Source organism: Lissotriton helveticus, chromosome 8, assembly GCF_964261635.1.
Source record: "Lissotriton helveticus chromosome 8, aLisHel1.1, whole genome shotgun sequence".
NCBI classification, from domain to species: Eukaryota; Metazoa; Chordata; class Amphibia; order Caudata; family Salamandridae; genus Lissotriton; species Lissotriton helveticus.
Genome location: NC_136069.1, coordinates 765,951,301 through 766,095,479, shown reverse-complemented (window position 1 = coordinate 766,095,479; position 144,179 = coordinate 765,951,301). Strand labels below are relative to the sequence as shown.

The following is a 144,179-nucleotide window of genomic DNA, read 5'->3' as shown; positions in this document are numbered from 1 at the left end:
TAAATACCAATTGTAATTCATATTTACAAGAAAAGCTCTCAAAAATAGTCCAAAAGACTGCACCAAAACAGCCCAGACTGTTCCATGTTCAAGAAGCCAAAATACACCAAATTTGCCAGTTTGGCTGGCAGAACACTAAAAAAAAAGCGCTCTGCATATAACCACTTATGAATGTTACTAAGTGCACTGATTAGGATCCTTTTTATGTACATATTTAGTTCCATGGTGTACTTAGCCACCATGGAAGAAATACCTTTGTAATATACCTAAACCTATTTAGGTATCCCCTCTAGGGGAATCAGCTGAGTACTTTCAAGATTCACATTGGTACCTCCAAGAAAGCAGCACTTTCTATGAAGTGCGCTTGAAACAGGCATGCCAAGAATATTGTAGCATATACAATAATATACACAAAGTAGCACTTAACTCAAAGTGTGCCGTTCAAGTTCTCACAAATTAGAGAAAAATCTCCTCATTACCTGCCTACATAAATTGCAATTCCTATATTTCCAAATTCCAAAGTCTTTGGCCAAACAAACAAATCAAATGTCGACGCCCTTACAAAGCACAAATCTCCAGCCTACCACTGCCAAGTTCTGAATGACCTAACGGGTGTTTTAGAATACTCACGCCAAAGAAGGTCTCAGTCGGGAGCGGCAACCTCCTGGAGCGCCAGATAAGGGAAAACAGAAACATACGGGTCTGCAAAGATAAAGAATCTCCGTGCGCAGGGTACCTCCGCAGTAGATTCCTATCCTGTCCTCCTCAGTAGATTCCTGTCTCCCATCAAGACACTCCCTTGGATAGCCGCTTTTCCGATGAGCCCCGCGTCTGGGCGCCATTTTGTCGAAATAAAAACCTTTTTAGGGGTTCACTGATACACCTGGTCCATTTAACCAACAAAGAAGAGATTGGCACGGAAGCTGCAATATCAAAAACAGTACTTATTTACCTCACATGAGGGAGACTGCGTCACACAGGACCCTCAGGCCACTGTATGAGACAGTCTAAGGAGTACAGAGAACAGGGGCCTTATATATGCATTTGTTAACTAGTCAGCATAAGACCAAGGGGAGGTCCTGGCGCATACATGCATGGTTATTGACAAATATGGGCATACAAAATTTGCTTGCTCAACAAAGTTGGAGGGGAGAGTTAACTGCTTACATCAGTAAGAATAGCCTGACAGTTCTACACTAGGAGCAGGTGCATTCTGGCAGCTATGGGTCTTTCTGAGCATGTGCAAGGCTCTGGAAGAGGGAGAAAGTACATGGTGAGCACATGGCTAACTAAAATGGCTGCCAGAGACAACATGGCTTTAGCTCATGCTAACAGCAATTCCTGCAAACTTTAACACCGACACCATCACCAATACCAACACCATTATGAACAATACCACCACCATTATGCCACTACCCGCAAATACGACCATTGCCAACACTACCACCAAACAACCTCCATCAATGCGTTCAACAATATACATACCAATACCACAGCCAGCACCAGTACAACCATGGTAAATATTACCACCAATATCAACAATACTACCACCAACACCTCTAATACCACTGCAACAACCAGTAACACACAAATACTCACCACCCTGTACCTACGAATTTCAATTCACCACCAATACCACCAACACCATACCAGCACCACCATCAATGCCAATACCACCATCACAACTGCAACCAATACCTCAACCATTTATCCCACCACTAAAAACACCATCAATACCATAACTGGATTACCAATATCATCACCAAAACAGCACACAGCTACCAATATCAACATTCGAACACCACAATCACCACTTCCAATATCACCACCACAACCGCCAATACCACACTACAATAAATAACAGAATTAATTCAACTACTACCAAATGTCTTCATACGAATACAGCAATATCATGAACAAGCACTGGCAAAGGCAAATGTCCAACCTAAATGTGCTATCACATGAAAATACATTTCTGCATTCTTTTATTTACATGGGTAGACAGAGTAAAATCAGGCCTGTTACTTTGCTCATTCTTGTTCAAGTTTGATTCCTTCCTAGGTTCCTGAAGTGATGTGTTGCCCAATACAATATACCCTATAAATAAATATGATTTGTGATGTGAAAGCCTGCTTAATGTACTCTCAATGAGCAAGAAAAGATTGGAATTGGCACCCATCAAGAAATATCATAACTTCTTTTTGCATTAAGTAAGTCCAAGAAAGTAATACAATAGGCAGGTCCAGGATCCACTTGTAGTCAAGATGTTTTCTTTATTGGGTAATCCAAACACTTAAAATCCAAGTAGTACAAAAGCGATTCTCTTTTAGCCAACGCGTTTCGTCTCAGTCGAGACTTCTTCAGGGCTACAGACAAAACATACATCAATTACTAAAAACAATAGTATTTACATATTTACAATTATCCACATACCGAACATATATAAACACAAATAAATTTGCAAAAAATTAAAAACAATCCTATTAGCTATATACAGCAGTAAGGTATTCACACATTCCCGAGATAGCTAATTAACTTGTAGTAAAAAGAATGACATTTTTCAACACAGCATAGACCAGATTTAATTTGAAGATACAGAGAGCACAAAAGGTAAAAGGAAGATGTTCATTCTCGCTCACAGTGTCATATGTTATCTAATTATTCCTAATCATATAGGTAGATAAAGCTTATAACTTAAGATGCCTATCACATCATTTGTATTTCACATAATTCAAATTAGGAATACTGGGACATACCTCAAGAAACAAAGTTTGATAGTTTCAATGTATCAGTCTTAGTAGGATAAAGTTCAAAGACAAGCATCAATTACATTTCGGTAATGATCTGCAAGATAGTAAACAAGCAATGTAATGTACTAGTGACTGCTTGTAACAGCCATGTATGAAAACAATTCCATAGTTGTCTCATTCGTAAATATCTATTAAAAACAATGAAATTTGTAATAGGTTGGATCCAGTCGCTATTTAAATTATTTATTATGTGAAAATATAGTCTCCAAGAAAATAAAGGAATATATCTAATCATCTAGATTATAGAGAAAACCAATTTCTATTTTGGTACCGTAATTAGCACTACTTGGCCATATTAAGCTCAAGAGATCGAATATGCATGCAACAGACACGATATCTCTGTTGAAATATGAAGAACAAGCCTAATGCAATAAAAGATCACACTAAATTTAGAGAACAACATTTATACAACCATGTCGAGCTCATAGAAATCATGTCTTCAAGGCTGGATTTTAGGCGAATTTACATACTCACACAGAGGCATCACAATATAAAACGAGAGACCTCAAGAGGAGACGATATCAAAGGACGCTAACTGTAAGTTGTGAATAGCGCAAAATGTATATAAAGGCATATTGTAACTGAGAGAATTGTAAGGCAATCAGAGCTTCTCTTTATAAGCCAAAGTAACATGCATGATATATCAGCAAGTCGTAAATAAAAAATATTATAACTAAAAAAATATACCTGTGATAATCACGATAAACTATAATAACTGTAAGAAAGAGAAAAGAAAAAACACATCGTAAATTCAAGACAAGGAAGCAATGAAACAAACGTAAACAGCGCGAGCAGAACCACATGTATTGAGCTATACAATAGAACTCACCAGGTACGGGCGTGGTGGCCAGAAACAAAAAACGACGTCTGCGCTCGTGGAAAATTAAAACGAGCAATGTTGACTGACCCATTATATAGTGCCTTCAAAATACACAAAATCAGAACACCTGCGAAGTCGCAATGCTTTGAATGCACCGGGCCGTTTTGATAAAGTTTTGTTCACAGTAAAGTGCCGGCCGAACACGATGCACAGATATCAACACTCAAAATTAGGCAACATCGAGATCTCTCAACATTCTATTGTCAACGGCAACATACCAAATTCAATAGTTATAAAAAAAGAAAAGTATAATAATGTTAAATTTTGTAGTATCCACAGCAAAAATCATGTGAGGTATTATGTATTCGCACACCACTCGAAACGGAGAAAACTGGCCGCCATATTGAAATGCCTAAAAGACCGAATACCGCAAGTTTAAATAAACACGGACTATAAATAGCATATTGGAAAAGGTAACTTATACAACCTAATCCTCACTTAAAAGAGAAGATGAAAACGATTTTTGATTAATTTTAAGGTCCGTGAAAATTATCGTTTCTATAAATCTAGGCTACATATTGTCATTTCGAACCAGGTGATTATGGCGGCCATATTTTAATGTGACGGTGCTCAGAACGTGTGCTAGTAAGGCAATACGAAAAAACTAAAAGTACATCAAAACAATAAACAGACACACATACACCCAAAGACAATATATGAAAAAAACATAAACAACACAGTGAAAAGAGCGAAAAACTGAAATCCCATATTAAACAGCGCAAAATTTCTTTTTGTTGGTGACTATATTTTCAGCAAAATAGAAGATATGTAAAAAATACATTTCAATATATCTGCATTAAAAAATTGACATGCCGATATATTTAAAAAAAAATTTAAGTTGAGAAACCAATATTAACAAATGGGAACCCATGTCACTTATGCATATATTGTAATGTAACAATATCCTTATCTGTCCATAGAATGTCATTACTGTCAGATCTTTATGTCCACATTACAGAGAATTTTTGTACATGTTTGCAAATTTTGGCCATAAATTCTTACAGTAAATAATGAAACTCATTGTTCTGATTAAGCCCAAATTTTACACTCCGAAGACGACAAATCAATTTTGATTCAAGTTGTCTGAGGGCTAACTCTCTATTACTGCCTCTTTCATTGACTTTCACATGATCAGTGGCATGAAACTTGAGGGATGTTGCTTGGAGGCCGATGGGGAAGGCTGCGTGAGTGCTGAGCTCCGCTGGAAGGCCCGAACTTATCCTGAATAAAAGATGCTTAAGGCCCCATGATGCCACCGGACAAGCGGGAAGCGAAGAGCACCTGTACTGGCGTGATTCTGCTGCTGCACTGAGCGGTAATCGGGAGTTTTTCATGCTTCGCCGACCTAAGAGGGCTGAGGGCGACATCCACAAAATGGCGGCGGCGCGGAGCTGAGCGATCCGGAGCCAAGCTGAAGGGACAGAGCTGCAGGCCTATTGGAAACTCGACAGAACGACGAATTGGGCGGCTGAGGCATCAGAGTTCTCATGCGGCACTGAGCTGGTGCCGCGGCGGAGTGGGGACCAGACGGCCTTGCCCTGTGCTGAAGGGGCCTTGTCTGGAGTCTGCCGGCAATGAGGAGGGCGTGTAGGCCGGAGCGCAGGGCGTGGAGGTACCTGCGCGTCCCGGAGTGAAACCGGGTCAAGAAACTACGGAGCGGGTGAAGGCGACGGCCTGGGAGCATCGGACGAGGCACCGGGTTCCGGCCTCGCACTGTTGAGTGGCGTGCGGCGAGAACCGGAGCTGCGGCCCGCGGAGGCGGACGCGGGGTCCCGGGGACGCTGCGGTCTGCGAGCCGGGGTGAGACTGGGAGCGCAGTAGGGAGTGTATCAGCTGGCCCCCGGCGGGAGACCCGGGTGGGAAAGGAGCTCGGCCCTTGGTGCGGCGAGGCTAGTGAGGCAGCGACTTGAGCCCCAGAGAGTCTGCGGTGGAGCCCCAGAGCAGTAGTGGAGGGCGGCAGGACCCAGGACACGACAGAAAGGATGCCCCAAGGCCCGATTGACCTACTGTACGCAGTGGAAGGCCTGGAAGCTGGGGGCTCGGGGATGCCAAGTGAAACGGATGTGCATTGTAGACACTTGTGTTAAGGGTGCTGCAGTGCTACCGGGCTGCCAGATCCTGGTCTGTGACCCGTCTGTCGACATGAGCAAGGCCCGACTGCGGTCACGGATGGTGGCGATTTACCGTTTGGGCCCCTGCTGTGTGCCAAGAACCTAGATCATTGTGGAAGGTGATGGGCACGATGGCAACGGAGAACCAGTGAATGCAGGACTGAGTGGGGGTGCCCATGTTCCTCTGATGAGAACTCTGGCCTGAGCATAGCTGAGTTATAGGGGTTCCCTGAGTCATTGAGTTAGGCCAAATTGATGGAGGGGAGGAGAATCACCCGGGACGATCGGACCCCTGGTGTTGCACGGGTTGGTGGAGGAATCTGGGGCTCGTTAGGTATGCAAGACTGAGCAAATTTTTGTAGATTCTTGGGTAAGAGCTGGAGGGCTATGCTATGGGGAAGCTGAAGGGGAAAAAGGATGGGACACAGCAGCAATCAGACACTGAGGCCCCTGGTCAAGTAGAATCAGAAGCGCAGGGGGTGCCTCAGGACCCTGGAATGCAACAGCAATTCGATAAAATCCTGACAGCCATAGCAGACTCCCGCACTGCCCTGCAACAAGATATAGCACAGGTGGCCACGGGCCTGGGTCTACTGAGGGAGATCATTCGAAGCTGGCGGACCGGGTGAAGCAGGTAGAGGGGGTACTCCAAGATGTGGAGCAGGCACAAACCGTGCTGACAGCAAAAGTGACGGAGGCCTTGGACCACATCATTGCGTTAGAGAGGCGTGCTGAGGATGCTGAAAGTAGAATTCGGAGGAACAACATCCGTGGGCCTCCCTGAAAAAGCAGAAGGATCGGACATGGTGCGGTACCTGGAGAACTGGTTGAAGACAGTGGTGGCCCCTGAGGGACTGTCATCTTTTTACACTCTGGAGAGGGCACATAGAGTACCTGCAAGGCCTCCACTGCAGGGGCGGCCTCCGCGCCCAGTGGCGGACGCCTGCTGCACTTTAGGGTTAGAGATTTGTTGCTCCAGAAGGCGCGCACTGATGGCCCATTCCACGTTGGTAACAGCAAGGTTAATCTATTCCCGGATTATATGTTTGAGATTCAGCGGCGCCGTACGTCCTTCCTGCCGATCAAAAAAGAGCTGAGGGTGGAGGGTCTTCAGTATTCCTGTTGTTCCCAGCTAAGTTAAGAATCATAATAGATGGCAAGACCTGCTTCCATGAAACTCCGGAGGAAGCATGGACGTGGTTAGAATCCTACAGAGCTGGCAAGGATGGCCAGGAACGACAGATTCAGGAACTCTCAGGAGAACTTCAGGTGCGCAAATCGCAGCGACTCCGGCGCCGGCGGGGGGGACTGCGAAGGCCGTCGATGTCGCAAACGGAGGTGGAGAGGCAAGAGGTGCTGGAGGCGATGTCTGCTTTGTCGGGTGGCCAGGCTGGACGCACGCCTGAGGGCACGGACTCGGAAAAAGACAGGGAGCATTTGGAGACTGAGGCCTCAGAAACAGACAGTATAAGACTACCGCCGATCACACCGAAGGCGGCGGATGGACTGCTGGACGAGTAATGGGTTGGAGCTTGGGAGGCCACCGAGAAACTGTTGAGGCCAGCAAAGGGGCCTGTGGACATTATTGTTATGGAGGGAAAGTGGACCTTGATGCTGTATGGGGGGGGAGTCCTCTTGTTTTTACAGTATAACGACAAGCTTGAAAGGTTTATAGGTGCTCAATGGGAACTAAAAAGGTGCTCAGGGGAGCAAGGGTTGATTATGGTTATTCGGGTCTTCAAAGCGAGAGTAGGTCCGGAGTGTACGTGGCTGCCCGTTGGCGCTGAGCACCCCGCATTGCCCTTACGGCATGCCCTCAGTGACTGCTGGTGGGCTTAGCTGTGTGTTGAGTGTTACCATGGTTTGGATGGGGGCTAGCAGTTTAGTTCTAGGTCCTGTTCTGGGGGGGCAAGGTAGTTGGGGGAAGGGAGGGGGTAGGAGGGTTGCCGGTGTGTTTACTGTGGAACAAAGCGGATTATTGATGTTACTCAAACATGATGGGGGGTCTCTGATTTACGTTGTATCACTTGGAATGTACGGGGTCTCCACACAATGACAAGATCCATGCATACTTAGTCAGGTGAGGCATACATGTAGCGCTGCTGCAGGAAACACACCTCACTAAAGCGGAGGGTCTGGCGCTGCAACGAAGGTGGAGAGGACAGGTTTTTAACACCAAATATTCTGTGTTCGCAGGGGGGCACTGATCTGGATAAGAGCGGGGGTCCCATTTCAGGTCATGAAACAAACAATTGATCCTGAGGGTAGATATGTAGCAGTGGAGGGATGACTGAGAGGTAAGGATATAGCACTGTGTAGTGTATACGCGCCCAATATTGACCAGGCACGCTTCTAGGAAAAACTGTCAGGCACATTAGCGCATTACTTCACAGGTTCGGTAATAATAGGAGGGGATTTCAACTCTATAATGGATGTGTCGTTGGATAGGTCGCACCCCCCTCTGGCGGACTCCCCTGTCCATAGGTTAGCTAAATGCAGGCGGGACTGGCAGGATAGATGGAGCCTAATGGATGTGTGGCGGATACACCACCCACGACTCCGAGATTATTCATACTTTTCTGGGATGCAGGACCTGCATGTTCGGTTGGACGCAGTTTTGTGCTCCACACCGATAGTGCCTTCTATTACGGACACTGAATATCTCACTAGGACTATCTCCGACCATAATCCATTGATTTTTACCATGCATTGGATGGCGGAGAAGTCTGACATCCCCACTTGGAGGCTACATCCTGAAACATTGGACGACCCGGTTTTCCAAAGGGAGTAGGAGAGGGGATAATAGATTACTTTGACAAGAATGCTGGTACAGCGACTTCAAGGGCAGTGGAATGGGACACTTTTAAGGTGCTGATACGGGGGGCTATGTATTGGTAAACATGTAGGAGTAAGGAAGGTGTTACTGTAGGACGTGGAACGGGCTGAAGACAGATTGAGGAAGGCCGAATTAGCAAGACCTGGGCACCCTGAAGGGCAGGGAAGTTGCAGCAGCTAAGGAAGCAGTGGCGGTGGAAGTAGAAAGGCTCCGTAGTTTTGATTACAAGACTTATACAACGAAAGTGCATGCTGAGGGAGACAAGGCAGGGTCGTTGCTGGCCTGGCTGGCCAACCCCATGACCTGAGGTGCATCAATTCTAGCACTGGGGGACCGGGATGGTGAGGCTGTGTTCACCCAGTGGGAGATCATGGGTCGTTTTTTGGAGTACTATGAGGCATTGTATAAAAGCTCATTGGTGGCTGGGGTCTCCGAAATCGACTTCTTTTTAGATGGGTTGCTCCTCCTAGGTTGGAGGAGGAACAAGCAAGAAGTTTGGGTCGAGATATCACGTTGGAAGAAATTAGGGGAGCTATCAAACACATGGCCCGCAATAAGACGTCGGGAGGCGATGGACTGCCTGTGGAGTTCTACTTGCAGTATATGGACTTACTGGCCCCGAGGTTGCTAGAGGTGTATAGGGAGGCGAAGGAACTAGGTCAACTTCCCGGGTCAATGAGAGGGGCTCTAGTTATTCCGTTGTTAAAATCTGGGCGGGAAGGTACAGACACGGCCGCCTACCGCCCACTATCAATGTTGACTACTGACTACAAGATTTTGAGTAGGATATTGGCGACTCTGCTCCTGCAGCACATGACTGGGTTGATCCATGAAGATCAGTCTGGGTTTATCCCAACTAGGAACACAACCACTAATGTGATGAGATTAGTGAGGATTTTGGAAGAGGCCCACCCTGGCGTGCCGACGCCCACAGTGCTTTCAGTAGACATCGAGAAAGCCTTTGATAGTTTGGAATGGTTGTACCTATATAAGGCCCTAGGTTGTTTTGGATTTGGAGATGACTTTATGGATTGGACCAGGGTGTTGTATACATCTGCGGTGGCTAGGGTGAAGGTAGGAGCGTTGATATCACCCCAATACCGAGTGGCCCGTGGGACGAGACAGGGATGTTTGCTCTCCCCACTATTATTCGCTCTAGCAATAGAGCCGTTAGCTGCAAAGGCCGGATTGGGACAGAGTTATGAGGGCTTGGAGCTCAAAGGAGTTAGGCAGCATATCTCGCTATACGCGGATGATTTGCTGATGTCCCTAGAAAACACGGAAGATGCACTTGAGGGAGCGGCGAACCTGTTATCAGAGTTTGGAGATGTTTCAGGCTTACGGGTGAATTGGGCTAAGAGTTGTCTGTTCCCGGTGAAATCCGGTGAATTGCTGCCAGTTGTGTCTAGGGAAGTGCGTTGGGAGCCGACATGCTTGGCATATCTTGGAGTGCATATTTATCATGAAGCCAACGACATGCTGGAAGGGAACGTGGGGAGATGTGTGAGAGCTCTGAAGGGTAACATGGCCTTTTGGGCTACTCTCCCGTTATCAGTGATGGGACGCATAGCGCTGTTAAAAATGGTGGCACTGCCAAGGTTGTTATATTTTTTTAGAACGTTACCTGCCTGGATCCCGTGCTCGGTCTTTAAGTCTTTGAAATCCTTGATTGTAGAGTTCCTATAGGGAACTGGCAGAAGGCGAGTAGCACGGCAACATTGATAAGACCAAAGGCGGAGGGCGGGCTAGAGGTCCCCCATTTTGAGCTATATTATTTGGCTGCCCAATTGCAGATATTGTCTCAAGCAGTCGCAAGGGAATTCAGGGGCCCAGAGAATATGAGAGGCAAAGAGATTCCAAGGAATGTCTTATCCTTTATAATTATGCAACAAAAGCTAGATCTTAAGGATCTCTCCATGGAAGAAAAGACATTGAGACTGTGTTGGAATCGTACTCAACGTAGGACAGGAGTGCTACATCCCTATGCGCCTGAAATCCCGCTGGGGATGGCCACTGCATTACCTCACGGAGGGGATTGGATGCCCTTGATGAATTGGGAGCAGACGAGGATCCAGGTACTTGGGGATCTATAGGAAGACGGGGAGTTATTGCCGTATCAAGCACTACAGGAGAGGTATGAACTGCCCAGGGGGGGATTCTTGTTACACTCTGCACTGGTACATGCATTGCGGGCACAGTGGAAAACAGGGCTCACGGAACCCAAGACGACAATGGCATCCCAATATGTGGTGATGGCAGCTGGGAACTTTAAGGCGGTCACATGTTTGTATTCCAGAATGCTGAATGAAGGGTTGGCACCACTGGACACCTTGAGGTTAAAATGGAAAACTGGCATTGGAAAATCTATACCGGAGACAGCATGGGAACAGATAATGCGTAGGGCTTGGAAAAGCACGAGGAATGCAGGATTTCAATTGGTGCATTTCTTTATATTACACAGGGCGTATTTAACCCCAGTTAGGATTAGGAAGTATTTTAAAGTGGACAATGCGGCATGCCCTCGGTGCTTGAGTGAAGGCATAGAGTTGGAGCATATGCTGTGGGAATGCCCTAGGTTGGGGGACTATTGGGCGAATGTAGGAAACGTATTGAATGCGGTCACGGAGCGTAACCTAACTTTTGCTATAGCAACATGCATACTGCATTGGTTCCCTCATACATCCAAGACCAAGGTGACAAGCACATTTGTGGATATGGCGCTACTGCTAGTAAAGAGAGAAATTACAAAACATTGGAAATCAAAAGAAGGCCCTAGCAGCAGAAGATGGAAGGCCGAGTTATTGAAATGGGCTGGTTGCAAGAGTGTTCTTAGGTATCAGCAGGCACGTCGTCGGAATGATGAGAAGGCACTGGACTCAGCAAATACATGGGAAGCACTAGTACAGTCTATATCTGATCACCAAGTAGAAGAAGAGTAGGAGATGGGCATTAGGCAAGGAAGAGACCACTTCTAGATACACTTTAGGAAATGTTGAATAGTAGCCACATCACGAAATGAGATTGGAGAAAGTTGCATGCAGTATTACACACCGGCGGGGAGGGATGGGGAGGGAGCGGTAATGGGGATGGGGTTATTGTTAACAAAAGATTATAGCTAGTAATTTTAAGTTGAATAGCACGATTGCATATGGATCACCTGGCTCTGGAAAGACTGAGTGTGACAGGTCATTGGAAGCCATCAGTAAACACATGGAGCAGGGGAGGGGCACTGGGTGGCTTAATGCAGGAAGAATGTGAATGTTTACATATGTGCAATTTGTGATTATAAAACTAATAAAATATATTTTCAAATCAATGGCATGAAACTCGATATTCTTGTCATTTGGATGTTCTGTACAGATATGGTTAGCCATAGGATATTTTAAATCACCATTCCTTATTGCCCTTACATGCTCCTGTATATGTATTTTTAAGCTACGAATACTGCTGCCAACATATGTTTTCCCACAAAAACATATAAGTACATAGATGGCAAACGTGGCATTACAATTAATAAATTGGTCTACCACAAATTCCTTAGAGCGGTTGTATGAAAAACTGGTAGTTTTGTTCTTTCTAAATGCACAAATGCAGCAGTCGCCACATATATAGAATCCTTGCGGTTTCTCTGGAAACCATGTTTTGTTGGATGATTTAGACTTGACGTACATTGGACATAATGTGTCTCTTAGAGTAGGTCCTCTTCTGTAAACTACTTTCGGTTTTATTGTGACAATGTCCTTCAGAATGCTATCTGAGTCTAAAAGGTGCCAGTTCTTTCTCAGCACATTAGAAATATGGCTACTATACGAGTTGTACTCTGTGATGAAAGTGACTTGCATGGTGTTGGGAACAGTATCTTTCTGGGGGATCTCATAACCTGTACTCTGTCTAAAGCACGTGTTCTTGTTTCAGCTTTGTTGAGGCAATCGGTATCATAACCTCTGCGTTTGAAATTGAACTTGATTTGATTGATGTTTTTAAAATTAGCACTGTCACGACTACAATTCCTTCTTCCTCGCACCATTTCCCCATAGGGAATTGCTCTGATGGTAGAACTAGGATGCAAGCTTGTAGCGCTAATTTTGAGTGTTGATATCTGTGCATCATTTTCTATATACAGCGTTTTCTTATTTCAATATGGCTGGCACTTTTCTGTGAACAAAACTTTATCAAAACGGCCCGACGCATTCAACGCATTGCGACTTCACAGGTGTTCTGATTTTGTGTATTTTGAAGGCACTATATAATGGGTCAGTCTGCATTGCTCGGTTTAATTTTCCGCGACCGCAGACGTCGTTTTTTGTTGCTGGCCACCACGCCCGTACCTGGTGAGTTCCATTGTATAGCTCAATACATGTGGTTCTGCTCGCGCTGTTTACGTTTGTTTCATTGCTTCCTTGTCTTGAATTTACGATGTGTTTTTTCTTTTCTCTTTCTTACAGTTAATATAGTTTATCGTGATTATCACAGGTATATATTTTTTGTTATAATATTTTTTCATTCACGACTTGCTGATATATCATGCATGTTACTTTGGCTTATAAAGATAAGCTCTGATTGCCTTACAATGCTCTCAGTTACAATATGCCTTTATATAATTTTTGCGCTATTCACAACTTACAGTTAGCGTCCTTTGATATCGTCTCCTCTTGCGGTCTCTCATTTTATATTGTAATGCCTCTGTGTGAGTATGTAAATTCGCCTAAAATCCAGCCTTGAAGACATGATTTCTATGAGCTCGACATGGTTTTATAAAGGTAGTTTTCTATATTTAGTGTGATCTTTTATTGCATTAGGCTTGTTCTTCATATTTCAACAGAGATATCCTGTCTGTTGCATTCATATTCCATCTCTTGAGCTTATTATGGCCAAGTAGTGCTAGCGGTACTGTATAGTTTTTCTTTCTGATTACGGTACCAAAATAGAAATTGCTTTTCTCTATAATCTAGATGATTAGATATATTCCTTTATTTTCGTGGAGACTATATTTTCACATAATAAATAATTTAAATAGCGACTGGATCCAACCTATTACAAATCTCATTGTTTTTAATATATATTTACGAATGAAACAACTATGCAACTGTTTTCATACATGGCTGTTACAAGCAGTCACTGGTACATTACATTGCTTGTTTACTATCTTGCAGATCATTACAGAAATGTAATTGATGCTTGCCTTTGAACTTTATCCTACTAAGAGTGACACATTGAAAATATCAAACTTTGTTTCTTAAGGTATGTCCCAGTATTCCTAATTTGAATTATGTGAAATACAAATGATGTGATAGGCATCTTGAATTATCAGCTTTATCTACCTATATGATTATGAATACTTAGATAACACATAACACTGTGAGCCAGAATGAATGCCTTTCTTTTGCCTTTTCTGCTCTCTGTATCTTCAAATTAAATCTGGTCTGTGCTGTGTTAAAAAATGTCATTCTTTTTACTACAAGTTAATTAGCTTTCTCAGGAATGTGTGAATACCTTACTGCTTTATATAGCTAATAGGATTTTCATTTTTTGCAAATTTATTTGTGTTTATATATGTTCAATATATGGATAATTGTAAATATGTAAATACTACTGTTTTTAGTAATTGATGTATGTTTTGTCTTTAGCCCTGAAGAAGTCTCGACTGAGACGAAACGTGTTGGTGTAGTTCTGAAAAATTCTGGACTTGTGAATAAAACTTTGTCGTAGCATGACGATTTTGGTATCAAAAGACCGAGAATGACTAGTACACTATGTACAAGCATTTTCGTCATATTCGAGTGACGATTTCACCTCGAAATCGCCATTTTCGTCCTGAACCCTTGGCTTCCATTTTGTGCACGGCAGCCATTTTGTGAGTTGCCCTCACATAGGCAGACGAATTAAGCCAAATTCGATTCCAAAGGACACGCACACCTTAATTGACTTTTCTGTGACCTGGGCAAGCTGGAACCATTGCCCCAGGCCAAACCTGTTTGGTCAGTTCCTCTCCCAGTGGCCGAACGAGATAGCATCAAGGCACAACAGGCCATAAACCCTTTGCATCGCACACACACCCTGCCGAATCTTGCTCACACCTGTCTCTGCTCTTTTCTCTCTCACTTGCTTTATGATGGGGAGGTGCCCGTTTTTATTGGGGGTCCACCGATATCTGATGAGAATGTTGGGCCTTGCCGGGTAATTTGTGGTGGGCTGGACAAACTGAAATGTGGGCTCGTCATCATGACTCTGCTTTTCCTTTGTAGTGGAAACATGTGAATGGTATAGTAAAATGTGAAGAATGTTTGCCTAAAGCACAATATTTCGTATAAAAAGAGAAGCCTGCCTTTGTAAGATTGAGCAGTCTCCTGAGAATATACATCCCGTGTTGTTGTACTTCTAGGACGCCTGTTACTTGGTTGCAGCCAATAAAATCGATCCTTGACTTCACCTAGAAGACTCTGAGTTTCTGTGGTCTGAATCAGGAAAGTACTCGAGGTCTTTGGGTGTGTTCCCTGACACCACTGGGTTATCGGTTCGGTACCGGTTCTGAAAAACCCAGTACCTCAGTTGGCGCCTAACGCCGGGCGATACCAGCGGTACCGGTCCAGCCAGAGGTTCGTGATGAGCTTCGTGTGAAAATTCTGGAGGAAGGCCAACCACTTCATCAACCCCTTCATGTCGACGTGGTCCGAAAGTCTTTGCTGCGAGGTTCCCCGCTTCCCGACGGCTACAAAGGACTGCTGCCCTGGCTATCGCCCTGATTTGGACCCTTGAAGTTTGGTAGAGCGAAACGATAGACGAGTCTTCTGGTGACGTCATCGATATCTCAGTTAAGTATAAGTGGAGCGTCTCCCAGTCCTTAGTTAGTTCTTAGTTTTTGGTATCCCTCGGGATCACTTTGTTTGGAACTTGCAAGTGCCAAAACCGAAGGACTCGTGTATTCATGAGAAATATCGTAATCGATAATCCTTTGAAGTTTGAAGCTAGACTAGAGAGCGAAGATGTCTGGTCTTGACAGAATAGGAAATTTGTTTTGTCTTGGTTGTAGTAATAGGGATTCCCGATTGGAGGACTCGTGTCCGGTTCCTCCGATTGGAACTCCAACTTATGAATTGTACGTGAAACATGGAGTAGGCCCCATCACATACAATGAAGTGTGGATCAAATACACCAGAAAAGATGGTGTTTTAAAATGGCCCCAATATGGTAGCTTTGACACGGAAATCTTAGATAACCTCGAAGTTAAACTTTTTAAGAAGAAAGCCCGGCCGGCGATGTTTGACTCTTTCCGCCTATGGCGTAAGGAAGCCAAACAGAAGGAAATTAAATTAGCGAAGAAAAATAAGAGAGAAAGGGGTATTTCAATAATGCAAGCTGCCATGCAGTATAAAGACAATGAAGAAGAACAGATGAGTGAGCAGTTGCACAGGCAACGTAAAATGGTAATAGATAAATGCTATCCAGTTTTGCCGCCTCTTCAGCAAGATGCAGCAAAAGAGCTTGAAAAAGATCCGTTAATGGCGCATTTGTTAAGTTTGCCACCCCCTATGCGCAAAATGCTACCGCACCTCCGCAACCTTTAGCTGCGCAACCCGTGGTTGCATTGCCTCCTGCTCCTCCACAGCACCCACCAGCTACTCTTCAGCTGGCTCCTGCTCCTCCGGTGCAGCCTCCTCAAGGGCCACCGACTTTGACATCTGCTCTGCCTATACTTCCTACAACTTTGACTACTATATCGACTACCACTCCTGGTACTTCTCCTGACAATGCCTCTGCATCTGCCTCGTCTCACCCTGCTTTCCCTCTTGTCTTTTCATCAACTTCTCCTTCTGTTCGTCAGAGAGTGGCTAGTACTGTTACTAGTATTTTATATCCTTTCTTTGGAGCGGCAAGTCCGGCTCCTGTCTCTGAGCATAAACAGTTGCGTAGCCAACAGCCTGATTCTAGGGAGAAAGAAACGTTAAATCATTTACAATATATGATCTAAATTCTGTTATGGATGTCTTCCATCAGTGGGAAGCATCAAAACAGAGATACATTTTTGAGAAAATGTGTGTTTTCCTGTGTGAAGATTTAGAGGAAAATGATTTGGACTCTAATCCTCCTGAGTTGAGCCATGTACGGTTTGAGTTTTCAAAAGGCGCAATTGTGGGTTCAGATGTTAGGAAAGCAGTTGCGACGTTGTTGTCACTTAGGACTGAAGGTGTTTCCAAGTCGTTGTTTGAGTCTGATTCTTCTGCTAAGAAGAAAGGAAGACAATATCCGATGAGAGAAGTTCCCCCACAATGGAGAGAGGGTGACGCAAATGCTAATCCGGTTATTCTGCCACACTTTCAGCGTGTGTGGGTACATGTTCCTTGGAAGCGAGCTGAAGTTTTGGCCCTTAAACAGACATTGCCTGATCCCCGTAAAAATCCTGCAGGGTATTACAAGGAATTGTCGCAGACTGCAGGTTCATGCATCATGAATTTAGCGGATATAGACATGTTGTTTGGGAACGTTGTTCCACAGCCTTTATGGGGAAAGATTCGTCATACAGATCATGATCAGGAATTAGGTGACTCATGGGCTAATATTGCTGCTGCAGATGCCCTACACATTGGTGGTGCTAAACCTGAACCTTTAGTAGCAGATCTCCCTGGTAGGATCATTGATTATATGAAAACGATAATGCCTGCGATGCGTGTAAATTGGGATAAATTGTCTGCGTGTAAGCAGAAGAAAGATGAAACGGTGTCTGATTTCTTCACCAGGTTTGAAGAAACGTTTGTCGACCACAGTGGTCAAGATATGAGCACAGAAGGTGGTCAGCGATTGTTCGTCGATAAATTTGTGCACAATCTGCTTCCCGAGTTGTGTAAAAAGTTGAAAGATTCAGAGAGTTCTTAGGCAGTTTCCTCTTCAGCACAGATATTGGCTACTGCACAGTACTACGAAAATCGAGACAAAGACGAGAAAGATAGAGCAGAAAAGAAAACTTAAGAGTTGAAAACGAAGGTTCTGTTACAGCAAGTATATCCGCCACGTGGTGGTGGTGGCCAGAATAATGGTGGTCAGAGTAACTATCAGAATAATTATCAGCAGCCTCAGCGGTATCAGAGAAACTCGCAAAGAGTCGAGTATACTCAACCACGTGTCCCTGTAGGCCCCAATCAGTGTTCATATTGTAAAGAAGAAGGTCATTTCAAGTATAGTTGTCCTATTTTATTACAGCGTACAAATGGTGCTTCTGGTGTAAGAGGTCGAGGTGTTCAACAAGCGTCTAGAGGTAGAGGACCTGGAAATTTCCCCCAGAACACACAGTCTCTTCCACCTCAGATTTCGCTGAATAGGTTCGATCAGCAGAATAACGCATCTGGTAGGACGGCTCAGTACTATGCTGATGATTACTATGCAGAAGATGAGCATATGGAGGGTAATGATTGCTAGGACAGCCATAGACAAAGAGAGGGAGTTGTTTCAGTTCCAGTAGATACGTTGAGGTGATTACATCAGGTGTGTCAGAGCCTTTTCTGCTGGATACTGGTGCTACAAAGAGTTCTATTATGCACTCCAAACTCCCTGGCGCACCTTTGTCTGGCGAAACGAATGTATCAGTAGGTTTTTCTGGCGTCCCGGTTAGAAATCCGATTTCTGACCCTTTGTCTCTTTCTGTTGGTCCTTCTGAATTCGAAGCACCCCTTATTCTGACAACAGGTTGTGGTGAAAACTTGTTAGGATTGGATCTGTTAAAAAGATTGTATGCGACTTTGTACTGTTCTCCTTCAGGAGTACAACTTACTTTAGGTAAGAAAGTGGTTTCCTCAATGTATTTGTCAAGGGATAAACTTCCAACAGAATTGTCGTTTCTTCTTGATATTCTTTGGGCTACTGGGCCTAATGATGTGGGTCTTTTGGAAATACCACCATATGTTGTAACATTGAAAGCCAATGTTAAAATGCCACGAATTCCCCAATACAAAATCTCTAGTGAAGGTGAAAAAGCTTTGCTAGCGATCGTTTACGATTTGATTGAAAAAGATGTGATTGAAGAGACAAGAGGCAACGTTTGCAATAGTCCTGTTCTGCCTGTTTTGAAACGAACTGATCCCTCTCAGCCACCTGTGTACAGATTTGTGATTGATCTTAGAGAGGTGAATAAAATAGTTGTGCCACAATTTCCAGTTGTCCCCGACATTACTGCGCTATTAACTATGATTCCAGCTTCTGCAACCTGGTTTTCGGTGATTGACTTGAAGAATGCTTTCTTCAGCATCCCGATTGCTGAGGAGAGTAGGGATATTTTTGGCTTCAGTTTAGGAGGACGAAGCTTCCGCTTTAAACGCGCTCCCCAGGGCTACTGTGAAAGTCCATCAATATATAGTCAAGCTCTAAAGACACAGCTTGATACAATTGTTTTACCTGATGGTGCTACTCTTGTACAGTACGTTGATGATTTGCCGGTCGCTGCAGATACTGAGGAAATATGTAGAAAAGCCACGTTGTCTTTGTTGCGCCATCTGTGTGATTTACATCACAAGGTGTCACTTTCCAAATTGCAATATTGTCGACAAGAAGTGACCTACTTAGGTCATCTCTTATCGAAGGAGGAAAGGAAACTGACCCCAGAAAAAATTCAGGCAATAGCAAAATTGAGTGTGCCAAGAACACAGAGAGAAGTGCGTGCTTTCTGGGGCATTACATCATATTGCAGGCAATGGATACCAAATTTTTCTTTACTGGCCAAACCTTTGGTGGCATTAACGTGTAAAGATACACCCAATCCCGTTCCTTGGTCTGAAGAGTGTCAGAACAGTTTTTCTGAATTGCACACAGCATTATGTTCGGCTCCTGTGTTGGGTACCCCCAACTACAGTAAGCCCTTTACATTGTATGTCCATTAGAAAGAAGGTTGTGCATTATCAGTGTTGACACAGTTGTTTGGAGACAAGCAGCGTCCATGTGCATATTTTTCGTCGACTTTGGATCCGGTAGCTAAAGCATTGCCGAGTTGTTTAAGAGCAACAGCGGCAGCAGCTGTTTCTATTCGACAGTCTGCTGGTCTAGTGATGATTAACATGTTAGTCGTGATGGTTCCACATGCAGTAGACACGTTGTTAAATAGAACCAAGACACAGCACTTAACTAGTGCTCGATTGTCAGGTTACGAATTAACCTTGTTAGCAAGTCATGTGCACATAAAAAGATGCAACACTCTCAACCCAGCTACGTTGTTGCCAATTGTAGAGGAATTAGATGTTTCAGAACAGCATGATTGTTTTCTTAGAACAGAAGAAGAAACGAAAGGGAGAGTAGATCTCCAAGATACTCCTCTTGCTGAATGTGATGGTACATTATGGGTGGATGGTTCATGCTTCAAGCTCCTGAATTGTGACACGACTGCAGCATATGCTGTCACGACTTTGCATACGATTGTTGAAGCTGCACGTATTCCACATAATTCAGCTCACGCAGCAGAATTTATTGCACTCACAAGAGCATGTGTGTTGTCGAAAGGAATGAAAGTGACCATCTACACCGACAGTCAGTATGCGTTTGGTGTGGCTCACAGTTTTGGACGATTGTGGAAAGAACGTGGGTTCCTGACTTCGCATGGAGCTAAGATTCAGCATGGTCAGTTGGTGAATGAGCTTCTTGAATCACTGACCTTGCCCCTGCAAGTGGCGATTGTGAAATGTAGTGCTCACAAGAAGGTGACTGATGATGTTGGTCGTGGAAATGCATTTGCTGACGAAATCGCGAAAGAAACTGCAAGGAATGTGATGAGCCGAATGTATGTTGCAGGCCCTGCAAGATGGGTTGGTGATGTTGGAATGTGTGAAGACACGATAGAGAGTGTGAAGTCTATTCAAGCTGAGGCTACAGAGAAAGAGTTGAACATGTGGAGAGAAAGTACGGGTAGAATGGATGCAAATGGTTGTTGGGTTGAATTGTCAGAGCATCAGAGATGGTTGCTACCAGATGCGTATGTGCTTGCAGTGGTTACAATGGCTCATGGAATGGCTCATATCAGCGTGAAAGGGATTTGCAAGTTGTTGGCTCCAGTATGGCAAATTTCAGGAATTCCTAAGTGTGCAGAAAATGTGGTCAAGAATTGCATGGTGTGTCTGCAGCACAATCCTGGTAGGGGAACCCCAACTCCAGCTGGTCATTTTGCACCTCCTACGTATCCGGTCGAGGTTTTGCAGCTAGATTTCATCCACATGGAGAGGTGCAACAACTTAAAATACGTACTCGTTGTTGTTTGTACCTTCTCAAGATGGGTAGAAGCATATCCCCTAAAGGACAATACTGCCTTGTCCACAACGAAAGCCCTTGTGAAAGAGTTCTTCCCCAGATTTGGAATGCCTAGAATGGTCTGGAGTGGCAATGGGAGTGAATTTGTGGGTCGAGTGATGAAGAAAGCATGTGAAGGGCTAGGCATTCAGCAAAAGTTTCACGCTGCAAATCACCCCCAATCAGCTGGACTAGTAGAATGTTACAATGGCACGCTTAAGTTAAAATTGGCCAAAATACAAGCGAGCACAGGTCTTAAATGGCCTGACGCTCTCCCTTTAGCACTCCTATCCACCAGAATGACTGTGCATTCGCGAGTGAAACTTAGTCCCTAGGAAATAGTTTTCGGCCGCCCGGCCAACATATGGGGAGTGCCAAGGCCCACAAAGTTTAGTGAAATCGAACACCCTGTTTTGCTTGACTATTTGTACGAATTGACGGCTAAATTGCGTGTTTTGCATCAACAGGTCCATGACACCCTGCCTCCGGTCTGAGAAAATCCAGGTCATCCCATCCACCCTGGATCCTGGGTTCTCGTGAAAAATTTCCAGCGAACCAAGAACGACCAGCCCAGGTGGACCGGACCGCACCTCGTCCTTCTTTCCACAAGATCAGCTGTTCGAGTGGAAGGGAAGAAGCACTGGATCCACGGGGTCCATTGTAAAAGGGTACCATTACCTCTGCCGTACGACCAGTGGGTCCAGAAGGGTGTCGCTGACTCAGAGACTGAAACCGTACCAAGTTTTCTGCCTTTCAGTGATGCACGTGTAAAAGGAACACTTACTGAACAAGAGAGTGATACAATTTTGCAACCAGCTGTATCACCATCAGTTCGATTGGACACTACAGAACCTGAACTCCTTTTCCAAGATAATACAATACCAGGAAAACAACGATATAATTTGAGGCCGAGAAATACGAACTAATAAAAGTGTTTTTTTCCTCCAAGTACTATTTTTGAAAGTGCAGCTCTCCCATCTGAGAAACTTGCTTATTTTTGTTTTTCGAACCGCCATCCGGGTTCCGCTGCTAGGGCCGCGATTGCCCAAAGTCTTTGGGGTGCAGCTGACGACGTTAGGTCGACAGTTCTGGTTGGTCTAAGGGAGTTGCCCTAGACTGACAGAAGCATTCCTTAGCAGAAACAACCTCCCATCGCGGGCAGCACTTTAGAGAGGATGGAGTTTTTCGAGATGGAGAGACCTGCCAAAACAAGGAACTTTAAAACCAAGATATGTAAAATGATGACAAAGAAAAGTTTTTTGATATTGTGCATTTTCATGTTATTCAGTATGATAATTTTTTTAATAGGATATGGTTTATTCTCTTTTAAAGTAACATTTGCACCCACTACATCGCCCATACCTCCTCCTACTGTTTCCTCACACTCTTCCCGAACACGAATCAGCTAGGAGATTAGAGTTCATTAATAACTCCTTTGTTCAGCTTTTACTCCAACACCAACTAGTAATGAACACGACTAACTGTTGGGTGTGTGGTCTTATGCCTCACACAACGGACAAAGGTATCCCTTATCTGGTCCTGCCTTTCAGCCATAATGGTTCTGTGTGGGCATACAGAACGATATTCATCTATGCTTGTGAAGTCCACCCCCTACGTTCTGTAAAAGACAATCCTAAGAATAGTGCTCTGGTTAAGGGTATAGTCGACATGATTAAGGAAGATATTTCTTATGAAACTACCCCCGTAGATGAGACACTTGCCTATATAGGATGGAACGTAACCGGATATGGAGCTACTCTGAGTGAGAAACAGCAAGCTAAGAGATCTTCCCCGATTTGGATTGTACCCCATCAGGGTCACCTGTGTCTGCAAGGTACTGGCAAGAATCCCAGAGCTCAGTTAGGGAAGAGTATCTGTACTGAAACGTATGTTTGTGGGTCTCAGACTTCCCCTGCGTTTTAGCAGCTAAGGGTACCTATTTCATCTGCCATGATAGAGCCTATACATGGTTGCCCCCTGACTTTTCGGGCTCATGTTTTGTTTCGTTCCTGTTGCCTCCCACCTACACAGCAGCGGCAGATTACCACAAGACAAGGATAGTTAGAGGTGTCTTGAGTAAAGAAGACACTACAGGACAAGAATTTGGGGACTTCGCAAAGGGTTTTCTGCCGTTCTGGGGACCCATGGTTAACAGCAGGAACATAAGGCAATTGACAAGGGTAGTTGAGTCCACCGTAATTGAAACTGCTGGTCCCCTTAGTAACTTGACTGCTGAGCTCCAGTCGGATCGTCTTATGACCCTTCAGAACAGGGTCGCATTAGATGTCATACTTGCAGACCGAGGTGGGGTATGTAAATTGATCCAATCGAGTTGCTGTGTTTTCATTCCAGATAACGCTCCAACAGTGTACCAGGCCATCTCCAAACTATATAAGATTTCCGAATCTATTCATGTGGATAAAGGAGATTGGTCGTTAACGGGATGGTTCTGGGAACTGATATCCGGCTGGGGATGGAAAATTCTGATGGTCATTGGGATGGTCTTAGCCATTCTTTTCCTGTTCTGTCTGTGCGTGCAGTGTGCTCCTGCAATATGTGGCCTCTGTGCTACATCATGTGTAAGGAAACCTGTATCAAGAGACGAACTAAGTACTAGGATGATGTTACAGCAACATCTCAATGACTTTAGGAATATAGACCTGGACTCAGATTAGCATGAGATTAGGTTAAATTGCCTATGTAAGGGCAAAAGGAGGGTTTGTAGTTCTGAAAAATTCTGGACTCGTGAATGAAAACTTTGTCATAGCATGACGATTTTGGTATCAAAAGACCGAGAATGACTAGTACACTATGTACACGCATTTTCGTCATATTCGAGTGACGATTTCACCTCGAAATCGCCATTTTTGTCCAGAAACCTTGGCTTCCATTTGTGCACGGCAGCCATTTTGTGAGTTGCCCTCACATAGGCAGACAAATTAAGCCAAATTCGATTCCAAAGGACACGCACACCTTAATTGACTTTTCTGTGACCTGGGCAAGCTGGAACCATTGCCCCAGGCCAAACCTGTTTGGTCAGTTCCTCTCCCAGTGGCCGAACGAGATAGCATCAAGGCACAACAGGCCATAAACCCTTTTCATCGCACACACACCCTGCCGAATCTTGCTCACACCTGTCCCTGCTCTTTTCTCTCTCACTTGCTTTATGATGGGGAGGTGCCCGTTTTTATTGGGGGTCCACCGATATCTGATGAGAATGTTGGGCCTTGCCGGGTAATTTGTTGTGGGCTGGACAAACTGAAATGTGGGCTCGTCATCATGACTCTGCTTTTCCTTTGTAGTGGAAACATGTGAATGGTATAGTAAAATGTGAAGAATGTTTGCCTAAAGCACAATATTTCGTATAAAAAGAGAAGCCTGACTTTGTAAGATTGAGCAGTCTCCTGAGAATATACATCCCGTGTTGTTGTACTTCTAGGACGCCTGTTACTTGGTTGCAGCCAATAAAATCGATCCTTGACTTCACCTAGAAGACTCTGAGTTTCTGTGGTCTGAATCAGGAAAGTACTCGAGGTCTTTGGGTGTGTTCCCTGACACCACTGGGTTACCGGTTCGTTACCGGTTCTGAAAAACCCAGTACCTCATTGGCTAAAAGAGAATCGCTTTTGTACTGCTTGAATTTTAAGTGTTTGGATTAACCAATAAAGAATACATCTTGACTACAAGTGGATACTGGACCTGCTTATTGAATTACTTTCTTGGACTAACTTAATGCAAAAAGAAGTTATGATATTTCTTGATGGGTGCTAATTCCAATCTTTTCTTATTTGTGATTTGGGTTCTTGCCCAACTGGAAGTAAAGAGGGGTGTACTTCCTGGTCTTTTGAGCACCATCACCATACTATAAAGCCACTTATATTAACAGGTGCAGTAGTTTGCCTCAGACCTGTTTTGTGTTTTTGCTGTTTAAATTGTGGGCAGTCTGCACTGTTATTTGGCATATTGCAAATATCCAAAAATAATTTTTGCGTTGGAGAATGGATTTTAATGACAATTGCGAACAAATGTTTGACAAGCTATTTAGTGATAAGACTAAAAGCAGGCCAACTGTACAGGATAAGACAATTGTTAGCAATGAAGGGTTAAAAGCTAAGTTTATACGTCTGGAGAAACTAAAAAAGTTTGAGTTAGCTAAGTGGTGGGATGGGGCCACTTTAAAGAAGTACATTGAGAATAAACGTATTCCCGAGGACTAAGGATAATGATTTTTCCTAGTTTTGAAGATCTGGATCAGGACCTCTTAACTGACTGGGAGGAAGGCTTGTATTCTGCATCCTACAGGATGATGGTGACACTTATTACCAATTTAGAAAGGAAGGTGGTTAAAATCAGAGAAGAAATAATGATACTAGAAAAAGAGATCAATGAGTCCAATTTGAAAGAAATTATCTTGAAAAATAATGAGATACTAAAATAAGAACTTAATAGTTACCAATTGTATAAAAAAAAAGCACAGAAAAATTATAAGAAATGAGGGCGACTACAAAAAGGGTCGCATTTTTACCTTTGCACGCAAGTATGATGACGTTGTCAGCAAGGTGCAGGAGACAAATGAGAACAAGGATAACACTAGTGTATCTTCCAGTAGCACCTCACTTTCATCAGTAGAAAGTGATCCAGGTGAGGGACCTAGCAATGCGATAACTGACAGTACATCGTCAGCTTTTTTACAAGAGGTACAGAGGTACCGTTTGGGCAATCGGAAAAGAAATGTAAACGAAGAACAAGGCGGGGTTGCACGAAATACAAGAGCAGGAACAAAGGCAAGGGAACAAGGAACCAATTTGAAGAAGTAGCTAATATAGGTACCAGCACAGAAACTGATATAGATGGCAATCTGACTGTGAATGATTCAAGTGATGTTAACTTATCTTCTAGAGAGCTTATGAAAAATGAAACAGATGTGTTAAGTAAAGGTCTTAACTTTTGCCCCACAAACAAATGTGATTTTGATAAGGTTTATTTGAATTTATTTAAATTCACACGTAAATTAAAAATAAAGAAACACTTTGCAGAACATCCCTCTTTGCCTCATGTCTCTGTATATAACTATTGAGGATGTGCCCTTTATTGAGGATGTTCACAGTTCACATTTGTTAGCAACTCTATATGATGAGGATGAAATTGGTGATGTTGTTCAGTTCACCAATATGTTGAGTATCTATGAAGATTGCAGTGCTGATAGTGGCTTACGCCCCACCTCCAAATTCATGCCAACACAATTTAGTGAATCTGTTATAGACAAATTCTTTAACAAAGTAACAACTGATCTGTATATACTTGAAGACCAACATTTAGCAACCAATATAGGTAAACATCACACAAATATGTCATCAAAAGATTGGATTTTGCTCAACATGTTGAAAAGTGATAATTAACTGGTTATAAGAGAGGCAGATAAGGGTGGGAGTATTGTCTTGATGAACCGAAAAGATTATCATGGTGAGATTAAAGGACAATTGTCAGACTCCTTCTGTTATGAGAAGCCTACTCAAAACCCTACATCTAGAATTGAAACTGCCCTCAATGCAAGGCTTTTTGAGTGGCATGAGTCATGCTTATTGTCTGACTCAGAGAGTACCGATATCTGGAGGCCCACCATTCCAGATTTCCCTGCATATACATTTTGCCAAAAAATCATACGGGGGTAATTTCCCCCCAGTAGACCTAATATTTCTGGGAATGGTGGACCTACAGAACGTATTTCAGAGTACGTGGACTCTTACATCATGCCTATTGTCCAAAATCTCCCTTCCTACTTGAGAGATAGTGGGGATTTGCTTTGCAAATTGAAAGATTTTACATTGAACTGTTCTGAGTTACTATTTGTAACGATGGACGTCGAAAGCCTTTACACGTGTATCCAACAAGAGCAGGGTATACGTGCTTTGAGACATTTTTTATTCAAACGTGATGCTAACAAACTTGAGCACACTTTGATGTTACTAGATATGGCTGAACTGATTTTGATGAATAATGCAGTCTTACATGATGGAGAATGGTTCATACAAAAACGCGGTACCGCGTTGGGCTCCAGGTTTGCTCCATCTTACGCAAATCTCTTTATGGGTTTGTTTGAGGTGGAGCACGCCTGGGGCCCAAAAGCGAAAAATGGGTGTGACCACATAATTTTCTATTCACGTTACATAGATGGTATCATCATGATTTGGAATGGTCCCCTAGAGAGTTTGATGATGTATTTCACTTATCTGAACCTTAATGACTGCAATGTAAAGTTGACCATCAAATATTCTACCAGTGAGATCGATTGTTTAGATCTCAAATTATACAAACATACATACATACATAGTGAGGTCTGCAAAAAGGCTACTGCGTGTAATAGTGTGATACAAGCTACAAGCTCGCATCCTAGTTCTACCATCAGAGCAATTCCTTATGAAGAAATGGTGCGAGCAAGAAGGAATTATAGTCGTGAGGGTGATTATTTTAAAAACATCAATCAAATCAAGCTCAATTTCAAACGCAGAGGTTATGATACCGATTGCCTTAACAAAGCTGAAACAAGAGCACGTGCTTTAGACAGAGCCCAGGTTATGAATAAATGAATGGGGGTCTTGTATTGCGCAAACTTAGCCCAGAGGCGTCAAGGCGCATATGAGAACCACCAACAAATAAAAGAAAGATACTATTCCCAACACCATGCAAGTCACTTTCATCACAGAGTACAACTTGTACAGTAGCCATATTTATAATGTGCTCAGAAAGAACTGGCACCTTTTAGACTCAGATAGCATTCCGAAGGACATTGTCTAAATAAAACTGAAAGTAGTTTACAGAAGAGGACCTACTCTAAGAGACACATTATGTCCAAATTATGTCAAGTCTAAATCATCCAACAAAACATGGTTTCCAGAGAAACCGCGAGGGTTCTATATATGTGGCGGCTGCTGCATTTGTAAGTTTGGAAAGAACAAAACTAACAGTTTTTCATACAACCACTCTAAGGAATTTGTGGTAGACCAATTTATTAATTGTAATACCACGTTTGCCATCTATTCCTATTCTGATTATTCCTATGATTTAATCTGTTTACTCCTTCTCTCCCTCCTTACTCTCCTAATCATGTCTCCCCTCTCCCTCAGTATCACCTATCTCGAAACTTGGCCACAACTCTTGGTCTATCCTCTACCCCGCCCATCTCTCCAAGCCGCATCCTCCCTCTATTTATGTCCTCCCTCCTCTCTCAATGTTTTGAGACTGAACTATTTTGTCTGATGCCCGGTGGAGCTACTTGGTTTAGCTATAGGGGAGATGGGCCTTGGATTCCCTCCTTGGTCGTCACCTACCCAGTCGGTCTTTAGGCAGACTTCTTTTCGTCTCTCTTTATTGTCTCTTCCCTAGCTCCTATCCTCTCTCCCCTGAATCTCTCCCCTTGCCTGCTACTCTGCCTACCCCCTGTCCTTTGTGCCCTTTGACTGAGCACTCCTTCTCCCCTTGTTGGGGAAAGATCCAATATTTATACTCTGGAGTCTCAGCGAACCCGCTGAGTGAGTCCACTGCGCCAAGGGAGCCACTCACAGTTGAGGTATGGTATGGCACCCCTTGCCAAAGCACTCTCTCTCCCCTTTTTGGGGAAGGATCCAGAATGTAGGCCTTGGAGTCTCAGAGACCTCTCTGAGAGAGTCCACTGTGTAAAGGGAGCCTCTCGCAATAGAGATAGGGAAGGGATGCCACTTCCCCTGGGATTACAGCTTACTGGACTTTGGACGTTGCCTTGACTCGTCTACCGGTTTGTGTCCCCGTCACCCTTCCCCTCATGCTGTGTCTCTCACCCTCCCCTCCTCTTTCCCACCTTCATTATCTGTCTATTTCCCCCTACTCCAACCCCCCTGAATCTCTCACCTTGCCTTCTTTTCCCCTTACGTATTAGTGCTTATTGTTTATCTCGACCTTACAAGTAACTATGTTGCCATGCTCTAAGAACTGTGTAACCTTTGTAACGATGTAACCTGTAACTATGATCTGATGCTCATGTAAAGCGCTCTGATACCTCTGGGTCTAGCCAGCGCTATATAAAACTTTTAAAATAAATAAATAAATAAAATAAATGTACTTATATGTTTTTGTGGGAAAACATATGTCGGCAGCAGTATTCGTAGCTTAAAAATACGTATACAGGAGCATGTAAGGGCAATAAGGAATGGTGATTTAAAATATCCTATGACTAACCATATCTGTACAGAACATCCAAATGACAAGAATATCGAGTTTCATGCCATTGATCATGTGAAAGTCAATGAAAGAGACGGTAATAGAGAGTTAGCCCTCAGACAACTTGAATCAAACTGGATTTATCGTCTTCGGAGTGTAAAATTTGGGCTTAATCAGAACAATGAGCTTCATTATTTTCTGTAAGAATTTATGTCCAAAATGTGCAAACATGTACAAAAATTCTCTGTAATGTGGACATAAAGATCTGAAAGTAATGACTTTCTATGGAGAGATAAGGATATTGTTACATTACAATATATGCATAAGTGACACTGGTTCCCAGTTGTTAATATTGTTTCTCAACTTAAAAAATTGTAAAAATATATCGGCATGTCAATTTTTTAATGCAGATATATTGAGATGTATTTTTTACATATCTCCAACAAAAAGAAATTGTGCGCTGTTTAATATGGAATGTCAGTTTTTCGCTCTTTCCACTGTGTTGTTAATGTTTGGCGACAAGGCAAGGAAACAAAACTTACCGGCAGCACTTGGAGAGCCGTGAGGGCAACGGCCAGACACTGCAGCTCCTTTCTCCCACCCGTGAGGGCAACGGCCATCAACTACACTACCCAGCAGCCTCGGGGACCACCGGCGCACTCGTGACGCTCCCACCTGCGCCCGGAGGCACTAGAAAACCGCGGAGCGCCGAGAGTGGTGCGGGTGGAGACAAGGCAAGGAAATAAAACTTACCGGCAGCACTCGGATAGCCGTGAGGGCAACGGCCAGACACTGCAGCTCCTTTCTCCCAGCCGTCAGGGCAACGGCCATCAACTACACTACCCAGCAGCCCCAGGGACCACCGGCGCATTCGTGACGCTCCCGCCTGCGCCCGGAGGCGCTAGAAAACCGCAGAACGCCTCCCGCAACACGGTACGCGCGCGGGCGGCGCCGGGAGAAGCCCGGGACAAGGGTTGGGCTGTCTGCTGCCGTCAGAGGCCGAAGGAGGCTGGGCTGGGCCACCCCATTTGGCTCTCTGTATAGGGGTTGAAGGACTACGTAAGAGGAAGGTAATGTGTGAACTCTACAAACCTTGTTTATAAGTGCTTTACTTCCACAATTCTAACTTACTCACCTCCCTCTAAGAAGACAATAGATCTTACTGTATAAAATGAGTAAGCGGAGAGGGGTATTTGGAACCTTGAATGATTTCATTATAAGGGCGGAATCAGTACTTATACACGAGATACAGGCAACTGAGAGAAGATTGCCCCTGGACCCTGTCTCGCACCAATCGCGCCTGTCACTTGGGGGCCCAGCTGATCCAATTCCATCTGAAATTTTAAGATTGTCCCCTGTGCCATTAAGTCCGGGCATAGTAAATATGCACACACCTCCTCTATCCCCCTCTGTTATCCAGAATTTAAGTGCTCCTGCTATCAATACATGAGGGAACTCTAGCAAGATAGCCAGAGGCCGGACACCAGCTACCTCATCAATTAGGGGAAAGAAAAATGCAGCGAAATTAACTCAGTCCAAATCCAAGCAGAAAGTGAAAAATGCTAATATAGGAGCCTCTTGTGGCACCGGTGGCAGCGGTGTAGCGGTTGAGGTCCTGATGACAAACTCGATTGCCACACAGACTGACGATACCCCGAAAAATGGACGCAATGCAGTAGACATGGGCATCATAATTCTGGACACTTTGATGGAAGGGTTTGAGTCAAGACTGGATGATCTAATGGAGATTTTTGTTAAAAAACTTGATATATTATGTTAGAAAATGCCCAAATCAAATTTAATGGCAGTCAATACAAATGGGGCGGGGTGGGGGAACTAATACTAATCTAGCGCCGAATGGTCAAATTAATTGTAATAGTGTATTACAATCCCCAAATGCAGCTGATCCTATGGTAACCCCCCAAATTGCACCATGTGTAACTTGTGGGAATAAGGGGGTATCCCCCATAACAATTGACGACCCCATTAACAAAGGTAATAGGACGACATCAGGATCGGGTGGTATAAGCAATCTGAAAGTGGGCAGAACCAAAGATAGGTCGTCTCAGCAGGGTTCAGTACTAGCTGCCTGTACTAATGATACGAAGGCAGGCGCTAGTAATTTTGGTACAAATCCCAATCCAGACGTCTTACATCTCCCACCAGCCTCTGTCCCTTATGTGCTTGTCCTAACTGGTGTTCCCATGCTTGGTGTGGGTCAGAGAGAGACATGGTTTGATCTTCGAAATAAATCGGTAGATAGGCTCCATAAACATAAGAATTTTGATCCGTGCATGATGGGGGAAATAATCATGGTTAGGAGAGTGGGGTGTGTTGGCCCATCAAGTAAGTGTATAGATGGAGATTATATTGTCTTAAACTTTAGCAGACCTCAACTGGTTCGACGTCTATTATCTATTAGAGAACAATCATGTGTCCCATCAACTAACATCAGCGCACTCCCTTTGGATTATTTTTATAAACCACACACAATCCCAAAAAGGAGCATTGAAACAGCTGTGCCCTAATTGAATAGATATCATGCGCTCTCTAGCCTGGACACACAGGATTGACCATTAGTTATGGCATCTAATATACAAACCACTGATAGGCCAATATTAAATTTACCATCTAGATCTAATGGCACCCTTGAGAGAACAATTACATCCAGAGGCAGCAATAGAGCTTCCTTGAGTATTGTAAGCTGGAATGTGGCAGGTTTACGTTCCAGACTTGATAATCAAGACTGGCTAAACATGATTAGGGAGCATGACATTGTCATGTTCCAGGAAACCTGGGCCACAGAAGAGTTATACATCGAGAGGTTCCATTGTTTTAGCGTGACAGCCCAAATACCTAGGATGGGTAGACCATCAGGAGGACTGTTTACAGGGATTAATGTGGCTGCTGGGGGAAGTTATAAGGCAATTTCATCCTGTAGCCCAGGCTTCCAGGTAGTGATCTACAAAAGACGGATTCATTTTCATCTGGTAATATAGTAAATATTTTCATTCAGTTCCATATAAGAGTTTTATTAAGCTTTTTGATTTTATTTCGAACCTGGATACCCAGTCTAATAATGGGGACCCCTTAGGTATTTTTCTGGGGGTTGATTTTAATACCAAAATTCCCGGTACAGAATCTGAAGGAGGGTTAGTTTATAATGATCAATCGGCACTCAGAGGCGTAGAACTTGGCCAGTTTAAAAGATCTTTTGATCTGGCCAATGTAATGGTTCTGGTAGCGGGTCAACCTTGATTAGCTATCCAACTTTCAGGGGTAGGGGCTGTAGCTCTACAATAGATTTTGTTTTCATATGCCCCTTGATAGAAAAACAGTTAGCTACAGCCGAAGTTATTCCCTCAGACTTCGGAGACCATAACCCTATTAAAATATTGATGAATACTGCCCGCAGGCCGACTTTCCAGATAGAATGCGGGCCCACAAATCTAACGTTGTCAACTGACAACTTAAGATTAAACTGGAAGGGGGTTGATAGTTCTAAAATATTTAGGAAATTGGCTAAGGATAAAATGTATCTTATTGATTCTTGTCTTTCATTGCAATCTTCACCTGTAATGATAATTCAGGATTTCACTAAATTGTGTCAAGCGATTAAAACCCTTCTTTCTAGACCCACTTTCCAAATGGCAAGCACCCCCAGAGGGTTTAATCATGAATGCACGCAAGTAAATAGGAATTTACGCAGGGCACTTTCACCTACTCCAAGGTGTACAATAGAAGTTAAACTGGCCAGAAAGAAGTATAATGAGGTGACTGAAGGCAGGAAGAAGGATCTCTTGAGTGAACGCTGGGAAAAAATTTACGAGGCTGCCAACCAAAAAAAGGGTAACATCTTCTGGGCATCAGTAAGGGACCTTCGATCCATGGGCCAGCCATCCACCCCGATAAGCTACAACATTTCTAGTGATGCATGGGTTGAACATTTTTCAGAAATTTATGCCACACCGTTATCAAGTGAGGCAACCTATGCCCCAGGTAGCCCTGTACCTATAGAAATCAGTATTTTAGAAGTTGTAGAAGCCATCAATCAGAACTTAGGTAATAAGGCGCCGGGGTCAGACAGGCTCCCTATTGATTTATTCAAGTGGAATCCGGATTTATGGGCCCCTTTGCTTTTAAACGTTTTTAACAGTCTAACTGTGGCAAAATTACCCGGCACTTGGGCTAGGAGTATAATAGTCCCGATTTTTAAGAAAGGAGATAGGTCTCTTCCATGTAATTACAGACCTATTTCCCTAATAGATAACACCCTTAAAATATTAGGACGAGTCCTGTACAATAAAATGTTGGCATGGACAGAAGCGAATGCTATTCTAGATCCATGTCAGTTGGGCTTCAGGGGTAAGGTTGGAACAATCGAACAATGTCTCAACCTAAATCTAATTGTTGGGAAATATACCATTGCACGGAGGTCCCCTATTTATATGGCCTTTATGGATTTGTCCACAGCTTTTGACTTAGTGAACAGGGCAAAGCTGTGGACAATCCTTCTGGCAGGAGGGTTGGATGAGCCACTAGTAAACTTTTTAGCATACCTTCACAAAGACCTCCAGGCACAAGTAAGGCTCGGCATGGGAGGTGAGGATTTGGGGACTATCGATGTAGGCAGGGGGGTCAGACAAGGTTGTGTCTTGGCCCCCCTACTTTTTATATATATCAACGGGCTGAATAGCTCCTTGAAAACGGCCACTCAAGATGTCCCCTACATAAATGGGAAGTCCATCCCTGTGCTCCTTTACGCAGATGATGCGGTCCTTATAGGCCGCACCCCAAACTCTTTGCGTCTCCTAGTCCAAAATTTTAATAATAACATGAAATAGCTGGACTTGCGGGTACTTTTTAAGAAATCCTTTTTAATATGTAGTGGGCCAGGGAAGCGTGAGATAGGCACTATCACAATAGATAGCCAAAAATTGACCTGTGTTAGCTCATTTGTCTATTTGGGGTTGGCCTTTGCTACGAACGGCTCCTGGAGTGAGCATTTAGCTCACTCCAGGAGCAAGTACTGAAAGGCCATCAATTTCATTCTGAGCCTGCCCCGTCCTAAGACTACTGGGGCCCTTTTAGCAGTCCAGAAAATCTATAAACTTCAGTGTACTCCGGTGGCTACATATGGTGCTGAGATTTGAGGAACAGTTAAACCTGTAGGTATTCAACAGGAAGAAAACTGGTTTTGTAGGAAACTGCTGAGTACCCCAATCTCAACCCCTCAATATATATGTCATAAGGAGCTCAATATTAATTTTATAACTGATTTTATTAGCGCCCGACCTGCACTCTTTTGGATATCAGTGTGGAAGAATGAAGCGGCATCCCTGACACGGCAGATTATTACTGACTGTTTAAAATGTGATAAAGGACTGGAAATTCCATGGCTAAGAGGCGTGCTTCAACATCTGCGTAGTGTTAAAAGAGAGAATCTCTTCCTAGATCCCATCTCAGCACAAGCAGCTCCAAAAAAGGAACTGCGGGATGCTTTATATTCCCTCTATAACAGAGAACGGGATGTTGTGGAGTCAGGGAAAACACTTGTGCGCAACTATATGGTTATCGAACAGCATTGCCGCCCACTCCATATGTATCTGACTTTAGCCATGAGCCGTTGGGAGAGGAGCCTATTGTTCAGATTAAGAGCAGGCACAATTAGATTTGCACTTTGTTTTCCATTGGGCCATAGCCCAAATTTTAACCAAAACCTGTGCCCTTGTGACGAGAGGAGTGAGCAATCTATTATACACTTTTTATTCTTTTGTAAATATTATTTTAAATACTCTAAGCAGTTTCTTCACCCATATTTTAAAAAGAGAAGACCGATTACCTTGGATGTAGCATATCAGTGTATACTAGCTTTAGATGATGTTGAATTGATTTTTCGCACTGGCACTTCCCTTAAAATTGCGATCAGAAGACGTGGGTCTATGATGGATCCCTGAGCATTTGAGATATAATTGGGGAAATGTTTTAACTGTTTTATGTAAAAATGATGGCTTTGTTCTTTGCACTGTGCACTTTAGACATATGAATTTTTATACTTGTATGGACTGTTTGTGATATATTAATGATCTGTGCTTTTATGGGTACTATTGTATCCAAATAAAGTTGAACTGAACTGAACTGAACTGTTAATGTTTTTTCATATATTGTCTTTGGGCGTATGTGTGTCTGTTTATTGTTTCGATGTACTTTTGGTATTGCCTTACTAGCACACGTTCTGAGCACCGTCACAATAAAATATGGCCGCCACGATCACCTGGTTCGAAATGACTCCAATATGTAGCCTAGATTTATAGAAACAATAATTTTCGCGAACCTTAAAATTAATCAAAAATCGTTTTCATCTTCTCTTTTAAGTGAGGATTAGGTTGTATAAGTTACCTAATCCAATATGCCATTTATAGTCCGTGTTTATTTAAACTTGCGGTATTCGGTCTTTTAGGCATTTCAATATGGCGGCCAGTTTTCTCCGTTTCGAGTGGTGTGCGAATACATAATACCTCATGATTTTTGCTGTGGATACTACAAAATGTAACATTATTATACTTTTATTTTTTTATAACTATTGAATTTGGTATGTTGCCGTTGACAATAGAATGTTGAGAGATCTCGATGTTGCCTAATTTTGAGTGTTGATATCTGTGCATCATGTTCTATATACAGCGTTTTCCCGTTTTAATATGGCCGAACAAAACTTTATCAAAACACCGCGGCGCATCCAACGCATTGCGACTTCGCAGGTGTTCTGATTTTGGGTCAGTCTGTCTGCACTGCTCGGTTTAATTTTCCACGAGCGCAGACGTCGCTTTTTGTGGCTGGCCACAAGGCCCGTACCTGGTGAGTTCCATTGTATAGCTCAATACATGTGGTTCTGCTCGCGCTGTTTATGTTTGTTTCATTGCTTCCTTGTCTTGAATTTACGATGTGTTTTTTCTTTTCTCTTTCTTACAGTTATTATAGTTTATCATGATTATCACAGGTATATTTTTTTAGTTATAATATTTTTTTATTTACGACTTGCTGATATATCATGCATATTACTTTGGCTTATAAAGATAAGCTCTGATTGCCTTACAATGCTCTGAGTTACAATATGCCTTTATATACATTTTGGCTATTCACAACTTACAGTTAACTTCCTTTGATATCGTCTCCTCTTGAGGTCTCTCGTTTTATATTGTGATGCCTCTGAGTGAGTATGTAAATTCGCCTAATATCCAGCCTTGAAGACATGATTTCTATGAGCTCTACATGGTTTTATAAATGTAGTTTTCTATATTTAGTGTGATCTTTAATTGCATTAGGCTTGTTCTTCATATTTCAACAGAGATATCGCGTCTGTTGCATGCATATTCAATCTCGTGAGCTTATTATGGCCAAGTAGTGCTAGCCGTACTGTGTATATTTTCTTTCTGATTACGGTACCTGTTGGACCTGCGATAGGCAAGCCCAGCACAAAGGGGGGGTAGCTTGGCTTGAGTGACAAGGCGGTAGAAGGCTGTTGTGTTAAGCCGGCTATGACCAAATAATAACTCCCTGCACACCACACAAAAAGAAGGACACCACACCACTGTTATAGAAAAATACGTTTCGTTTATGTAAAAGTTCTCTGGGTTTGAAGGAAGTTCACTTAGGTAATCACATTCACATTTCTTACATGGGTTTGATTAGCTGTGTACTGGTTTCTCAGGAATAAATAGTTGGTCTCTAATAAATAAATATACTGGATAAATATCAGGATTCAATACATTAGAATAAATATCAGCAATGACTGGAATAAATATCAGCAATGACTGGAATAAACATCAGCAATGACTGGAATAAATATCACCAATGACTGGAATAAATATCAGCAATGACTGGAATAAATATCAGCAATGACTGGACAGTTTCCTAGCAGGTTAGATACTGATCGTTTCACATAAATATCACAGGGTCATTCTGGTATCGCTGCCACCAATTAATCACTTTCAGGGTAAACACATTACGTTTGTCATTCAATGCGGAATGCGTGCTCTTACAGTTTTTGAAGTGTTCACGGGTTCGGGCTCTCTGGCACAAGATACGCGTGATAATCCCTTAGTTGCACTCACAACTCATTGCGCGTATATCTGGAAGATAAAGGCATAAAATGACTACGGCAATTACACTCCGCGGCCAGCCGGTTCAATGCTACTGCTGCCGGAGGAGTCTGTGCGCTTCTGTCAGCGCAGGCGGGGTTTCCGAAGGCGGCTCCAGTTCACGAGTCTTGGGACCGTCGAACGGGCTGCCGGAGGGGCCAAAACACCTGCGCGCACAGTTCAAAATGAGACCGCATCACAGTTCCACAACAACGCGGCAACTTCAGGGGTAGAGACGGCCCACCTCACTTCGGCGGCGCCGGTAAGCGCTCCAGGCAGTATGGCACTTCTCCCAAGGGCGAAGGGGGGTTCCAGGGGCTCCGCGATCCTCCCTCCGAGCTCACTCACGGGGGGGGGTTCCCGCCCACACACCAGCTCCCAAGTCACTCGGGCAGGGCAGAGACAGTAATCTCGCCCAAATGAAGGCCAGCCTTTCCCCGCCCCAGCGCAGCACCTCACCTTCTATCCACAAACAGCGCGTCGACGGCGGTGGGTTCGGAGACGTCCGAACGCCCGCCAGGAGGCACTTAAGTTTAAGGTGGCACTTTTAAGAGTTGCAGTTGCGATCTCACCACTGGGGGGCGGGGAGGCTCTAACTATGGCCAAAGTCTCTGAGGGGCAATTGGGCACTCGCTGACCAGGCGCTGAAGGCTAGAGGTCACTGCTCACGCTTCTGACTGGAACGCCAGTCAGGGTCCACGCCAGCAACCTCTGCTGCTCTTCTGCCTGCGCTATCAGCTGCCTCAGGGGGTTAACAGGGCAGGTGTCAATCTGGGGTCAAGTCCTCTTCTTCTGGTGTTCTTTGATCATTCTTCTCATGGCCGCCAGGGACTGGGCCTTTTATAGCCCGTGCCCTAGGATGCCAGCACGAGCCAGAAGGTTCTAGAACCTTCCCTGGCTATATCAATGACATGGCCCTTTCAAGGTATCTTTTTGGTCATTAGGAGCCACCGTACTGGGCTTCCTAAGGCAGCCATTGTGTGTACTTGTAACTCCTGAGGGGATTCCTGTCAGGTTTGCAGGTTACACAAAGTGCGCCAAAACCTTCAAAGGGTCAGAGGTCAGAGGGGCTCCAATAGGAGTCACTCTCATAGGGGACAATGGTGTCCACCATTTTAGGGTTGACAACCCCAGTTGGTTATGCCACTGGTTCCGTCAGGCGCCTTGTACATAGGTGCCAGGAACTTGGTGAGCAACTGGGCATCAAAGAGCATCTAGCCCCATGGGACAACACACAAAAAGGTCCTGGTAGACAAAGAAAAAGCGACAAATTTTAGGAGGCACGGGGGAACAAAATAAATCATAGTGTGAGGGGACTCTCAGAAGCAGACAGGTCTAACACGCGTCCCCCCCAGCTGAAAGTGGGGAGAGCTACCCAACCCCTTGGGAGTTCTCAACACTAAGGCGGAAATACCTGGAGAGACCGTCTGCATTGGCGTGGTCAGCTCCGGGCCGATGTTCCACCCGAAAGTCCATTCCCTGTAGGGAGATAGACCACCTCAACAGTTTTGGGTTTTCCCCCCTTCATCTGCATGAGCCAACGAAGGGGTCGGTGGTCTGTCTGAACCAGGAAGTGCAAACCAAACAGGTATGGTCGCAGCTTCTTCAGTGCCCAGACCACCGCAAAGGATTCCCGCTCAATGGTACTCCATCTCTGTTCCCGGGGAAGTAGTCTCCGTGACAGGAAGACCACGGGTTGATCCAGACCCTCTTCATTGAGTTACGATAGCACCGCCCTAATGCCAATGTCGGATGCGTCTGTCTGGACAATGAATTCCTTTGAGAAATCTGGAGCCTTCAAAATTGGAGCGTTGCACAATGCTTGTTTCAGGGTGTCGAAGGCTCGTTGGCAAGCCTCGGTCCAGATGACTCTCCTGGGTTGCTTCTTGGCCGTGAGTTCAGTAAGGGGAGCCACGATAGTGCCATACCCCTTCACGAACCGTCTGTAGTAACCTGTGAGGCCCAGGAAGGCTCGGACCTCAGTCTGGGTCTTGGGGGGTTCCCAGGCCACGATTGCCTCAATCTTTGCCTGAAGGGGTTGCACCGTTCCCCGGCCCACCAAGTGACCTAAGTACACCACCGACCCCTGCCCAATCTGACACTTACTGGCCTTGATCGTCAGACCAGCTTGTTCCAGGGCCTGGAGAACATCTTGCAGGTGCTGCAAGTGATCCTCCCACCTGCTACTGAAGACGGCAATGTCGTCCAGGTAAGCAGCAGAGAAGGATTCCTTCCCAGTGAGGATCGTGTTCACCAGTCGCTGGAATGTTGCAGGAGCGTTCTTGAGCCCAAAGGGCATCACACAGAACTGGTAGTGTCCATCAGGTGTGGAGAAGGCTGACCTTTCCTTTGCTCCATAAGTCATGGGAATCTGCCAGTACCCTGCTGTGAGGTCAATGGTACTCAGATATTGGGCAGCTCACAACCGGTCAATTAGTTCATCCGCCCGAGGGATCGGATGAGCATCGGTCTTCGTGACCGAATTGAGTCCTCGATAGTCCACGCAGAATCGCAATTCTGGCGTGGTGCCAGGTGGTGCAGCTTTGGGAACTAAAACCACCGGGCTAGACCAAGGGCTATTCGAAGGTTCAATGACTCCGAGCTCCAGCATCTTAGCTACTTCGCTTCGGATGCTGGCCTTCACCTTGTCCGACAGCCGGTAGGACTTAGACTTCACAGGTGGGCTGTCACCGGTGTCCATGTCATGAACACACAGATGGGTCTTACCCGGGACAAGGGAGAACAGAGGAGAGAATGACCCCAAGACCTGGCGGCATTCCTCCTGCTGCTCCAGAGTTAGGGATGGTGAGAGTTTCACTCCCCCCACTGACCCATCCTTCTCTTGAGACGCAAACAGGTCGGGGAGAGGCTCAGTGTCCTCTTCCTCCGATCCATCAGTCACCATGATTAACATGACTTTGGGCCTCTCATAGTGGGGCTTGAGGCGATTGGCATGCAGCACCCTATGGGGATGCCGTGGGGTCTTGACGTCCACCAGGTAGGTAGACTTGCCCATCTTTTCCAATACCTCATAGGGGCCTGTCCAACAGTCCTGAAAAGCGCTCAGCTCTCCCAGCTCCATCACCCACACCTTCTGTCCAGGCTCCAGCTCCACTGGGTGAGCGTTGTGGTCGTACCACGCCTTCATCACTGCCTGGCTGGCTTCCAAGTTGTCAGAAGCTTGCTTCCACAACTTAGCCATTTGGCTCCGGAAGGCCAGCATGTAGCTCACCACATCCTGGGGAACTTTCCGGGGAGACTTTTCCCAGGAGTCCCTCACCAGGCTGAGAGGTCCACGTACAGGGTGCCCGTACAAAAGCTCGAAGGGGCTGAAGCCCACTCCCTTTTGCGGCACTTCCCTGTAAGAAAAAAGTAAACAGGGTAGGATGACGTCCCATTTCCTCCGCAGGCTTTCGGGTAGACTTCTGATCATACCCTTCAACGTCTTGTTGAATCTTTCCACAAGGCCATTGGCCTGTGGGTGATAAGGAGTGGTGAACCGGTAGGTCACTCCACACTCCTTCCACATTGCCCGCATGTATGCTGACATGAAGTTGGTCCCCCTATCAGACACAACTTCCTTTGGGAAACCCGCTCGGGTAAAGATCCCCATCAGGGCCTTTGCCACCACCGGTGCAGTGATGGTTCTCAGAGGAATTGCCTCTGGATATCTTGTGGCATGATCCACCAGTACCAGGATAAACCTGTGACCGGAGGTTGTCGGTGGATCTAGGGGCCCAGCAATGTCGATGCCCACCCTTTCAAAGGGGGTGCCAACGACGGGAAGTGGTTCCAGGGGAGCTTTCAGCTTCATCCCTGTTTTCCCACTGGCTTGGCATGACACACACGACCGACAGTATGCGTCGGACGCCACCCTCATTCGAGGCCAATAAAAGTGGGGGACAAGCCTGGCAAAGGTCTTGTCCTGACCCAAGTGTCCTGCCAAGGGAATCTCATGAGCCAACTCTAACAGGAAGGCTCGGTAACACTGTGGGACTACCAGGGCCCGTGACAATCCGTGCACTGGCGCCCTGGGTTCACTGTAGAGAAGGCCATCCTCCCAGTAAACATGATAGTTCCCAGACTCGTTACCCGCTGCTTGGGCTTCAGCCTCTTGCCTCAGACCCTCGAGGGAGGGACATTCCCTTTGTCCCTTGCTCAGTTCCTCCCTGGACGGACCTCCCTCCACTCGCCAATCAGCGGAGATAGGTAAGTTCTCCAACGGAACCATGTCCTCCTCCGTTGACTCCAGGTCCACCTCCGCAGGTGGCCTATCCGCCTCACGGGGCACGGATGTCGAGGCAGGCTCCTCCTGTCCTCGACATGCTCCCTCATCAGCAGCTACGGGCGGGCCATTGTTCCAGACTCCGACCCCTGCGACTTCTCCTCTCGAGCAGTCGCCGACCTGGTACTCACACAGGCCCAATCAGGTGTACCCAGCATCTCAGAATGAGTCCGGTATTCCACCTCCTTCCAAGCATTGTGCTCCATATCATTGCCCAGCAAACAATCGACTGGCACGGCGGGGCTTTTGGCGACTCGAAGTGGACCTGCAACCCCTCCCCACTCAAAGGGAACCTCGGGCACAGGATTGTGACCCATTCTGCCGTCAGCCATTGCGGCTGGATGAAGTACGCCTGGCATCACCTGCTCCGAGGACACCAGATGACTCCTTACCATAGTCATACTGGCTCCTGTATCTCTCAGAGCTTCCCCTCTATGGCCATTGATGGTGATCCACTGCCCATACTTGGTAGTATTCGCGGGCACCTGGATCTTTGGAACCATCTCCCGATCACCCAGGGACACTAAGGTGACTCCCGCCCACTCCCTTCCCTTACTTAAGGACATCTCCTCCCCGAGCGCTACACTAGCGACTCCCGGGGCCTTTCCTCCAGTGGGAGGGGGTGGTCTCTTTGGGCATTTCGGGTCTCCTTTGTAATGTCCAATACCACCGCACTCAAAGCAATGGACAACCCTTGGCTGCGGACTCTGGCCAGGGTTAGGGTTCTTCTGCGGGTTAGCCTTAGAGTTGGAAAAGGTGTTTTTCCCCTTAAAGTTATTTTGGGGACCTTTGGAGAACTCTTTCTTATTATCTCCCCCCTCTTTCCTCTGGGGACCGCCCTGTCCGGACTTCTGAGAATCTCCTCCAGTCCCCTTCGTGGACACTCGGGTACTCGCCCAAATGTCCGCCTCCTCAGCAAGCTTACGGGGGCAAGTAAGTTTGCTGTCTACCAGGTGTTGCCTCAGCTCGGGAAGACATTTCTCGAGTAGATGCTCCTTGAGGATTAAGTCATACAACCCTTGATAGTCCTCCACCTCACTACCTTGGACCCACCCTTCCAGGGCTTTCTTGGCAAAATCCAGGAAGTCAACCCAATTTTGTGAGCTCAGCTTGTGGCTGCCCCTAAACCTTTGCCGGTATTTCTCGGGGGTCAACCCAAACTTCCTGATGAGCGCCACCTTCATGGCGGGGTAATTAACCTGTTCCTCCTGGTCTAGGGCCAATAGGGCATCCCTACCTGTCGGAGGCATGTACCAGTATAATCCACCACCCCAATGCTTCTCATGGATCCCATGGGCTCTTAAGGAGACCTCATAGGCTGCCAGCCACTTGGCTATGTCGTCTCCGGCGGTATAACTGGCGACTACGTCCTTGGGTAAATGGGGCCTGGGCTCCCTGGCAAATTCCTTTGACTCGACACCCTTCGGAGTGATATTAGAGGCCTGGAACTCGAGTTCTCGTAGCTTGAACTCGTGTTCCATCCTTTTCCTTTCCATCTCCAGCTTGGACTCATGTTCCAACCTCCTCCCCTCCCTCCGTTCTTCCAACTCCATTTTTGCTATTTCCCACCTTAACAGTCTTTCCTCTCTCCTGTCAGCTAACTCGGTTTCTGACAACCCTCTCGATGACACACTGCTGCCCTCCCGCGAGGTTGCCTTGGGGCTGATTGACATCTCACCCACCCCTGGGGGACATTCCGCAGTCCTATCAATGACAGTACCTCTGTCCGATTCCTCCTCTTCCACCGTTCCCTCCGTGTGTGCTTCCACCCATGCTCGCAGACTAGTACGGAGCTCCTCTCTTTTGGCCCCTCGCCTGACAAACACTCCCCTCTCCTGACAGAAATCCTTGAGCTGGGCCAGAGTATAGGTCTCCAGCTCTGACATTTCGAATTCCATCTTGTCAGTGAAAAGTGTGGACCACCACCCCGAAGTAGGTGACCAGGATAAGAACTTTGAGGGTCACTTCCACCCACCTCCAGGAAAGAATTTGGAAAAAGCAAAACGTTGAATTTGAGGGCCGCTAGGAGAAAACTCCGGGTGTGTACCTGTGGTGCACACTGAATTATTATGTGGTTCAAAACAAGCACGGCTCGCAATCCCACCCGCTGAGCACCAATTTTATGTTGGACCTGCGATAGGCAAGCCCAGCACATAGGGGGGTAGCTTGGCTTGAGTGACAAGGCGGTAGAAGGCTGTTGTGTTAAGCCGGCTATGACCAAATAATAACTCCCTGCACACCACACAAAAAGAAGGACACCACACCACTGTTATAGAAAAATACGTTTCGTTTATGTAAAAGTTCTCTGGGTTTGAAGGAAGTTCACTTAGGTAATCACATTCACATTTCTTACATGGGTTTGATTAGCTGTGTACTGGTTTCTCAGGAATAAATAGTTGGTCTCTAATAAATAAATATACTGGATAAATATCAGGATTCAATACATTAGATTAAATATCAGCAATGACTGGAATAAATATCAGCAATGACTGGAATAAATATCAGCAATGACTGGAATAAATATCAGCAATGACTGGAATAAATATCAGCAATGACTGGAATAAATATCAGCAATGACTGGACAGTTTCCTAGCAGGTTAGATACTGATCGTTTCACATAAATATCACAGGGTCATTCTGGTATCGCTGCCACCAATTAATCACTTTCAGGGTAAACACATTACGTTTGTCATTCAATGCGGAATGCGTGCTCTTACAGTTTTTGAAGTGTTCACGGGTTCGGGCTCTCTGGCACAAGATACGCGTGATAATCCCTTAGTTGCACTCACAACTCATTGCGCGTATATCTGGAAGATAAAGGCATAAAATGACTACGGCAATTACACTCCGCGGCCAGCCGGTTCAATGCTACTGCTGCCGGAGGAGTCTGTGCGCTTCTGTCAGGGCAGGCGGGGTTTCCGAAGGCGGCTCCAGTTCACAAGTCTTGGGACCGTCGAACGGGCTGCCGGAGGGGCCAAAACACCTGCGCGCACAGTTCAAAATGAGACCGCATCACAGTTCCACAACAACGCGGCAACTTCAGGGGTAGAGACGGCCCACCTCACTTCGGCGGCGCCGGTAAGCGCTCCAGTCAGTATGGCACTTCTCCCAAGGGCGAAGGGGGGTTCCAGGGGCTCCGCGATCCTCCCTCCGAGCTCACTCACGGGGGGGGTTCCCGCCCACACACCAGCTCCCAAGTCACTCGGGCAGGGCAGAGACAGTAATCTCGCCCAAATGAAGGCAAGCCTTTCCCCGCCCCAGCGCAGCACCTCACCTTCTATCCACAAACAGCGCGTCAACGGCGGTGGGTTCGGAGACGTCCGAACGCCCGCCAGGAGGCACTTAAGTTTAAGGTGGCACTTTTAAGAGTTGCAGTTGCGATCTCACCACTGGGGGGCGGGGAGGCTCTAACTATGGCCAAAGTCTCCGAGGGGCAATTGGGCACTCGCTGACCAGGCGCTGAAGGCTAGAGGTCACTGCTCACGCTTCTGACTGGAACGCCAGTCAGGGTCCACGCCAGCAACCTCTGCTGCTCTTCTGCCTGCGCTATCAGCTGCCTCAGGGGGTTAACAGGGCAGGTGTCAATCTGGGGTCAAGTCCTCTTCTTCTGGTGTTCTTTGATCATTCTTCTCATGGCCGCCAGGGACTGGGCCTTTTATAGCCCGTGCCCTAGGATGCCAGCACGAGCCAGAAGGTTCTAGAACCTTCCCTGGCTATATCAATGACATGGCCCTTTCAAGGTATCTTTTTGGTCATTAGGAGCCACCGTACTGGGCTTCCTAAGGCAGCCATTTTGTGTACTTGTAACTCCTGAGGGGATTCCTGTCAGGTTTGCAGGTTACACAAAGTGCGCCAAAACCTTCAAAGGGTCAGAGGTCAGAGGGGCTCCAATGGGAGTCACTCTCATAGGGGACAATGGTGTCCACCATTTTAGGGTTGACAACCCCAGTTGGTTATGCCACTGGTTCCGTCAGGCGCCTTGTACATAGATGCCAGGAACTTGGTGAGCAACTGGGCATCAAAGAGCATCTAGCCCCATGGGACAACACACAAAAAGGTCCTGGTAGACAAAGAAAAAGCGACAAATTTTAGGAGGCACGGGGGAACAAAATAAATCATAGTGTGAGGGGACTCTCAGAAGCAGACAGGTCTAACAGTACCAAAATAGAAATTGATTTTCTCTATAATCTAGATGATTAGATATATTCCTTTATTTTCTTGGAGACTATATTTTCACATAATAAATAATTTAAAGAGCGACTGGATCCAACCTATTACAAATCTCATTGTTTTTGATATTTACGAATGAAACAACTATGCAATTGTTTTCATACATGGCTGTTACAAGCAGTCACTGGTGCATTACATTGCTTGTTTACTATCTTGCAAATCATTACAGAAATGTAATTGATGCTTGTCTTTGAACTTTATCCTACTAAGAGTGACACATTGAAATTATCAAACTTTGTTTCTTGAGGTATGTCGCAGTATTCCTATACAAATGATGTGATAGGCATCTTGAATTATCAGCTTTATCTACCTATATGATTAGGAATAATTAGATAAAACAACACTGTGAGCCAGAATGAATGCCTTCCTTTTGCCTTTTGTGCTATCTGTATCTTCAAATTAAATCTGGTCTATGCTGTGTTGAAAAATGTCATTCTTTTTACTACAAGTTAATTAGCTATCTCGGGAATGTGTGAAAACCTTACTGCGGTATATAGCTAATAGGATTGTTTTTAATTTTTTGCAAATTGATTTGTGTTTATATATGTTCGGTATCTGGAGAATTGTAAATATTTAAATACTATTGTTTTTAGTAATTGATGTATGTTTTGTCTTTAGCCCTGAAGAAGTCTCGACTGAGATGAAACGCGTTGGCTAAAAGAGAATCGCTTTTGTACTACTTGGATTTTAAGTGTTTGGATTAACCAATAAAGAATACATCTTGACTACAAGTGGATCCTGGACCTGCTTATTGTATCACTTTCTTGGACTTATTTAATGCAAAAAGAAGTTATGATATTTCTTGATGGGTGCTAATTCCAATCTTTTCTTATTTGTGATTTGGGTTCTTGACCAACTGAAAGTAAAGAGGGGTGTACTTCCTGGTCTTTTGAGCACCCTCACTATACTATGAAGCCACTTATATTAACTGTTGCAGTAGTTTACCTCGACCCTCTTGTGTTTTTGCTACTCTGAATGAGCCTCATTCACAAACTCCTGAATCTGTAAATCGGATATAAGCTCCATTGCATTACTCATACCTTTGGAGCTGGGTAAAGGACTACACAATGGCTCCATCCAGCCAGTACTCCAAGAAATCATTGTCATTCTGTGAACGTAAAGGCCACATTTAAGAAAACTGGGGAACATCCTTTACGACGCGGATGTTAGCCCGCGCTACCATTACGACGCGTCTCTTACAACGCAAGTTGTAACCACGACTTGCGCTGGAGGGCGCTCAAGGACAAGGAATAGTTAATTTACTATTCCAACACCTTCCCTACTATCCACGGGGACTGGTGTTGGAATAGTAAATTAAACTATTCCTAAGTCCGCACCCTACAGCGCAAGTGGTGGTAACGACTTGCGTTGTAAAACACGCGTTGTAACGGTACGCGTGGTAATAGCCCGCGTCGTACCGTCATACATCCAAGAAAACTAGCCAACTCTACCATGTTTATATCATGCGCATGACCACACATCAGGGTTAACAGAAGAAATCGTAAAATGGTATTTTGTGGAGACCTACTTTTCTACGCACTGAAAATTACTAATGAGTATGGCCACAGTGTTCTGTTCTCAGACTTCTTGCTGCGTTTCGAGGTCAAATACATGGTGGGAAGAATGTTTCTTTCTCGTTAGTCTTATCAACTGTACCAGGATGAGTTATAACGTAATAATAATAAATGCTCATGGTATCTCTGTATGCGCTGTCTGAAAATTTCCTTGACATGTGGTAGCCGAGGCCGACTTTTGAGGTATTATCAGCTGGAATAAACACTTGACTCTCAAAAAATTTCCCACCTAAAAGTGATTATTGAATTGCACTTTCGCAACTAAAATGTTTGCAAAACTTCAATGTGTAGCATTTACTCATGCAGATTTTTCACCATGCGGACCGTTCAGCATGTGTAAATATAAAACAAAAACTCAATAAAGAAAGATTTTCCGTATTGAGGCTATCCTCTCCTTAATCATCCCTATTCTTCAAGGGTAAAAATGTTAGTGCCTTTGTTAGATTCCCTGTGCGATTTTGTTTTCTACTGTTAAATTCTGAATCAATCATCAGTACGATATATGTTCACCATGGGTGTTTTAAAAAGGAGCTGGAGTAATTGTCAAGTTTGTTTATTGCAGATGTTTTGTCTACGCCCCCAACCTTGTGTCTTTATAGACCAGTGAGTTTTAACCTTTTGACTTCTGTAGACTTCTACTGAATCATTACTGTAAACCGGGGACCCCTACTGAGTCAGTACTGGGGACAAGGGGTCCAGTCCGGACCTTAGCAATTTCTAGGATTTGAACTTCATAACTATGCACAAAAAAATAAAAACGAGTTTAAATCAAACACAATCAGAAATGATGAAACATTGTATTGCATTCACAAACAGAGAAATAGAAAATGTTATTTCAATGGAAAGGTTGGACTTTTCTTATTCGTTTTAATTCTAAAAGACGAAGTAACATGCTAGACTCTAGCATTTCAATTTGTCTTTTTTTGCTCCTTAAGAATGCGCTCTTTAGACGTCACTTCAATTAAAACCACCAATCACGACACTATATTCATTTTTTGCTGTACTTGTGCTGCTCCCACAAATCAAACTAAAGATACCAACTTAATTTATGGGCACCAGTTTCAAATATCTTCACGTTTACAACATGTTTTAAACTTTCCAATTTTGCTTCATTCATTTATATTTTTATATTATTAATCTGCAAATATTATTTCACTTTTTAAACAGTCACAGACCCCCTGAATAGTCCTGGCCCACGCACACAGGTTAAGAACCACTGTAATAGAGGTTCCAGCATCAGTCTTCTGTGAGGGGCAACAGTGTAAATGACATAATAGGAACGAAGAGAAGCCAAAAACACTCAATAAACCTCGGGACCCAAAGAAGTCCTGCGGCATAAAAGGAACAAACACAACTCGTTTTCTTCTCAGAACAAATGGATGCAAAGACTGGGCGCTGTACCATACACACAGACGCCATATGTCTTTGTTCAACACTTTTCCCTGGACAAATTGCATTCTTTGAGAACCACGGGACAGTCATGAAAAGGGGTCTGAGCTCAAGGGGCTGTCTGTCATGTGTCAGGCGCAAAATAATCCCTACTGAAATGACGTCCACCGGGGGTATTTAAACTCAAAGCTGCTGGGCGCGAAGTCTCTCCCTTTACACTTGAGGGCACGTTTTTACTCGTGCGCTCCAGTCATCCGCCGTGTATACTAGAGATAGCCGTTGACAGCTATAAAGGGCGCTTGTAGGCGTGATAATACGGTAATTTGGCCTACTTCCAGTAATGGCGCAGCATTGCTTCGGAACGGTGCCCGCGCTCTGGGGGGCGCTGTTCTGGCTGGCAGCCTTCGGGCTTGTCCTCGTGCACGCCCAGTTCCCCCGGGCATGCATGACGGTGGAGTCGCTGGTGTCCAAGCAGTGCTGCCCGCCGCTGGGGCCGGAGCCGTCCAACGCGTGCGGGTCTCTGCAGAGCCGGGGCAGGTGCGCGCCGGTGCGCGTGGACGAGCGGCCGTGGAGCGGCCCCTACAACCTGCGGAACGTGGACGACCGGGAGAGGTGGCCGCTCAAGTTCTTCAACCAGACCTGCCAGTGTACAGGTAAGAGGCGCGCAAACGGCAGAGCGCCGACGACTTCGAGCCTGAGCGTTACTTAATTCTGTATCTGTAACAGCGCTTCCCAGGTCCATGAGAGGCGCTCAGCGTCCTTGCTTTCGAGGTCTGATCGTGCTCTTATTGAATCAGGACTACAAGTCCCAGAATGCCGTTAATTGGATTGCATAGGCTTATCAGTGGACACTTGAGAGCCCTGTTATTTTTCACACTCCAAGCCATGTATATAGTTTACTATAACTACGTTGGGGCTCGCGAGCGTGCCTACGTGGGTAGCGCGCTACCAACAAAAGTCGGGTTACGCTAGATATATCCTCCCCCCCCCAGATGATGGAGGGTTGTTAGACCAAATCAAACTTTCAGCCCCAGTCATGAGATCAGAATTGAATCCTTCCTACTTTTTCTCACCATGCCACCCCAGTTTAGACCCAGCCATATGCAAATTAGTCTTGACCCTGTGCCTCATGGGAACAGTCCAGCCTGAACTGCCAAGCCAGGTCCTCCCTGGACCGGAAACCAGCATCCAGGGACCGGTTTTGGGCTATCCACCCCTCATCAGCCAGACTAGCTTGATTCCAGTGGCACAGCGCGCCAGTGACCCATGGCATACATACACCCCACTATATTTGTAATTTAGATTTATATAGCGCATTATCACCCAGCGGTCTCTTTAAATGGCTTGACATGGGTTAGAAACTGTGCAGTAGTCCCATTGACAGTCGGGTAGCAGCCCAGATACCGGAAGCCATGTACCAGCTCTATCCAGTCATGGCATTTTAGCCAACACGTTTAAGAGCAAGTAGCTTAGTTCTTAATATCAAAAGTATTCCAAAATCTCATCATGCAAAGTGCTCACGGCGAAGAACGTCGTGTTGGCTGAAGGTGCCACACGTGACGTGGGGCCACTTGTTAGCTAGCCATTCGAAATGGGGTGTGTTTCATCGTATTGATTTGCGAAACATTTATTACGTTTGCAATCCTTGGAGTTAGTGTTTGTAATATTTCTTAAACCGTCTGTGCCACAAAGTTAACAGCATCTAGATTTGTTACTGAGCCGTCACTTTCGGCTGGAATGGCGCTTTCTAAGCTCTCCTCTAGGGTGCTGGGAGACCACGGTGATTCCCCCCCCCCCCCGAAAACCAACATTGCACATATTCACACCCTCATTTATACTTTATTTCTTTGCGCAAATCGGGCAGTTATTATGACGAAGAAATGCTGAGAATATTAGAATTTTTCCTTTTGTACCCTGCCTGTTGTTGCGCTAAACATAATATCTTTCATTTTTACTGCAGTGGGGAGTATGTGCGGTGAAATACCGTATCTTTAACCGAAAGTTTCAACATACATTATCCTCTTTCCAGTTATTTATGGAAGCTTGAACGTATTGTGTGTTAGCCAGACAATGCGCCGGCTGTTTATACAGGAAACCCTACATTTATGTGTGCCAGCCGCTTTTAAAGTTACTCTTAAAACCCCCAAAAGTGAATTTGCCTCTACCTGACATGGGTACAAAGTCAGACAGCAACACAAAATCTCAAGTGTAATTAAACCAATTACACTTGAGATTTTGTGTTGCTGTCTGACTTTGTACCCATGTCAGGTAGAGGCAAATTCACTTTTGGGGGTTTTAAGAGTAACATTAAAAGCGGCTGGCACACATAAATTTAGGGTTTCCTGTATAAACTGCCGGCACATTGTCTGGCTAACACACAATACGTTCAAGCTTCCATAAATAACTGGGAAGAGGATAATTTATGTTGAAACATTTTGTTGCCCCCTACCTCTCCTTTGCAATGTATGCCAAGCATAGGGCAGACTACCAAAGATTTGTATGACTAGGTGACTCCCTCCAGTTAGCACAGTCGTGCCTGAACTTGCATTGTGCTCTTGTGCAGGACCCTTGTTAAACGTCCAGCAAGCCCAGTTTCGAGGAAGGTATCCCCTTCCATGTCACCCACCCCAATAGGGGATACCCTCCAAAAGGGCTTACACTGTAGTGGTAGACAGCTTACTTATGTACCTCGTAGGCAAGCCTCGCAGGAGTCATCCACTGTATCAATAACTGTTCATCTACATCCCCCCAGTCTTTGCTCCAATTTGCCGCCAAAGCACAGTAAACTCCTCTTCATAGCGGAACAACCATAATCCATTGGGGCCCTCCGCACTATATCCATATAATTGAATAATGCAATGTGCCTCCCCCTCACTACCCCGAATGGCATTGTCAATAAACGTCCTTCTAACTTAAGTCCTGTTTTCTATAGTAGTGGGTTTTAGCGCTAGCTCCCATTCCTCCTCCTTTGACCCTCCTCCTCCGGAATCTCCCCTGTCCAGCAACTTAAAACATCTATAGTGTGTCTGTGTGTGTATACCTCGCTTAGCATGCACACAACCTATATCAGGGCGATCCCATCATGGTGTTCTTTGCTAGCTTGTTGTCTTGGTATGTTTGGTAAAGGATTAGCTAGTATCTGAGTATTTGCAACCCAGTTTTACTTGCTGATGCACGGGCATGGCAGATCCATTGTCAGAAGCTGTCCTTTGGAAGGTTGCTAGTGTATCCATAGTCCAACCTCAGATGGAAGGGGAGTGGTCCTGTGCTTCATTTGGGTAGTGACTGGTGGAAATTTCACCGTGGAAGGGGTGGAGGGTGAATATACTAGTGACACATAGGACTGCTTGAACGTGCACAGCCACACAGGTGTTTAAGCTATAGGCTGGATAAGTTGCATCACATCAGGCACCCAACCGAAATCAGTGGTTTGATTGGTTATTCTTCAGTTCTTCCAGTCTTTTGGGAGTATTGCGGGTTGTCCAAATGGATGTCTTCCAGACACCAAGGATAGATGGCGCAACAGTGCTTCTCCACACAATGCAGTAGTGTCCAGTGGGTGGGGCAACTGCAGCAGTACTCAGGCATGTGAACGTCCACCATCACAGACAGCGGCTTCGTATAGCAGTTATGGTCCTCTGACAAGCGTGGTTCTCGGTGTGCGTTTTTGGGGCTGTCCCTGTGACCTCCTTGTAGTGTACATCCTTTCTCAAATAGCAGCAATAGGATTCCTAGAGTGGTAAATATCACGGAGGGCTGCCACTGGCTCAGTTCTTCTTTGGTCGGACAAGCAAAACTTTCAAAAGAGAATTGGTATCCTGAGCTAAAGGGCAATGTCTCAGTTGTTTGGCAATTGATGCCTCTGCAGACAGCCACTCCAATATTGAGCTCAGCTACACTTGAACATTGAAACATGCAGTTCAATTCACGTGGATCCTTCCATACTTTGGAGGTTGTTTCTTGGTCTGCAGCTCCTCTTCTTGAGCTGAAACAGGATATGGTGATAGGCACAGAGCACACCTTGTCTCCTGTTAAAGCAATTGTTACCTGCTGCCCTGCTGATTTTATTCAATCTCGTGGTGTAATCAGAACTTTCCTCACTGATTTTTGTACTTGATCAAAAGCCTTGAACTAAAAGCAGAGCTGCACTGAGCTATGCAGGAAGGAGGCAGTGAAGACCCGCAGGTAAGAGCCCCTCCTCGTGGCGCCACTGCTCAGGTGCCTTTCACAGAAGTGTGTGTACATTTCCATAGAGCGAAGCTACCTGTTAAAATATCGGTGAATGCCCACAAACGTAAGTTGTTTTTTAACTGCATTTTCCATACCCTTTTAAAATTTCAGTCATGGAATATCCTATCTTTCAGTGGTTTGTTTGTGCACTCCATGATTGTTTAATGCAACATATCCATCGTCTGTTTTACTGTACCCGAGTCAGGGTGCAGGCAAACAGGAAGGAAGGGTCGCGGGGGAAGGATGGAGTCATGGAGTCTGCAGGCCCTTTACACCAGGGACATCTTAAGGATTTTGGGGGCCCGGGGCCAAATGTTTTTTGGGAGCCCCTGCTCGGAATAGCTTTGAATTTATGATCTAATTTCAGCTCTTTCACGCACTGTTTGGCCTGGTCCTGACTGTGCACAACCACACTCATTCAAATGATAAATGTGTTTACATCTAATATTCAAGGATTGTGCTGTGTAATACTGATGCGAATAATCTGTCACACCCTCCTATTTCTCATATGACGTCCTGTTTTGATCTGAAAGAAACTTTTGTATGGATGTTGCCTTAAACATAACATTTACCTGCAGATTGTTTGTAGTAGACTCTGACACAACACCCACATTACAAATAAATGAAATGTAAACAGTATTTAGAACCATCTGTTTAAGAATTATTTAAGGTCACAAGGAGATGACTTTCTGCAGAACAGAGCTGACTGTATCAGGGGGCCCCCTTGAAAGACTGGGACCCTGGGCCAAAGCCCACTTTGCCCATGTCTTCACTTCTCTGCTTTCCACATCATTCCTTTGTAAAACAATCCACTGTTTCAGTGACAGTAATTGGATGCTTTAAAGTGGAAGACATTAACTCCTGTAGACAGCTAATGTGTATTGCCCTTAAAGGCCTGGTGTACCACATTGCATCTGTACTTTTCATAAAACCTGTCTGATCATTATTTTAGCCACATTTCGCACGATTCTTTGTCGCTTGACTGGAACAGCTATGCTCTGCATTGTACAAAGTAATGTACTTTTTTTGTACTTTATAAAGATTGTGGTCGATGGACCGTGTGGAGAAGGTAATTACTTTTTATGTGTAATTGCCTGTTTAAGCCGCATTCACTTGTACAGGAATCCAGTAGACAACGGGTCTCTATAATTGGAGTTTAGGTTCAGACTGCTGAACGCCCACATTAATGGATTAGCGTCTAGTTACATAAGTAGCAAAGTGTTTTATGCTAGCACATGATATTCCTTCTTTTGCGGCCTCCTTCAGGTGTGAGAAAGAAGTAATTCGCTGCATATGAAACTTTCCTATATCGTTTTTGTAGGAGAGTAGGGTCTGCTTCCTATAGTCACCCCCACTTTTTGCTGTGCTTTTCATGTACTTTAGGTACATACCTGATTGGGAATTGGGTCACCCTTGTGAGCCCCTGTATAGTGTACCATAGGTACCCAGGGCATAGGTGCATCCAAGGCCTACCAGGGTCTGCAGCATGTATTATGCCACACCTGGTTGGCTATCCAAACTGACACCACAGGCTATTCACTCAGCTTGGGTAAGGTGTTGTAATCAATCCTTACTTAGATATAGTATACCTATATTTACCCATATGTATAGACACATATGCACCTATAAGTCACTCCTATGGTAGGCCTCGACAATCCTGGAGGCAGAGTGTTTGGTTTTATGTGAGAGGGTGCTCTAGCATGAGCTGAGCCCCTCTGCAGCTTTTGGAATCATCTCCTTATAGCTGTTCTATGATCTAGCCATACCATATACTTTTAAGTGCATTGTAATCCTTGCGGTTAATGCTAACTTTGGTTTGGCTTTATCAAAACATGTCGTGTAAGGTGTCAAACACTTTGGAATACTACCCCCCCCCCCTGCCAATTCTGGCGGCGGGGGTAGCATTCCACCCTTCTAGAGGGAGAAGACATGTTGGTTACTGCTTTAGCCGGTTAAAGTTAAACAGAGCCTCGGCATCACAAAATGGATGCTGCTGCCACACGAGTCTGACCTCCTACTGCTGGACGAAACTCCGGCAGGGGAGGCCTGGACAATAGGTTTCCTGCCTTGAGAGGTGCTAGCACCTCCCCAGACAGGCTTTTAGTGTATTGGGGCAGGGAGGGCTGCAAAACAAGACACTGCCTGGGGCACACAACATGCTCCATGCATAGCCCGGTTCAAACCAGTTGCTGGGGCACTCCAGCCCCGCTCTGGCGCGAAACTGGACAAAGGGAAAAGGGTGTAACCACCCCCTTCCCAGGTCCACCCTTAGGAGGGACCTAGCAGGTAATCCAGCCCCTAAAATCAGTATAAAGATAGGAGCTGTGTCCCCAGGACTTTAGATTATCCTGGAAAGAAACTCTGATACAAACTCTTGGACCTTCGATGTTCTATTTCGACTAGAAGACTGAAGACCTCTCCCTTGTGGTCAAGGAGTGACGACCCTGTGCAAACAGGCACCATGAGTAACTTGCCGGTCTGCTTTGTCAACGCTCCTGACGGATCCCGAAGACTCAGCGACACAGGAACTGGACTTCCAGACTTCTTTGACTCCAACCCACATCCACAGCAAAGCTGAGACCCGTGGCGGACATGAGACGTGGGACCGAACTCCCTGGGCATCCTGCATTTTGCTAACAGCTCGACTACAGAGGTACCCTTGCAGTTGTGCTTTGGGGTACGAGGAGCCCCAGACCCGAGCACCATTTGCACCGAAGCTCAGCCCCCCTCACTCCACGAGTGCCGCGTGGGGACCGCTCTTGCATTTCAGCTCGACGCGTCTTCCCGGTTGCTAGCCCGTTGGCTAGTGAGCCCCCTGAAGACAAACCTTTGAAACCAACTTGCTTTCCTGGTTGCTCCAGGCTTGCTCCAGCTTCCCTACAAAGGAGAAACTCCCCACACCTTGCTGGTCTGACCCGAAGCCCATCTTCACTTCCTGGGTGGATTGCGTTTGCCAAGGCTTGTTGGGTCCAGTCCGGATACCAACACCGCAGTCAACTAGATCCTTTGTGGGACAGCTCGAATCCAGCTCCTGGTCGACGCCTCCTGGTCCTCGGGGTCTACAGAGACTAGCTTCACCTCTTCACCTGAGATCATCGCGACATCGCCTGGTTCCTTCCTGGTCACAGGCTAGTGATCCAGACTCTGTTCCCTCTGCTTTCAGGTTCTTCAGTTCCTCGATCCACCCGGACACTCTTCCTCTGGCCGCCTGCAGCACTTCTTTGCAGATCTCCATTGAAAGCATCGACGAAACCTGACACCAAAAGGCACCTATGCATCTGGCTTCCCTGGGTGAGGTAACACAAGTACTCTGGTGCTCCCGTGGGTCTTGACTCTCGAAGTGTCCTAGTCTAAAGGGGTTTTGTCGTAGTCCATCCGGAAGTGCCCTAAAACAGTAACTTTGTAACTTCTTCGTTCTCCATTATAAGTCAATGGGAACCTACGCCTGCGTTTAGACACTGCACGCGCCTCCTGTGGGTCTCCTACTTCCTAACCTTTGGTTGTGTGGTTAGCCCGAGCGATTCCCTAGGCCTATTCACTATTTCTGTAGTGGTCCTTATACCACTTACTTAGTATATGGTTTGTGAGGCCCCTAGGGCAAAACTGTATTTGTGCAACTTATCGTATGCTAATTGAGTAACTTGTGATGTACTTCGATCTCGGACCTCATAAAGAGTGCAGAGGGGTTGTATTAGAAATAAATACATATATATTTGATATATACCTGGTGTGGTGACCTTTCATTTGGTATTCAAGGGATTATAATTGGTAAAACAGCTTGCTTCACATGCTCTCTGAAGTCTTAGCCTATGACTGCTGGTCCATGCTACCACTAGGATAGCTTGACTATAAGGTTGACTTTACAACCACCACCAATAAGGGTAGTTTAGACTGGTGCAAGGTGCCCACTAGAATAGTGGACTTCATATGCCAGGCTAACTTCTCACAGTTTTTTTTTTTTTTTGTAAACTCCATCACACCCAGTGCTGAAAACTGGGGGGAAAAAAAATAATTTCAAAAAATTGGGGTGTCAAGGTGGCGGAGTCATGAAAAGTAGAGTCGAACAGTTAATATACACTATTTTAATTCAGCCCCAAAGAAAATGGCAACACGGCCTAATATGACAGGAAATCTGTTAGAGCATACCTAATTTGTCATAAATCGGCTGCATTTTAAAACATCTTATGGGGCTAAGGCACAAACTGCCACATTTTTCGGAGGATAAGAAAGGGAAGATAACACTGGTGGTTAATGCACATGCTGGAGAGAGATGTCTTGCTTTCTAATAGCTTTGGCTTGTAAAGCCACTCCGTAGTCTCATTGTTGCTGGATCACAGGAGATCTACTCAGTTTGATATTGGCTTTCCCATCTATGTCTTGGTGAAGGTCCTTCCTGGTTCCACTCTTTTCTAACAAGTCTGTGACTTGCTTTTGGATTTCATATCCTTTTTCTCTGGATTCCCCTTGCTGATATCGGAGACCACTCCTTGACCTGTTTTAGTTTAGACCACTGTCCTGTGACTGATGCAAGATTAACTGTCTTTGTCAATTGGTTAGAACACTGTTAGATGGTATGATTTTTCCCTGTCTTTTTCTCTGGTGTAGATGTTTTGGGCATTTTGCTACTGCTAATTAGTGCAAAAGCAAGTGCTTCCTCTGTAAATTGTGAATTGGATTGATGTTTCCATGATTGGCTTGTTTGACTTATTACGAAGTCCCTAGTACAGTGCACTGTGTGCCCAGGGCTTGAAAGTCAACTTCTGCTAGTAAGCCTGTAGCAGGGATTGTGCCACCCACGCAAGCAGCCTCTCAAAGGGGTCAAAAATCTGCCACTGCGGTGTCTGCGAGCAGTCTCTACTGCCATGTCAACCTGGCAAGTGCACCCACTTGCCATGCCCTAACCTTGCCTTTTATTAAATGTGAGTCGCCCCTAAGGTAGGCCCAAGGTACCCCTGGGGGCAGGATGCAATGTATATGAAAGGTAGGACATGTACTGGTGTGTGTGACATGCCCTGATAGTGAAATACAGTGCATTTAGTTTTTCACTTTTGAAAGGCTACCGGTCCCATAGAATAGAATGGGAGTTTATTTATAACATGTTATATGTATAACTTCCCACTGGGACAAGATGGAAGGATGGAGTTTAGTATGCCTGTACTCTGAATATAAAGAATGCATCTTTTAGTAAAGAGAATTTTTATATTGTGTGTTTGAAAATACCACTTTTTAGAAAGTGTTATATTTTTTTCTGGCTTAGCCATCCAGTGTGCCTTTGCTGGTTTGTGCATTGAATGTCTGGCTTTCGAGTGCCAGGGGCTGGGGATGTGCATTCACTGTAGACCGCAACTTGGAGGGGGGGGGGGGGTTTGAAGTGTGTCCTGCCTTTCCTGGATGAGTCACAGCTGGGCTGCTTTTAGAGTAGTGGGAGTAGATTTCCTTGCACCTGAATGGGCCTGGTCTGCCTTACACAATTCAGTCTCCATCTCCTGCCTAGAAGCCGGACCAGAGTAGATAGAGCTGATTTGGACTAAGCACAGGGGCACTCTGCCACCAGAGAATAAATGAAAATGCTGTATAAATATTGGTTCTGTCAGGTTTAAAACTATTCCTTTGAGGACAAAAGATCGATTGGAGAATAATTGCTTTATATACAATGGATGAAATCATGCCTTCAATCTCAAATAAAAGCAGTGATTTAAAAGAAACGCAGCCATCATGGAACACCAGACCATGACACTGAGTTATACGTATTTTTTTATATTTCTATAAATTACGGTATCTATATATATTTGCAAGCTGTCAACAAGGGTGCCAAAACCGGGTATGATGTAGTGTGATGTGTACTAACGTGAGATTTTGGTTCTCCGTGATAAAAGTGAAGTGCATATAATATATACATTGTGAATAAATGTACAATTTTTACAAGGGAAGGAGAATGACGATGGTCAGAGTATTAGGACAAAACAATGTCTCTGGCAGATATAGAAGTTGCTTATTGATTTATAACCAGAGACTGATAAGTCTGAACCATGTGGAATCGTCAATGTTTCGACCCTGACAAGGCTTTAAGATGTTGTGGTGGGTCTTCATCGAATAGGTGACGTTTTTCCGCATACAAATACCTGCATACCATCACTCCGCAAAAATGATTCCGCAAATACTATCACTCCGAAAACTAACACAACGCAAACTTTTACAACGAATATGCCTTTACCACGCATGCTTTTACAACGCAAAGGCATGCATGTTAAAGGTATACTCATTGTAAAAGTTTTAAAGGTAAGTGAGTACCCTGCAAAAACACTAACCTACACTACCCTCCACTACACCAACACCAAAACACTACCTACACTACACAAACACTACCCTACCCTACACTACACCAACACTACCCTAAAACACTACCCTACATTACACATACTCTACCCTACACTACCATAAACCCTAAAAAACTACCCTATACTACCAAAAGACTACCCTACACTACACCCACACCACACCACTACCCTAACCCCTAAAACACTACACTACACTACACTACACTAACACGACCCTAAACCCTAAAACACTACCCCACACTACACATACACTACCCTACACAAACACAACCCTTAAACACTACCCTACACTACACATACACTACCCTACACAAACGCAACCCTTAAACACTACCCCCTGCATGACCCTACACTACACCACTACCCTAAACCCTAAAACACTACCCCCGCATGACCCTACACTACACAAACACTACACCACTACCCTAAAACACTACCCCCGCATGACCCTACACTACACAAACACTACAACACTACCCTAAAACCCTACCCCCGCATGACCCTACACTACACAAACACTACCCTAAACCCTAAAACACTACCACCGCATGACCCTACACTACACAAACACTACACTACCCTAAAATACTACCCCCAGCATGACCCTACACTACACAAACACTACCCCCAGCATGACACTACACTACACTAAACCCTAAAACACTACCCCCAGCATGACACTACACTACACTACACAAACTACCCTAAACCCTAAAACACTACCCCCAGCATGACCCTACACTACACAAACACTACACCACTACCCTAAAACACTACCCCCGCATGACCCTACACTACACAAACACTACAACACTACCCTAAAACCCTACCCCCGCATGACCCTACACTACACAAACACTACCCTAAACCCTAAAACACTACCACCGCATGACCCTACACAAACACTACACTACCCTAAAATACTACCCCCAGCATGACCCTACACTACACAAACACTACCCCCAGCATGACACTACACTACACTACCCTAAACCCTAAAACACTACCCCCAGCATGACACTACACTACACTACACAAACTACCCTAAACCCTAAAACACTACCCCCAGCATGACCCTACACTACACAAACACTACAACACTTCCCTAAAACACTGCCCCCAGCATGACCCTACACGAAACAAACTCTACAACACTACCCTAAAACACTACCCCCAGCATGACCCTACACTACAACAACACTACCCTAAACCACTACCCCAGCATGACCCTACACTACACAAACACTACAACACTTCCCTAAACCCTAAAACACTACCCCCAGCATGACCCTACACTATACAAACACTACCCTAAACCCTATAACACTACCCCCAGCACGACCCTACACTACACAACCACCTCAACTCTACACTACACTAACACTACACATCACTACCCCAGCACAACCCCCACCCCTAAAAATTTAACCCAAACCCCCTTACCTCTCTCTTCGTCGTGGTTCCACACTCCTCCGGGTTCCATCTTCTTGAAGTCTGTTATTTTTTCACAACGCATGTGCATTTACCATACATGCCTTTACAACGTAATTCGTTGTAAAAGCATGCGTGGTAAATGCAGCTGCGTTGTAAAAAAATGCTTCATCAGGACATGGAAGGGGGAGACAGCCTAAGGGTAATAGAAGTATATGTCAATGTGTGTTTCTTAGATCTGGGGGTCTCTAGTTGGCAATGTTATTTTTTCACAACGCATGTGCATTTACCCATACATGCCTTTACAACGTAATTCGTTGTAAAAGCATGCGTGGTAAATGCAGCTGCGTTGTAAAAAAATGCTTCATCAGGACATGGAAGGGGGAGACAGCCTAAGGGTAATAGAAGTATATGTCAATGTGTGTTTCTTAGATCTGGGGGTCTCTAGTTGGCAATGGTTATCACCTTTGTCCAAATAGGGACCCTTACTTCTCACTCCCACCCGCCACTTGCTGGCTCTCACCGCCACCCGCCCCCCACCCACCACCTGCCCCCCACCCACCCACCCCAACCCACTGCGAAAAACTTGAGCATCCCCCTCCCCACACCCACAGGCAGCAAAGCAACAACACCCCAACAAGACCCATCACCACATGACATCCCCCCCCCACCATCCCCATAGAGAACAGGACCCCCCCTTATGCCCTCCGCTGGCTCTCATCCCCACCCTCCACGTGCCCTCCACTTGCTCCAACTCACTCAGAACATCCTAAACACCCATCCCCCCGAACCCACAGACCATATAGTCCCTACACTGTCTGCTACGCCCAGACCCCACACGGATAACCTAACCAATTCTAGGCTACTGATCTCCCAAAGATACTCTCTCCCCAGACCCGAAACGGACAATACAGCCATCACTAAGCTGCCCAACACCCTGAGACTCTTCCCCCCCCCCCCCTCTTCCCCCCCCCCCCCCAGGCCCAACACACCCACAGTCCCGTTACCTCAATGAATTAGAGACTGGGCAACGACTCTCCATGCTCAAAACCCAGATAACCACTATAATCCGGGACCTCAGTGAAATCCTAGACAACCTCTCAGCGCCCCAGCAACCACATCACACCCACCCCTATACCACCCAGACACAACCTAGACCGTCCACTGTCCCTCCCCAGAGATGGATAGCTAACCCCCCTCCCCAATCTGACACAGAGACCGAAAAGAACCAGTGAGAGTGACGCGGCGGATCTCGCCTCCTCGTACGACAATCCTACTGTTGTCACCCTCCAATCCAAAATTCAAGTGATCACTAGACTATGAAGAGACCAAGCCCCCCTAAACTCACCTAGGCCACCGACCACCTGCACTAACATCCCCACGGTCCCCCTAACGAAGAAACCCAAAACATCGATGACCCCCACTAACTGCACGCTCATAAACTGCAGATCAGCCACAAAACATGCCACTGAACTAGCAGAATCCATCCTCACGCACGACATAGACATTGCATTCATCACAGAAACCTGGCTTAATGATTCCTCCCTTCCACTCCTGGACACTCTCGTCCCCCCAGGCTTTACAATCACCAACAAAGGCAGAAAAGACCAAAGAGGAGGAGGCGTAGCAATCCTCCACAGAGACAATATTTCCATGACGGAAACAGACTCCTTCAACTACAGCACCTTTGAGTGCCTAACTGTCAACATCAACACTTGCAACAAAAAACCACTTACCTGCCACCTCATTTACCAGCCCCCAGGCAATTCCACCACTTTCACCGAACACCTGTCTGACCTGATAGCCCACTGCTCACTACGAGACGCGAATAACCTTATTCTGGGCGACCTCAACCTACACTGGAACGAAGATAACAACTCGTTAATCCAAAACCTGAGTGAGCTACTATTCAACAATAACCTCTCGCAACACTGCACAGAAACAACTCACAAAAAAGGTGCAACCCTAGATGCCATCATAGCCAACCGTGACGCGGTGACGTTAAACCACACCCTTCCCGTTGATTGGTCCGACCACCACTTAATCCTCTTCCTCCTCACACAGCCAGCCACTATACAACCCCCACCCAAGAACAGCCCAAATGGACCAGAAATCTCACTCAGATTAACATGACTGACCTGGAGGAAAAGTCAACTCCCTACTCACTGCCTCCTTGGATGACCTATCCACGACAGAACTCACCGACTACTACAACACATCCTTAACATCCATTCTAGACCAGATACCCCCCCAAAAACCCAGGAACTTCCCATCCAGATCCTGGTTCAATACAGACCTCCACATCGAAAGGAGACAACTTAGAGCGATAGAAATACTCTGGAGAAACAACCCCTCCGCAAGCCTCCTAGAACAACTCAAAGCAGCTCGGAGAAAATACAAAAAACACATTGGTAACGAAAAAAACAACTTCTTTTGCTCCGCCCTGGACAATGCAAAAAAACAGGCCTAATGAACAATTTAAAATCATCAAGCAGCAAACCACTAAGCCCCCCCGTGCCCCCGTACCCCCCCACCCAGGCCTACAAGGAACTGTGTGAAAACATTGCCATCTTATTCTGTAGTGTAGCTCCTATTTTCCCAATAGGCTCTGCGCATTGGAATAATACCTACAGCAGTAAAGGCCTAGGCCAGACGTTAACTAGGTCTACTACTGTCGATACTAGACTTAAGTTTTGGGTTTGCCAGCGTAGCTCAGAGTTCGCTAGAAACTTTCTCGAATGTTCAGGAAAGAATTAACTCCCCTGATTAGACAAGAAGGGATTTAGTTTCTGACAACCATAGAACATGACAACTTTGCTCTCCCCTAATCAAGAGTCAATCTCGAGAGTCGTGTGAGCACAAGGCAATTATTTTACTCAGTCAGTACGTGCATTCTTAGTCTCATCAGATTGTAGAGAAAAGGAAGAGACGGGCTTGTTCAATAAAAAGGTGTTATTTATTGATCAGTCTCTTTTCTCGTACAAGAGAAATGATTCGATATTATTGCAATACTTATAGTTAAGTAAAGTGCATACATTAAAAGCAATAGTATAAAATAATACTGTAAAAACATTGATATGGTTTCTGAGCCATATGATGTTTAAAATGATTAAAATATATTTACATACACATATACATTTGACTAAACGTACTCAACTGGTGTTTCTAAATACGCCTACCCCGTGTACCTGACCTAAGTCTAATGCGTGGGCGGGAATAGAAAGTTACAGTTTAAGTTAAGTTTGTTTTTGCCAAGTGAATAACTAAAGAATTCTCTGTGAGGGGTTATTCAGTTCTGTACCTGGAAGTTAGGATGAATGAGGAATGGTATCTCTTTCTCTGCTCTCGATATTCCAGGCTGCCTGCGAGGGCTGCCCGAAAGCGCCGGTGCTGGGTCTCTCGGCTTGAGATAGCAGCGCGTCTCTCAGCGCGTCAGGAAGGCGGGGCTGCGCCAGCGGGGTCTGCTTCTGCTCTCGGCTTCGGCAAGTATGGCTGCTCCGTCTTGTCACCACGCGTGTGTTTGCATAGGGCAAGATCGGCAATATTTATACCTTAAAGGTGCCGAGATTGACGTAAGGATGGACATAGATACGTCAATAAAGATGTCATACGACTTGCTCGTTAGCACATTCTTTACTAAAGTTCTCTGTGAAATCAAAACAATGGCCGCACGGATTTTCCAGGTTGTCATAGGTTTGATTTGTTATGAGAACGTCGTATGCCTTATCAGGGGCTGGAGGAATGTCGCTTGTCTAATTAGATCTCAAGCGTTATGACCTAATCAGATAACACGTTCCTGTGCCGTAGTGTGACTGCGTCAGATAACGGTATCTGCATCATGGGGGCTGTTCTTGCCTCATGGGCTGACTGTTCGTTAACTTGATAGTTAGTTTAACCAGAATAGGGTCAGGAATAGGGGGATCGATTCAGAACCTATAGGAATACATGACAATTCGAAGAAAAAATCTCCAAGATTGAACACTCGCTAGACACCAACACCAACCCTGCCTGCGAAAGCCTGTCCCCCAGCTCCAATAGAAAGCACATGCCTACACCACACAAATACATGGAAGTCCTTCAATCCCATCACAGAAGCCGAGATTATCAAGCTAATCTCCACCTCCAAACCCACCTCTCACGTCCTGGACCCTATACCCACTCAACTGACCAAAAACTCACACTCCAATGCCCCGCTCTGGTGCAGAATCAACAGCTCCCTGAGATCCAGCATCATACCTGAATGCCTTAAAGTCGGACAAGTAACACCACTACTAAAAAAAAAAACAGGCCTTGACTACTTGGACCTGAGCAACTTCAGGCCTGTCTCCAATCTCCCCCTCCTATCCAAATTCCTCGAGAAATGTGTCCTTTCACAACTGACTCAACACATGGACAACATCAACCTTCTTGATCCCCCTCCAATCAGGATTCAGTAAAGGTTACAGCACTGAGACGGCGATCCTCAATATCACAGATGACATCCACAAGTCACTAGACTCCGATCACTGCTGCCTTCTCATTCTCCTCGACCTATCGGCAGCTTTTGACACGGTAGATCCCTAACTTCTCATCAAGGCCCTACAAGAAAGGGTAGGTGCTGATGAGAAGGCCCTCCGCTGGTACACCTCCTTTCTCCAGAACCGCTCGCAAAGGATAAAAATAAAAAACTTCACCTCTGACCTCCGCCCCGTTTGCAGAGGTGTGCCCCAAGGGTCAGTGCTCTCACCACAACTGTTCAACATATACATGGAACCCCTCACCACCATACTCAAAAAGGCGAATATCCCCTTCCACCTATACGCTGATGACACCCAGATCTATCTGGAAACTTCCTCCCCAGACGACATCTTCAGAGTAAACAACACCCTAAAAGAAATTAAACACTGGCTCACCCTAAATCACCTTAAACTCAACCAAGACAAAACGGAGATCCTCCTCATCTCCAACAAAGAGAACCCACAAATTGCCTAATGGCTTAAAGCTATGGATGCCCTAAACGGCAATCTCACCCTGGCTAACTCTGTAAAATCCCTAGGAATCACCCTAGACCCTAAACTGGACATGACCAAACGCATCAAACTGTTCAAAGAGTGCCTTCCTCAACCTAAAGCTTCTCTATAAAATTAAACCATTCATCCCTACTAAAGACCTCAAACAAACCACCCAATCACTGGTGCTATCCAGACTAGACTATGGCAACGCAACCGTAACTGGCACCACAAAATCCCACCTGGCCCCCCTCAAAACAACCCTCAATGCAGCAGCCAGAATGGTCACCGGAATCAGAAAATACGACCACATTGCTCCAGCACTAAAAGAACTAAAATGGCTTCCAGTCGAACAGCGAGCTGACTTCAGAACGGCCTGCCTCACGCACAAAGCCCTTCACACTGGAAAACCGGATTATCTTGTCGCCAAACTGAAGAAGGCAGGGCAGACCAGAAACCTCAGGAGCTCGAACTCCCTCCTTCTCATCCCCTTGAGAACACGCAAACACAAAACCGCCGCGAGGTCATTTGCTGGAAACGCACCAAAAATCAGGAACTCCATCCCAACAGATATCGGAACTATCCCGTCCTTCACAATATTAAAAAAACACCTAAAAGCCCTCCTCCTCAACCGTTCTCTCCCGAATGCATAGCTGCCGCCAGCACGCTATCCCTGATGCCGATGCTCTCTGACTCTACATCGCTCAGATCCAGCTCAGCCCGCTTCTAGGCAAATGTGCAAACAATTGAGCTGCCTCAAGACCTTGGACTACCTCAAAGCATTCAACGAGGCTACCTCAGGACTCAATCACTACCTCAAGAAACCAATGCCTCAAGAAGCCTCTGCACTCTTGGACTGCCAATCTTTATGCTTTTAAGACTGCTCTACTATGTAACTTTTATGAAGCACTGTTGTTAAGTGCTCTGATACCCCCGGGTCAGGTCAGCGCTATATAAAACTCCACAAATAAAAAAAACAAAAAACTTCTAAGTCCGCATAAGGGGATTACACTCCTTAATAACCCCTGCTCACCCCCTTGGTAGCTTGGCATGAGCAGACAGGCTTATCTCAGAGGCAGTGTGTTAAGCATTTGTGAATATACACAGTAATACAGTGATAACACTACAGATGGACACAACACAGGTTTTTATAAAAAATAAGTATTCTTTATATAGACTTAAACACAAGACCACAAATGACAAAAATCCACAATACTACACTTAAGATTACTTAGAAGATGATTACATTCTCTTAATTCAAGCCGTTTGTAAATGCGACAAAGTACCTGGATGCGCAACGCAAATTTAACAAAAGGCTCGCAAGAGGGGAAATGCGTCGGTTCCGTGATCCGGGGGAACGGTTGTGTCCTTCCTCAATGCTTGCGGAGAGTAGGGGACTCGTCGTGAGCCTTACCGGAGCGAAGGTGATGCGTAGATTCTCGGCTTGCGTGCCCGTTGCGGTGCGCAAGATGGCACATTGATACGATGCGATGATCCAGTTGCGATGCGAGAAGATGGCGCCCTTGATGCGGCGATGCGATGACACCATGGCAGCCTTGCGACGACTCTCTCGATGGCGTCCCACTTCTCCGGTCATGCGACAGCAGACCGCTTCGATGAACACATGCTTCCAGGGAGATGCGACGAAGACTCGCTTCTCCGGCGTTGCGATGATTTTAGCTGCGGCGGCATGCTTCTTCTCGATGCGTCGCGCTTCCAGCTCCCAGCGGCATGCAAGTGACTGGAGTCAGAATTCCCAGCAAGGCAATTTAGGAGGGAGCTGGAGGTGAAGTATTTTGGCCCTGAGACTTCAGCAGGAGGCAAGCACAGTTCAATCCCTTGGAGAATATTCTGCAGATGAAAGTCCTTACAAAGTTCCTTCTCCTTTCCCTTGGCAATGAAGCAACCACTGCAGGCCAACCCAGCAAACTGCACACTGGCAGAGGGGCAGTCCAAACTCCTGCAGCTTCCTTGGTTCGTCTCCTTGGCAGAAAGGTTTCTTGTTCCAGAAGTGATCTAGTTTCTTGGGATCAGGGTCCCAATATGTATACCCCAAAATCCTTTGTTCTCTGAAGGCAGAGAGGCCTCTGCCTAGTCCAAACCAGTTCCTGAGCACTCTGTTTACATGACTCTCTTCTTCCTTTCAATGTGCAGGGCAGAGACATCAGACGCCTCACAGGAGGTGGAGCCAGCACAGGGGAGGGAAGATACAGCTCTGGAGCACTCTGACATGATTCCCCTTCTCCTTTCAAAGTGCAGGGCAGAGACCTCAGACAAGCCACAGGAGGTGGAACCAGCATTGTAGAGGGAAGGCCCAGCCCTATTCAGGGCCCAGGTGCACTCCTCCCTCCCATCAGGATGTAAACCTCTCTATTCACCACTGGGCTGTCCCAGCCTGTCTCCTGGAATTCCCTAGCCCTGTCACTCACAAACCCAGACAAGGAATACACTACCCAGCAGAGGCAGGCTCAAATGGTTAGGCAAGCACATACCTGCTTTCTAAAAGTGGTATTTGCAAACACAGAATATTAAAATAAACTTTACTAAAAGATGTGTTTTATTATTCTGAGTTCAGGCATACTCAACTCGAATTTCTACCATGTTCCCTGAGTCAGTTAGGATTGTAAGAATGTAACAATCTTGACTGCCCATTCTGGCCTATGAGAGCAGATGGCCTTCAATATTGAAAAACGAAAATGGCTGTAATTCACTATTGAAGCATGCTACACACATCAGAGCATGTCCTACCTTGTACTTACAATGCACCTTGCCCTTGGGCCTACCATAGGGGTGTCTAATATGAAGCAAAGGGAAGGTTTAGGGACTGGCAAGTGGGTGCACTTGGCCAAGTCGACATGGCAGTGCTAGACTGCACACAGGCCTTGCAATGGCAGGCCTGAGACACACTTTACAAGCTACTTCTTGTGGGTGGCACAACCAGTGCTGCAAGCCCATCGGCAGCATTTGATTTACAAGCCCTGGGCACACATGGTGCACTGTACTAGGGGCTGACAGGTAAATCAAATAACCCAATCATGGAATAACCAAATAATACATTAATTTAACATAGGGAGCACTTGAACTGTGGCACTGATTAGCAGTGGCACAGTGCCCAAAGCATAAATCCAGCAAAAACATATAAAAATAGAGGAGGCAATCCATCAAAAATGGAAGGGAGACTCGTACCAATGATGCCAGGTCTAACTGTTCCATGAGGGGCAACACAGGATGAGTACGGAAGTTTTAACATTGACTCACCCAGTCTGGGTAGCCACTTCACTTGTATCACTGAGCATCAAAATGTCACGTTGGTACACATCACGCTATATCATACCCTGTTTTGACAGCTTGCAAATATATATAAATGCCATCATTTATGTAAATATCAAACACGTATACCTCTGTGTCTTTGTCTTGTGATCCATGATGTCTGTTTCTTTTAAATCACTGCTTTTGTTTGAGATTGAAGGCATGATTTCATCCATTGTATATAAAGCAATTATTCTCTGATCGATCTTTTGTCCTCAAAGGAATAGTTTTATCCCTGACAGAACCATTGTTTTTGCATATTCATACTCCAGGTTCTGAGAAACACAGGGTTACCCCATTATTGTTTACTGTATAAATATTGGGACCCAGACCCCAGAACTTTAAAATACTTCTGGACTCAAGGGGACCATCTGCCAAGGAGTAGTACTGCCCCTTTGCTGTGTGCTGCCTGGGGTGGGCATGAAGTGGTTGTTTCTGCCAAGGAGAGGACAAATACTTTGCTGTGCATCCTTCTTGAAGAAGATCTCCAAGGGCTTGAGGTAGAAACTGACGTATCGCCTGCCAAGATCACAACACCGACTTAGGCCTTGCTGTGAGACTGTAAGAACCGGCGCATCGAGGGACCGCGTATGTAGAGTTCAACGCAGTGCGATTGTCACTGCAACATCGAGAGCGGACTCCTCCCGACCCCGCCCCCCCCCTTGAATCCCTTCCAGGGCGCTAAGTTTATAGCCACACCAGGGGCCGCAGTAAAAAACCGATACATCACCTTCCCACACAGTAAGAAACTGATAAATCACCTCCTCTTCTGTAAGAAGCAGATGCATCACCTCCCTTACGTGGCAGTAAGGAACTGATGCATCATCTCCACTGGAGAAAGGAACTGAATCATCACCTTTCCTGGGCATAAGGAACAGATGCATTACCTTCCCTGCTGCAGTTTTTGGTTTTGACGCATCCAAGGTAGTTTGTTAAGTGTCCATAGTAAGCTATGGATGCGACAAAACTGTTTTTACCTTTTAGAATTCACATCTTGATAACTGTATGTTGGATTTTTGTCATTTTGGTATTGTTTGGTTTAGATAAACAGAACTTATTTTTCTAAACTGGAGTGTCGTCCATTTGTAGTGTTGTCACTGTATGTGTGCACATATGCTTTATAGACTGATTTGGAGATGAGCCTGTCTGCTCGTGCCAAGCTACCAAGGGGGTGAACAGGGTTTGTCTAATGGCATAACTCCCTTACCCTGAGTAGAAGCAAGGGCCCCTACATGGACAAAGGTGCAAACCAATGTCGAGAGACCCCCCCCCCATTTCTAACAAACACACTTCATTCTGAATGAACACTTTAAAAGGTCCAAAAGTATTTATTATTTAAAACATTTCTTTTTTTGTTTAGTTATGTGAAAATTAAGTTCAGAGGTTGGATTTTGCGTAGCTTTATTGAGGTTTAACATTGCTATATCTTGCGTACATTGGTTACACTTTTTTCAGCATAGAACAATAACCATCATTTTCAGTATTCATAAATTATTTTTATCCTCTATTCCCTCCTACCCCGGATTCTAATAGAACTATGTTTTTAGCTGCACAACTTGATGGAGAAGTTCAATTATTCAAGTTGTACTTACTTGTATAGGTACACCAGTAATCAAATGTTCCTTGGCCAGTTGTATTAAAATTTCTTGGGACCTCTAGCCATTTCAATCTTCCTAGTACCTTTTCCAAAAGAATTGCTTCAAGAGGTGACTGGGGAAAAATAACCCCCCCCCCTTTATGAACATAAGTGGCTCTATTCAAAGGGAAACTTCTTGTCTGCTTGTTAAGTATTTTGGGATCACAGAGATATTTACTGTCACACATTGCCAAAGTGGCCATGTTATTACCAAAATTTCCCCTGGCCCTGTCCTCTTTTAAATAATTTAAATCGATAGTCCTCGACACAGTTTCCTGTATTCAACTGTGGCATTTCAATCACCTCAACTTAAATTTAGTTACTCTCCTAGTTTCCTCCCTTTTTTAAACCTATAATATGGAGGGGAAACGGCCTGAACAACGACTCATAAACAACCTGGATCTGATCCACGACTTCCTCAGCAACTACTTTATTAAAAGAGTGGCCTTAACAAAGACTTCGACCTTTAAAGACCAACAAAAATGTAAATAATTTAAAGATCACTTCGAATGAAAGCTATTTTTCATAAACAAATCTTGAAGAGACCGTTCTAATTTACCTTGTGAGGTCAGTAGATGGCACTGTAGGATTGTTTTCAACTGATGTTTTTATGCTGCTGTGATTATTTAAAAATCGCTTTAAATAGTGCATTCAGTTTTAATTTTCCGTTTGATATGCCACCAATTAAGTTCTAGTTGTGACCACTTTCACATCCCAGCTTCAGTGTCGTACTGTGTGATATCTGGCATTTTGCACTTGTTTATTCAGATTCTGTAACTCAGTGCTCCGAAATAAAGTAAGTTGATTTGGCCTGCTGCATCAAGCAGCTGACTGGAATATATATTATCATTTTAAGAACGGGCTACCCAGCTCTTCCTCTTTCGTGGGTTTCCTTGCTTTCTTTTCCTCCATTCTTCTCTCCTTTGGGTGGGAGGGGGGCAAGCCAAACCGAGTCAACTTGGTGTGTGTAAAAGACCGCTTTATTGAAACAGGTGCATATCACATTTATTAATACTGGCACTTGCCTTACAAAACTAAAACCTCGCTATACATAAAATACCTGACCCCTTGCCTCCCCACCACTCCTAGGATCCCCACATCAGAAATACAATAATAACGTTCCATAACAATAATATACACAATGTAGCATTTACAAATCCTAACCTCCCATGACCCAAAGCCCCTACCTGCCTTTATGCAACTGTAACTAACGAACCTGTAATCTAAACTTATCCTACCTGGTTACTCTTTTCCTAATCCTGTTCACAAACTCCCCACACTTAACCAGAAACTACCAAAACTCCAGCCAATTTTGACCAACTTAAAACAGCCCCGCCACCCAGGAAAAGGTGGGAGGGTAGGTGGAAACGCCGCCTCCCCATTTTCCTGCCCCGCCTAGGTCTAGGACCCCACGCCCCCCTGCTTCCTGGTCTGGAAACCTTCTCACCGTCTGCGCACTCCCAACAATTTGGCCAAGACCTCCCTAAGCTCTAACAAATATAGGTCCATTCCCAGCCTTGATAAATGGAACCGGTCACCTCCTTTAAAAAAAAAAAAAAATATTCTGGCGTATCGTATTTGATGTCCTTGTGATGAATCCTGTCAAACCCTACCTGCCGGCAAAAACGCATCATCTCAACATTTACCTTTTTCCTGGCCTTATCCACTGCCCCTGGATTCACCGCACCTCTCCAAACCCTACGCGGCACAAACTCCGTCCAAAGGAACGCACACCCTGACCACTGCCGCCTGATCAAGTCCAAATCACGTTTCATGCGCCTCATCAATACAAACCCAGTCTCCCTCACCATATCGTTCTCACCAAGATGAATGACCAATACATCGGGGCACCTACCAGCCACCAAAATCCCATTCAAGACCTGCAGCAACTCTTTCCAAAGCATACCCCCTTCCCCCTCCAACAAACTGAAAACATTTCTTTGTTGAAACCAAGGTTCTCCCCGAAATAGCTGGTGCGGGCCTGGACCTGAGCCCACGTCACAAAGGAATGACCCACAATCCATATGGACATCTCCCTAGCGAGTGGACCCATCACAGAACCTGCAAAGAGAAACCTGAATGAACACAAGGAAAAACACATGACCGCACTACAGCAACCCTGAGGCGCTGTGCACATAATGCTGGTAACAGCTAGAGGACCACCTACCCAAGTTCATGATGTCCCCTCGCCCCCAACCCCGGTAGCTTGCTTCGGATGCAGCCCCAATCCTAAATGAGTGCGTTCCAAAACCTTTACCGTCCACCCCCAAGCCGGCCAGCCCCTTCCGCAATACTGCCAAGAGCTGGGACTCCTTCACCCCCCCCCCCCTCCCCCCTGCCTGTCGGCATGCCTAAAAACGAACCCAAACTCATTCGGGGCCAAAGACCTCCACCTCAGCCGTAACCTGACCTTATCCCCACCAATGGAGACCTCACTCCACAACAGCCCCACTCCCCATTTTGACCCCAACAGTTCCGAAACCAAAAAAGCCCTAAAGAACATCCACGTCATCAATGTAGAAAAAAGGAAAACCTCAAATCCATCCGTGCGTATCCCCGGCAAGGTCTGCAAAACCCACTCCAATGACAGTGGATTCCTCACCCGAGGCGCCCGGCCGCACACTCCTGGGCCCACCCTTCCAGCATGCGAGTTCCTATTTCCCCCGCAGAGGGTGTATAGCCCCTCAACAACTTTCCCATGAAAGCTATTCCTGCCAATTTCCCCGCAATTGTCACCCTCGTAAGACCCTTCTCAATCAGCTCCAGTATAAACTGAACCACATCTTCCTGTCGCCGTGCCGGTGAATCCCGCCGCTTGGCTCCAGAGGGTAAAAATTCCTCCCATGCCGAACCGTATGTCACCTTCGTAGATTGCGCCAAAGAACCTAAAACCAGCTGCAACATCCTGTGTTGCCTACCTACCACAATTGCTGTGGCTTGCTGGTCGGGATCCTATCCGCGTCCTTGGCTCGCCCACGGAATCTCCCCCACTGTCAACGAGACAAAGCATCAGCTATGTCATTGCCCTCCCCGGGCACATGCACCGCGCGAAAGGCAATATCATGCCGCAAGCTGCCCAACATAAACAGTCTCCGCAATTTCAAGACCTGCTCATCCCTAGCTGACTGGCGGTTCACAATCTCCACTACTGCCACCATGTTGTCTATCCTGAATGTTATCTTTTTGTGTGCCAGGAACGTGCTAAAGCATTCAAAAAGTGTGCAAGACATAGAACAGCCCATCTGCAACACTTTGTCCATGTACCAGTGCCTGTTAAATTGATCCCCAAAAGGTCCCAATCCTCTGGATGGATTGGAAGCAGCCGGAAAGCCGACTTGATGTCACACTTTGCCATCCTCGCCATTGCGCCCGTGGTCACTACCAGTGACATGGCCACGTCAACCGATGAATTAGACACCAAAGCCTCCCGTTAATCAATGTAATCATTTACCGAGCCACCTTCGGGCCATGACAAATGCTGTATGAGGCGAAACGGCCCCTGCCTTTCTTCGGTACCTCTCCAATGCGTGACACAATCACGTTTTTAAAGGCCAACTATCAAAGACGCGCGCCATACGGCCCTCACGCACTTACTTATCCAATTTGTCCTGCACCACCTCTGGGTGCTCCTTTGCAGACCTAAAATTGTCCGCCCACCGTTTTGTCATAGGTCCATCGTACCCCAGTTGGAAACCCCCCAGAAATCACAACCTTAAACGTTCGGCAGCCTCTGCGTCCGTATATCCTTGCAGGGCTGCCATCAACTTGTCCACTCTAACTGGCGTACGAGCCCTTTTTGGCCCAGACCCCCTGACCTACACTCTCACCTGCCTTCCACTGCTGGTTCCCCTGTTGCTGACTTTGTTCCCCCCAGCATTTAACTAATGTGTCCTCCCCTTCCACAGCCTGAGCACTCACGCCGAAATTGGCCTGTCCCCTCCCAACTCCCCCCACCCCTCCTCGGGTGGGGTGACCCTGAAAGGACTGATACACTAGTGGCAACCCACTGGCCGTCAAAATGGTCTTCCCGGACCCGGCTAGCCCCATCGTATGCTGCCACAGGTCCATGTCCAGCTCACCCCATTTCGCCTCAGAGTCCCACGCCATGCGCGCCCGTAACTCTTCATTATATTGCGCCCATGCATAACCACCCCCGGTGAACTGGGCCTTCCTAATTACGTCCATGTATTTTAACCTGGCCACTGTCCTTTCAGGGAATAATCTCACAGTACATGCTGGCATAAATAAGGAATGCCGTCCAATTCTGTATCGTAGGAGGCACCTTTGGCCGTTTGGTTAACTCATACTCCTCCTCCTTTGACCCTTCCTCCTTTTGCCCTGACTTCCCTATGAAGGAGCTTCAGGATCTCCACGTATTCCCCTTTCCAAATACGCTCCTTAGTGGACAACATTAAATACTGTAAGTGTTTTATCTTCAACTCCTTGCTCTCCAGCTTGGTCTCTGACTCCTCTGTCGTTCCCTCTCCCGCCACTTTCTTGTCCACCCCGAACTCCGTGCTTGCGCCATCCCCTGATGCCTTCCCTGGGCCATCCTACCCCGCCTTCCCTTTCTTGTCCATTCCGCCGCTCCCATCCCCCCCGGACGCCTTACCTGCGCCCTCCGCTGACACCTTACCTGGGTCCTCCGTTCCGACCCCCACATATGTACCTTTGCTCATCTGACCCCCTCCCATCATCTCCTACCCCCCATGCCTACAGACACCATAAAAGGGGCCACGCCGGCCGCACAATTACCTGGAGCTAAAGATTCCGCACGCCGTTCCCTTGTCCGTCCTGCTGAGGGGGCCAACCGGTCCTCACAGCGCGATGTCCAACCCTTTGGCTCCGCCTGGCATCGTGACACCTGAAACATACTATGCACAACATTATTCGCCCCCCTCCCTCTCCTTCTCACTCTCTCAACTCTCCCTCTTCCATCCTCTCCTCCTCATGAATCTATTCAGTATCCATAGACCAACCGGCCCTCCCAGTCGGTGGTGCAGACTGCACCCTCCTATAATCATGTAAATTAACTTTCTCGCCGCTCCTCCTCCGGTGTTGCTCCCCAGACCGTTGTGGCCCTGTGGGTGTTTGGGCAGGCGAGCCTGCTGTGGGCCTACTTCTGCCGGCCTCAATGGGATCCCCCGCTGGTACCAGGCACGCCGCCCGAGGCTCAACCCTCCCTTCCCCTTGGCGCCATCGGGCCGCTCCCAGCCCTATCAAGTCTGGCGCCCTGCGTCGATCTGCTGCCTGCAAAATAAAAGCATGGTTTGGTGTGCTGGGCCCCACTCTCTTCCCTCTACCATCCCAGCTCAGCTTCCTGCCAGTACCCAAAGTGCTGGCCACCCACGCCCGGCCCACCACGCCAAGGTCCACCACTCTTCTGTGTCCCCCATGCCCCCCTCCTCCTAGCTCCACTCCAGCGCCGCTTTTTTTTATTTTTTATTTTATTTTTTAACACCAGTGGCTGCCTTCCTCCCATACATGTGGCCCCTCTCCTCCTGTGGGCTTGCTGGCAATACCCCCTCCACGCTTCCCTGCCGCGAGCGCCTGGGACTCACACCGCCCACCTTGCGCTCCAATGTCCCGCCCCTCCCACTCGGCCCTGAACCTTGCCGGCCGGAGCGGTCTTGCCTCGTTGGGGCCCAGGCAGGGACACGCGAGCTGCGCTTCCCCCGCCGGGCCTTACTGCCGCACTGCACCCGGTCCTCCTCCCCACCGACCGCCTCCCGCTCCCTGGAGCGAACCCCCAGGGCCACGCTCCTGACATCTGCGCGGCCCATGCCACTCACCGTCTTCTGCACTGCCTTCCCGGGGGCGAGCAGGCCATAACGGTGGCCGCCACCTCCACCGCCTCACGCCTCACCGGGTGCGGCCCGCCCGAGGCTCCAGGCAGCAACCGGTCCATGGTGCCTGCTTCGCTGAGGAGGCGGATTGCCTCCAACACCCGAAAATCCACACCGGACATCTCGCCTGCCAAATTCACCACTACAACAAGTAAAACACCACTATCTCCTACCACTAAAGGCCTGACAAAAACCTAGCTGTACAGCGCTCCCAGCCACCAAACCTAAAATGGTGGCTGGGAGGGCGCGCAGCCCCCATAAATACCTTTGGGCTACTTTTTCTAAATTGGGCTAATCCCAAGATCTCCAAAATGGCCACGCTCGGCCTTCAACCCCCCCCCCCCCCCCACCCCCCGGCAGACCTCTCGTTACTCGGCTGCCCCCCAAATCCCCCTTCTGCTGCTCTAGGAATGCCTCCGCTACGAGTATTTTCATGTTCGATTAAAAACATCCTAAAACAGCGTGGCCCAGCTCGCAAAGTGAGAATAGATTTTCAGTATTCAAACGTCAATACCAGCAATATTTTTCTTTAGCTCCAGTCTGGAGATAAACGATTAGTAGCATTGTAGAAAATGTCATTCAGATCTGAGGTAAGCGTCTACGTGTAAATATTTGTTTTGTTAAAGAGAAACACTAAGAGTGGCATTTTTAAAGATAGCAGGTTTTAATTTCCACCAGTTTAAAAATGTGGTTTACTGAAAGTGACCGTTGGACCTCCCAGTCTGTTTATGCAAGTGCATACTAAACAATAACAAGCCTCTTAATATACCCTTCATCTCGCCCACTCTGCCCCTCCCCTCAGCCGCTTATTGGGGTACTTTAAACAAGAAAGAATAAAATATCCCTACAAATATTACTGTAGCAGGGCACGGATAGTGATCTGGGCCACCTGTCATTCAGGCCACATATTTTGTGTTGTAGTTTTATACAGCATGGTAGATTCAGTTTGCATGTTAATAGAATTTTTTTCGTGGTTCAGTAAGTCGTGGTTCAGTACTTAATGGTTGGGATTTGGTCGCTGTTTAGCCTTCGTGGTTTAGGCACTTATGATTTCAGAGATAGTTGTTTAATCATCATCATCAAAGCTTTATTCGAGGATTATACTCATAAAAGCACAAACATACATTTAAAATACATCATTTAAAAGATTAAATTCTAATTTATACAAAATTTTAAAACAATTGTGCAGACATAATCAATAAGAAAGTTTGATGTATGTTTTCACAGAACCCACTAAAAGTACCCCGATCAATTTGCATTAGTAAGAATTGCCCTCCGTCTAATGGACCATGCCCACCCCAAGTACTTTGCTGTTGCTAGGACAACAGGCATGTCGGTGGAGGTACAAAGTATTCGTAGTGCCTCAACACTCCTAAGTGTCCCTAAATTTCTGCAGACAGGGGCTAACCAGACTTTTCTCGGGGTGGTATAAGCTATGCACATAAATAAAAAATGGTCTATGCTTTCGTCTGCTGCACCACAAACTGGGCAGCAGGAGGTGGTGGAGCTCCTCCACCTTCCGGTCAAAGATCTCAGAGAAAGGGCACCTGATCTTAGCTGGAAGAAAAGCTTCCTATCCCCTGGGCTGGTAATACTGTCCCAATATGGTTCCAATGCAGGATATTGTTTAACTTCGAGAAAGCGCCCCGTCATGGTGTCAGATCTCGTTTTATTCCAGAGTCTTCCAGCTACCCAGTCCCAATATAGGCTTTTAATCATATTTTTACTTGGGAAGGGTTCCACAGATGGATTGTCCCATAGATTTGAGAGGCCAAGATCGCCTAAGGCAGTCCTGAGATTTTTTAGCCAAACTATCTTATGGAAAGTATCAGCTTTAATTATGGCCGAGAACCCATCTGCATAGTGCTGGATCTCCGGGGTAGTCCAGAGGCGTCTCCAGTAGAGAATCGGGCGTAACCTCGCTTGGTCACTAACTGGTCTTCTCCCTAAATCGAGACCAAGTGGGATTAGTGGTGTACTCTGCGGGAGTCCTGTGATTCCCCTAAGAAACCTATTCTCGGATAACTGCAAAGGGAGGAGCTTTTTTTAATCCCCACAACTCTGCCCCATAGAGGGCAGACCCAAGAGCCTTGGCGTCATATACAGCCAAGACGGGTTTTATTGGCCTAGTCTTAGACTTTTTATGTTCCGCCCGAAGTGCCCCCGAGATCTGTTGGTGCCTCAGAACCGCCTTAGCTATGTGTTGGGACCATCTTGAGTCGTTTGCTACCTGTATCCCAAGATAGGTAAATACACTGACCACCTCAAGCTGACAGTTATTCAGAAATATTTTCTGCCGGGGTCTGCGTTTTGATGTAAAGGCCATCAGCTTGGTCTTACCCACGTTGACTTCTAGGCCATGCTCCCCACAAAAGAGATCGAAGATATTCAAAGCTCGCTGCAGGCCAGCCGGGGTTTTGGATAGCGTATCGTTGGAGAACATCAGGATCGGAACCATGAGGCCCGCCAACGAAGGCGCGTCTACACTGGCGTCCAGCATCCGAGCCACTATCCCATTAATAAATAGGGAAAAGAGCAGGGGAGCCATTGCGCACCCCTGCCGCACTCCACGCTCAATCGGGAAGTCGGCAGACGATTCGCCATTCATGCCCCATTGGACTTTGGCGAAATTACACTCATGCAACCTCATTATCAGGGTAAGTAGCTCAGCCGGAAGACCTATTTTGCTCAGAACTGCCCAGAGCTTTCTCCTTGGGACCAGGTCGAAGGCAGCCCGCAGGTCAACAAAAGCAACATACAGGCTGCCCTCGCCAAGCACCACCGTCCCCCACTGCAGCAGAGCAAAGCGAAACACCTGATCGACTGTACTTGTAGCCTGCCGAAAACCAGCCTGATAAGGGGACAGGGCATTATTCTCGTCAACCCAATCCATTAGTTTGTTTACCACCATCCTCCCTACCACTTTTTGGACAGTGGCGATCAGGCTTATCGGCCTGTAGTTACCCGGGAGAGACCGATCCCCCTTTTTATATATGGGTATGATGGTTGCTCCCTTCCATAGTTCAGGGACAGCCGTTCCCTTTGCTATAGCATTACCCAGAAGAAATACATATCTGGCCCACCTTATCGTTTGTAAAAACATCAGATGGTACACCATCTAAACCCGGGGCCCTTCCCCCGGGGGCAGTATATATTGCGACTTCGGTTGCTTTAAGGGTAAATAGATTCTCAGTGGGGAATACAGCCGAAATTGCTTCCACATCCTTAAACTCTGCAGTCTCAGCATATTGGGGTTTGAAATATTCCACCCAGGCACCCTCGGCGACATTATTATCGGGTTTGTCTGGAGTTCCACCACTACCCCACTTGACAATATTCCAGAATAACCTGGAGTCCTTAGCCCCCGAAGCCTCCTTTAGTTCAACCCAATGCTTTTCGTCCCATGTTTTTTTAGCTAGGAATATGCTAACCTTGTGGTGCTTCCTGGCGCCACTAATTGCTACACTGTCCCTGCTCCTAATTGCTCTGCCCAAACTGGCTTCCCTGCACTGGTGGTTGAACCACCTGGCTGGTTTGGGTGGTTGTTTCCTGTTTGTCTTGCAAGGCCTCAGGAAGTGCGGTTTTAGGAGGGAGAGGAGCTTGTCATGTATGTCAGTTATTTCCCTAGACCCAGGGATTACTGGGTTTGCATCCTCCATAGCGGTGATTGCAATGTCTACCTTAGAACTTATAAATGCCATAGATTCTGCATTAGCCAATACGCTCGGCCATTTGAGTCTGCGCATGTCGTTGGCCATAATAGGCAGTGGGCCATCAGTCGATGAAGAATTCCCTGATTTGTCCAACCACCAACTGTGGGTCGCACAGAGAGGATTATGGTCACTCTCCAATCTGCCCTTGATTTCCATGTCGCATACCAACTGCCACAAGTTTAGGCTACAGAGGACATAATCTATCCGGCTTTGGTGACAACCATTGTCGAATGTACAGGCGCCTTCCCTATCGCTCTTCGTTCTCCCATTTAGGGCTCTTAGTCCTTGTTCCAAGCACATGGCATTCAGTTGTAGTATATCTTTCGTCCATCGCTTAACCGGGGCAAGATTTAGAATAGGGACACCCCACTGCATGTCTTCCTCTTGCCCCAAGGGAATATCGGAGCTATCCAATGGTTCGAAGGTCCTATTTAGGTCACCAGCTACTCCAACTTTATTTCCCAAGGACTGCATTTCCAGAAAAGTGGACAAAGCCTCTAAAATGGGTGAATTCCCTATGGAACTGCCCCTAGCATAGATGTTATAAATGTCTATCCCTCCCCAGTGTTCTGATGCTATTCTTACCATTTGGATATCCTTGCAACCCAAATCCACCACTTTGATTGTTGCATGTAGGCTTTGCCGTATCCAAATTGTAAGACCTCCCATCGGTCGGCCCCTGCCGCCTCTACTAGCCGGGATTGCAAAATTTAGATAGCCAGGGAGGAATATAGGATCGCAGGCCCATGTCTCTTGGAATAGACATACATCAAAACCATTGATGAAGTCTATCCAGTTTTGGGATTCCAGCTTGCTTCTCAACCCCGCAATATTCCATGAAACCATCTTCCCTAAGCAGGGACCTTCTATAAGGGCTGCTCTTACAGACACCCCGGGGTGGCGTGTTGGATTTCCTACAAGCCTCTCCATATCACAATTTTTGTCCTCACTATTATACACGACCTCTAGAGTGCCAGCAGTGCTAGTTGTAATTACATCTTCATTTACAGATACCCCAGAAATTGGGATAAACTCCCCACATGTTGCCTCCAAATTCAGTTTCCCCGCTAGTGCGTAGAGCGGAGGGCGGACAGGTAAGAGCGTGACACTCGCAGACTCCACTTCCGCTTACTCGCAGCAGGTAGCGGTCTAGCTCTTTGCAAGGAGGGGCTATTTAGGCAGCGAGGAGCTGCCGGCTGACGCGGTTAGGGCGACAGTGGCAGTGTCTCCCTACCTGCTGGATGCCAGTCGCGAGTACGAGCTGATTTGTAAGTGGGCCACGTACTTGATGTAGAAAAGTGAATCTGATGCTTTTAAAAATTGCATACTGTGAAGGATTTTAATACAAATTTGTAGCGCCGGTTTTAAATTGATTTCTGGCATTACTGTGGGTTTGTGACAGCACTAATACCTCTCTCAGCAAAACCAGTCCGCTCGATGGTGTAGCCTGCCCGCCCCGGTCCGACTCGGCAATTACTGCCGTAGAGCGGAGGGCGGACAGGTAAGAGCATGACACTCGCAGACTCCACTTCCGCTTACTCGCAGCAGGTAGCGGTCTAGCTCTTTGCAAGGAGGGGCTATTTAGCCCTCTCGTCGCTCTGAGCGCGCAGCGATCGCGCGCAGGGGAGCGCCTGAGGACGCGCCTGAGACAAGCCAGAGAGAAGCCCGTCTGCGCCCGTCCGCGGCCAGGGGCCATGGCATTAACATCTCTAGCGGTAAGCGCCCCTTTTAGGGGTGGGGTGAGCTATTCTTCAGAGGAGTTGAGGTATTTAAGATCTTGCCCTCAGACAGCTTGTGGGTTAAATGAACACTCCCCTCCTGAAGGGCCGTTCGCTTGCAGACAATGTCATTTTCAGGCGATATGTGATATAAACCCTCGAACAATACATCTAATCCCTCATGAAGCTTTATGTACGAGCACTGAGACCTTTCAGGGTGGGAAAAACTTGCTGTGTAATATAAGGTCCCTTCCTAAACATTATGTTGAGGTCTGGGACCTCATTTCTTCACATGACCCTGATCTGTGTTTTCTCACAGAGACATGGCTCAAACCCCATTCAATCCCAATTATTACACTTGGGATTCCAGAGGGATATAAAATTATTAGAGCTGACCGACCAAAGAAAGTAGGTGGAGGCATAGCGATAGTGCATAAAAGTAACATTGTTGTTTCTATTATAGACCAATGCTGCCACGCGGCTTTTGAGATGATGGTTTTTAAAATTGGCACTTCTGGTAAATATAGTAGGAAGGGGGCACTAGTATATCGTCCTCCTGGACCTATGAAAAAAGTCTCCAGCTCCTTGGTGGAAGCTTTGGCCCCGCATATTGACCTTGACAAAGATTTCCTATTGCTTGGTGATTTTAATATCCATAGCGAGGCGAAAGGTAATATGGAGGTCCAATCTTTTCTAAATGATATTTCTTTGTTAGGACTACACAAGTGTAATAGTGGGCCCACTCACCAGGCGGGGCACACTTTAGATTTAATTTTTTCCAATTTTTCTGATGTGAAATGCTGTACACCTAGACAGATTAGTTGGACAGATCATTTTGTTCTGGAGTTTTCATTGCCCAAAAAGGAACCATTCTTAAATCGTTCTTTCCAGATCCCATCTAAGCGAAGGCCCTGGCATAAACTATCTTATGAGACCTTTAAGATGGCCTACTCTGCCCCAAAAATTCTGCCAACTGAAGACATTGACTTTGCTCTGACTAAATATGAACTTGCCTTACAGGTGGCTATAGATCAGATTGCCCCACTCAAAACATTTAAAAACAGGCCAGCAAATAAACAGGAAGTCTGGTACTCCGAAGAGCTGAGACACCTTAAACAAAAGGCGAGGAAAAATGAGAAAATTTGGCGAAAGTCGCACTCAGAGTTAGATAAAGCCAGCTACCAATTGGCTATAAGTATCTACCATAAAGCCATTCGAGGGGCTCGCAAAAACTATTTAACCTCCCAGTTAGAGGCAGCAGGTAATACTTCTAAAGTATTATATCAAATTGTAAACTCTTTTTTACATCCGGTGGCATGTGAAAGTAGCGATGTATCGTCCCAACAACTTTGTGACGACATCTCTGGATTTTTCAGTGACAAAATTGACATCATTTATAAAAAGATTGAGGCATCTATCCCACCTACCAACAATTTTGATGCTCCTATACCGGTGCTAGCAGTGGGGGCCAAGTCTGACAGACTGCTTAGATTTCCTGATATCACTCTTTCCGAAGTAGAGACATTGATTGATAACATCAAAAGTGGGAGCCCCGCAGATCTTTTACCAGCAAAATCAATGGGAGTGGTGGGGAGACTGCTTGGTCCTGAAATTCAGGGCCTGGTAAATCTCTCACTGGACACTGGATGTGTTCCACGAGAATGGAAAAAGGCTCTAGTTAGACCGATTCGAAAGAACATCACCGTTCCGTGGACCAACCTGTCCAATCTCAGACCTATCTCCCTGCTGCCTTTCTTGGGTAAAATCATCGAGAAGCATACTAATAAGCATTTGTCTAACTTCCTGGAACAATCTGGAAGCCTTGATCCTTCACAGTCTGGTTTCAGACCGAAACACAGTACTGAAACAGCTTTACTGACAATAACTGATGATCTGCGCATGTACCAGGACAGGGGCATCTCTGTCGTCCTGGTGCTGCTAGATCTATCAGCAGCGTTCGATACTGTCTCTTATAAAATCTTGATCGAACGACTGACTGTGAATGGACTGGGTGGCAAGGCGCTGGACTGGATAAAGAGCTTTCTCTCCGACCGTTCCCAGAGCATCATCATGGGTGAATATCGGTCAGATGAGGTTAAGATCACCAAGGGGGTGCCACAGGGCTCTTGCTTGAGCCCTACTCTTTTTAACACCTATGTGGCCCCCTTGGCTGACATAACGAGAGCTTTTGGTTTCTGTCCAGTGTCCTATGCTGATGATACTCAGCTGCTTTTTCCATTTAAATCTTTGACCCCGGAGGTCAAACAATCTTTCTCTGAGGGGATGAAAGCAGTATCCCAGTGGATGTCTTCCAACTTTCTTCAGTGTAATGTTGGGAAGACTGAGGTGATGCTTTTCGGTGAGGCCAAGATTTTATGGTCCCCTGACTGGTGGCCATTAGATCTGGGACCAGTGCCTGAACCAAAATTAGTTATCAAGAATCTTGGAGTTCGTCTGGAGCCGGAGTTGACAATGAAACTACATGGTAACAACACGGTGGGGTCCTGTTTTCATGTGATAGGACTCCTCCGTAAGATATTCCCGCTCCTTCCAAACTCCATTAGAAGAACTCTGGTCCAGGCTTTAGTGATCAGCCGGCTCGACTATTGTAATGGACTCCTGGGATCTGCCAACGAAGAAGTGTTGGACCGCTTGCAGGTGATTCAGAACACTGCAGCCAGGTTGGTCCTCAATGCCCCCCCAGGTCTCCATCTAAACCTCTGCTTCAGGAACTCCACTGGCTATCAGTTCGCCAGAGGGTGAAATTTAAGACATGCTGCATAGTGCATAAGGCACTACATGACTTGGGGCCTCTTTATCTGGCAAATAAATTTGTTCCTTATCTCCCCATACGTACCCTCAGATCAAGCGATCAGTTGCTGTTGAGAGTACCTAAGATTAGAAGGTCCAGACTGGGTGGTAAGGCTTTGTCAGTGGTGGGTTCTATTTTGTGGAACAACCTTCCTTTTCAACTCAGACAATGTTCTAACCACTTTACCTTTAGAAAACAACTTAAGACTTTTTTGTTTCAGGGTTAATAAGTCAGGTTCTTAGCCAGTTAATAATCAATGGCAATAAGAGTATCGGTTGTGCATCTTTTTACTTTTTTTCTGGTTCTTGCTACTGCCGTCCACAGCGCGGAGATACTCCTCTGGGAGTTTATTCTAGTGCTTTACAAACCCATAAATAAATAAAGTGCTAATTTCATTTGGTTCCACATTTTCGGTTGTCAAAAGAGTTAATACAGACTCCCCACATGTATCCCAAAGATTCACATTTTCCCAGTTGTTCGTGGTATAATCAAATTTAGGTTCGCCATAACCCCAACCCTGGGAATTTTTTCCATTTGGTCAATGAACCCACCCTGGATCTGCCATCACTTCAAAACGATTATACGTTGGTATATTACAATAGTTTCCCCGTTGGAAGGGTGCAGCGAAATGAACAAATCCTGGAGAGGGGAGATTGTTGTAGCAACTTGCTTCAGGAACTATGCCAAATTGAATGCCTGGTGGTCTTGGATAGAAGAATGTAAGGTCGACAACACCAATTCCAGCACTGCTTGTGCCCCAATTTTGCCTCGTGATCAAGCGTACCACCCTGGAATCCTGGAAATTGACAACTACACAATCCCCCTCCAAGCGCTTAGGAGTGCAACCTATCCAGTCTGTCCTTCTTACTCCAATGATCAGCCCGTCCACTTCCCTGGGCAATGGTCTATTGGTCCTTAGCCAGTGCATTGCCTTGTTTTTCAGCATCTGGAAGGATTCTTTGCTCAGCCTGCAAAGGTGGTACATTGGTGAGGATAGCAACGAAGGGATAAGAGTCTGGAGGGAGATTCATAGGTGGTGTCCTGCGAGGGGCCCTGATAGGAAGTGTAACAGGCAGACCAGGGGCAGGAACAACAGGGCGGGATGTTGGAATGCTTGGTGGGGGCTGGAAATTGTTCAATACAGGGTTACCAGTTTTGGAACTGTCCTTGGTACCCGTGGCTACAATGTCGGGGCATTTTTTGGGTTGGAGAGTATTTCTACTCAGGTTATCCGGTAAGTGTAAGTTAGTCTTTGGGATTTGTCCCGTTGACCGAGGCCTATTTGTAATCGTGACTACAGGGGGGAGAGGCTCCACAGCGGAAGCACTGTTTGCCAACCTACTTGATTTTGGAGGATTATTACTATCCCCCACCCTGGGATAGGACTTAATTTCTTTTCCACCAAATCCCTAATTATCAAGGGTAGCCTGCTCGAAGTGGTCTAGGCGATCGGCTAGTCTTTTGACTCGTTCTTCGATAGGAGTCAGGAGAGACCTCATCAGCCTCTCCAACTGGACAAGCAGGGGTGGAGCAGGAGATAGGGTCTCGGCCGATCCTACCGTTGAAGGGTCACTAGGGTTAGATGCAGAGCTAGCCGAGGTGACTCCATCCTTAATAGTCTTGGCCCCATCGGAGCCAACCCCATTGGGCTCACAAGGTGTACACAAGCCTATTCCAATTTTCCTTATTTTTTTGGGATGTTTGGGAAGATAGCACTTCTTCGGGCCAGTGCATCTTTTCCTTTGGGTGCACGGTTTATTTGTAACCACGTGGAGTGGCACACTCGATTGGGCAGTATTTACCTCACTAATAGATAAGTCAGTTAATGTAATAGGCGAGGTAGGGACCAGGATGGTCCTATCATCACCCGCAGAAAAGTTGATGGATGGGCCAGGTGACTGGGGAAAAAGCATAGGGCGTTTCTAATACCCCTGGCAGGGTTGGGGATGATAAAGGAGGAACCAATGCCGGGAAACCCAGAGATGGCCGTTTCTCCAAAGGAATTTTGAGGAGTTCAATAGATAGCCTACGCTCTGCGCGTCGCTCCGCCAAAGCAATTTCCTTATCAATATCTTGAGTTGCCCGACTAAAATATTTATCTAGGGGACCCAAGATTGTTAGCCCCATCTCGGGCTGGGGGGAGCTTTGGACAGGGGTAGTCCGAGGAGAAGGCATACTTAGCAGGCAGTATACTTAGTAAGGGAAGAACAATAATAGCCAAAAACACAATTTCTCAGGTCACAGTAACAGACTATGGCAGTGAATTGAAAGTTAAACGGGTCTAAATATCAGAATGGCTTACAAGTGAAATCAGTGTCCCCAGAGCAGTAACACAATGTCAGAGAGTGGGCCCAGCCCAGCTGCCTTCAGCCACTGACTGCCACAGACGGTCCCGCCCTTGTCCCGGGCTTCTCCCGGCGCACTCCCATGAGGTCCCACGCAGTGGGAGATAATCCTGTTCTTATGGGATGTGAAGAGCACAGGGGGCACGGCTAGCAGGGAGAGCGGGCCAGGTGTTCCAAGTTGGCCGAGCAGGGACTCCTGGGAAATGGAGTCCCCGCACTCACGCTCGCAGCCTTGCCCAGCCCCTAGGCTCACCGGTAACAACAGCTGATTCCTGGGACACACCTCCTCACGAAGCGGGACCCGCGAAGTGGGTTCCGCGAGCAGTGGAATGAAGACACAGCGGGCAGCCCCACAGGAACGTCCGGGGATGCAGCAAACTTCAGGAAGCACAAACAAAGTACAGGAGACCCCTGTTTAATCATATAACCCTCCGGAGTTTTCTTTATGTGGGCTCTATATCCAGGAAGATGTACTGTTGCAATTTCCCTACGACTGTTATCTTGTAAACTACTATATTTTACTATCAAATAGACACCTGTTTTTGGCTCGCCCTTTTAGAGAGCTCCGTTCTTTACTTTATCAGCCCTGTGATCACCGGTCTACTCACTTTGAAAGGTATTCACATTTTTGGCTATGTGACAAATTACCTTACATGACCAAGTCCAGTCTTTACGTGAATCATAAACTTCTTTCTTTAAATATCGTTATTCCTTTCTGGGATAGAATTCTTCAAGTACTGACTTTATCTCAACTGTAAAAGCCAAAAGCAACCGGTGTTATTTTAACCTTCTCTTCTACCCAGTAATCCGCTGTCTCTCTTGTTCCTTAGTATTGGACAAAAGAGCAAATGTAACTATCACTTTATGGTCCTCTCCACCATCTACTTGTTTTTTTGTGTTTAATCCTTATGTGCTACTAAGTATGCTGTGCCCACAGAGTTTTCACATCAGAAAACTGTCAGTAACCCACATGTTTGAGCTGTACTACTGGTAAAAGCAATACAATAGTTGAAATAATTTTTTTTTAAAAGATAGGGGATCTCATTACTGACTACTTACTTTCAGATAGGAGTCAAATTTAGCACCAACCTTTTTTAACACGGGAAGCTGGCACTAGATGATCACTTGTACACTGAGGCCAGAAAGATCCTGCACAAAAGAGAAGATCTAAAAGGTAATATCGCATCATAATTTAGTTTGCCACATCCATTTTCTGACCCTGTGTAGATAATCGTCAAGTTTGGCAATTTAGTCCTTCACCTTTGTGATTTTAAGGATGCTAGTGATCCTTCACAAATATAAAGAGAATGAAACTGAAGGAATGAGAGGAGCCAGAGCAGAGGGATCATATGCAGATTGAATGGCAGTGGTAACAAAACTGATCCAAGTGGGGCATCACAGGTCAGAGGTCTGGCTGTGGATTAAAAATGAAGAGGGATCACGTGTTTGAAAGCATGTCAAAACAATCTTTGAAGTAGCCCAGAGCAGAGTCATTGACACTGAGGGCCTACAGTGTGAATAACCCGATCTGGTGACCGATCAGAAAGGATCAAGGTAACAGGGATATGTGTATCAGGGCAGCAATGTTAGCTCGTAGAGGGCAAGAACTACAACTGATTCAGTGCTGCATCGAGGAAGGAATCCAGCCTGCACTGAATGCAGAAGACTATTGGCCTCTACATATTTTCCTAGCTATGTAAATACATATTTTTCTAGAAGGTTGAGCTATATAGGCAACTTGGGAAATTAGCTTGTACTTCGACAAATTATGAGGGTTGGGATACTTTGTTTTATTTGAGAAGTAGTATCAGACGGGCTGACAAAGTAATCAAGCCTTAAAATGTTTTTCGAACCTGTTAATTTTGTCCTTAAACTGCTTACAGTTTGACCTCACTTTTGTGCATTCTGGACTCAAGCGGGGTAGGACATCACCACCAGCCGTTTCTCTTATAGCTTGAGCTTAAAGATAACAAGAAGAAGCCCACACTGATGCTACAAGAAAAATGCAAACGTTCACAAGCCAGAAAAGAGCACGCTTATTTCCCTTTGCAGTCAAACAACCGAGGTTAAATAATTTGGACCCAATCTACAGAACAAAGTAGAGAAGCCAGAAGTAGAAAGGATAATTCAGCGTAGAAAAAGTGGTCACTCAAAATAAATGAGGACACAATATTACCTTTTTGGAATGTCTCTTTTGGGAAGCCTCAGTGTCTAAGTGATAATCTTGTGCCAGCTGCCTGTGTTGGAAACGTTGGTGCCCTATTGTCGAGAAAGGTGAAAGAAAGAGTTGTTGTTTTTGCTGTCCATTTCACATTGTTCCCGCAGCCCTCTCATTGACTCCACCCCTGAAAGGTAGCTAAGACTAGGGTGCCAATTTCAAACAGATTAAGGAAAGTTAAAGGAAAGTCTAATTTATTAATCATGCAAATATTGTTGGACATTTTAAATGAATGACAATCGAGAACCCACCACGTGATCATGGAGATCAAAGTCTGCATTAAAAGAGATGGTGCAAAAGCTGGTTTGAGCCCCCACTCATCTGTAAGCCTTGCACTTCGTTGTATGCCTTTAAGGCTCCACTCCATTTTGTTTACACCTTGGGTAACCCTGCATCCCTTCCATTCGGCCATGGACTATTGCAGACTTAAGCACTGGATGCTGACCAGCATTTAATGGCGTGAACCCTTCCCTTTCCCAGTCCCCTTCTTGCATGTCTTTTCTTGACTAAATCTTTAACTCTTGCATTTATCTTCTCACCCTTGGCAAGCACATTTGTACTTTAGCCCAGGTATTACATACTGTATAGATTTTGTGTGTGTGTAATGGTTAGTTTGGCCAATCACAAGTAAACCGTTATTACTAGTTATTTTTGTTTGCTGTAAATCTCTTGTTGAGAATCCCAGTTTCCTTCCCCATTGTGCTTTCCTACGGAGGTAGTTGGCAGATAGTTTAAGATGTCCGACATGCTAGCTTGCATATAGTCTTACTTTGGTACCTGTAAATACAGTAGTGTCTGTAGAGTTTGATTCCCGAAGGAGCTGCTCTTATGTCTGGTTATTACTTTCTGCTCATAGTAATGGATCAGACTGTAAGGTCTCACTGACCCTGCTTCCCTTTCTCAAGACTTTAAAACTCCCACTTGTTTTTAGGTCTCGCCTACGCAGCGCGCATGTGCTGCGTAGGAGAAAGACCTTTAGCAACCGATTTGCCTTTTCTGCCTAAAATGTGCGCACGTTGCATTGCTTCCAATGGCAATGTGTGCACGTTTTGCGATTCCCTTGCGGGAGCGAGCTTTAAAACCGTCTGTTTGTAATTAAAAGATGGTTTCTGCTCGCTCCCGCAAGGGAAACAGGCGCAGGCCCCCTCCTCTCTCCCCTCTCCCTGCTGCCAGCGCGAGGCGCGGGCGCTTCTTTTTGTCTGATAGCTTCCAGGTAAGTCATATGTGTAATTTCGAAAGTAACTGGATGTTGTGGCCTGAATTACCACATCAGAGATTAACATTTTGCTTTTGATGATCATATCATTTGTATTCCAAGGGCAGATTGAATACACACCCTTCTAATCGTCAAAGGCCCAGTTTTAGTACAAAATCTAAAATGTTTCCCCTGCTGTCAACAAAGCCAGCTGGAAGCACAGAATCTAAATTTGATCAATCACACACAATTTCAGCCAGAGAACCAAATAGCCCCAGATGCTATGTAACTGAGAAACTGAAACCACACATTCCAGCACTTAGGACGCTGATTATTTAAAGATTTTGTCGAAGTGAGTGAGTGGGTCGTGCGTTTTCCATTGACTTGCAGTTGAAAGGTGGATACTTTTGAAGAGTTAAAGTTTGAAAATTATTATTCTATTCAAATGAAAAGCTATTTTCCTGCTTGAGAGGGCTGGTATATTTGGGCTGCCCTAACATTCATGCATTAGTGTGCCAACTCTGTCAAATGTCCCAATATAGTCAAGGAAAGTGGATTCCTCATCCCCAGGTTTGGAAATTAAAAAACATCTATTTGCGACTTTGACCTTAGTGCAACTGAACTGGATACACTTCTTGTATTTGCAGAGGCGTAGCTACCAGATTTGATTTTCCGTGGTCCTATTACATGTGAGGCACGCGTTAACAGATTTTTCAAGTGCTAAGCCAGACCAAAAGGCTTTCTTGACAGATGCATTTTGTACACGTTGTTTTGTGATGTATAACACTGATTCTGATCTCCGGTGAGCTTGACAATCCTGTTATAAGAGCCTTGTTTCACTAAAAATAGTTTTTTCCTCTGGCTCAAAAAGATGTCTGGAGGCAGGGAGGAGGCGCTTCCCTGTGCTTCACCGTGGCGGGAGGGGGGGCCTCTCAGCCACACCGCCCCCAGTGAACAGCCTGCTGCTGCTCGCCAACTTTTACTGCTCTGCCAGCTGCATGGCGATCAGCAGATGTTTCTTCCCTCTGTCTGCGCGCTGAAATTATTTGAAGTGCGTGCTCTGCGGCCACACAGCACTTTGTTTCGCTTGCTGGTGGCAATTTCCTTCCCAGCAGTACTTGCGTGACGTGAGCCTTAAAATGTGTACGTTCATGTAATACTACATATATCGGGTGTGGGGTGTGTCACAACATATCGAAGGACAATACACTGCTGGTAAACTTTTATGGCACCATTTCGGTGGTAAAGGGACACATAGCAAAATGGCTACCAACTGCCCTTTCTAATTTAGGGGTGTGCGAAAATTGCATAATTTGCTTTTGTGTAATTACGTGAAATCTGGGCAAAATGTAACAATTATGTGAACTGCAAATCCATCAGTAAGCGCTATATTTTAGTGCAAATTATGGCCTTCTGTCAATGTTTGATGCAAGGACACATTTTACACAAAAAAGGCACTAAAAATAAGTGTTGCGAACAAGTCTCTCTTTTTCTGGTTGTTCCCACACAACCATAGTGCCACATACAGAAATGTTGTTACGCGGGATGGTGTAATGTCAGCAATTTTGCAATGTTTCAAATCTTTTTTTTTATTTAATTTTTAAAGTGATTGCATCATATATTATGAAAAAATATGTTTCACAGAACACATCACAACATTAGGGCATTATTCCTAATTTCTGTCTAAAATTTGTAAACGCAGTTCTGAGAAAAGTGAAAAAAAACTCAGCACAAAACACATCAAAGACTACTATTTTGCATCACACACAGAGTATTGTTATTACAATAGTGCCATCTATTGGCCAGTCACGAGGTGGTTTAATTCGTGGTTTAGAAACTCGTAAAAAATGTAGTCATTTGGCATTGGTCGTTGTTTAGCCTTCGTGGTAAAGGTATTAGTGGTTTAGGCAGTAGTTGTTTAAACATATATCCATAAATGAACAAAAATACTTGTAGCATGAAGGGGATAATGCGATTCATTGAAATTCTAAAAACATCTCTGGAGCCAGCATCTCCTCTCTATCATAAGTAAGATAAGATCAGATGCTCCATGCAAACTTCGCTTGCGAGTCATTGTTTTGCATGAGGGGGCCTGGGTGGGGTTGCCCACATTTATAAGGCAGGCTACGGGTTCTTATAAAGCCAAATCTCATGATTTTAGATGCCAACATGGAATCTGTTGTGACCGAATTGTCAATGTTCGAATTTTCATCCATGTTGACTCAGACGTTCATCGTGCCGATGTCAAAGCAATAAATAATGAGTAACATTAGATGTCATGAACAGTTCTAACAATCAGGAAATTATACTAGAGCAGGTGCCTAAAAAGTGAACTTAATATATTGACTTGTGTGAAATGTTGAAGCTAACCCTGTGTCGGGTGAAGAGGGCGCGTGTGCGTGTGTCTGTGGTCAAAGCTGGCAGGTGATTGATGATCCCAAGCTTTATTAATTTGGTCAAAACGGTTCCCATACTTTATTTTTTTTTTAAACCACGCTTCCTGAAATAGTTGAGCTCCATCGGTTGAAAATGGGTAAGAAGGGTCTCCTCTGCTGTGGTATGAGAGATGGTTGAGGCAGTGATGAAGAAAAAAGCCTTCCCTCTAGGGTGCCTGCTACCACATCGGTGAGGCAGTGAAAAAGAAACCAGCCTTCCCTCTAGGGTGCCTGCTACCTTAAAGGAATGTAAAAGTGTGCTATTGGTTAATCCACAAATCTAAATGTCGCTTGAGAGCCAATTCAGGTTTTAATTGATAGACTATGGAATTTGTCCTTTTAATGGCAACCTATAAAACAAGCATTGGCATAGCCAATAGGCCTCGCCTTTGGGACCTTATACGTATTTAGTTATGCAGCACAATAGCCTTGGTGCAACAACATTAACTGTTGGATGGCTAAACACTTATAAGGTCCTAAAGGCGAGACCTATTGGCTATGCCAATACTTGTTGGTTTAATCTAGTGGGTTCCTCTTTCTGCAGGTTGGTTGAAATTTACATTTCATATCTACTGTGTAAAGCATTAAACTCTTAAATTTAGTCAAATCATATACTTTAGAACTTTTTGTTTAGTGGAATGATATAGAGAGTATGCAGAATGATTGTACCGCTAGTACATTTATGGTGAGTGCTTTCAGAATTTGAATATTTTTCTGCTTTTTTTCCAAACAGGCAACTTTTCTGGATATCATTGTGGTGACTGCAAGTTTGGGTGGACTGGTCCAAACTGCGACCAAAGAAAAGCACCAGTTGTTAGGAAGAATATTCTATCTTTGACCCCCCAGGAGAGAGAACGGTTCCTGGATGCTCTGGATCGTGCCAAGAACACTATTCACCCAGACTACGTAATAGCGACACAGCACTGGCTCGGCATCCTTGGACCAAATAAAACCACGCCCCAAGTGGCAAATACCAGTATCTATAACTACTTTGTGTATCTGCATTACTACTCTGTCAGGGACACATTATTAGGTATGTAAGGATGTATATCTTATGTTGGGTAACTACTGCCAATCAATGGAGGCAACGTTGTCTAGTTATGTAGCTTAAACATATCCTTCATTGGATATTTTTTTTAACTGTAGTAAAAGAATGTAGAGCAAGAGCGATTGCTGGGTCATGCCAAAGTAAATGAGTAATATCTCCTGATCCACATCATAACTGTCTTGTAGATGAAATTTCCCATTTCAACCAACAAGCAGGTATTCAGTAAAACAATTAGCCCGCATCTCTTTTTGCATTTTCTGTTGAAGCATGCAGTGTGTTTCAGCATTCTGACTTCATGGTAAACCTTGCGTGTAAGACCATAATAAAAATATATTTGGACCCCAAAGAGGTAGTAGTAATTGCATGGCAATCATGCTAAACTGACGGTGATCATAAAAAGAAGCATGGCAGTGTAGGAGTGTTTCTGTAACCAAGTTTAATTTAAGGATTAAAGAGATCCAATGCAAAGGCGACCTGTTTTGCTTTGACAATGATAGAACACATAGGTATAGTATAGGCTGTCACACTACCAATCTAAGAATTACAATAAAGCTTGGTTGTAATTAATATAATCAGTCCAAGTTCTTTCAGTGAAGTGGTGGTGCCCCTCAAGGTAACAGTAACATCCCACTACCCAAGATGTCAACTTAAACTGAAATCCAAGGGATAACCGTTAAAATGAGCTAACTAGACAATTGTTATACCTCGATCCCAAAGAAAACACAATAGGCTGCCTATTGTGTTTTCTTTGGGATCCATGTACGGAATAACTTCTAACAACGTGCTTTGGAATATGTATCAATAACATGATATCACATCCATAACAACTGTTAAATATGGCATTAAAATAGCAAAAATATCTGTTTTGGATGTTCTCTTTACATAGTCAAATATTGGATGTATTTTGTCTGATTGCTAATAAGTTGTGATTCTGTAAGGTCAGGACTGAGAATTCTCTTCCTTAGAAGCACTTGCTTCTTTATTAAACAATTGAGTGCCAAGGTATAACAATTGTCTGTTTTGCTTTGATTATGGCCCAGAAATAAATTCTATTGGATCTTGTTGAAGTGGCTATTGAAGGTCCATGTTTGGTGTGGGTCTTTATAAAAAGTATTTACTTAATATTCTTACATTTGTACAGAATTGCATGTATAATTTCAAAGGTCTGGTATTATTTGGAGGAGTCTCACACCTCTGACAGGGCACCAAACATTATTATTAATGTGTTGGGTGGAAGGTGTGGTGGGTACATAGTGGGAATATGGACACTGGCTTATTCACAACCAATAGCTTTGTGAAACGTTCTAATGTTCAAAATAGAAGAATGGCTGAGTAACAGTTGAAAGGGGTGGAGAAAGACAGATAGTGGATGAAACAACATGGTTGATTTAAAGAAACCTAACAACGCTTCGGTAGACGTGTAGTCAGGTGATACAGTAAATTGAATGGACGCAAGTGCAGACATTTGTAGCAATGGGGAAAGTGACCTTCACCAATTACCAGTGAATAAAACAGTTTAGGGGTGTGTGGGGAGAAATGTATAGGTCTTCTTGAAGAAATGCAGAAACCTCAGAGAGAGAGATGATCCTGCTGAGATGGTTGTGGAATTGTGAAGGTTTGAGTGTGTTGGCAAGGAGAGTGGACATTTCAAAAGTTTGTGCCCAAAATGAGTGATTTAAGCCTGTACCTACGGCTTGTTTTCAAAATGTCAGATTTCTATTTTGAAATTTTCAGGCGGTATCTTTTTGTTAATCAAAATGCATTTTGGCAATTGGACTCTACACATTTATCTGGAAACGCCAATGTGATATTAGTAAACTATGCATTTTGTTTTAAGCAGCTCCTTCGTATATCCTTGTCTTGATTAAGCATATTGGCTGGACAGGCTCATTAGTCTTAATTAACGGAGCTCTGTCTTTGTGGCTCTAATGGGAGGCTAGAGATTCAGTGTGAAATATTTAGTGATCTGACCATTGGCAGGAGATTCGAACTACCACACTGTCTCTAAATCTGGAAACCATTCGACTGAAGTAGTTACAAGCTCATTGTCTGTGTTCTAAACCCCTTTCTTCTGTTTGCGGGGCTCTGAATCGACCACATCGGTTGGGTAAAGCCCAGTGTGCTTTGCAGTAGCAAGGTCCTTGAATTGGAGAACAATTAAGGCTACACAGTTGTCTTGCAAGTTGCAAGCTCACATTTCATACATTTTAGGGAGTGCTTATATTGTTTCTGTTGAGTGACCGTGCATTTGACAGTGTTATCTTTTACACACTACCGGATTGCAGCAAATGGCCTCAAAATGCATTTGTGGTGACATGCGGAACACCCAAATAGCTGTTATTTCGCTTGGTACTTTGAAGATCTTTGTAGCAGAGCTGCCCATTATGGCTTGAGATTAGAGCCGATGACTACATGAATTCCTATGTATGGGTTACAATAAGTGGATCTTCACAAAATAAAGTGTCCCCATCACCACATAAGAGTTTTTTTTTTTAGTTTTTTTTTTATCAGAGGAGTTCTATGGTTTAAGCAGAAATGTTGTATTTGGGCTTCCTTTTCCCCGATCCTACACCAGGAGCTTTGTAGATCTTCTACCTCATTGTTAAAACCATACAATTAGGTTTTCCAATAAATGCCAGGGATAGCTGTGGTACCCCAACCCCACTGGCCTAAACAGTACGAAGCTTTGGTGTTCCATGTTGAAGTCTGAGGAGAACAAAACCTAAGGATACCTACTACAGTTAACACACCAGTACTCCATCCATCACATTCTGTGCAGGACAATCATTTGGTGTCAATGGTCATAGAAAATCCAACCCTTAATAGTCCTGATGCTGCAAGGACAGTTCATCACTGTTCCAACACAGTCTTTGACCATCTCATTTTAAAGAGAGGCTGTACTTTGCAAGTCCATCTTACAATGTGTCTTACTCATGGTCCTGTTCTTGGTCCAGGGACCACAGAAAAGATCCATTAAGTCCTTTTGGCATATCCTTGGCCTCACATTGTAAATTACAATTAAATAAAAATTTATTTTCGGGCCTTTGCCAGAGTTTCCTGTTGGGGCATTCTATATTTTTTTCCCCCCCAGATTACTCCCTTTTCAGTCTTGAAATTTAAAGTGTATGTAGATCATTCTTACTGTTTATATAGTAACCTTTTTCTGAATCGTATAGACCTCGTTATAGAAGATTTATGGCACAACTGTAGATGAATGCAGACATGGGAGAACTGAAGAAACTATTCCCTCCGTCCTTATTTATTTTTGAGATTTATTGAACGCACAACTACCCTAAGGTGTCTCGGCGCTATTGAGGAGAAATCCGTGCTGAGAGAGAGGTAGCCTAAACTTGATCAAAAAGCCAAGTCTTTAGATGCTTACGAAATGTCAACAGTGAAGGGCTCTTTTTTATGTGGAAAGGAAGTGTGTTCCATAGTCTCGAGACGGCGACAGTGAAGCGTCTGTCTCCCCAGTTTACCTTTTTCGTACGGGGGACTGGCAGTAGATGAGCTGAAGAGGAACGCAGAGTTCTAGTTGGCATGTGTGTGCATAAGGTTTTTTTCAGATATTGCGGCCCTATATTATTCATAGCCTTATAAGTGATGCACAGAGCCTTACATTTTGTACGGCTTCGATATGGAAGCCAGTGTAGTTGTCGAACAATGGGGGAAATTGATGCAAATTTAGGTGCCCGGGTCAGAATTCTAGCAGCGGCATTTTGGATTAACTGCATCTTACTCATGACTCGCTCCTGAGCATTTAGCAATAGTCCGTTGCAGTAATCCATTTTAGATAGTACTAACGTGCACATAAGGGTCTTGCCTGCATAAAGCGGGAGAAACGGCAGAAGTTTCCTGATCATTCGGAGGGTATAAAAAGATGACGAGACCACTGCGTTTGCCTGACTCATAAACGACAGCTTCTCATCAAATAAAACCCCTAAGTTTCTGACCTTTTTTACTGGGATTGGGGGAGGACCCAGATCTAACGGCCACCAAATGGGAGACCAAGAACGAGTCAACCGCCAAAGATCAGGACCTCAGTCTTTTCTGAATTCAACTTTAAACCATTGTGGTCCATCCAAGTACTGATTGCCATCATTCCATCTTGAAAATGTGCTGCTACTGCTTCTCCATTGTTATGAGGCAGAAAAATATACAGTTTGGTCCATTTTACAATGAGACAACATGATTGTGTTTACGTTCCTATGTAGCAATACTTGTACAACCCTAGCTAGTGCTGAACCGTGGGGTACCAGCCCTTGGATCCCATTTTCATTGTTACAAGAGGCAAATTGTTAATTGATTCCGTTTGTGTGGTGAGGTAGAGTTGGAGCCTTCAATTCCTTTATCATTTGCAGGAGGGTAGTGGCTGTTAAGTTGATGGGGATATTGCATACTGTGGGCATAAGTGGCCAGATGGCATGCTGTCTGGTATTTCCTTCTTGTGTTCGGTCTCCTGGTTTGGGGCTGTCTGAAGCGGTTAATTTCTCATCTGGGTATACACGAGTGCCATTCCTGATTGCCTTGTTAGGTGATGCATCTAGTTTTCAAGATGATGCAGTCTTGGACAGGGCCTGAATACATTTCTTTTCTTGTTGGGGCAATATGCCTGACCTTAAACACTTCTCAAGGCACTTGTGTAAATCCTCAAAGTTAATATTGAGGCTGGTCTTTCCCCAATGCCAAAAGTAGCATCAAAATAAAGATTTTTATAAATGTGAAACCCCAGATTCTTGTTAGTGCAGTGGTACAAATTTACTTCTTTCAATTATACACCTCTGAGAAGAGATTTCACACCGCTTTCCACCAATGGTCCATTGTTTGGTGCTCTGGAGTCTGTAGGGACTCAAGATGGTCCAAAACACAGCTATGCTCTTGGTCCTCAGATAAGAGAACCTGGTTTTGAAGTGAGGAAATATCTGCACTGGCTTAATGAGAGAGCCTGGATCATCGTTAAAACTCAACATTAGTCTGATGCCTTCATAAAATAGCCCCTAATTAAAATCTAATTTTTTAGTTTTTTACTCCCTCTGTCTTTAAAACGTTCCACCTGTAATTATGTCTCTGGCCTACATATTTGTTTGATTTCTAAAGAAAAATGCTATTTCTCAAGCAGTTGCCATATTCAACGCTCTTCTGGGCCATTGACTGGGCATTCATAACCCTGTCATTATTAAATGCCTGATAACAGTCCACTTGTTCTGATGTGGCATAGGTCATTTATGCCTAAAGCCGCCAGTCCTGTATAGATGTGTGCTCAGTCATATCAAGATGTGCGCTATTAGTGCCCTTAATCAGTTAGACTAACAGTTCCTGTCTAGAATGGCACTTTTCACCATTAACACTATTCCCTGTCCTCCCAGTACACCAACTGAGATTCTTGCTGTAGTAGGGGAATGAAGCGGCCAAAGGATCCACCTGACAATAATGGAAAACAAACATGCAATAAAGGAGCAGGAGCAGAGTCAAAAAATTCAGTGAAAAATGTGTTGCATAAGAATTAAAGTCCTCTTACACGGTTTACCATCTCAGGCATGCGCTCTCCCATAGTATACTGATGAAACTGAATCTCCATATGTATGTACGGTAGTTACACGCAAGGCTGAGCTGTGCATCTAATAAAGCATGTAATCTGGTAAGATTTACGGTAGTTGAGAGAGAATGCATTTTTCAGTCATTTTACAGTAATTATCTCTGTGGCTCAAATGTGTAACTTGACTGCCACCATATTTCAGCATGTTATTGCTATTGCTTTTCCCAGTCCCATTACCGCTCAAAAAAAAAATCCATTAGCTAAGTCTTAAACTTGTGTTTGGAATGGTTTTGTAATAGCTTTTACTTTTTATTTAGGGCCTGGTCGTCCATTTACAGCGATTGACTTTTCCCATCAAGGGCCTGCTTTTGTAACCTGGCATAGGTATCATTTACTACTCCTGGAAAGAGACCTTCAGGTAAGAATTTCCATATACCGTCCAATGTATGTTATGCAGACTTATGTTCCAAATTCATGCTTTTACTCCTTGTACTCCTTGGTCATGGTGTATACAGTCTTTTTTTTTTTTTTTTGTGATTTAACTGAAAGCATGGTGTCGGGTGTCATTCTTGGTATGATACAACCAATATATTAATTTTTTTTAATTGAATTTTTTGTATTGGTTTTCGTATTAAACCTCAATAGTTTACAATGCAATAGCAATTGTCATAGAAATGGTTGGTTGGGTACATCTCTGTGGGATGAAGTTACACCCTTTTCTGGAAACAAGATTATTCCTTTCAGACTAAATGTAGAGTAAATCCTCATTGGAGAGACCGTAGAAGAAAGAATGCAGTCAAGATATTCATCTTAACTTACAACTGCCCAGTGCAGTTAAGTGAATAAAAATGAGATCAAACACTGTGTACAAGAGTTGGGCTACTAGTGTCTGCAACCGGAAGTATGAAGGTAATGTTTACTTTAGTGGCACATCTTCTTGGCCATGGTTTAAAACCAACATGAAGTAATTTTTCTAGGTGGTAGGAGACCTTCGATTACTTCTTGCAGGAGCAAATGCTGCGGGCAGCAGCACAGCCCTGCCCTGAAAGCTAAAGACCGTATGTTGAGATTATGTCAGTGGAACTGTGGAATGTGAACATGGAACTAGGAAGGAGGATGTTATGATGTGAAAAAGAACTGGAGCTGCTGCTGAGCTGTAGATGGATATACGCTTGGAGCATCTGATGACAAACTCTTTTGGAAGGACAAGGTCTTATGAGATACTTACATAGGCTCAGTAAGGAATCTCACCAGAGTTATCGCAATGACTGGAATACCTCAACTGGTAATGAGGGCTCTAGCAAGCCGTTGAGGAAGCACTTTCTACTCTAGCCAGATTCAGGATACTGCTGTGGTGTTTTTTGGGCCCTTAACAAATAAACTACAATGAAGTATGTGATCTGAAATGTTTATTCATTTCCGCTCTCTTAGTCTTCCGATGGATTTTGCTTTGTGCTGAGAGGAGTTGGATATAAAAGGGTTTCAACAGTCATCCAATTAGGACCAGGAATTGTATAACTGGACTACAAATTTGAAATCCAACTCCTATAAATTACTCTCCACACAATGTTCTAAAGATAAAAGATTAATACTGCAGGCCCAAATTTCCTGAAGAAATGCAGGCAAGCCAAAATCATACACACCAAGTGTTCAGACAAAGTAATACAAAATTCGTATTTGATGTCCTGAAATCTCTCTAATCCGATTACCCTTAATCATTAGTAAAACTTAAATTGAGAATGCTCATTAACTTTAAGTGGATAAATCATGATCGCTGAGTCCAATTTAGTTAATGTATTTTAGTTTATCAAATCTTTATTAGAATATGTCCATCGAATAGAAAATAAGACACTTAGTAAAACAAACTAATATCCAAAGCTCACAAGTTCAGGAAAGGATGTGAAATGCCAGTTCTAGTGGTCTAGAAAGAAGGGACCACTGTGCACATGTAGGCTATGTGCTAATTAGGAAAGGAAGCCAGTTGAATCTGCATCAAAAGTTCTGCAAATCTCTTCAGTTGGTATTTTGCCTGCAAGCAGATCAGCTGTCCATCACAACCTTCAGCTGACCGGAGTCTCTCTCCAAGAATGCATCAACTCCCTTTAAAACTTTCTCATCAGGCAATATTATATTCTTAGCATTTCCGGGTATGGCACCTCCAGGGGTCACCTCATTGGATTAGACCACCCCGTTTATTGGTCAGTCACATAGAATGTAGATCAGGTGACGAATACACAAAATGCAGAGGAAATAGGTGGAACAATTCATCTTGTTATATAACATTATATAAATTGCCAATTTAGCCAGAGCTTGAATTAACGTTTGAAAGCGCAGTTTCCCAGGCAGCTGTCCTGAAAGTGGTAACATAAAGGTAACCAAATCTTTATACAATACATGACAACTCAGGAAAAGTGGAGTTTGGATACATACAAATGGTTACATCGGGGAAGTTTCATGTTCTGTATGCTTAGCGAAGCAGAAAACGCTGAGTACAGTTTGGAGAGCTGGCAACTTTTGCTAATATAACGCAGAATATATAGAATTTATAAGTTTACATTTGTATGAAAGTGGAGCTTCTAGTGACATTTCCGATGCACTTTGTAACTTTTCATATGATAAAAATTATTTCAAGTATAGATGGCGTACTACTTAAAAGTACCAACATATAAATGCACCTTAAAATATAGATTAACATTTTGATTTCAAGTAATTATAATTAGAGCACACCTGTGTAAAGAACATTTTCTGACAGTTTCACTAATGCGCCTCTTTTAGTTCAAAGGTGTAACCTTTTTTTTCTTGTCATTTTCGGTGCACGTTATTTCACATAGTGAATTTGATAGAACTACTTCTATCAAAATCAGGATTAATTGTTTTATTTCATACATCTCATTAGTTATTTCATCATGAAAATTGAGACTGATTAGAGGTAAAACTTAACTTGAGAATTTACCATGTACACATTTTCGAACACGTTCATAAAATAAAATTGTTTTTCTTAAATAAATAAATCACAAACTATGTTACGGATACGTATAATATAATCCAGACTACTATAACGTGTTCTCGACACACGTTAATTTATTATCTCTCAAAAACTGTCATCCTGTTTTTGTTCGTCTTGAAAATGTAAATGAAATTTCAGTTCCATCAGGACCAATGACCCTCTGGCGCACATACTGTTTAAAAACAGTGTTATGTGCCCTACACCTATCCACTGGAATAGTTTGATTTTGCCCAAGCTATAAACAGGGATCCTCAGGCGGAGTAATATTAGTGACAGGATTATTGTACCACCATAAATTAACACTCCATCTTCACAAGAAAGCGCTAAAACAGACTCACACATGGAATTCTACTCAAGTAACTGGTTTTTTTTGTGAGTGCCTTTTTATTAACGTTTTCAGGTGAGAAAGGGACGTCTATCCGGCCCATACAATTTTCAAAATACAATCTGACATGCGTAGCATGCAAATGATAGTTATAAATCACATTATCCCAGTTATTTAATCTTCGTCCCTATATTTGCAACATATCTCCCCACTCGTCCTCGGTACCACCCCTTCAGTATGGGAGGCCCCCGGAAGCCCACCTACCCCCGCCGTTATCTCCAGCTGCTTCAACACCCTCCGCAAGACCTTCAAGTGAACCCCTCCTGAGTCAACGAAGACAGTCACCCATGCACTCACCACCAGCAGACTGGACTATGGAAACACACTCTACTACGGCATCAATAAGTCCCTACTCTGCAAACTCCAGACAATACAGAACTCCATAGCCAGACACGTCCTCTGCATCCCTCGGCACGAACGCATCACCCAACGCCTACGAAGACTCCACTGGCTCCCCTTTGAGAAAAGAGTCCCCTTCAAAATCCTCACTCACGCCTAGAAATGCCTGCACAACAACGGACTCAAATACCTCAACAACCAGAATCAACTTCCACTTACTCAAAAGAAACCTGCGATCTTCCAACGTCGCACTGGCCAAAACCCAGTGCATCCACAGAGCCAGAGCAGGTGGAAGATCTTTCTCTCACATATCCGCCAAGACCTGGAACGAGCTACCGGCAGACATCCGACTAACCCCCTCCCTGAATACCTTCAGGAAGACCCTCGAGACCTGGCTCTTCGGCTAAACAGATCTACGGACCCCCCAGCGCCTCGAGACCCTCACGGTTGAGTAGCGCGCTTACAATTCCATGATTGACCTTCTGCCACCCTAACTGCAAAAGGATAACCCACAATGAGTGCATGCTGGGCATTCTGCTTTTTTCGAGTTAGGAGCTATTTTTTATTTTGCAGCTCCTAGACTTATGTTCAAGGAGGCCTTAGACACCGCTTAACTGGCACCCCTTGACGACCTCTGGAAATGCTCTCTCAAGCGCTTAGAGATCTGCCTGTGATTAGTGCTATATAAAAAATCAAATAACATTAACGTTAACATCCTAAAGAAGTCTTTGCGCTATGGCATGGTCCACCGTTGTCGATTCTTCTGTGACACAATTGTGCACCACCTCACCACTATCTGCTGTTGAGCTGCAGCATAATAATGGGGAACACTGGAGACAGCCAGGCTTCCTGACTCCCGTAGTTGGGTCAGTAATTTCTGGGAGACCCTAGTAGCCTTTCCCTTCCTTATAAAGGACATGAGTACTTAGCCATATTGGGAGGGCTTGAAGCACGTAGAGAAGACGTGAAAGTTCATTCCAACTGCCTTAATCCTGCCCAGCCAGGAGACCCTCTAATTTCCCCAAGAGTAAAGCTCTTTTGTTATAGCTGCTATTGGGGGACAGAGGAGGAGAGGGAAATTGTTGGCATTAAAGAGGTCTCTGGTGGTCCACACAATTCGAACTCCCAGATATTTAATCAAAGATTTGGCCCACCTGAATTTTGTCCTTCTCCCCATTTACCAATATCAGGTTGAGTATCTCATATTTGTCATATTTGACCTTATGGCCCAAGGCCAGCTCATAGTACCAAAGTAAGTCTCCAACTGATGGGTGTGAGGTGCTCATGGATTCCAACATTAGAAGCACATCAGCATAAAGGGAGATTTTGAATTCTCACAGCCCAAGCATGAGCCCAGTAACAGCTACGGACTGCCAGATTAAGGAAGCTAGAGGTTTTATAAAGAGAAAACCGAAGCCAAGATGGGGGTACCCCTGCCTTGTGCCTCTAAAAGCGAAGGGGGTCGAGAGATCTGTGCAAGGCGACTCTGGCCATAGGGTTTACGTAATTCAAGAAGATTGTTCTCCTAAACCTATAACCCAGCTCATCTTCTGGAGTGTGAGACAGAGGAAAGCCCAGGTCATCCTGTGAAAGGCCTTCTGTCTAGGAATAGGAGAACCGTAGGTATGTTCTTGAGCGAGGCCTTCGCCATCAGGTAAATCACTGTTCGAATGTTGTCATGAGCTTGGCAACCCTGGAAAAATTTAGTGTGGTCCGAATGTGCTCGAGTGCGAAGCAACTTGCTGGGGCAAGTGGCCAGGCACTTTGTGGAAAGTTTTGCATCGTATTCAGAAGAACGGTAGGACATGCAGTGACTGACATCCTTTTTAGCTTTTGCATGACCACTACTGACACTTCCCCCATTGTCAGACCCACAAAACCGGAGTCAACACTATGGTTGAACAGGGCTGTGAGTTTCTGAACCAGTTTGGAAGAGTATGTTTTGTAAAATTGGGCTGTGGGGGCATACAAAACCAGGGATTTATTACTTTTGAGGGATTTAATAGCTAGGTTAACATTTCCTGGCAGAATTATGCCCTCTGGAGAATTCCTCTGCATATCTGTGAGTCTCATGAGTTGAAGCTTATTTAGGAAGGTCTTCCAAGGCCTGGAGGAGAGCGAAGTTCCAAGGCACAGGTTTTCATAAAAGCCACAACATTCATCTGCTTTTCTCACGTGTTCTACCACTTCCTGATGTACTTTTTCAATTGCCCCTCAAGGCCTAAGAGAACTGGGTGCCTTCTTTATCTCGCCAAATGCATGAATGTTTTCTAAGGCGAAGCAGCGAGAGCTCCACCTTGTAGTAAAGTACATATGTGACTTGCCACTAGTCTTAATGGTGCGGCAAGAAGGGTGCTGCAGCTATTCTTTTTCCAGATTCAGACTGAACCTCAGCCTGAAGTCTAGAACGCTCAATTGCTGACTCTGTGATACAAACCCTGATGATTGCCTTGAAGGCATTCCATACCCCAGCAACCAAATCCTCTAGGACTTCATTAAGTTTTAAGCATTCATCAGTTTGTTTTCCTATTGCATTGTTTATTACCTGATCCCTCTGGTCAAGGAGAGGTGTAGCTGCCTCCTCCTTGGTCGTCTCTGTGTTTGAAGATCCAACTTAATCAGGGCAGATCTGTTCAGTCCCACAAGGGAATGCTCAATCCCTTGTAGAATGTAATCTATACAGGAACATGTACGAATGACATGGGAGTAAAATGTAAATTTGTCACGTCACCTGGTATGAGCTAAAGCCTAGCTCCTCCAGAGTCTTCTCCAACCACTTAGACTTCGCATGCGTTCCGCCCCCTCCCTCCCCCCGTGTCTGTTCCTGTGAGTCCCATACCATATTGAAGTCCACGGCAAGAATAATCTCCCCCTGGCCACTCCAGTCAGTTCCTCCAAGAAACCTAATCTGAATGGGTCCCTCACTGCGTGCATATACCATGACTGAGGTGACTGGTCATCCCTCCAGCACCTAAACAATTAGATAATTCCAGTACCTGTCAGATTTAGTGTGCAAGATTACTGGAGGGAGATTGTGTCTCAGGAGATTTGCTACCCCCACAGGGGATGGAAACTACCCACCTCCCACCCAAAATGTCAGTGTGCGAGAGTGACACCTGCCCTCGATGTCACTGGACCAGGGGCAAGGACGCCCTCCTTCTGGTGAGTTCAGCCATTCCCAGACTAGACTTGATATGTTCGGATACAGCTACTCCACTAGTGGGGAACCTGTGGGTCTTCTCACTCCAGCCCCCTTCAGACCTTACCGATGACTTAGTTAAGTAACTTCCATGTTAATATTTTAATTAGAATAAGAAAAGAGCTAGTGGGGATGCCATATTCACGTAGTGTAGAGGCTAAATCCCCTGCTGGGCCTTTTAAACACTCACAGGAAGGTCCTGTAAAATTTAATAAGCACATCTCTTGGTCTCTGGTTTTGGGACGGTCTCCTGGAACTGTATCCTATCTTCTTATTGCAGGGTGATTGTCACCCGGCAGGGATGAGAACATTCCCACCACAAAGGGTTTCAAGTTGGTGTCCAGAATCTCTTCACTTATAATCTCTCGCTCCTCGGTCATCCAGCTTGTGTATGGCAGATTTGAGTTCTTACAATGTGGTGCATCTTGTAGGTAGGCGAGGAGGCTACCACAGAAGTGCTTCTTGGAGGGCATGAGGAGTTCCGCCCCACTGTTTAGGAAGCACCACCAGGCTCCAGGTGGTCCTACCCGGCACCGAGTAAGCACCATACTCCAAGACACAGCCTCTCCAATATTTGTCGCAGTCATCCAACTCTTTCAAGATCGCTTGAAGAGGACTATCTCATTTGGACTTGAAACTTTAAGGCTACAGCAGCTCTTGTTCCCCCCCCCCCCCACACACACAGGGGTGTGCCATCCTACCAAGCTGTGGCGCCTATGGCTAGAGTTCTAATACGTGCCATCGTTTGGCGTCCTGCCACTAGATTTGACCCCAAGTGTCCCACAGGAATTGAAAAAAGTTAAAGGCGCTTCCCAGAACAGGCGCCACCCCAATGTTCCTGCAAACAGAACCTGTCCACTCAGCGTTCTGCTGACTTCTAATGGTCAACCGCACCAAGGTACACGGGGTCTCCCAGCATTGCCCTCAAAGTCACTATTCCACTAGGCTAAGTGGCCTATACTTACTGACCCCACTGCCTACCAGTTTCCTTGTCAGCAGTGTTCTTGTGAATGTACACTATGGCTAGAGCTGGTAGGGAATTAAATCCGAAAGCACAGGGCGTATGTTGCAAGAGAGGAGCAGCAGGTGCAAGGAAGCTTCTGAATAAATACCTGAAATGCAACTTAGTGAGGTGGGTGGGGACTTGGGCATTGCTTAATTTGAACCGGTGGTTTTGGATGCTCAGCACTGGCACTTAATTGTTGACACTGGTGCCTGTGAGAGGCTGACACTAGGTGGTGCTGTCTGGCGAATTTAGAGAGGACCACAATAACAGTTAATAATAAATTCAATAGACATCAAAAATGACTGTTACCTGCTGCCCAAGCCATTCTTCAAGTTGTGGGGGCCCTGAAAGAGTCTGAATTGGCTCATTTGGAAGAGTGTAATTGTTACTAGTTGTGGTGTTACTGTCATTGGCGGTGGTGGCAAAGGCATTGTGTGGTGCAAGCTGCAGTAAACCTCCTGACCAGAGCCCGGTCACTTATGTTTTTTACAAATTAAGCACTGGACTTGGGGCCGAAGATAATACTCTGTCAGGCGGAAAGGTGGCACTAGAAGTTTGTGAGCCAACAAATTAACAGGGAGAGCCGAGTCTAGGGCCTGGCGCAGATCTTCGAGCCCCTGCATGAGCCGAGCCCTGAAAATGTGTTTTGTAAAACAAACGACGTAAAATATACTAAAGTCTCTTTAAATTTGGAAAAAAATATTTATTTAATATATGTAAGCTTCGACATTAAGACCCATTATAGCACTGCCATGAGAAGTACTTATTAAAACTTAGTTTTGTACAACTAGTAGTCTGCAATCACATTATCGAAAGTGCTTTCACACACGATAATGAAGAAAAGTGTTCTGGTGAACTAAAATATTTACCTAAAATCACATAATTTAAGTGGGAACGCTGTGATTTATCCAGGTTTTATAGTTTCTCTGTACAAATCAGCCAGTAAATGGGTATTATTTGAATTTCCTTATGTTAAAGGTTTCGATTCCCTCGTAGTGCATTGTTCGGCTGTTTTAAAATACAGCGCAAACTCGACCCGAAAGCACTGGAGCACTTTATATGAGTACTAGTCACATTACGCAAAGTCGCATGCATTTTTTATAGGTCCCAGGGTGTTGAGCCGCAGCCCAGACTAGAACGTGGGTCCCGAGGTCCACTGTCGGTGGCTCCGGCAGTCGCCACATCCTGGGTAGAAGGAAGGCAGAAGCCTCATGAAAGCTTGGTTGCAACAGGACCTGGTGCTGAGCCGGGCCCGAGCTAGGCTTCAGGTTCGAGCCTGGTTTGAGCTTTTAGTGGCTCGGCCACCTCTAGGCTGGACTTCACCCCAGGTAGGTAAGAGATGCATTTATTTATTAAGCGTAGTCCTATGCCTGTTAAAATAAATCCAACCTCGAAGATACTAGAAAAAGTACACATGGGATTTTTTACAGTGAAATTTCTTAATGGTTTTGTGTTCCTAGTTCATGCTTTGTGTGGTTGGGGCTGTCTTTTGTGTTCAGACTTGATCAGTTTCTCATCACACTTGATCATACACCACAAGATCAACAACTCTCATCTGCACTTTTTGTAGGTTGTGTATTCTACTTTTGGAACATTTCTTTTCTTGTAAGTACTTAGTTTGGAATTATATTTAACTTGTGTGTTCTACCCATGTCTTGGTTTTCCTTTTCACATTACAATTGTGTTTTTTGTAAAATAAACATATGGCATTAATATTGTTTCCTAAGAAAGTATTGCTATTTCTTCATGCAGAGAATGCTTGGAGATGAGTCGTTTGCCTTACCATATTGGAATTTTGCCACTGGCAAAAATGAATGCGACATATGTACAGATGAACTTTTTGGAGCATCAAGACTAGATGACACAAGCCGAATTAATGAGAATTCTAGATTTTCACGCTGGAACATAGTGTGTAACAGGTAACTTTAGGAATCTGCATTTTCAGTAACCTTTACTATTTTATTTCATGTCCTTTGTTTCATCCAAGCAGGAACCCGATAACCTGATGGACCCTTATATTGAGTCATGTCTGTTTTATGGTCCATTTTGATAATGACCTTGAAAAATGTCCTGGAACATGTCAAACTTGGAGATATTGTATGATGGGTAGAGTCGCATTGTACGGGCCTAAGTGAGCTAATACCACCTTCTAGCTTCTTTTTTCTCTACTCATATCTGTGCCCCATGTACTACCGAAATGCATCCATGACCACGAATAAATAAATATGAAACATTTTCAAGTCTACAGTGATGAAACTAGGACAAATTTACCATTCAGTAATGTATTTCCTAAAATAGTTTGATTTCTTAATCTAAAATGTAACTCCATTTTCTTGCTTTGACTTTTCGCTCTTTGTTTTCTCCATAAATTACTTGCATGTGCTGCCAGAAGAGGAGTTCTTTTGCATTCTATCTAACACTTTGAAGTTCTTTTTTTTTCCCCAGAACTTTCCTGTGGTGCAAACACTGGGACTGGGATCTCCCAGTAAACTTAATGAGACCAATTGAGGAGCTGTACTCCGACACCTGGGTGCGGGTTAAACTGGGGGATGCCGCGCGCACTTCCAGAAAGATACCCACAAACTCGGCTGAAACAGGGTTGCATTCTGCTAACGTGCCTTTTAGTCTGTCTTGGGCCTTCTACAGGTCAGCGATGTACAAAGTCAACTGCCACTCTTCCAAACTGGGAGATCAACGTATGACCTACCTGCCTTTCCCAGATGACCTGGGTCTGCTACACCAAAGCAAAATGGCTTTCAGCATCCCCTCCACCCTACACTCTCTGGGACCGCCTTGAAAGAAACCCTACAAAAGCCATGATGGTCACCTTCGGAACCAAGACTGCAGGTTGTGTTAGCTGCCACTTCAACGTGGAATGGCTTCAGCATAGCGCAGAGTATCTGGGCATCTGTCTGGATAGTCAAGCCACATTCAAATCTCATTTGCTCTCCATGAAAAACGAAGGCACCAGCCTCATGCTCGCCCTTACAACTCTTGCCCAGGACTCTGGAGAACGAGCCTAGACCCCCTTACGTAAGGTGATAGAAGCAAAGCTCATTCGTACACTGTCTTAAGTGAGTGAAATTAGTATGAAGGCCACTCTGCTGGATAAATCCATCACTCGAACCTATAAAGCTGCTCTTCGTCTGCCAAAGAGCATCACCGAAACAAATAAGGCTCAAGTTTAACATAATAAAGAAGCTCTGGGCCAGAGGAAATACATGAAAAAAAAAAATAGGCTTTGACTTGCCCCGTCGGATGCTGTGAATGGCTTAGTCTGGCAAGACCAAACGAGCACAGGATCCTCGTACAATTGCAATCTCCAAGACAAATTAAACACGTTTTCACGCAGGAGTGTGGGGGAAAATCTCCCACAGCTGGCTTTCAAAAAGCTCACTGCAGCAACCACAAAAAGCTGTCAAGGCTAGAATATATGGCCGCACTCAGCAAGCGCTGGCACGCCTGGGCAGTAATCCATTCCTATACCCCCTGGAAACCGCACAAATGCATCACCTGCATCCATCCGCAATGGCTAATAGCCAGACTAGTGGCACTTAGACTGGGGGAGTGTAACTTGAGGGCTCACCTCCCGGCATGGCGAGACACTTTAACTCCAGGAGCAATGTGCCGTCTCTGTGCCTTTAACAAGGAAACAATCACTCACATATCATGCATCTGCCCTTCTTTGATACAGCTAAGAAAAGCTCTACTTCAGAGACTTTGTTCGCTTGAAATTCCGAACCAGCTGTCCGGCTGTTATCACCAGCTTGAACCCAGAGAATACCCCTCTAAATGTCAAAACCAGTTACATTCTTGCAGATTGCTGTAGCTAAACTGGGCTCCACAAGCACCACCTTTGTTGCAGAACTCTGGGGCATATTACCAAGATTAAGCGATACTTCTCGCTAAGCTTGGTTAGAGGCAATAATTTTATTGCCGTGCTTCGCCTATTTTTATCGCTTAGAAACCTTGCCATTATCAAGGTTTGTCTCCAAAGCGATAAAAATCGGCCAAAATGCATGAATATCTCTGTAAAGTCCGCGATATTCATGCATTACCGAGCTAATGCTCTTAGCCATGTTATCCACCTACCATTGAATAACATGGCTAAGAACTGCTCTGGGCAGGCGTTAGCTTTTGGAGATAATCGCGCTCAGCGCAATTATTTCCAAAAGTAGGTAATAGGAGATAGCGATGTTAGCGACTGTTTCCAGTCGCTAACATCTTGGCACGCCCACTTTGCATGTCATTAGCGATAAATATCGCTGACATGCAAAGTGGGCCCCAAGATGACCGCTATCTCCTACTAGCTGTCGCTAACTGGTGTTAGCGACAGCTAGGTAATAGGGCGATAAAATTATCGCCGCTTTAGCGGGAACAATTCCCGCTAAAGCGGCGATAAGGCCCTTGGTAATATGCCCCTTAGTCCTTAAAACTGTTCTCCTCATCACACAGCTGCTGTGGAACATTTGAAGCATCCGAGGGGTAATCCATTGTTCCAGTGCACTTTGCCCTTTGCTATGTGGAACATCATTGCACAGCCGCTGCTGAACATCAAACATCCTTGGGACAACTTGTGCTGCCTATGCATCTGCTCTGTCCATATCTGCTCCTGCCATTAAAATGATCATTTGAGGAACGCTCAGAGCCAACATCCGAAGCAACCTTGGGTTAACGGGTTGCTGCCTCGCACACAGCACTTTCCATATCTGTCGTGCTGTGTAAAAATGAATGCTTGTTATAATTGGCTTAGGCCAATTATAACAATCTCTGCACATGCTAAGTGTCGTTTCTGCACTTTGAGCTTTCTCTTGCACTCTTTGACACTTTGCTCTTTCATCTACGCTGCTGCTAAGTATCCGACTAATAAGGATAGCTTCTCCTGCTCTGCTCCTCACTTTTGTCTCTGAAAATCATCTGTCTTTCACTTTTGCCCGGTTAAAGTCTTACTTAACTCCCTCGGGAGCCCTAAGGTTTATTTTAATGGTGGTTCACATTCTTCTTTTAAACTGTTGTCCTAAGCATACGCCATGAGACGCACTCTTGTAAAGGTTTTAATTAACTGTACAATAAAATCTTACTTGCACAATTTTGTACAACTATGAGTAAGGTTTTGCCGCCAGATTTAGGGGCAATTTTTTAAAATTGCACTTTTAGTACAATATGTGGTTTGCTGGTATCGTGCATGCATACTTTCAAACGATGGCATACTTAACACAAGGTGAAGTGAGATGCTGGCAAGAGGCTGGTTAGACCACAGAATGTACCTCAGTGAGACATTTTTGGCAAAAACTGCCTCCTTGTGCAAAAATTACGCGAAAGCTCATGAGACGAAATTGTGTACTTTTGTAAATGCTGCACAGGCCTAGTTCTTACCGGTTTCTTTTCACATTCATTGATGCTTGGCTACCTTTGCAATGAAAACATGTTCAATTGTTTCAGAATCTTATTTTGACGAATTGCTGTAGTCCAGCATAATACCATCTTTAGCTCCTCTCGCCCACCCCCATCACCCCGCTAGTCCTCTCTTGGGACAGTTGATTGAGGATTTATTTTTGTTCATATGACATGACTGAAAGGTTCTTATAGCACCTCGTGCTCACATGGTACTCCATTTACATTTACTCCTTTTTTTTTTTTTTTTCTTCAATAATTTAGCCTGGATGACTACAATCGTTTGGTCACTCTGTGTAATGGGACAAACGAAGGCCAGCTCCGGAGAAACCCAATTGGAGGCGCTAATGGAACACTACCAACAATGGAAGATGTACAGAAGTGCTTATCAATTAAAGAATTCGATAATCCTCCTTTTTTCCGGAATTCAACTTTCAGCTTTAGGTATGTGTGCTGCCTTTTTAAAGCCATTTTTTCATTTATTTATTTATCAGTAGTGGCTGGTGTGCGGGCGGGGTGGATTGATGGACGATGAAGAAAGCCCCAAAAAAGTGAGAAAACCGTTGCCGCTCTTCTGCTCTGAGCCCTCACTGCGGCATAGGCTCCCTGACTTCCTTGCGGCTAATCCTGACACTGCTCTCATGCTGCTGGCATGTCTGTTTGGCCGTCCTAAGACGGCCGAGCCAGTCTGACATGCTCACTGATAGCAGTGCCTACCACTCCCTCTCGTGATTGCCCCTGCAATGGCCCCGCCACCAAGACTCAGCCCAGCCCCTAGAACTTGAAAAATAAAAAAATGCTAGACCTGTTTGAATATTTTATGTTAAATTTTGAGGCTGGGGGGGCTGCCACTCAACTAGAGGTTTAGTTTAGAATGAGGAAGGAGGATCAGCGAGGGTAAAAGGTACTTGGGTACCACAAATATAATTTTTACTGTACTTTTAGTTTTGAGTTACATTGCTGCCGGGGTAAGTAACTTGTAACAAGCATTCCAAAAGTATATCAATTTAAATTGCTGCTGATATTAACGCTTCTCTTATAATGGGAATACTACAATAGTGGGGGACTCGTAGGTCCTAGATAGGGTCAAGACCAGGTGAGAGTTGCTTCCTCTGGCCTACAGCTACTGAGCCTTAAAGTTGCTCCAAAGGTCCATAGTAAGAGTTCCCAGCCTCCCCACTAACACTTATATGTAGGTCTGTCCTTTTAGAATGGAATATTGATCCTTGTAACAAGTAGAGCCCTATAGCTCCCACTGAATATTATCGGTTAAAGTAACAGATGGCTACATGCCATTTCCTATTCTTCCAAATATCACTCCCACATTCTCCAGATATTCACCCTGTGCTGTCCATGCCCCTTCTGGATGATGCCACATAGTGGCGGCTGGTGACCTTTGAAAGTGGTGAGGCGTAAAGTTTGGGCATGACTTATGTAGACAGCGAAGCGCACCAGCTTAATGGACAAATGTTGGGTACAGCTTGTGTCCTCCCAAGAAAAAATTGGGAGGAGAAACGCATGCAGGCAGAGGACTGAAACTGAATATAATGCACAGATCCGATAGGGCCCTTCATTCTATGCAGGCCCGGAGCAGCCCTCCTTTGTGCGGACAGTATCACACATGGCATCAGTGCTTTAAGGAGTGGTACTCGTTGTAAGGATCACATACCGAAGTGCCGAAACTCTAATCGTCGCACACAACCCTGTATGAATGTTATTCGGAGAGCGAGAGAGACATGCTCGTATTTACCCAGTGTTACCTCTTCTCGCCAGGATACACAGGGCAGTTAATTTCCAGATCTACAAAGCCATTCGCTTGGCTGTAGCACAAACATTCACATAGGTACAGCACGTGGTTGGATCCAGCCTGAGACTCCATACTCACTTCATATGTTTTTATAGAACCAAGGCCTGCTCAACTAGAGGTGAAAGGTCGGCATTGTGCAATTTCACGCAGGATCCACACTTTAGCAGGATTTCCCCTCCCACTATATCGGATTCCAGTTCTGCCTTTTTCCATTTCCCTGTGACCTCTTTTTATTCCGGCTTCTGAGTCGTGTCTGCGAAGGAGCTCCCTGAAGGTGCTTCTCCAGCAACACATGTAGCGCCATATAAATGATCAATTTATGTAACGAATCTTTAGGATTGAAAAATAAAAAAATTACACTATAAAATACTAAAATATATCAATGTTTTTAAGAAAATAAAACCAACCAAAAAAATGTTTAGAAAACTGTTCTAAAGAGACATATTGTAGTTATCCTAGATCATGTTGTGGTCATTGTCTTTACTCATCTGAAATGTGTTTGTGATGCCTACATTAAATTTTCCTTCTGCAGAAACATTAATTCCTCCCCTAAAACTCACTGCTTAGGTTATGTTGGCGATCATCTTGAACATTGTTCCCAGAATATATATATATTTTTGGGGGAGTGCCAATGAAGGAACTGCTTTTCTTCTATAGTCTCCCAATCACCCAAGTACTGGGGAATTCTGGTTTCCCACCTTTGTGTATGTGTTGTACAGAAAAATGCGACAGTTTAGCACACAATTTTAAATGCTGAAAGGACCACTCGAGCGATTAAACAGCCCGGTCATTTAGGCTCTAAATTGTCATGCGCCACTGTACACAACAGTCATGTTAATGTCTCCAGTCTTATGCCCAGCATAATTCCTCCTCATTGAAGCGAGGGGCATCTATATGTATCACAAAAGGAGAAAATAAACCCGAGACCAACTGTAAACTCCCAATATTACACCGTATCGGTGAAGGAGGGCTCGATATATAGTTTGCCTGAAAAGTAGCCATATAGAACCATTTTATATGGTTACCCACTATGTATCCAATATTGATATAAACATGTGCACATTATCGACACACCATGTGAGCATTGCAAACTTTCCCTCATGTATTCTCTGTAGCCAGGATGAAGACTTTTAGGAAACTGAGCCCGTTTGTGCCTCTTATTTCCCATTATTGCTCTCTGAGCTGCATGCAATGTTTTTACAAGAGCTTTCCATATATTGTAACTCATGAAATAGTTTGTCTTTTTTTCAGAAATGCCCTTGAAGGATTTGATAAACCAGATGGAACATTAGACTCACCCGCGATGAGCCTTCACAACCTGGTTCACTCCTTTCTAAACGGAACAAATGCTTTGTCTCATTCTGCAGCCAATGATCCCATCTTTGTGGTATGTTGAAAAATTGCAATTGAGGCTTTTTATGTTCCGTGGCATATTTTGGCATTCCTGCTCAGAAAGGACTTTGGGCCAGATGTACGAAATTGCATGTTTGCAATTTCCTAAAAGCGAATTTTAGCGAATCTCTATTAGGTAATCACAAACTGCGATGTACAACAGTGTGTTTGATACTGTTAGCTTTTCGCAGTGGGTCGCAAATGGACCTGCCTCATCAATATTCATGAGGCAGGTCGCAATTTGCGACCCATTGTGAATGGCTACAATCACAGGGATGGTGACCTGCTGAGGTCAGCAGACCAAAGGGGATGATGGACGGAGTGTTGAACATTGTAAGCACTCACCCCCAGTGAACTGATCTGGGTTTAATCCATCATCCTTTAGCTCACTCTGCCACCCCAGTTCAGACATGGTCATATGCAAATCAGTCTGACCCTGTGCCTCATGGGAACAGTCCATCCCGAACTGCCAAGCCATATCTTCCCCCGACCGTAAACCAGCATCCTGGGACCGGTTTTTAGCTAAACAGCCGTCCTCATCCAGGCTAGCTTGAATCCAGTGGCAAAGTGAGCAAGGGACCCATGTCTGGGCATACCCTGACAACTTAGGGCAAACAACGTAAAACCAAAGGGGATGATGGACGGAGTGTTGAACCGCAATGTCTGATTGCTTTTTTTACAAAGCATTATTTGTTTTTGTAATACATACCGTTATACTTAAAAGAAAACAGGATGCATTTTTTTTTTAAATGACAAACTTCCTTTTCTATTTTAAGAGTAGGCAGTGGTCTGGGGGACCTCTGCCTGCTCTTAAAAATGTTGGCGCCCATATTCACAATAAAGAAGGGGTCCCGCGTGGACCCCTTCCCGTTTGCGAACGGGTTACCACCAATTTGAAGTTGGTGGTAACTGCCAATGTTTTGCGACCGCATTCCCGGTTGCAAACCATTGAAGCATGCCAGTGCTATTCGGTATTAGGAAAGAGGATGCCCTAAACACTGCCCTTCCTAATACCGAATCGCAAAAGCAAAATGTGGTTCACTAGCAAGTTACTGAGTCGCCTTTTTCCTTCTGTACATGGCAAAATTTAGTTTACCTTTCGCAAACTGTAAAAATGGGTCATACTTCTGGCCCTTTCTACCGTGCCACCTGTTGGCTATAGTTTGATTTGTGTTTTTTTTTTTTTTAAACACTGGTTGAGACCCATTTGAAGCTGAATTTCAGTGTAGTACTCGCACATAATTATGTTTGTACCTTTCTTCCTCAAACATAAGACCTCTTGAACCTGAACTCTGCACTCGACGCACCACCTTTAGGGTGAGGCAATCTGATTATCTCTTCAGCCAGGGGCATCTTTAGCAAAGCGTTATTGTGCTATAACGATTTTAATCTTAAAATGGTGTTCACAATGGTCATCACTGTGGCTTAGTTAAAGAAATGAATATTTCAAAAGGAATAAATGCCATGCCCAACTATTCTGAAGTGTATGTTGGCTACCCTTCACTGCCTACCAACAGATGTCTACACCAATATTTAACAGTTTCTCAGCCTTGCCACTCCATCCTATGAAAACACTTCCTCTTGTCACTAAATGATTAAGCCCACACATGTACACACTCTTGCATAAACATAAGTGATTGGATCTTGGGGATTAGACTGCATAGCTCTTATGTCGGTAGAAGAAAGCCCCATTCTTTCGAATTTAGGACCTGAATGTTAAACTCCTAGGGAAGCCAGTCCCCATTTGAAAAATACTGATTCCACCTTACTTTAAAGCCCTTTATTGACCCCAATGCTTAAAATTAATTTGTCAACAGGAATGTCTGCCTTGCTAAATTACAGCTATGTTGCACAATTTGTGTGTCTTTGTACAGCCTGCTTCATTACAGATTAACAAAGTTAGGTGCCATATTTTGACTAGCAGCCTAGTCTTATGATACTAACCGCCGAAGCCTTGACCTTATGCTCAAGGAGTGTTATACAGTGCGTTATGGAAAGATGTTCCCACCGAAAACGCTTGGTTTCAAGCCAGGACACTGCTGGAAGCAGGTATCTGTCAGCCTTGTAGGAATGGTGCCTTTAGGTTATGAGCTCCAGATACAACTGTGTTGAGTGTTAATGCACACTTATGCATCCGAAGGTGATTCGAGACTAGGAGGCAAAGTTGTATGTCTGCGAACACAAGAAGTTGCGGTCTTCATGCAGGTCCTACCTCAAGTCATGAGCCTGATCACAGGCTGGCCCCATGACTGCTGCACTCTTCCAATCTTCGTCACCTCCTATCTGCCAAACTTACTCCAAAGTGGTGGTGCGAGAGTGTTAAGATTTCTCGTTCATTCGGTCACTGGCTGCAGAGCAGATTCTTTAGTTGGTCACAATGTACCCTGAAGCATATCCAGTCCCTCAAAGAAACCAGGCTACAAATCTTCAGTGTGCTTTCTGCACGTTCTGGTGTGCCTTATGGAATCTCTAAGATCTTGTCTGGTCCTTCCCTGGACCTTCCCTGGCACCTTCTGTCCCATTAGGACTCCGTACCAAGTCTAGTACAGGCTTTGACTCTGGCCCAAGAGCCATGCTGGTACCAACACCACCGGTGTTTGATCCGGTGCTGATACCCTTCCTGGACCCCAAATCGATATCTGATCGAAACCAACTGATGTCAAGCTATGAAATTAACTAAGAGCAACCAGTGGTAATGCACCCTAAGTTTAACCTAGTGCCTCTAACGCTTTAAAACTATCTCCAGTAGCTCCTTCTGTTTGGGGGGGGAGGAATGTTGACTGTGATGTTGTTCCAGAGCAGGGTACACCTCCAGATTAGTGATAATGACGAATATGGAGAGAGGTGTTGCTTGCAGCACACTCGTTATACTGAAGTGCATTATACCTTTTTTGTAAAAAGAAAACTCCTCATTTGCAGTGGTGGTTTGCAGGGCATTTGAAGTACTGGAATTGTAGATGCTCTCCTTTCAGACTAAAATGAATGTGATGGCAGAAATTCGGCAGCTTGGGCCCGCAACACAGGAGCCCTTGCTCATATTTAATGATGCCCTCCCTGATACCATGCTGGCTACCGTGATGAAGCCATGTGTTCTTACTCACCTATTTTCCTGCAGGTGGACAGGTGGCATATGCTGATACCTGGAGCCGGGATTTTCTCACCAAGCATCCTACTCCAGAGCGTCTTATTATACAGGCCTCGGCCTTCATGTTGAATCCCAATTAATTTCCAACCAATCTCTGAATATAGAAACTAAAAGGATTGATACCTTTTGCCAAATGTATTTTTTTTTTTTTTTTTTTTTGCTAGCCTGGCACTGAGGATCCATAAATGCAGTCTCTGCTGTCTGTTGGGCTGCTATACACATGTCCTTTGGGACATGACCAGTAAGCTCTTACTGGTGGCTCTGGAGGGCCTCTTTGTCTTTCACGATCCAGGACTGGCATAATGCTGCAAAGTATGTCATCCTCTCATCCTTAGATACCACTGTCTGCATTGGAAGGGCAGTCTGTGTTAGTATTACAAACATACCTGGGTAAGATCAGCTGCATTTCCCAGTAATGTCAAAGAGTTACTACTGAATATGCCCTTTAATGGCACTCTACTCTTCGGAGAAAAAGCAGACTCTGCAATGGAGTGCTTTAAAGAAAGTAATGGTACAAAAGGGGGTGGTGATGGACGGAGCATCTGAACCAATCAAACACTCACACCCAGTCAAAAGATCTGGGTTTGATCCATCACCGTTCTTTAGCCCACTCACGCCACCCCAGTTCAGACATGGCTGTATGCAAATCAGCCTGACCCTGTGCCTCATGGTAACCGTCCAGCCCGAACTGCCAAGCCATGCCTTCCCTGGACCGGAAACAAGCTTCCGAGGACCGGTTTCTGGCATTCCAGCTGTCTTCAGCCTGGCTTGCTTGAATCCAGTGGCAAAGTGAGCAAGGGACTCACGTCTGAGCATACCCTGCCAGACTTATGGGGGCCAAAGCGGTACAAAAGGGGGTGGTGATGGGCGGAGCATCTGAACCAATCAAACACTCACACCCAGTCAAAAGATCTGGGTTTGATCCATCACCGTTCTTTAGCCCACTCTGCTACCCCAGTTCAGACATGGCTTGGACGTTCGGGCTGGACTGTTCCCATGAGGCACAGGGTCAGACTGATTTGCATATAGCCATGTCTGAACTGGGGTGGCAGAGTGGGCTAAAGAACGGTGATGGATTAAACCCAGATCTTTTGACTGGGTGTGAGTGTTTGATTGGTTCAGATGCTCCGTCCATCACCACCCCCTTTTGTACCGTTAAAGAAAGCAAAGCCACATTGCATTGCTTGGGACTGTAGGCTCCTGCAGAGCAATTTCATTTCCAGTTCCACAAATTCAGAGGGGGCCGGCATATAGGCAGATGCAACCTTCCCATCCAGTGATTCAGCAGACAGCCCAGTTCTTTTCGAGGCCCTCCAGACTCTTAAGTGGCTGACTGTGTGTAGGCCATGGGGACACCAGTCCTCCAACTCCTCTCATTCCCTACCACAACGGCCGACCATCCGGGTTTAGTTTTCCCTCCGGGATGCATGTCTAACCAACAGAGGGGGCATGATCCAGCACTTTCCCCTGGATTGGTGATTCATTACATTCAGAGGTTTCCTACTTATTGTACAAAATGGCTACATCCTACCCTTTCTCTCCTCCCCACACAATGTACCTAACACACCAGAGCAAGTTTTAAAAAAAAAAAAATCTGTCCATCCTGCTGCAGGAGGTACACCGGTTGCGCTATAGGGCGCATCAGAGAGACTGCTGAACTTTGAGAAGGCAGGTGTTATTCCTTCTATTTTCTCGTCGTAAAAAAGGTTGGGTGGTTGAGGCTCATCTAGGATCTCCAACCCCGATGCCTTTCTGCCGTGGGATGCTCCCATTCTCAGATCCTTTCTACGCTGAACCCAGGAAATTAACAAAACGTGTATTTGTAAAGCGCACGTTCACCCCAAACGGGGTATTTTGGCACGGAAATACAGATGTTTGTTATCCAACTCAATGGTACTCATTTTATCGACCTCAGATGGATGAAAGGCTGAGTGGACCCGCCGGGATTTAAACCTGTGACCATGAGGTCGAACCCAGGCTCCTGCAGTGGATGCACTAGTCCACTGAGCCACCAGACGCGGCCATTGAACTTGCAGTACAGCAACAAGCAGGGTGGTATGGGCTACTCTGCCAGGAGGCTTTTTTTTCTATTCGAAGCTGGATAACCAAGGTACCTTCTAGGTCACCAACCACCTGGAAGATTTTCTGAATACAATTGTGGACAAACTGAGTAGATGTTGTCTGGCACACCATGAGTGGTGCCTAAACCCCAATGAAGTACAAGGAGTCTGACTAGTAGTGAGAGCCTTGGCTAGATTTAAAAAACCTCACAGCGGTGATGGGATAATAGTGTCCTTATTCACCGCATGACTTGTTTTCAATCCACACAGTCTCCCGTTGAATAAAGGATGTATGGGTGCACTGTGATGGCTTTTTAAATCACTTCTCACTCTGGGCCCCCACTCACTTAGAAGTGCATCCCTGTCTTCAGGTGCATGCCCATCCCCCATCAAACGCGGTTTTTGGAGGGCGAGGACTGGCAGATGATGAAGCATGACTCCGGGTGGAGTGTGATGCCAGTCTATCACTTTTTGTGAGATGCCCAACAACCAGTGGGCAACTCACCCTTTATGACTTGGTCTTATCCTGGGAATGGTCTCTATTGTGTATCTTAGATTTTTTTTCTTCTCTGCTGTGAGAAAATGAGGCAGTTGGTGGGGGAGGGGGCGTTTAACCCTACTCAAGCAACAGCCACAATACTTGTCAAGGTGAACCACAAAAGTTAACCTGTGCTTAACTCTCTCGCAGCTTGGCACAAATGCATTTACGCTTCACATAGAAGCAATGTGTAAAGTATTTATGCCATCTTTACCAGTAATAAAGTGAAAACACAACCGAAGAAAAATCCCTCACGAATTGAGGGAAAAAAAGTAAAATTGAATACATTATTTGACACCAAAATGACAAATTAAATCATTAAAACCTGAGAAATGTAGTTTGAAAAGTTTCAGCTAAGTATAGCTCCTAAACGTACAACACACCACTCACTCCTATCTGGTCATGCCAGACCGGGTGACAGTCAGTGGGTTAGGCTGACCGCAGTGAAGCGCAGTCCAGAAAAAAGGACCAGGTAGTCCCACTGAATAAGTTGCCTTCTAAAGCCAAGCGGAAGAGTTAAGTTTGATATTTGGGGGGGGGGGGAAGAGTGCCACGGAAAGCAGGTAGAGCATGGTGAAATGTTTTTGTTGTAGTGACAAGAGCAAGCCTGGCATCACAGATGGTTGTCACTGTAGCAAGAAGTTTGTGTCTAAAGTTTTGATTATTCATTGCTAGAGATTCGTGTTGGTGGTCATTGCGGGCTGTTGATGCTGTAGCGTAAAGTGCAGATCTCGTGTGATGCTGTAGCGTAAAGTGCAGATCTCGTGTTGCTGATTGGTGCTGGAGGTCTCTGTAGCGATAAGAGTCAGTTTTGCTGGAGTGTCCCCTTACAGAAGTGTCTGGAATTTACTGCCTTGGTCCCATTCCATCTGGAGGCATGCATTCGGCTAGTGTGAAGTCCATTGGGTGTGTGAGCTGAGCAGTGTCTTTTTCAGTGGAAGTGTGATTGGTGATGGCTCTGCCCTTCAAGTCAGGATGGCCCATCCTGCCAACATCCAGGCCGTGCATTGTGTGGCTGTCTGGAAAGACTACACATAGGCCAACTTCAAACTACATCTTGTCATGTGACCCAAAAAGTAGGCTGCAGGCACCAAATGGGTTGGACAAGAAAATGCCAACTTTTTTAAGTGTCAATCCAACTTCACCATTAAAGAGAATTCTAAAATACAATTCCTCAGACTCCAAACTTGAAATTTGTACTTGCTACCAAATACAACTATCGCTTATTAAATGCACTAAGGTAACTACATTTTATCCTATGGGATAGATAGTCCTCACAAAAGTGTAAATCAAATTTGTGAGTTTTTCACTGCCAGGACATGTAAAACGTAAAAGTACAAGTCCAACTTTATAAATGCAATGCACCCTGCACTGTGAGCTGCTGAGAGCCTACCGTAAGGGTGACTTTTATTGTATTAAAAGGGAGGCTTAGGCTTGGCAAAAAGGTTTACTTTAAAGGCTGAAATGGCAGTTTAACGCTGCACACACAGGCTGTAATGACAGGCCTCAGACATGTTTAAAAGGGACTGCTAAAGTGGGTGGCACTATAAGTGATGCAGGCTCACTATTAGCAATTAATTTACATTTCCTGGATACATATAATTTACTTTAAGTTCATAATAAAGGGGTATTATTTGTGCCAATTTGATGTAAGCCTATATCACTGTGTTCTAAAGGAGAGAGCACTTTAGCACTGGTTAGCAGTGCAAAAGTGCTCAGTCCTAAAGACCCCAGAACTTAGCAAAACAGGAGGGTAAAAGGTTTGGGGTGACCCTGCACAGAAAGCCAGGTCCAATAGCCACTTTCAAATGTCCGTGTCAGTTTTGTGAGTTGATACTTTGCAAGAACACATGTTGGGAGATGCATTCTGGCTGGAATGGAACAAGGGACTACTGTACATCTTCCTGCCACTATCTCTTGCCCTGAATTCTGAAGATCCTAAACGACAAGACACCAGTCATCCTCGTGTGTTGAGCCAAGAGTGGTGTACACAGAACTCCTGAGCATCTGTCTTCTGATCAGGCTAATGCATTAGGAGTACTGTCTGTCTCTGCAGCAGAGAAGGGTTCTCCACCTGAATGTATGCAACGAACAACTCTGTGCGTGGATATTGAGAGGAGGTAAGTGACTATTTAGATATTCTGTTTGAATTGGTGAATGTACTCCTGTCAGACACCCCTCCACTAAATCCATCTATGCAGAATGCTGCGATAACACTATTACCTGATATCGTGGCCGGGTCACTGACCTAGATGTCCTTTTGTGTTTTTTGTCCTAAGCCCAGAAAGACCTTTTTAGTGGTCTACTATAAAAGGTTATTGGTCACTCCTTAAGACTTTCTCCATTTGAAAAATCAACAGTCCTTGTTTTTAATCTTTTTTGTGAAGAGGTTTATTTAGGGTTTGATACACTTTTCCCCCCAAAAACGTTAGTTGTTGTATGGGGGGACCTTAACATGGCCTGGACATGGGGTATTAAAAACAAAGTGATGGGCACAATGCTTGCATTGATCTCAGCCAGTGGCAACCACTTGGGCCTCATCCCAATCCTTTGTTTTTCACCCACCATGCCACTTCATTTAGGATGCAGCCATATGCAAATAAGTCTTGACCCTGCTCCAGTGGGGACAGTCCAGCCCAAACCACCAGGCCAGGTGCTCCTTTAACTGGAACACAGGAAGTCCAGGGCATTTTTACCCCTTATTTGGGCTCATTGGCCTGGTGTAGCTTGATTTCAGTGGGACATGAGCAAGGGACACATCTGGGCATACCATCCCACTTGGGGCATAAAAAAAAGTGAAGGTTGGAATGCTTGAATTAATCTGAGTCACTTGTAATTACTCGGGTGATCAGCATAATTACCAGTGACTGAGACTAATTCTAGCATTCCAACCATCCCTTTCTTGGATACTTTAGCGTGAGGCCCTAAGTGGGTCAGATATGCCCAGACGTGGGTCCTGTGCACCCTGTGCCTCAGGAACCAAGCTATACCTGGCTGATGAGCATTAATAAATACAAAACTGGTCCTGGGTTACTTGTCCTCTGGTTTAGGGTGGGCCTGGCAGTTTGGGTTGGGCTGTTTCCATTGGAACAGGGTCAAGACTGATTTGCATGTCTGGGTCTAAACTGAGGTGGCATAGTGTGCAAAATAACAATGGACGGGGATGCAACCCTGAGTAATTTTCAGTAACGGAGTTTAAATCAAGCGTTCCACCCATCATTATTTTGTATACTTCAGTTGGTTTTGAAATGGTGCAGTCATCGGGAAGGTACTCTGCCTGCCTCAGACAGCTGCCTGTCTCTGATAGTGAGACTGAGCATTTTTTTATTTTACTACTTACGAAGGAAAGGTTAATAGTTTCTGCTGGCATCATAATAAAATGGGGGCCGAAGACAGTAAGTGTGGAGCCCCAAAGGCGATAACGGCAGGCCTCTACTGACTAACTTTCTAATGAATCTCTTATATTATGCGAGTAGTGACTTCTTGTTTTTACTCCCATTTGAATATTTTGCTTTACATTTCACAGACTACAGTAATGCATACCATCCTGCACCTCTTCCCTCTAGGTGCTTCACTCTTTCACAGATGCCATTTTTGACGAATGGATGAAGCGTGTTGCCCCTTCGGATGGCGTTTGGCCTCAAGAATTGGCTCCAATTGGCCACAACCGCATGTACAACATGGTGCCCTTTTTCCCCCCGGTGACAAACGATGAACTTTTCCAAACTGCAGAACAACTTGGCTATTCCTATGCCGTAGAACTCCCAGGTACGTTCTGTTGCTTCTGCATTTGTGGTGCGCAGGGCGCCATTAAACAAGGACCCGGAACTGCTCCATTTGCAGACGCTTAATCAAGCACATCCAATGAGCTATTTGAACACACACAGTACTAACCGAATCTAACAATGTAATATTTATTTCACTAGAGTAAATATGCCTACACATCGCTTTTTTAAGTTTGTTTTCTGGTGCCAATGCTGGGGAAAAAAAATTACTACGGAAATCCACAAATTGGCTTGCTGTGGTTTTGACAGTAATAGTGCAGAGTTCGAGCTGTTAAACGACAGTCATCCTATGCAATATTACATTTTTTTGTTTCTATTTGCAATCCTCCACCTCAAAGAACATGAAAAAAAGTGGTGATGAACTGTTTTCTTTGGTCATCACAATTAGATTCCAAGCCGGACTGGCCGTAGCGGGCATGGGCATTTTCCTGGGAGTCTGGAAGGGTGGCGGACAACTTTTGTTACTGTGGGCAGGTTTTGTACCAGTACAGCAGCTTTAAAAAGTACATTTAAAAAAAAAGCAGCCCTGCTGAATTTCTTGTATTTCCAGCTGTTTTCTGGCAACAATGACACTGGTAATTAATATACCTGTTGGAAAGAGATTGAAGTTTTGTTTAGTGACAGGTTTGGCTCATCTAAGGTAGCACAGAGGTTAATGTGCTTGTTGCAAAGAACGTGTACCATGCACATCAGAGCACATTTTATGTGCATCGCTCAGTGGGTTACTGCATTTGTCACAGAGATCCTTTTGTTATGAGCTGTTCATAATTTACAATCTTAATCTAGAACCTATGAACTGCCATCAAAGAGCTGCATGCAAACTGCATGGTACTGGTGATAAGTTATGATTTTTCCCAGTATTTCTTTATACTAATGTTGCTAAAAAGGGTTTGTTTGAGTGGAAATAAATTTGCATTAGTAAAGCCAACCTTAACTCCTGTGTTACATTCTGAATCCGGAGTTTGTGCCTCTCCAGACCATGCCCTCCTTAAAAAAAAAAAAAAAAAAAAAAAATACCTACCTGTATGTACAACGTGTAAATCCTACACCTTGTAGTCCCCTTTGTCTTATGTAACATTATTTGTGCACTAATTTGCATAGATATGATTCATTGTTTCAGTATATAAAGCGATGTAAAGTACTCCAACACACTACACTGGTATGAGAGGCACTGTAAAACCAATGGAAAGTATGTGAGAGGGGCTATGGAGTGATGAGGGGTCCTGTTGGCGGGTGATAGTGAGGGATCATTGAAGAACCCCACAAAGATTGTCGTACCCTGTTGCACTGTAAGAACAGAACATCCTTTACTATGCTTTCAAAGCTAATACAATTGAATATATGATGAGAAAGGGGTTGTTGGACGCACCATTTTCTTAACCAAATTTAATTGGGCGAGACATGCCCCCCCCCCCCCCCCCCACAACCCCATTGTAGTGGTCTGCTCACTGTGCACCATATGGGGCTGGTGTGACAACATTTGCCAGGGCTGCTTTGGGTTCCCAGCCCGGTCCTGAATAGACTGCATTTTAAAATAGTTGATGCGGTTAATATGCCTGCTGCAGAGATTTGTGATGCATGGTATAACCCTGATAATTTACCCTGAGTGATTGTACACTTACCTGAGAGAATTGTAAGTAATCTTTGGTCGGAGGTTTGAACCATTAAGTAACAGACGGATGATGTGGATGTTGCAGAGTTACAGTTCATGTGAATCGGATTTTGATTTCATGTAAAATAGCACAGTAAGGTTGTTGCATTGCAGAGATCATAATTTAGACATCTAGTCCAGTGTTACAATGTTAAAAAAGGTCTCCTTTATCCACCCACCACAAAATATATACATTTAATATGCATAGCATAATTTTGAATGCTCACAGGCCTTAACTCAATCTTTCGTTATTTAAGGTTGATATAATGGGTTTGGTTGTGTAGTAATAAATACTGAAGTGTTGACAACAGTGTAGTTACACACCAACATGCAGGCGTACCTGACATGCCTAGTACAGTACCAGTGCAAACAGAACAAATGATAGACCGAATGCAGAACAATGTCATACATTCACCCCAGTACAGAGATCTGGGCCTAAATCCATCGTTTTTGTGCTCTCCATGCTATTCCAGTTTGAACCCAGCCATATGCAAATCAGTCTTGACCCTGTGCCCCAAGGGAACAGTCCAGCCCGAATTGCCAGGCCAGGTCCTCCCTGGACTGGAAACAAGCATCCTAGGACCGGTTTCAGAATTTCACCTCATCAGCCAGGATAGCTTGACTCCAGTGGCATGGAGAGCATGGGACCCACATCTGGGCAGTAACCGGCCATGCTGTTGAATATTTCAACACTTTATAAAACTTCTTAATCATTGAATCACAATACACCTACCTAGTAGTACAAAGAGCTTGAATCTCAATTGTGAATTCCCACTGAAGTGCAATGTTTGCTCAGTTTCCTCCTACCCTCCGCCCCCTTGTGACCCATCCTCCCCCCATTTAGCTTTAACCATTTAAAGCCCAGTGAACTGAAAAGTAAGAACCACCATCCCCAATTGTGTCCGAGAAAGGTTCTGTGAGATGGCCTTGGATCCCAGCTACAACTCAGAAACGGCTGCTGTAAACTGAATCTGGCTGGTACCTTCTTTAATCCAGCACTGTATATCCCTGTACAGAAGTCCCCTCATTCTGACAAAGTATTCCAAATTGTTCTTAAATTCATGCTAGAATATCCTTAATTTTTGCAATGCACAATGATTGCACAAGGATTATGCTGCTTCCCTTTTTGACCACCTGCCCTACCTTTTCACTACCTGACCATGAAGCCAGCTAATTGTGTCCCTGTGATCCCAAATAGCAAATTGTGGACTCTTTGCACCCTCTGGTACACATTGTACTATGAGCTCCTTTGAAATACTTTCTCGGGTAGAGAGAAATGTGGTTGTTCAATGGAAAAAAAATTATGCTACTGTCCAGTGAATCCTGACTTTACTTCGTTTAACCCCAAACATCGGATTTTGGTTGATCTACACTGTACTTGCTGTGATGTTCTTGCTCTTCATTTGTTACTCAGGGTAAATACTGATTTCTTTTAATTCTTTTTTCCAGCATCTGAAGATGAGGTCCGTGCCATGACAATTATGCTTGGTTCCACCGTTGGCGGGCTCCTCCTTGCTTTATTTGTGCTGGTGCTGCTGCTTGCACTGTTTATGCACCGTAAGAGGAGGCGAGGATTTGAGCCGCTGCTAAATGCTAAGTTCACTAGTGCACCAAAATACACCGAAGAAGCCTAATATTTTGATATTTTCTAAAGGATTTGCAAACTCTTGGTTTGCATGCTAAACATTATATTAAAAATGGTCTGTCATACCAAAGGTTATAAATTGAGTTTATTTTTATGACATTTCTGAGGTCCTGTCATGGATTGTTTTGGGCAAAATTGAATGCTTACAATTGATCGCGTTCGGTTAACTGCCTAATTGGGACGCATTCATGAGTTGTTCCTTACAATGTTACTGGTCTTCTGAGACAAAACTGTATCCTGCAGTCCAGAGTCGGCTGCAGATTATAAATCGTAAGAAACTGCTGAACTACACTTTGAAAAGCTGGATTTCATTCATTATAAGGGGATTTGAACTGCATAAGAGTGCAAGCATATTTATAGGTATAATCTGTTATCCACTGGCATTCACAGGGTTATTGGAAGAAACTTCTCAACAAGACACAATCTCCTACCTGCGGTGCTCGTCACTGTAATGGCCACACCTCCAGAGAAGATCGCTTCGGAATATATGCTCACTTAATGTCAACTATTTTAAAAATGTTTATGCAAGTTCAAGGTTCCATTTTCAGCACTGTGCCATGTTCTGTAAATTGGTTGCTGATGACCTCCTATACTGGGATTATTGTCGTGCCCAGACACTATAGGGCTGAACATACAAAAGGAAATAAAAGCGACCGGCCATTACATGGCACATTGTATTACTTTGTGATCTCTTATCGCCTTTGAAATTAATTTCCAAAACTGTTGTTCTTTTCTTAATCAAGGCATGTCGCAATAGATCCTGATTCCCCTCTACCTCATGTCTAACCATAAAGCTGGACCTTTGTAAGTTGTATACTATTCTCTCATAAGAGGTAGGAGAGGCACTAGGGAAAGCAGGCCATCTACCATGGTGGCAAATTGAGGAACAGACCAGCCTACCATTTTTTTTTAAAAGTTTGTTGCAATCATTGGTGTTGAAGATAACTCAAAATCTGTATCCTCAATTTCCTAACTGCTTGATGGAAATAAAAGATGGTTCAAACCTAAGATTTGACAAATGGGCAACATTAGGAAGTTTTGTAACTAGTTATAAAATATTAAACAATGACCTTTCTACAGTCCCAGTGTTTGGGTATACAAAAGTGTGGTTAAGGGAGCATATCCGCTGGTAAAAACTTTGATCTACCAAGTAGAGGTAGCAATACTGGAGTCATGGTTACTCACCCTTAACTGATCAAACAGGTTCTTCACAGCACTCCACTGTCTAAAATCTGCCAAACTCAACCACAACCAAGAAGTTCCTTTTCAAAATGCTTTTAACGTGAATTCGATGGGAATCTCCCATTCAGAGGTTTGAGGCCAAGCTTTAGAGTAATTAAGGTTAGTTACTTGAAAACCTTAGTTTATGTACTTTGTTGATTTTTGGTATAACCGATTCTATGCAACTTGTCTATCTCCGGAGGTAACGGGCAAGTGTCCTTAAAGGCAGACTCCTTTCCATCCAGCAGTACTTGGACTGATACCATCCTTCAATCCAATGGTGGCACCATATTCTAAAAAGGATCCAGTTCTACTGACGTAACTGAAGCCTTACTTGCTGAGTTACGCCTATTGGATTTTAAAGAAAATGCACCAATAACGCGGAATAGGTTATCACTACAAACTGGGTGGGATTACTGCAACTCTTTTAAGTGTGAGATAATATGTGTTATGCCACATGATCCCACCCACCCCAAACAGTCTCTCAGAGGGTCTTTTAACAGTTGGACTCCATGTAGTGTATAGAAAGGAACAATTCCCAGGTTTCCTGCGAACAGACACTCAGATTTCAATCATAACTCATTTTTGCTTCCAGTCCGTCTATGTTCAAGGTTTGTAAAGGTGATAACGCACATCCCGTTTGTTGGTGCCCTAACAGTATTTGGCGTTGATAACCAACAGACTTGTCAGACCACACCTTCCACATTCACTCTCTGCCCTGTACTAGGAGTCGGAGGAAATAACCCTGGATTCATGTGTGTATGCATGTTGGTGCCAGCAAGCTGGGTAAAGTTGGAGGTATTGGGTTCTCATCCACCTTCAGACTTATGTGTAAATGGGGACGCCGTGGAGGGGCACACCGTTCTGCTCCTTGCCTGTACGGTGTTATGGTGTTCCATTTCAGTGTATCCACAGAAGGTATATTTGAATTTCTAAAAGTGCTTTCCACCGAGAGTATAGTATCTGATACTAACATTGCCCCTTATTTGGATAGCTGTTGGAAAATATGAAACTGACCTTAATTCCATGTTAAGTAACCGTGTCTCCAAATGTTAGAGAACCAAATACATGAAGATTAAATTGACTTTCTAGTATGGCGGGAGTACTTTTCGATATCAGCCTGCTTTGGGCCAGACACTCCTACCAACCCATAGCCAATAAAATTCCTTGACCCCCAAAAGTTGAAGCTGGAGCTGGGGATGGGGGTCCATGTAAGTATGATTTAATCATTTCTGCCCAAGGTGGGCCCTGACTTTTGTTTGGGAGAGGAGGGTGTAGGCGGGCACAAACCTAGTCCTTTTCTCCTGGCCATGCGGTGCTGTAAGTGTTATGTTGCCTTGAAACTTCAACCTCAGACCTTGCATTATTTGCTAAGTGGCGGTTGTAGAGTTGGCGGGCGCTAGGCCTGCATATTAGAATAATGGTCCACGCAGACATGATAGTTATAGTGCAGAACTGGTCCCAGGCACGTGAGCCTTGCTTCTTTTATTGATAGGGTCACCTGACTGGTGGTGACACCTGTGGTGGGTGGGTGTAGGGTGTGTTGCACTTGCAGGCAGAACACTAGAACGTGTCTGGCTAGACACAACAACCCCTCCCCCACCTTAATGAAAAGAAAGGAACAAAGGTCCAACCTGGAAGAAAAACAGACCAACATTAAATAGCACTGATTGAGTTTCTTCAGGCCGTCAGCCAGGCGCCAGTTGAACTTTGGACTGCATGGCCATGATGTTTTAGTTGTCCTTGGCGACGTGCTTTAGACCGGCCTGGTCTTGGTGTCGAAGTCTATGTACAGAGTCCAGTATCGGTGCATGGGGAAATGTGGTGAGGTCCACCCTGGAGGATCTATGTGTGTGAGGCCTTCCAGTCTAGGACTGTGACCTTCCTGCGTCCCGTGTGTGTCACAGCCACTGCCAGGTATTTCTCCTGTTCGGTCTCCCAATTCACGGGAACTCCACCAAGGCTCCTTGTCTTTCACGTGACCATGTGGGCTGTGCGGGCATTTGTGCAGGCTGCGCTTGGGATCGCTGCAGAACTTCCTACAGGGCCACGGTCGAGTCTTGTGTGGTCTCAGGGGTGGATCTATCAATGGCTGGGTGTGCTCCACTGTGGTATGGTGCAGGTTGACTGGGTACACACACACGGTTCCTGGGTGGATCGCTCATGGAACTTCCATTATCTGGAGTGTGTGGATTTGCGTTGGTGGTGCGATGCTCCTTGGTGGTGTTGAACGGTGGTTGTTTCTCATTTGGGCAGCAGGCGGCGGTCTGTTGTCTTGGGTGAGTTTGTGGCGCGAGAAGGACTGGAGAGGCTTCGCAGCTTGCCTTTAACTTGCTGAGGTTGTCTTTGCCTGTGTCCTCTGCGGTAAGACACAGGCATGTCGTCTGACTTATCCTGTCGGTGCTCGGGACTGACTGGTCGCGCAGGGAAGCGTTGGCGAGATGCTCGCGTCGCGCTGGCGTCTTGCGTTTGGTTCTCCTCGTTGGGTTGTCTCCAGAGACCTTGGTCTGGCTTCAGGACTGGACAGTGTCACTGGGACACTTTGAAGAAAACTCTATTCACGCTAGCTGCAACTTCCAGTTGGGTCTTCTCCATGAACTGTCTCCTAGGGCGTTGTTCCGGCTGGTGCCTGTCTGGTGTCTCTGGGTGTGCTCCTCTGGTGGTACGAGTCTTCTGTCCTGTCGCTCTGCTCCTTTCCTCCTGCCCGCCTGTGGTGGTCGTTTGCCCTGTGGCGCTGTGCCATTGCTTCCTCTCTCTGCCGAGTGGCATCGCGTCACTCCCTTCTCTCTCATCTGACCAGGATCTCACTTGGGGGTGGCGTCCTGATGCGTGTCTCGTGTTGGTGTCACGTGGACCTCGCTGGGCGCCCAGACAGTCTCGCCCTTCTTGTGAGCCTGTCTCCAGTTTGTCCTGTCAGTAGGACCTGTAATTCCTCTAGGAAACTTTCATTGGACGGTCTCATCTTTCCTGTGGACCTGTCTCGGAACTGTCCTGTCAGTAGGACTGGTACTTCCTCTTGGGAATTTCCAGTGGCAGCATCTTTTGTTTGGGGATAACGCAGTGGTTCTCCTTGATGCCTTCTGCATGCCTCCTTCTCTTTGAGGAGGTCTTACACTCCTGGGTGGTTGCCCATGCAGTCACACTTCTGGATGCCTCTGTCGCACACCTTGGACTTGGTGCTCTTCTGCCCTCTTCAGGGTAACCGTGGTCCTGGTGGTCTGTCCAGCCACCTCTTCGACCTCTTCCTGGTCACTCCTGCTTGGCAGGCTTCCGAGTGCGCGTTTCGTTTTCTCTATGGAATTTGTTTGCTGCGCATTCTCTTCACCCTTTCGCTCATGCAAATGTGGCAGCTGTTCCTGTGCAGCTGAAGTGTTTCCTTTCCTATTGTGTCGTGTGAGTTGCATTTGCAGAGGGGAAGCATGGCAGTTGTGGTTGCCCATTCATATCCTGCTGGCAGTCCGTCACAGACCTTCTATTTATTTATTTATTTATTTTTTATGCTTTACTCTCCTTTTTCTGGAGGAGGCCACTTGCCAGCAGGGTGGCTCTGTCAGTCAACTCTTCTCTGTGGGTCACAGCAGCCTCCCTCTATGCTGCTGGTCTGTCTAGAATAATACTGTTGCGCAAACGTTCGGTATTGCAAATGGCCACTAGGTGGCGCAGCAGGGTTGTTATCGTAGTCTGGCCGTTTTTCTTTGGAACCTCTACTGGTTCCATGGTGCTTCAGCTTCTCTTGCCCTCGCGGGCATCGTTGGTGCAGGGGAATGGAGTACAACTCGTGGCGGGTGCTGCCTTCTTTCCACTCGATGCCCTCAGGCTGCAGAAATTTCTGTGTCTTACGTGAATGCTGTCTGTGATGTATTCACGAGTTAAGAGCCAGGATCAGCCTCAGCAGCTTTGCATGCGCTGCAGGCCTAGCTTCACCCCAGTCATGGACTGTGCGTCTTGTCTGATGGCCGACGTCTGAATCTGCTTTACTGGGCACTCGCACACTGCAGGACTTCGCAGGTGGACTTCTTCCCCCCCACAGTAAGTGGTTTTAAAAAAAATAAAAAATCTTTATTGTCCTCGCTGAGGTGTGCTGTTGACCACTCGCTCAGGGTGCACTTCACTCACACCCGGCAAGCTGCCTGGGCTGGGAGCACCTGGCTTCGCTGACTCCGAAGTTTCCCTCCATTGCTGGTGGGGCACCACATCCCTAGGACCCACATCGACCATGCACGCTGGGATAGCCGCCGCTCTCTCCTCCTGCTGCCCGGTAGTTATTCTCCTTCAGTGCGGCGGCCAAACATTAGCTTTTAACTATTCCCTCCCCTCGCAGCAAACCCATGCACTTCACGGTCTGCGCGAGGGGGGGCTGGAACTGCCGCTGGTGACTCTTTACTGGCCTGCGCTGGGCGGTAGCTTTCATTCACGCTGCACTTGCTGCTACGTGCCTTCACCCCCATATGCGGCGCTTTCACTTCCTCTTGATCTGGTTGGGGTCAGTGTCCTAGTGGGCTTCTGCAGTAGTCTCCCTGTCCTTGCTGCTCCGCGGCCCTTCTGCTCACTTTCTTGAATGTAAGCCAAAAAACAAAAGGGGTTTACCCAAATTACCCTCCTTTGCCGGGGTAATTACAAATATATGGGAAGGGAAAGTTGGCAAAAGGAGGAACAAATATAGACAAATTTTCACAATAGATGACAATAAATTCTCCTATTGGTCTTGTGGCAAAAGTCCACTGTGAAATTATTCAAGTATTTTCCAATATCCTCACACCCACAGGAGGATAAGATTACACATTTCTATTTATTGTAATCTGTTCAAAGTATACTTTTCTCATTTCTTTTATATATGTCACAAAACGCAAGTGCTACATCCTCTCAAAACAAATATATGCACTATACACAACACATTAGCATACCTATGTACATACCTATATACACAGTGAAACAACATATACACTTTATACAGCAAAAACATATAACAAAAAAAGATGGGGAGGATATAATTTATATATATATCTTTGTTAAGTACTTCCTATCTTTCACCCTATGGAACAGTACTACAAAAGTGTCCTCCTATTAAATCTAGGTGGTACACTAGGAGGTAGTTGGACACAACGGTTCCAAACCAAAAACCTCGTGGAACCCCAATCTTCACATGTGTCCAGTGATGTATCTTTCACAAATTAATTGAAAACAAAAGGACTCCTCCAATAGGAAAGTGTCGACGCGGTCGCGTTTCGGCCTTCCAACAAATCAGGCCTCCTCAGGACAGGGCGACAAATGAAGGGGGAAAACAAACCTAGAAATACATATAATGCAATACATTACCTTGCAGGCAGATGATCAACACTCCGTGTGCCACCACGCCCCGCTCACAGCCGTCCCCATCCTACTTAAACTGTGGTCATGTGCCATTACCGGCCAGAAGTACACCCAAGTACCAATCCCAAAAGGGGGAGAAGCAGAGTAAAACACCACAGCTAACCTATAGAACCGTAAAGTCCCAGAGAGTGGTGTGAGTAAGGTACGGTAATGTATGTGCTCTAGGTCCACGTAGTGGAAAACCATCACAGTGGTTATGTGCATAGTTCAGTGCTCGAAAGGGAAGGTGGTGCGCAAGTTCAGTGGTCACAACATGCCCCCAGCTATTGCAATAACTACCGACACGGCAATACTAGACCAAACTACTTACTTAAACTCCACGGTGGCAAAGCCACCCGCTATGTCAACAAACGCCAACTGTTTCTAGAAGATAGTGATAATAAAGGCACACGTAAGTCGGGCACATCCCAGGGACCTTACAGGGACTGATATGACAAAACAACTTTATCGCACAAATACACCCCGCGCCCGGGTATCCTACCGTGCGTATGTCCGCTCTTTTACTCATGGGGGCAAATCTCAGGGTTCTTGAATAATCCTAAGTGCACTGTAATAGAAGAAGGGGTAAAGAATCGCGTTAGTGTGGAAACCAGCTAATCAGTTCCACACCCACGCTGTATCTGTGTCCTGTGTTCCTCGTCAAAAAGCGCTGCGGCACTCACCGAAAATTCCAGTGTCGGCAGTCCAAAGTTTTGCAGCAACAAGTCGCCATGAAGGTCAGGTCTGTCACTAACTGGGCTATTGCAGCATAAATCCACAAGCGCCGTCCTCGAGGTAGCCTCCCACGTGACCGGGACGTGCCGTCTGCACGCAGTGGGCATAGAAAGGGGACTACGTTTTGTCCCTACTCTACTCCCTTCTCCTGCTCTACTCAATAACTCTACTCCCCAGGTCACCGTCCTGGGGTACATATTCCCATATATAAAATAAAATACCAGATTGTCTATTTGGAACAGAACAACGCAATATAGACCGGAATAAAACACCTGTCAACTGACTATAGAAAACATTTCTAGAGTATACTCCTCCGCATCCCAATGAACTCAAGGGGTAACCTCTCTCCTTATGGCTGGCTGACCCTCGTGACTCTACTACCTCTACCAAGGTGCATAACTATACTGAAAAGAGAAGTGACAATAGATTCTAAAAAAGCGGGGGATACCTCCTGATAAGTGCATGGGGGCATCTACACTAAACAATGGACCCCCTTCATGTCTTAACCACAATGTGTACCAACTTATACTGGTGACCCATGATAGACCGGGAGGAACAGGGCACCCAGTGGTCACAGAGTGAGTGGCCATCTCCAAGCAATTACATTAAAGTATATACATGGTAACCTTATCGCATAGCATTTCAAGCGTTCAGACAATGAAAATTGACATTATCATTAACAAAACCAAAACCAACGTTAAAAACATTTTATATACAATATATACACAATAGCCTATAGTATATATGCGGAACAGGAACAGTGCTCAAGTCTCCAAAGACACCTCGCCATGAGCCTAAGATCTTATCAGTGCCCAAATTTCATCACGGTCATTATGTCCTCCCCTGGCAGTTTCATACTTCTCAATCATCCTTGCCTCTAATTTATTGAGGGTCGTTTGTACCATCATTTTACTCTGCGCTTTCACTCCCATCAATACAGACCAGCTGATATCGTTCTCATCGTGTCCTGTCTCAACATAATGTTGTACTAATGGTGCTCCCATAGTTCGACATCTAATTCTCGACTGATGTTGAACCACTCATCTTTACACTCCGAGTCGTTTGCCCTATGTATGTTTTACCACACGGACACGTGATGCAATACACCACGTTTTTGGTGTTGCAGTTTGAGAAGCCTAATTGTACATGCCTCTTGTTGTTAATTATCACTTGCTTGGTATTAGCAGTGTATGGACAAACTACACATCCATTGCACTTGTAGTGTCCTACTACAGGGGGGAGACTCAACATACTCCTCAGGTTACCTTTCTCTGGTGGAATTCTTGTTGCCTTGACTAGATGTTGCCTGATGTTCTTAGCCTTTCGGAATGCAAAGTGTGGTTTAGGGATATCAAACTGTTCTATTAATCGCCAGTTTCTCAGAATAATTTGCTTGATTTTTATTAGCCTTCGGATTGTAGGTGAGAACGCAGGTCATCTTATCAGTGTTTTGTTTTTCCTTAGGTGTAAGTAGAGACTCACGCGGTGTAAACCACGCCCGCTTCAAAGCTGTCCTAACCAGTTTTTTGGGGTACCCTCTATTGACCAGCTTAATTTGTAGCTGTTCGGCATTTGCAAAATAGTCACTTTTGTTACTGCAATTACGCCGGATCCTTAGAAATTGCCCGTAGGGCAAATTTTCTTTCAGGGTCCTGGGGTGTCCACTATTAAAATGGAGTAATGTATTACGATCTGTAGGTTTACAGTAGAGGCTCACTTCTAGTCTCCCCTCTTTGTGTATTACGTTCAAATCCACGAAATTAATTTGGGAATTACTGTAAGTGATGGTGAATTTCAGATCCGCGGATAGATTATTCAACCACCCATGAAAAGCCATTAGTAGTTCCAAGCTTCCACCCCAAACCATAAAGATGTCGTCGATAAATCGACTCCACCTTATGATATGGGCTCTAAAGGGTGTTGTCTCTTTATAGATGTAATTTTTTTCAAACACATCCATCACCAGGTACGCAATCTCTGGCGCAAAACAGCCCGTGGCTACTCCCTTTATCTGCAAAAATAAATCATTTTTAAAGGAAAAAAGGCTATTCTTTAAACAGATTTTCGCTAAAGCTGAACTAAAACTGGTCGGGATAGCGTCTGGTCTAGTCCTCGTCTCCAACACTAGGTCCAATATAAGTAGAGCCTCTTCTTGAGGGATGTTGGTGTAGAGACTTTCAACATCGAAAGTGACCAGCAACTGAATACTTGAATAATTTCACAATGGACTTTAGCCACAAGACCAATAGGAGAATTTATTGTCATCTATTGTGAAAATGTGTCTGTATTTGTTCCTCCTTTTGCCAATTTTCCCTTCCCATACACTTTCTTGAATGGCCACACACTAGGCAGTCGTCGCAGCCTCACATTTCACTCGCTGCGCTGAGGCTACTGGCTCTATAACAGGCACAGTTATCTTCCTTGTGGGGTCGGGTGAATGGGCAGCTACCCCACTCTCTCTCCTCTTCGCAGTAATCTTTACAGTCTGCCTCTGATGTGGGGTGGGCTCCCGCGGACCTCCTTCTGCCCCTGGGCTCTCCACATGCCCTGTGGGTCAATTGGCACGTCCTTTGCCGGTTCACAGAGGGGTGCTCTCTACACGGGCAGCATTCGCCCTCTCAACTACGTTCAAGGCGGCGGCTTCACATGCGGGTAAGTCCTGCTTGTCGCCAATGTAGAGTTGGCGGGTGCTAGGCCAGCATATTAGAATAATAGACCACGCAGACGCGTATAGTTATGGTGCAGAACTGGTCCCAGGCACGTGCGCCCGGCCTCTTTTATTGACCAGGTCATCTGACTGGTGACACCTGTGGTGGGTGGGTGTAAGTGTGTTACACTTGCGGGCAGAACACTAGAACGTATCTGGCTAGACACGACTGGGGTGGATGTTCAATAAATTGGTGTTAAGGTTAATAGACTGAACATTACAAGAGTGGTAGAAGCCTGTCATGAACATGGTTTCTGGGCATCTGGCCAAGGATGTGCCCAGGGTTAACCCTGAAAAACGAGTTCTTGTTAAATTATGTGAAACGGTTTCACTGATTTTTAAGCATTTTAATTTTCCCACCAAGATGACGCTTCACATAATATAACTTTGGGTTTACTACCTGCATTCAACATTAGAGTTAACCAAGCACCAGGAGTGATCTCTAGACAGCCGGGAGACTCATCTAGTTTGGGTTGCAGGGATCCAAACCTATTAATAAATGGAATTGTTATTGAAACAGTGCCCCCCAGTTACTCCTCTTATCTTTCATGTTCCATGAATTTCCTTACAAACCTCTTCAGTTGATCTCACTGCTTTCACTATTGAACTGTGATTTTGTGCTACAACGTGGGCTTGATGTCGCTTGAAACAAATCAACTAAAAAGGAGCAGCAGCGGGTGCTCACAAGGTAAGAGCAGGACAAATTGGGAAGCATCATAGTCCTTCAATAAGGGCAGCAGGAGTCACAGCCCCTAAAGGATTTGGACACTGAAGGACCCAGACATGCGTGGAAGAGGGAACAGGAGTTGAGTGTGCTCAGTAGAACATGGTTCTCTTGAACACGTACTACCTGCAGAGTCCAAACGTCACCTAGAAAATGAAGAGATCACACTTTTGACACTCCTCTGGAGACGCAGGAGGTGTGGAGGCTGGCAAGGTGGGATCTGACTGAAAAGAACCTCCGAATCCTTCCAAGGAATCTGATGGCATAACAGTGTAAGGCCTGGAGTGGTTCAAGCACTGTAAATGCTGCCCCTTGGTGAAATCAGGCTCCAGAGCAAAGTGCTCAGTAACCCAGTAGTATTCCGACCTACATAATACCTCATTAGAGTCTGACCACCACTGCAAGGTGAAGAATCACATAACCCCCACACAATCTTTGGAGATGGAAGAGGAACTGGAGTGACCCAGTGAGGTGGGAGATGGCGTGAGGGCAAACTGGACAGCACAGATTGTGCTCCAAGAGTAAAAGGAGGCACATGTTCATGTCACGCATCCGGTTTGGTGTAGTTCTTGAAGTCTCATTTAGCTTCCAATGATTTGTAGGCCTGAGCAGGGCCTTCCAGCCATCAATGTCCTCCAGGACTGGTGGAGACATGCTGGCTCTTAGCAAGTTTCAGTAACAACCAGGACTTAGTGTGATTTGGACAGGCTCACGTTCTTCAGTGGTGTGAGGCTTGCCATTGCAAAGTGTGACCCAATTTATCCAGTCAGTATCGACTACCAATCTTTGGATTTTGGCATGGCCAAAATTGAGGCACAAATGCCCGCTAGGCATTGGTCAAGGAAGCACAGGCTCATAGCCATCCAGATACCTCTGGTAATTTGAGATTTTCCCAGATGCTAGCCATCCGTGTCTGCCTGGTCTCCTGGTGAGTGTCCTGGCACGGGCATGTCTGTGTGCCAGGACTTGTTGAAGTTTTAATAGGCTACAGAGTAGCTACTTGTATTTTTATTTTCATTTTCTCCAGGCCTGTTTACGTTTGACCAGGTCTTGGTGGTGTTTTTCCTAGTTCCCATCCAGCCACTGGGTGTCTGTCAGACATTGTTGAAGTCTGGCCAGGCATTCTTCTTATCACTACATCATAGCTTTGTTTTGCACATAGCTCTGCCAATGCTCCCCTTTCCTGATTTGAAGCATTACTTGCTATGCCAGTATGGTTACTCATACACCGTTCTACCAATGCAATACCATCATTACGCACAATCTTCTAATTCTGATCTGTAACAGTGAAGCATACACATGGATCTGCTAATATGTTAAATTTATATTAAAATAATCTATTGCACGCATGGCAGCCCTATGCCAAGGTTTGCCAGCACGTACCAGAGCTAGTGAAGTAAGAACATGTACAGATGAAACAGCCAAGTATTGATTTGCTTTCTGAAAGTGATATGACTGGACACTGTTCGTAAATGACAGGGGAGTATGTTCCATGAAGTGGGTGCCAGTGCATGAAATGAGCACCCTCCCTGCCTTAGATTTTCAAAATGAGGAATTACTGCTAGATAAAGATCAGCGTATCTTAGTGGCCTGACAGGGTGGTAAGGTTAAATAAGAGGCCGCTAATTTAGTGGTCCAGTTTCACAGAAAGTGTGATGTACCAAGCATAAGGTCTATTCTCTGAGAAGCCAATGTAAGGCCCTCACCTGCCTCACCACCGATTGAGTATGTGGCTCATGACAGAAAAGCCTCACCGCTACATGCGGTATGATTTGTAGTGTTTTTTTTTTTTTTTGCACAGCTAGACAGACCTAGGTATAGTATTTTGCTAATTTCCTTGATCTTCAGTGACCTCGCTGTTCCAGTGTAAGGGGCCCTCACATGACTCAGAATACATCCGTTCAGACCCACCAGCTGTTGCAGTACTGGGGCTCGTCACAACTCTGGGAGTGCACCTCAGCACTAATCTGCACTAACCACTGTCAATCAGAGACAGAGACCTGGCTCTGTTGGTGTCTCCCATCATGTTCTGTTGGCGCTCTCACTCCTTCTCTCCTATGGTGGTCCAGCATTGTTGCCAGAGTATTAAAGGACACCTCCACTGCCCCGGTACTGACCTGCAGCTCACTCTGATCTTCCAATGTTGGGTTTCAAATACAATCCTGACCGTGCACCACAGTCTAGAGCTGAAACGCCAATTTCTTTTCCAGTAGGGAGATATATTCGCACACTTCATCTCAGTTTTGCTCTCGAACTTCTCCTGGGATTCCCTTAGTAACCAGCCTCTATACCAACACCCCCCCCCACTCTGAGTTTCCCCTTAGTCTGGCCCTGCAGCTCCAGGCAATCTACAAGAGCACCTCAATCCTGACCAACAGCGCCCGTGTTATACCTAAACTTGGACCCACACACAGTCCCATCAATGCTCTACAGTTCTAGTCTGTAGCTACCTGGTATTTGCACTACAGGAATCACTCCAAACACTGCCAGTACACACACATTTTGCTGGAAACCAATACCTACTTAAATAGTGGCTCTGACATCTTATGCACAGCTCTGACCGTGTGCACGGTACCCACGTCTGGGCATACCCATCCCACTTAGGGCGACACATCAAAGTATACAAAAAAGTGATGGACGAAATGCTTGGATTAATCTCAGCCACTGGTAATTACTCAGAGCTTCATCCCAATCCATTGCTGTTTTGCACACCACGCCACGCCACCTCAGTTTCGGCACAGCTATATGCTAATAAGTCTTGACCCTGCTACAATGGGGACATTCCAGCCTGCACTGCCAAGACGTTGGTCCTGAGCTCAATGTGCTACTGTAACCAAGCTACACCTGGCTGAAGAGCCCATAGCCGGGGCGAAACTGGTCCTGGGTTGCTTGTGTTCTGGTTCAGGAAAGGGCTGGCAGTTGGGGGCTGTCTGTTCCCATGAGGAGTAGGTTCAAGACTGATTTACATGTGGCTGGGACCAAACTGAGGTGGCATGTTGGGCAAAAAACGATGGCTGGGGATGTGGCCCAGGCGATTGCCAGTGGCTGAGATTAATTCAAGCATTGCACCCATCACTTTGTTGTTTTTGCATTTGATGCCCTAAGTGCACTGGGTATGCCTAGATGTGGAACTCTGGCTCACTGTGTCACTGTAACTGAGCTATAACTGGCTGAAGAGCCCATATCAAAGACAAAACCTGTCCTGGTTTGCGTGTGTTCCTGTTCAGGGAAGCCCTGGTCTGGTAGTTCTGGCTGCACTTTTCCCATGAGGATCAGGGATCAGATTGATTTACATAAGGTTTGGTCCAAACTAAGGTTACATAGTAGGCGAAAAATGATTTATTTGGGAATGCTGCCCAAAGCAATTGCCAGTGGCTGAGATAAATTCAAGCATAGTTTAGTAGTGAATTACATGTCTTAAAACTCCTAGGGTGAAGCCGTCGAAGTGGAGTGTTTGTCCCTTGCTAGTTCCTGATTAGCTGCTGGAATTTATTCTGCTGCCATTGTTGTGTTCTGTTATTAATTTTTGTATCGCGCACAGCTGCCCCAGCGAAGGGGCGTCCTGGCGCGTGAACAGGTACTGAACATAACAGAATAAAAAGGAAGGAGTCCTAGACAAGAGCAGGGAACAGAAAAGTTTTAATCATACGTCAAAAAACAGTAAGGTTATTCAGTGCACGAATATGCACCGGTAGAGCATTCCACAGGCCAGCGGCCAGTACTCGGTAAGATCGACCACCCATCCTACTGAGCTTAAAACGGGGACAAAGCGCCAAATGAAGCGCCTCCAATCTTAGAGACCTCAGAGGTACATACGGAGTTAGCAAATTTGCTAAAGCCGGCGGCGAGGAAAGTTTCAGAATTTTGAAGGCCAAACATAGTGACTTAAACTGAATTCTTTGCCTGACCGGCAGCCAATGAAGAGCGGAGATCGTGCTGGACACAGAGCAATATTTAGGAAGGCCAACTATCGCCCTTGCTGCAGCGTTCTGCACCCTTTGGAGTCTAGATGCTTCGGCCTGATTGACCCCCAGCAGCAGCACACTGCCGTAGTCCAGCCGAGATAGAACCGTGGCTTGAACCACGATTTGCCGAGTAGAAGAATCGAAAAACTTGAGGATGGGTCTAAGGCCCCGCAAAATGCCATAGCAGGTGGCTGCGACCTTCTTCTTGTGACTCGAGAAGGATGGGGCAGAGTCCATCCAGGCTCCTAGGTTCTTTACCTCGGAGACAGGGACGGGAGTAACGCCCAATTCCGGCGGCCACCACTGATCGCCCCAGAGCTCTGCGTGTTTCCCCAACACTATAACTTCCGTTTTTTTGGTGTTCAGTTGTAGGCAGTTAGATCTTAGCCAGTCTGCCACGGCCAAAAGTCCTGCTCGGAATCTGGGGGCATCTATCTCAGGGTCACTGCTCAGAGTCACCGCCAGCTGCGTATCGTCAGCATATGAGGTCATAGTCAGACCCCATTGATTGACGATCACACCTAGCGGTTGTATATATAGATTGAACAATGTAGGGCTCAACGAGGAACCCTGAGGGACCCCCAGATCCAACGAGTGAAAGGTGGACTGGCCAGGTGGTATAG

The 144,179-nt window shown here is 45.2% G+C and overlaps 1 protein-coding gene across 1 annotated transcript; it reads left to right on the top strand.

Annotated features, from left to right (window-relative positions):
- Positions 1 to 48,681: 48,681 nt before the first annotated feature.
- On the top strand, positions 48,682 to 128,925 carry DCT (dopachrome tautomerase). Its single transcript, XM_078657601.1, has 8 exons — positions 48,682 to 49,357; positions 93,652 to 93,951; positions 99,820 to 99,920; positions 109,191 to 109,357; positions 113,097 to 113,276; positions 115,891 to 116,026; positions 125,341 to 125,542; positions 128,660 to 128,925. Exons 1-8 carry the CDS (start codon positions 49,045 to 49,047, stop codon positions 128,842 to 128,844), a joined length of 1,584 nt encoding a protein of 527 aa, XP_078513727.1. The 5' UTR covers positions 48,682 to 49,044; the 3' UTR covers positions 128,845 to 128,925.
- The last annotated feature ends 15,254 nt before the right edge of the window (positions 128,926 to 144,179 follow it).

Bases quoted from the DNA above. Each gene is read 5' to 3' on its own strand.
- DCT (XM_078657601.1), top strand. From the start codon at position 49,045: ATGGCGCAGCATTGCTTCGGAACGGTGCCCGCGCTCTGGGGGGCGCTG. The intron at 93,952-99,819 runs GTATGTAAGGAT...CTTTTTATTTAG, and splicing joins TGTCAGGGACACATTATTAG to GGCCTGGTCGTCCATTTACA. The intron at 99,921-109,190 runs GTAAGAATTTCC...TTCTTCATGCAG, and splicing joins TCCTGGAAAGAGACCTTCAG to AGAATGCTTGGAGATGAGTC.